The following is a 144,179-nucleotide window of genomic DNA, read 5'->3' as shown; positions in this document are numbered from 1 at the left end:
TTAGTATTAGAGCAACCCTTGCTCAAAGTCGAGGAGTGTTCACAAAAATAGGAGAGAAGATCCAGTACCTCAAAATCATCTCATGATGACCCACATTGTGATGCTCCACATCGCGACACCCCACATCTTGATACCCCCCACGTCACCATGACTTGTTTTGCAATGCCACGGCATGACGCTGCATGGCGCAATGACCCAACATGAGTTAAAATTAGGTAGCTATGCTCATGAAATTTCAAAAGCTTCAAATCTCAATGAGAGCGGTAGAATGACATCAAGTCGTACTATCAAAGTTAGTTTCATCATATTCCTTATACTTTGACTAAGTTAGGTATACTACCAAACGCTTTCCTTGCCTAGCACACATCTTAAAGCTATGATTGCATGCAATTACTATGTATCTATCCAAATCTTTTGTGATGGTGATGTTTGTACAAACAATATAAATCATGTTCAAATAGTGATGTGGATAATCTAGTGAGACAAAGCCAAGATTTTTTCCAATGTTATACTAGAATTGAAAACTGTCACAATAGATCGGCTTAGTGTAGAGATTGCTAAAGTATAAATGCAATAATAAAGTTAAAGATTACCAGTTTTTAGAGGACATGCATATCGTTGTTGAAAGGTTGTTGATGATGATCAATGCTCTTTAGCAATCTAACACCTGCGGCTCCACTAAATGTAGATCTTTGTAATATTGCCAGTATCTAAAAGAAAAAAAGCATTGTTTAGCAAATGATGTAAAATAGCCCCCCTAACACATAGAATTTGAACCATAGCCTTGTAGCTCTTTAGAATATCTATTCCCTATTCAAAAAAACTTGATTTTGGTTGGAAACTTGATATAGATGGTGACAAAAAGTATTATGAAGCTACTCTTGCTGTTGTTGATGATGGTAGCTTCCCTAGAAACCTTGTCCTCTCTAGCAATGCCATAGGCCAAAGGGTCCCTCAGTCATGAAACACAACCTTGAGAAAATATTTATTGCTAGGAATGAGGGCTCTAATCTTTAATGAGACATTGTTGTTTGCCGAAATAACCTATATTTCCCTTCTAACCTGCTTGATGAAGCCCCACTGTCCTCTATAGTACATGCAAAAGAACCCCAAAATTTTTCCTTCATTCCACAAAAAGCTACCTCTTGGTTTTGGTCAATGTTTTTTCTTTATTTTGCATGCTATCTGATCCAAAGACATACACATTGTCGAAGGGGTTTTTGTCAAAAGGTCGAATCCACCGAGGATCAAAGGTAGAAGGAAGTAGAGATAGGAGATGGAAGAGAAGAAAGAGAATTCACAAGTGGTAAACACGACAAAGACAAAGCACAATGAATTGAATCAATATGTATTGAAAGAACCTGGAATCCTTGCACTACTCAGAAGCAATCTCTAGGCATTAGATCTTATGGAGCTTCTTTGTAGAACAAAACGTGTATCAAAATTACAACTCCTTCTCTGCTGCTCGAAACCCAAATCTGATGGCTCCGTTGGCTTTGAAAGGGGGGTAAAACCGCAGGACACCTGCTCACGGATCTCCTAGATCACTCCTTTTTCCTCTTGCAGTTCAAACTGTAGTTTTCAGCGTGTTTACAGCGTTCGTGGCGCACGTGATTTTGCCAATGTGCCTTTTTTATGAAAATCCCATAACTGGCTGAAAAAGTAACTTGCTTTTTGCATGCCATCCTAATCTAGAAGCTTTTCTAACTTTTTCGGATTTTTACAATAAATAATATCAAAAATAGGATAAAAATATCCAAAAATCTAGTATTTTTGGACAATCCATGCAACTCACACTAATACTAATGACTCAGATCACATTAACTCTCTTGATTAATAAGAAGTCGCATGATGATGCATTCCATGCTTTTTCACACTGTGTCCGCATAGCATCACGACATCCACCCCCTCTGAACATGCACATCCTCCAGTATGTGCCGCCCTTGCACCACCTAGATCAAACACCCATAGCATCAACTTGTTGCTCATCATGCATATAAGAAAGCATCCCCCTAGATCATAGATCAAAATATTCGACATTTGTACAACTCTTGAGCCATACTTTGTATCCCCTCTAGGGTAATAAGGCCTTCGGTGCATATCATACCTTAGAGGTTATTGAATCTCCATATACATGCTATCAATACACCCATCAATAAATACATAACAACATGCTTGCTCTTTCAAAGTCCATCTCATGGGAAGTTGCTTCTGATAATCTTTCTGCTCCTCATCTAACATAAACTGAGTCTCACTCGCATTCAACACATTCTCATCATCATCAAAAATAGTGAAACAATCCATATCTTGAAGCATCTTTGACTTGTCTATCAAGGCCTTTGTTAAAGCATCCAAAACAATTTCCAACTATGGAGCATCATATATAATGTCCTCTAATATAGGCATACCCTCAAGCTCATGAATAGTCTCATAGGTAATAAGTTTATCCTGCAAATCATATGCATCCAACAAGTCATCAATCTCCCTTTGACCCCATGCATCAAGTAAAACATGATCTTCGTAAATCTCTTAAGATACATTAAGAAAATCTATATGCAATGGCTGAATCTTCTAGTATACATGGTCTTCCAAGGTATCCATAACCGTCTCAATATTAGATTGTAGCTTATATCCCTGTTGTTTGTCCTCTTACTTGCTATTATGTTTCTGCTCCTATAAAACTTATTCCATAACATGCTCGAGAGGTGACTGATTTGCAGCTTTAGGCCAATCCACACTTCTTCTTGTCATTCTTTTAGATATCCCTGCAATATCTTCATCTCTTTTTCGTTTTTCTTCCACAAGTACATCCATGCTTTGTACCTTTACTAATTATGCATACACTGAATATGCATCTACCAGTGATTCCCAACCAGTTATGTCACCAATGTCTTGGTCTGCATGAGACAATTCACAATCAGTACCCTTTCTCTTTTCAACTGCATGTAAAGCATGTGTCCATATTTTATCCTTTGGACCAACCATCACTTGGCCATGCATTCTATCCAAGTGTAGACCAAAAGTAAAAGCATATACCGCCGCATAAGCATTTCGAACTGCCAAGTCTTCCAATAACTTTTGCATACCTCCCTTTCTGAAATTCAAAGCAAGAGGGAATCCCGTTTCTCATGCATGGATCTTTCCATCTTTCCAAAAGATGAGTTGTCGTGCCAAGGCCTCCTGATAGGCAACACAATCCTTTCTCTCATGCTGCAAACTATCACACCACATACATCTTTTTCTTGGCTTAGGAACTGCTACCTGTCCCCTATCCTCTTGTCCTTTTTCATCCAATTTCGCAACCTTCAATTGAAGATCCTGCATGCCTTTGACCAATTCATCTAAGACATCTTCCCTAACAAATGGAACATTAGCAAGTACAGCCATAGGGTTTTCCATAGAAGTAGGTGGCTTACTAGATACATCAATTGTCTTGCCCATGATAGTGGGCAAGCTAGAGACATGCAGTCTTTCTCTTCTTCTATGCTTCTTCACAAGTGCAGTAACAGCTTCCTTGATATGTCTCCACTTTGTTTTCAAACCTATCTCTGTAGTCTGATCCTCCAGCAAATCTTCAAGCTTCTCTTGAAGCTCAAGAACAGCTACCTATAGAAACAATTCAATTTTTTGGATTGCAAGATCTTGTTGTTCTACAAGATCCAATTGTTCAAATCGACTTTCAAATTACCTTAACAATTCTGTAGCCACAAGACTCTTATTGGGTTGTAAAACCCACTCCTGAAAAGTCTTTCACGTAATCAAACTGGTATCTTTAATATAAAATTCTTCCCTTAGTGTCTTCTTGAAGGCTACCCAGTCAACATCTTGCATGTATAATTCAGTAATCAATGCTTTTAGTTCATGTACGGTAACATGTACAAAATACCGGCTCCATGGAGATTGAGCCACCCCAAAGAATTCCATCTTCTGAGCATAGGTATGTACATATGCAAATACATTCTTCCCATTAAATAACTTCACCTCATGCTAGATTTTCCAAGAAGACTCGCTTCCAAGCAAATTGTGATGATTTTTAGAATTCTATGAGTTTCCATATTGGACTTATTTATAGATCAACCATTTGTTGTATCCCATGCACATTTTCAAGAATGTTGGTAGCTTGCTATGGGACAATATTACAAGAAAGAGAGATGCCCTAGGTTCACGAATGGATTTGAAGGAGGTAGAAAAGATGAAGGCACTTTGGCCACAAACTAGCTCTCATGGTCATGTGCAACTACCTCATGCTCCTTAGATCCTATGTAGTAAAGACAAATGCATGGTGAAGTAAATTATCAAATCTATCCGCATGCCAACACATATGATATATTCTCTTAGGTGTGCATTTTCTTAAGACAATCAACTAACAGGACTAAAATATCAGGCTTGGTAGTAAGACCATCTAGTATGTCATTACATTGTGTCAATTGATAGTTTTTAATGCATTAAATTTTAGGAAGTTCATACTATCAATTGTGATCATGGAATGTCTTGCACCGGAGATATGTTTGAGGTACATTTCGCAATTTATAAGTATTGAACTTAATGCAATGGATCTAACAAAAGGAGATCAAGACATCATCCATTGAGTCCGCAAGGCAAGGAGTAGTGGAGACAATCTATCTCTATAAAAAGTACTTATCCATGAGTATGCTCACAATATAGACTCATCTCTTAGTACATCTCATGGACAAAGTGAAGATTGGAGGACTAGTTTATGCCAAATGGATGTTCTTCTTGGAGTGCTTCATGAAAACCTCTAAAGGATTTATGCAATAATGGGCTCATCCCGAGATAACATGGATGAAAGTTTTGCTATTGTTGGAGGCACTAGTGTATATTTTGGAGAGACTATCAATGGTGGATACATATAACAAGATGTTATGGATGCTAAAGGATGATGATTGACTAACACGAGATGTGATGGTGGAAATTGGAGTAGAGAGAAGAATGGATGGTGTAATGGAGGAGAAAGTGAATCGTTTTTGCATGCTACACCATGCATCTATGTAGAAGTGGCTCAGTAAGTATGAGCAGGCCAGAACAGAATGCGAGGTAGCATGATCAAAATATTGGCATAGTTCATAGTAGTAGCCAATTCCGTATCTCAAGGGCATGGAGGAGATGTCATAGTTCATGTCTATGAGATGGATGCATGGTGCCTTGACCGATGCTTCACACCAAGGCATGGAAGCCTCTAGGGAGGAGTGAGCACTCTCAAGGGAATGCATTCCAAAGATAATCATGTCATGACTTCATTGTTGTATCCAACAATTGTAAGTAGGAGCTAACGTGGACATTTCAATGTAAAGTACAAAATCTACAACATGGTGTAGTCACGTAGGCAACATTTTTGAGTTGAGTCCATTAACAAAATGTGCTCCATGATCGACCATGGAGTCATGGCAAAGTTTGAGCAAGAAAGTCAATGGTGTGTGACATATTTGAACATTATAGCAGATGAGATGGAGTATTTTGGCAACCTACAAAGTGTTCTTTTAGTAGATTACAATATCTTCTCTATGATCATATTTGATGTACAATGGTTTGGAAGGAACATGGGCAACAGTTCAGTAAGGTTCCTCTCAATTCTTGGGGGTAGAATCTGAGAATAGATGGAATGATTTGCATGATATGTTTGTCTTGTTGGATCATTATGGACAAGTAATCTCCTATCCAAACCCATGACAACCTCCTTCTTTGTGGCAAGCTCTCATGACATATTATTGAACAAATAATATTCTACCCAACCCCGCAATAACCTTTTTGGTGGTATGTTATGCCATCAAACACCTTAGAGTTCTTGAGTGTATAATAAAAGCAATGTTCCTAGCATTTTTTACGAGAGTATGCAAGTAAAGGAAGTCACTATTGGAGGGGGTGGAGGAGGAGGATGGCTTGCAACGTCTAGATGAGACAACCACATGCAATCTAGGCAAAGATTTTAGAGTACAAAAATACATCACGAATAAAGTCGACTCCTCTTTCTATTGCGACCTATGCATAGACCTTCTAGTATACATCGAGCTATGCCAAGAGCTTGTCATGGAGTCGTAGAATCGATCATATTTACATTCTCTTATCAAATTTGTTGACTATTTGATTTTATTGATATTTTATCATATGTTTTTTAACTAACATCCTTCTTTACAAATATATATTATCATGGGTCTCATTCACCCTTATATTGATTCTACTAATATCTTTAATTTGGCTATGCAGATTACTATAGGTGATCCAGAGAGTAGGATGAATTGAGGAATGATAAATGAGGAGTTGCAAGAGATCTTTACGTGTATGTCTCCAGATCAGATGACACACTTCAAGGATAATGGTAGACTAGAAGTTGTCTCATCTAGGCATTCAGTGTGTTCTACCTCCGAAACCCTCCAGCACATCAATCTCTAGTAGGTGGAGTTGACGCTCTAGGCTAGCTATAGAGGGAGACTCGAGGATGCCTCATTTGAGTGGTGGAGGTGGTGGTTGTGGTGGGTGCCTCAGAGAGCCAGAGACTTCCTCTCCTCCTCATTCTAGGGGTGGTTCTGGGGGATGTTGTGAGATATAGATATTGTGACCCTGTAGCTAATTGATACTCCTCCCTCCCATCGATTGAGTGGATGATTATCACCTCTAGGATTTGCTACACTTATAGGGACATCTACTTCCTTGACTCCAAGTTTCACTCAATTCTCTGCAGAGGTGGCACCCCTATGGGTACTACTCCAAGAGATATGACCCCTACATGTATGCTAGATGGAAAGGGGTCTCCTAGTTATGCCCAGAAGCGTGGTTGGTGATGGAGAGGGTACATCTTAGACCCACCACACTAGGGTATGGATACTTAGTGAATAAGAAAACATATGATGTCATCATGAATATTGAGGAGAGGAGGGTGATGGCATGCATAAGAGAGTTGTGCTAGCAGATATTTATGCACGATGTTCTAGACCACTAAAAAAGTATAGCAAAGGGAACCAAGGAGTATGTAATTGCATGCTTACTACATGAAGAGTTCTTTATACCCACCACAACGGTTGATCGACTCTCCACTATATGGATGATGGACTTTATGCGTGCATATATATCACATAGAAGGTCTTCCAAGATGATGGTGATTGCAATGTGATGCAACAAGGGAATGTCTAGGGTAGAGGTTGTGCTTCATCTTGGTAGTGCAGACATAAAACTTATTTGGAAGATTTCATAAGTTTTCATTTGGTTATGTTCACTTTTCTCTTTCATGTAGTACTTGTACTAATAATCTTATTACTTACATAACTACTTTCTTTTCCTTGCAGCACTCAATCACAAGCCGTGATCCTACACGATTGGAGACTCAATATGCAGAGAAGCATGGTCTCACTTCTCTTATCAATAAATTGTATGCATGCGGCAGTCCATTAAGTTATAATTTTTTTTATTTTTAGTTTCTAATTTTTTAATGATGTATTATGTTACATAGATTAATCTTTGATTGTTTTATATTGTAGAGTCTGTCTGACGTCCCATTGTGTCGATACAAGCTCTTACACAAGGAGGACTTATAGCAATTGCTTGAATTCGTGAAGAATGCATCCCTTTCTTTTTTTGCCATATATTCCGTGATGCTCTTTCTATGTGGGTTTCCTTTTATATATTTCTCATCTTTTGTATGGACTCGCATTTTGTGATATTTATTGATATATCTGTCAGTTTTTGGATTCTGCTCCCTATTAGCCCATGTAGTTCTATGAGATGTTGTTTGTCAATGTTGTATTGATTTTGAAATAAAATCAAATAATATTTTTCTTCTACCATCTCACAATGCATGTGTTTCCACAACAGTTATATACTATAAATAATTTATGGAACTTTTTTTAGCACATGTGGTTGGAAGGGTGGCATGGCTTTATGCCCTGCCAAAAAAACCCACTGTAACTGTCACTATTAGCATCGTAAATAAACTCTATACACATCATTTTTAGCATTGCAAATGAATTGCACATATTGCAATATGCATCGCTATTTACATCATAATAGGCGTTGATATTTGCATCATTGTTTGCAACACAAATAGCGATGCCTACTATGATGGCTTTGTAGAGACATGTATACCAATAAGTTTAGCGCTAATAGGGGGCAATTTTTTTACTAACAAATTTCTTACTTTAAATGTTAGTATATGGCTTTTATCTTGTAGTGATAGGAAATCACTCGTGTGAATTCTGTTTGGCCTTCTCTCATTAGTACCTTGGTGCATTGATACTCATTTCTATTTTAGAAAGCATGATGTATCCTTGAATAGGATAGGCTACCACAACCATGAATAAATCACTTCTTGAGTTGTGGTATTGGTATCAAAATTCCTTCACGCTATCCCTCAATATGCTTCTTGGAGCACATCCTCCATCTTACACATATATCTTAACATGGTCTACCTAATTGTCCTGAGATTATTTGATATATTCGAGGTATTATCATGAGTGACCAAATCATATGAGCCTAATTACCAACAAATGATGCAATCGAAGTTCTAGGACAAGGCACCTATATGGAATCTGAAACTCTGGAAGAAGGTGTGTAAAGGTCCTTTCAAGCCAAGTTGTGCACCCCTACAATGTCCTAAATAGCAAGGGAGGGATACTCTCTTTTGTCTCGCTACCTCATTCGGCCAGCTTTAACCTTTTTCCTCAATCGATATGTATAAATGGTAGTGTTATTGTCCTAAAAATTAGGAATGATATGCATGGTTGAATCAAAAGCTTTGGGCATTCAATAATATGCAAAAACTAGAAAGTTTAATGAAGATCGAAGAGGGGTGAGAAAGGTTTACCTTCAGTAAACAATGACTCATTGAATTACTAAACTCGCCTTTTACAATTTCTTGGGTTTATCAATGTACAAGATGAGCAAAATATCAGAATTCAGAGATTAGCACACTAAGGCAAGGAATTGCTTCAATTTTCAAATTCCAATGTACTTGACTTCATGAATTAATCATGAAAAGTATTTATGGAAGCAAACAAGCTAATAGGCTAAATCATCAATCTGATAATGATTAAATTTCAATCTTCAATGATTGGGAATCAAAATTTAGTAAATCAATGCTAGAAATTATAATTAAGCAATGAAGATGTACTTGACCTAACCTCTCCTTCAAAAATTGGTTATGCTTCAGCAAATGGAAATGGAGAGATTAAAAAAGAGTAGATGAAGTATATTTTTCAATAGTTGATGAAGAATAGTGTTGAGCTTGATCAAATTTTATCCATAACAATTGATGGGAGTTTCTCTTCAAGCTCCCTTTGATGGAAAATCCTCTTGAAGCCTTCAAATAGCTATGGGAGTGTCATTCTTGAATAAATGCCTTCAATAATGACTAAAGAGAAGTCCATACTCTATTATGAAACTCAAATCCTTGATAAGAGTCAAGAGTTCAAGAAGATTCAAGACATTCTTAACTATCCAAGCATCCAAGAATAGGAAAATGCCACAAATGTTGATAGGTTGCTTCAATGTTAATCGATTCTTCGTAGTGTGGCCTTGCTCTTACTTCCCTTAAGTAACATACTTCATAATCTCCATGATTTGAACCTAAATTGACTAAAATTTTAAAGAAATATGTGGCTACCCTATTTTTCCCCAAATTGGAAATATAAGAGTACTCCAAATCTTGCCAAGATACTTCAATTTTGCATCATTGATGTATGTGAAGGTTAAGGAGAATATTCATGAAGAGATTGAATAGAAACCCTTTGAAAATTTATAAGACTCAAGCAAGAGATTTCTTGCTATCCAGAGACTCCATAGCTAGGGCTTGAATGAAGCTTCAAGAGTAAAGAATGATTCAATGTCACTAAAGAATGATTCAATGTCAAATGATTGAGGTATAAGAAAGCTTCATGGAGCTTAATGGAGTAGAAGCCCCATGAAATCTTAAAGAAATTGAGCAGAGCTCACTATTGTCCTCAAATCATGGTAAGAAGAAGAGAAAAATATACAATAACTAATCTCAAAGAGCTTAAAGATGCCCAAATCTTGTTAATCATTCAATCAAGAGTCTATAATCCACCATTTCAAGCCTTGTGATGAAGCACATCCAGCAAGAAGTTCACTTACCAGCAATAAACAGCCAAAAAGATGCGATGGATTTCACATTGATTTCCCTATTGCTCCATGTGGCACTAACTATTCCAAAGCCAATAATAATGGAGCTCTTCTGGTGGCTAAAGATGACTAGAATCATATTATGCTCTCAAAGAAGGAAGATTAGGTCACAAAAAGATTATTAGGTCCAAGAAATCAACCCTAGAAACTCAAAAACAAGCTTGGGAAAGAAAAGAGAAACCTTATTTAGTCAAAAATGACCCTACTAGGCTTTTCCTAATCCATATTAACTCCAGTTCGTCCAAGAACCTCCAAAATGCTCCTTCTAATGACTACGAGCTACTAAAATGTCCAAGAAGCTGCCATTATTCTTCATATATTCTCTAATATCCCCAAAGTTAGTCCGCACGACTTACTATAAAGAATCCCAACTAGTCATGGTTTGAATTGTAACAAGATCTTTGACTAAGATTTAACTCCAATTACCCTATAATTGTGCTATTAACCAAATCAAACATTAAAAATGACATTTCCTTTGAATCAAAGCAAGGCATTGATACCATTGAAATAATAAATGCCTATCTTGAATTAAAATAACCAAGAAATCAAGAAAACACATGTGAAACAACCAACCATAGCCATATCATAGCTAAACTTTGCATTAAACTACAACATAAGGTAGCCATAGTTAAATTGAATCAAGATACAATGAGAATCAAGATGAGATGTTGCTACAAGAAAAACATCTCTTGCAATGGTGGACATTGAGTATCCACCTCAATGTTGTGGGGAGATATGAAACCCTCAAGCTCCAAGAATGTTGCCATAGTTAAATTGAATCAAGATACAATGAGAATCAAGATGAGATGTTGCTACAAGAAAAACATCTCTTGCAATGGTGGACATTGAGTATCCACCTCAATGTTGGTGGGGAGATATGAAACCCTCAAGCTCCAAGAATGGAGAATTTCAAAAATGAATTGTGCAAAAGATGTGTTACATTCACACCCTCTTGTCTTTTATACCCCTACCTAAAATAAGCTAATTAACTAAACTAAGGATATAAAATTTATTTTATTAAAAATATAGATATAAAATTAAATTATTCTTGAATAATAAGTGGTATTTATTTATTATATTAATTACTAATTATTTATTTTCATTTGAGAATCACATTCTAACAAAGTGTGAATTGTTAAATTCACTATGGTAGGCTAATCACTCATGATCGTGTAGGTTGATCATTTGTAATCAATGTTTGTGGGTGTCCATATCATCAATTATATATGATGAGCATATTCAAAATCTTGCTTCCTTCTAGGATATTTCTAGCCTAATTGGTTTGGTATATGGCACAAACATGCAATACAATAGTTTCTATGACACATGCATGTTGGTGAGCAACATAAGTATGATGTACCATGATTGTTATGACAAGCACATTGGTGTCCATCAAAGCATACTACACTATGCTTACATGTTATAAGATGTAAGAAAACTACACCAATGGGTTCTACCCTAGTGTGTATTTTTTTCTAATAATAAATAAGTTGATGCAAGATGTAAACAAACTAGTATCAAGGTGTTATTATCCTAACCCATCTTCATTTATAATCCTAAATATGTTAGTGCAAGATACCAGAAAACTAGTACACAAACAAACTAGTACTAAGGTGTTACTAAAATATAATTACATTTCTCTATTTTTTAAAAAATATTTTATTTATTATTAAATATATTCTAAAAATAGAAATTATTTTCAAAATCATTTTGAGTTGGCATCCTGATTTCACTATAGGCTAAAAAGTTAAAGAGTGGTTAACTATGATTAGATTAGCTTGTACCAATAAATTCTAAACTATGAGCTTTTGTTTATATCAAGGGAGTATAAGATCATTCGTATATGAAAGATTAGTAGAAGTGCAATAAGGGGGCCGAATTCTTTTTATGAGTGCATTGAATGTAACAAACACATTTTTTTATAATCATCCATTTGTATCTAACTATTTGTTGATCAAAGGGATTTTGGATTGTTCCTTACTTCTAAAAACATGCTGTAGTTAGCTCCATCAATTTGCTTAGGTGCTTTTACTTTGGTCCTTAAGTGTTCAGAGTATGTTTTGTGGCCAGTGGATAATTGTACTTAAGTGAAAATCAACTCGGCCTTAAACCTATCTACATATTTTCAAAGGTCTTGAGAAACTTCTATCATGTGTGTATCTCTCTCCATGGTGTTATTTTTGAATTGGGTGGTCTATAAGGTTTATGAATATGATCTACCAATAAGAGAGCTTGAGGTTTCCTAATCTTTGGCTCCTCTAAGGTGTGTTCAAGGCTAGGAATCTTACTTCTCTTTAGTGTTGGAACCTCTAACCATTGCACAATTACATGTGGTCATGCTCTCTGGATCTTGATTAGTTGGATTGGTCACTTTTCTTCTCTTGTAGGATTAGGTCTTTTGTAGATCCTAGGGTTTGTGTGTATTATTGCACGTAGGTTAAGCTTCTTGAGAGCTTGTCTTGTTGAGTGTATTCAATGTTCTACTTTTGCAAGTGTTAAGTTCCTTGATTTCTCTTGCATATGTAGATCCACCTCTTTCTCCATTTCAAGGTTTCTTGGGTCTTGTTTATTTAAGGTTTCATTTAAACTATATATATGTATGTTAGAGTGCGTGACTATGTGATTATGTGCATGTTTATACATTTGTGTGTGAGTGTGTATGGCAATGTATTAGTGTATAAGTGCATTCACCAACCTAGCACAAAGTGATATTGTGTTTAATTATGTGGATATATATTATGACATGAGCAGTGATTAGAGAAAACACCAGTCACAACCCAAAGACATGAGAGAAAATGAGCATCAGTAAAGATTTGTGGCTTAGGGCAAGACCTCAAATAACTCATGTCTTTGCTACAACACTCTTTCTAGCAACTTTGAAGAATACAAAAGATAGAACAAAGGACAAGATTTAACCCAACACCACCTCCCAACCGCTCGAGCTAAATTTCATAGCCCAAGGTTTAAAAGATATCTGATATATCATGTCATCAATGTAAGTAAACACATCTCGGTTGTGAATCCACCCTTTCTTGAGCTCTAAGCACAAATAACACTACATCCCACATGTATTATTTCTTGACTATGAGTACATGAAAGAAGAGACAATAGCATGTGTGCATAAATAAGATTCTCATCTCAAAAACTTTAAGAAGAAATATGAGCTCTTCGATTCCTTATGACAACAGAAACATAGTTACATAATGAGTGTCACCACATGAACCAAGTGGCACCCAACGGCAATATGAAAGCAACACTCAAGGGAGTCACCGAGTGAACCCTTTAGTCGAACGTGAGGTGCCAATCCTTGATGTTCAGGTACCCATTTGAACTAGGCTTCAGCTTTGGGTTCAGTGGGTTGTTGGCATTGAGGCTTGCCAGGTTGTGACGAGTCACGACCCCCCTCCTTAGACTTGATGGTGGGCTTCTCTATCAGTGGCTTTGCAAACTTTGAAGGAGTCGTGCAACCCTTGCTAAAAGTGGTGACTATACATGCGTTGCCTATGGCGAGGCGAATACGCTGGGACTCCTAGTCGACATTGCAATGAGTTCACTTTTTAAATGTGTGTCCTAACACTGATTCTATACTTGCATCTTTAGTGTTTGGAAACACGTAGAAGATTATTGGTATGCTTTCAAACTCAATAGAGACTATAGCCTTGCACTTTCCGAAGAGTGCATATGATCGAATACGGGCTGAGTTTGGAATTAGTGGGCTGTAGCTATGGTTTGTCAAGTTGAAGCCAATGTTCATGAGTTAGGACATTAAAGTCGGCTCCCTCATCGATCAATGCATTGAAGGTGTGGTTTTCTTGGCAATGACCATTATGCTTAGGTAAGCTAGTTCTATGGCTTCCTCATCCTCATCGTCTATCTCAATGATAGTGGCCACTCATACATTGGCACGGGACTCTAGCATTGAAGGCTCATGTAGCGAGTGCATAGGAGGATAGTACATTTTTATGCGGCCACCATTGAAGAAGCCTATGCCCTCTCCTTCTAGGGTTTTGAGTTCTACGTTGCCAGTTCGACTGATGGTGTGAACTCTGAAAGGTCCTAGCCCCCAAATTTTCATTTTCTATTTATGTCCCTTGACTGAGTACAGCAAGTCTAAGTCGCTCTATTCAAAGTCTCGCTACTTGACATGCTTGTCAAACCAGCTTTTGCATCTTGCCTTCTCGCATATTAGCGCATGAGTGGCTAGAAGCTGAGTCTCCGATGGGCATTCCAGCTCGACTAGGCACTTTGTCCATGTCTCCTTTCCATCCCATCTCTCTTGAAGAGCGACTCTCGTGCTAGAAACAAATAACTCTACAAGTAAAATTGCCTCAATTCCCTAGGTCAGCCTGTCGAATGTCATTTTATAGGCCTACGGTAGGCCCACAAGGTTGCCATGAGTTTGTTATCCCAGTCGCTACACGAAGCAGAGACCACCTTGGTCAGGATGTTTCCTAGGATTTTATTCGTAGACTCAGCCTAGCCATTTTCCTGAGGGTAGTATGGTGAGGATTTCTGATGGATTATTAGAAAGGTGGATAGGATATGAGCTATTACTTCATTGATGAAGTGTGTGCCTTGGTTGCTAACAAGTTCGATGGGGCAGCCGAAGCGCGAGATCATCTACTCCCATAAGAACTTAGATGTGGTCCTAGCATCATTCTTTCCCGTAGCTCATGCTTCCACCCACTTCATGAGATAGTTTGTGGCAAAGATGATGTACTTAGCATGTGTGAATACTGTGCCATGGGGCTTATTGGTCAAATGAAGTCGATTCCCCATTTCTCAAATGGTTGCCTTGCAATGATTAGGGTCAACTCCATTTGATCCTTGCAAATTGGGACCTTGGTCCGTTGGCACTCATCACAGTGCTTTACAAACTGTGCTACATCTCGGAAGAGAGTAGGCCACCATAGCCGAGGCTACACCACCTTGTGGGCTATCATGTCTCCACTGAAGTGTCCTCATGTGATTCCACCCTATGCTTTAGTAAGCACATCATGCATTTCATGTTCGCACACACATCGGCGCAGCAATCCATCTTGCCCTAGCTGGTAAATTTGGCTTGCTATTAGCTGATAGGGTTAAAATTTAAAAATGAGTTGCCTAATTTGGGCCTCTTCTATTGTTTGTTCAGCGAATCTGTGCTCAAGCACTTGGACTTCTTTTCATGAATAAGTGCTTCCATATTTTGAGACACAAATAACATGTGACATCCTACCAACAATGGCAACCACTGATCATGCATCACACAAATCAAAGTAGCCCTCATAATAGCCAAATCCTATTGCATGAACACAAAACCATCCAAATCAACTCCCATATCACTCAAATGTTGATTCTCAACCTTAAGTAAAGGTTGCAATCAAGAATCTAAATGAATCCTTTAGCCTTAAGTTTGGCATTCTCTTGAGCTACTAAATCAAGCTCACTCTAAAATTTTTCTTGCATATTTGTTGTCAATTCCTTAAAAGCAGTTGATGATATCTTACATTTAGACAACATATCACCATATTCATCAATTTTTCTTTGCAAAGCATCCACTTCGCTACCATGCATTCTTTCATTTTTTCCATCTCAATGAGCAAAGCATCCCTCTTAGATCCCATGCATGTCAAATGTTCCTGCAAGACTAAACCACATCTAATTTAATAGCACCAATTGCATGCATATCAACCATAAATCTATGTAATCTTGATATAAGGGAACAAGCCTCCTCAAGATTTTGAGGCACATAACCTGCTGCAGTAACCTATCATAAGGCATACCATCTCCCTGCTACTGCATAGAATCAAATTTCTTGGACATATTCTCCATTTTTCCCTTAGAGAATCTAACTTTCTTTTGCATACATGTTATGACCACATCCTCATGAACCACATCATGCTTAGAATCCTCACTCAACCATTTAGAAAAATTCAAAGGCACAACACTACCTATAACCTCAACATTTTATATATCATGTGAAGAAAAACCCATATAGACAATGGAGCAACAAGGTGTTGTCCTTGATCATTTTCAACATCCAATGAATCATAAGAGTGAGGCAAATCCTTGTCATCAGATGCAGAAGAATAGCATCCACTAACTTTTGCTTTTTGCATATATTAGACTTATTCCCCTTTTGTGATTCCCAAAGATATGCATGCAAAGTTGGACATACCACCTGCAAATGAGCATATAAACTTGCCAACATTGGTCCAATTTGACTCTTCTGTTGCTACTTCCTAACTGTGGGTACATGCACCTCTTGCATAAGTTTATCATGTAAAGGACCAGGCCAATTAGGGATTGCTACATTTTCAACATACCAAAGAATACCAAATGTATCTTTAGTGATAACATCCATTTTGATGAAAAGAAGAAACCTTTACATAATCCATTTAATGAAGAATCTTCTTTTAGGATCACCATGCCTCAAAACATATTGATTTTTGGCACTTGTAATATTGCCAAACTCGTGTTGCATAACCTCATCCGTGCATCTCCAATGCTTAGGTCGCGGTCATTAAGTTCAAGAGAGAAAAGTTGAAATAGAAGAGAAGGTGTAATTTCCAATTTACCCCCAATTTTCCCACTTTCCCTAAGCATAGCTAGATGTTGTTGTGCATGCATATTATTGTTCCAAGATCACCATGTAAATTCAAAAAAATGCAAAAAACCAATCATCTTGAGCTACCCTCTAGTGTTGGGCTCAGATGTATCCATGAAAATAGTACAATCTATGATTGGTGTTGTCAAGTCACCATCTTCATCACTTGAGATAGCTGATGATGCTTTCGGTGTGGTTTGCTTTGGCTTGGAAGAAATGAACTCAGGAGTGTTGTCGTTGCAATCATCTTCCTGCTCATGGGCTACTGTCCCCCCCCCCTCTTAATAGGTAATTTCAATGCCTTCTTTTGCCTCATTTTCACCATATTAGCTCCAGCAAAAACCTGTGAAGAATTGGGTAGTAAGAAGAGTGGAGAACAAGTAGAAGGATGAAGGCGTGGACTCAAGTGATGGTGTTGTTGATCAAGCACTTCAAAAACCTAAATCCAATATCGTGGTTTCCCTGCCATGTTTCTCCCTTTTCCCCTTTTTCCAACTTGACACACTAAGTGAATCTCCTAGAAAAGAGGAAGTGTGGTAAACACTGATTACACCATATACTCTCAAATGAGACACTTGTCCTATGGCCACTTAGTTGGACCTCATGCAATCAAAATTCTACGACTTCATACAATTTTAGTGTAAAAATAATTGCAATTGAGTCTAATTTTCCTTTTTACCCATCATTTACAAGTTTCTAGTCAAATGTTAAAAATCCTTTCAAGGCATACTCTACCAATGCCATAATGATACTTTCCAAATCATAATGTCTTGCAAATGAACTTTAAATATATATCTAGCATCAACCAAGTTCCCATGGCCAAGCTCTAATATTAGATAATATATACCACCACTTCATGAGGTTCCATAATGCTTGCAACAAGACTATTAATAATTCCAAAATACATGACACCTCGTAGAGCACCATGAAAGTTTGAGTAGCTTCCCCCTTATGAGGACCAAAAACAATCTAAAAGATAATAATATCAACAAACATGTCACAATGAAATGATGATACTCCATTTAAGAAATCAATACATTCAAACTTAGAGACAACCATTAGAGTGAGAGAATCATAAACTGCCTTATGAGGCAAACCCCCACTATGTGTTGTATGAAGCAGCACAATTGTAAAAGGTTGAACCAAATTAACAACAATTGTGGGCTTCCTGTGAACTTCTTGACCTAAATCATCATAATCTGGTTATACTAACCTCCTTAATTTGAACCCATTTATTGCTGGCTTAATTATCTTACCCTGGAATGTAGCCATCACAAAAGTTCCTTGACCCACATATTTGAAAACCTCATACATACCAGTATACCGCAACTTCAACTTTCCCATATACTTTCTAATCTTTGAATTATATACCATAACAAGATCTCCCTCCTTAAAATATTCTTCTTAATGTATCGGTTTACCCATGCATGTCTTCTTGATTGCACAACCGCTAAAAGATAATGAGATATAATCCAATCCCCTCCAAGTTGCATTAACTGTTGTAACCTTTCATGTATTGAATCCTCATGACATAATCTATGGGTCACTACCACTCTCAGGTTGGGAACTAAAAACTCCATTGGGACCATTGCTTTAAGTACAAAAACTAACTTAAACAGAGTCAAACCTATTGAAACCTTATATGCTATACAAAAATACCACAATGTTGAATCTAATTTAGTGTCCCAATCATTACGATTATCAATGACTATCTTTTGAAGAATCTACAGCAAGACCTTGTTTGAACTCTTGTTAGGAATTAGCATACCTCAAAGCAAGATCTTGTTAGAACCTGTTAAAAATTGAATTGATGTCCTCAACCTTTGCCATTTTCAATGGTGTTTTAGCATAGAGATATAGAGACATAATGGCAGGATCACCAAAGTGTTGCTACTCTAATCTATATAGAATGCATAGTAGGACAAACAATGCCTCATAGAGAAAATACCTTATCTTATATCAAGCAACTCATAGAAACTCAATGATAATCACATAGAGACATAAGAACCCATATTTTAGCACTAATAATCAAAGAATGAGAGATAGAACACAGAGAACATGCTGAGAATAGAATAGGAACATAATGAACGATGGCACTAACTATCAACTTTGCTATATAATAATGAGAATCCATCATACACAGGTCATGAACATTAGAGATGATCCAAAAAAAAGAATGACACTAGCTTTCCTCATCAGGTCACGTTTTTACAACTGCCTATAAAGTGCACTTCATGAGACATACAACTTCATGAGGCATTTAAGGGCTACCCCACACATAGAACTAATATGACTAAGGTAAAACCATTCTAAGGGCATAATACATGAAGTGTGAAACCATGGATAATAGCTTTTCCAACCCCATCCGAATGTGTATCTATCTATCTTCAAGGATAGGCAATGGCTACAACAAATCCCCTAGCTTAAGAGTGATATCCTAGTAAGCTCAATAATTGATGATACTTTGTATGCCCAAATACTAGAGAATAAATTAGCCACAACATTCTTCTTTCTCCTAGTATACTAGAGTGATCTCAAAATCATAATTCTGTAAAGTTTCCACTCACCTTCATTGTGTAGGAGTCGAATTGGATTGTTGTCCCAAAGCACTTGAGCTCTCAATGGTCACTTTTTACTCTAGATTGGCTGCCATAGAGACAATGATGCCACTTCTTAAAAACATGAAGGATGGATAGCATTTCTTGGGTCATAAACATGCATTTTTCTCTCTTTTTCAAATATACCTTCCACTAGCATCACACTAAATCGTGAATTCTTTTGAGAAGTCCACACAAACAAGTATGGGTCTGAAGTGAGTAATTCCTTCAATTGGTCGAAGACACCATCAGCTATACCATCTTAAAATAAAGCTTCCTTTAGTCTATCATTCAAGGATGCTACAATTCTTACATAATGCTGAATAAATCTCCTATAAAATGATGAGAGACCAAGAAAATCAGATAAAGAAGTGGTGTTGGATGGTGTTGGCCAATCCTTGACACATTGAATCTTTTTGGGGTCAACATGTATCCCATTTTTACTCACAATATGAACTAAATATTATACATCATCCACATCTCATGCACATGAACATACATTTTCTCTCCTTAGCAAACACTCTATGCTCCTGTAATATGTAAAATATCCTCATGATGTGTAGTAAGTGCCCTTTCAATGATCTCTTGTAAATGCGAATGTCATCAAAGAATACAAGTACAAACTGAAAAAGAAAGGGGTGTAAGATCTTATTGATGAGGCTCTGAAAAGTGGCAAGGGCATTTGTCAATCCACATGGCATTACAAGGAAGCGCTAAAGCTTCTGCCAATCCAAAATTTTGTTTTTATGATCTCATCGCCCTCTCTCATGTGTATTGATGGTGGCCAGATCTCATAATCTATCTTGGTAAAGTACTTTGCTCCTTTCAACTAATCAAATAAGTGATGAATCCTAGGGATGGGGTACCAATTCTTAACTGTGATCTTCTTGAGGTTGCAATAATTAGCACACATTCTAAAAAAGGAATTGGATTTATTAAAGCCCATCTCTATCACCTCCTTTACTTGCTTTGATTGGGTCTCCAAATCAATGGGGTGATACACATGTCTTTTACATGGGATCAGTGTAGGCATTTGGAACAAATTCTTGTATTCTTTCAAAAGACTTTTCAATGCTAAATTTTTAGCCAAAGTTATAGAGTGGTCTATGACTTCTTTGTTTAAATACAATACAAATATATTTGAGCATCTCTTGAATTTTCTTTGAAGTTTCTTTATTGTAATAAGCCAAATATCTATATTATTCTAAACCCACTCTAAGCATATGTGGTATCCAGACATAGCAAACACCATGTAGAGCTGAGAGAAGTCCATAGAGATTTTTTTCGAGTGTTTCAACCAATAAGAGCCCAAAACATCATTAATGAAATCCATATCAAATGCAATTAAGTCCATTGAATGAAACATAATTTTAAGCCAAGCATAGGCTACTTTAGAGCATATTTGTGTACTAATTTCCTCATCACCATTTTCCACTTGTACCTTAATGGGCTATTGTAATTCGGTGGAAAAGCATCTCAACCCATTCATGACTTATTTATTTACAAAACTATGAATACTACCACTATTCTTTATGGGACAATAAGATGATGAGCTAGTTCCATCTCCTTCCTCTCCACAGCTTAACGTACAATAGGAGGTGGACACCTCTGCTAAGAGGAAAGCGGAGCTAAAAAAGAAGAGAATGAGAATGCTAGAACATACACGAAAAAGGCTGCAAGCTCAACCAACAATGGTTCCAGTAACGCTAATCTCGCCGAGAGAATGCAGAACTCATAGTTTGGGAGCATCAGGATAATAGGCGCGAACCATTCGACTTTAATTTCTGATTCTCTACCACATTGAGCAGAGTGTTATCAATCAAGGTAGTGGAAAGAGGTGATTAATGTCCAAAGGAGGTTGAGAGATAGATGGACCTCTAAAAGGGAAAAGAATCCTACCCTATGGGAAACAGAGGCTCCCGACTACTAGGAGAACAAGGTCCTGGAAGTGCCTAGAACAGTAAAAGACTATGAGTGCCACCCAAGATGGAGGGCAAGAATCTGGGATGGCAACATGGATGCCTAGATGTCGTTTTGCACCACCCAGCCCTTTGAGAGAAATAACCCTACCTACATGACATATCCTAGAAGGGTCGGGGTGGACTACAATCCAGACATCCATGACAAATATGATCTCCTAAAAATATACAATGTGAATGCCACTGGGTTGGAGGATGCCCCGACCTTGAACGAGAATGACTTATATGTTTCTATTGACCATTTCCTTAGTGAGTTTTCCTCTTGCCCGGACCCTGCCTTCCTCTCACTACTTGTAATTATCTTAGATTCCTTAGAGTATTGCTAAAGCAAGATCCTACCTCGCAAGATTACCCCCTCCCACCACTCTTTTTTGACCTTAATGCTGGCATAGATAGTTGTGTCAAGTCTAGATTGATGATGCGAGCTGTTCTCTTACCATCTTTTGCATGGCCCCCTTAGAGGATTCAGTCAATGTAACCACCCATTCCTATCCACCACTCCTCTTAACATTCAAATGGGCCTAAAAGGATACATCCAAAGTACACAATTTCTTAGCAAATCCATTAAGCCTCCAACTTCTCCCTTGCATGACCATGATGATGAATATTACTTATTCGTTATAATCCCCCAAAAAAAGGAGAAAATAAAAGAAAAGAAAAAACACAAAGGAAAAAAGAAATGAGAAAAAGTGAAGAAAAAGATAAGAGAGCAAGAGAAGAAAATAACAAGAGAAAGCAAATGAATCACCTCACTACATGTAGGCTACAATCACTGCACCTCTAGGGGTCCTCAAGTAGGTGTGTCCAAGTGGCCTTGGTCGGCTGGCTCTGCCCCTAACCTCTAGCCCTTTTTCAATTCCCCACTTCATGCTTAGGGCACATCAAGGGCAAGGCATACTTATGGAGGTCACCTCACTTATGGGTAGACATATCTCCCTAAGCTACACATCCACTACACCTCCCTTATGCACGAACTAGGTCCTCAAGTGTGAAACAACACCCACGGTTCAAACCTAGCTCCCAGTTCCACTAGCACGAGCACAATGCACCACATGATAAGGTAGACACCCCCCCCCCCCCGGTAGTGCACCTTCTTTTCTTTTTAGGTAAATACAAATGCTGCAAACCACCAACTTTGGAGGCCCCGACGTCCACTCAATTCGCTCTCGGCCTCCACCACCTCAATCATTTGATCAACTTCTCCCAAGGACCAATCCCCACAAGGCCCCATCATCATCGACTCACATGAACACCCTTTAGATCATCGAATCCTCATCAACACAGACTTGCAAGTGCCATGGGACTAGCACTCATCTAGGAGGGGGTAATGTTAACCCCAATGCAAGATGGGATTTTTTTTTTCAAAAATATGGAATAATGTGGAAAAAGGCAGTCAGACAAGGAATAAAAGAGAAAATCCTAAAAGTGAAAGGGAAGTGGAACCCAGGAGGAGGAAGCTTGGCGGTGAAAGCTATGGCGAATGGAGAGCAAGAGCCAAGAGAGAGAGACACACAAAAGCGGGAACTCCAACAACCACAATGTGTGGCCGGGCCTTCCTTTATTCAAATTGTCACTAAAAGAATAAAGAATAAGTGATTGTGATGGGCACCCGCCACCTACAGTGTGCAGTGGCAAGTACTGTCAATGTAGTAATACACGAGTGGCTAGGCGGAGGTGCCTTTACCCCCAACAACATTCCACTTAAAGGTGAATCTACCCTAGTGAGAGAGAAAAAAGAAAAAGATGGTACAACATGTACACATGTACAACAGGATGAGGAAAAATATGTCATCTCATCCAATGCCCATCAATCTCCCGAGGAAGGCAAAGCGCTTGGTAGTGAGGCTCTTTGTGAGCAAGTCTGTAGGATTCTGCTCAGTTAGAATCTTGACAAGGTCAACAGACCTGTCCTCAATGACCTCGCGAATGAAGTGATACCTCACCTCAATATGTTTCGTCTTCACATGGAAGATTGGATTCTTGGCCAATTGAATGGCACTCATAGAATCCGAATGCAGTGTAGGCATAGCATCTGTCATACCAAGGTCTGCAATCAAACGGCCTAACCAGATAGCCTCCTTGCAAGCCTCTATGGCTGCAATGTACTCGGCCTCTATAGTAGAAAGGGCGGTACACTTCTGCGCCCTGGACATCCAAGAGATAGCCCCTCCAGCATAAGTGAACACATAGCCACAAGTGGACTTTCTACTATCTGCATGTCCTGCATAATCAAAGTTAGTGTACCCCACGACTCCTATATCCTGGCTACCATAACAAAGACACATATCTGTTGTGCCCTTCAAGTACCTCATGATACCCTTCATGGCATCCCAATGTTTCTTGCCAGGTGTAGCCATATAACGTGCCACAACCCCAACTGCAAAAGCAATATCTGGACGGGTGGCTATCATGGCATACATAAGACTGCCCATGACTGATGCATAGGGAATCTTGGCCATCTCAGCCCTGTGCTCATTTGTTTGCGGACAATCAGCCTGCGAAGCCTTCACATGAGAAGGTAATGGACAACCAATAGGTTTAACATCCTGTATACAAAAGCGCTCAAGGACTTTATGATTGCATTCCCTCTATGACAGATAGAGGAGTCTCTGAGATCTATCATGCGTAATGCACATACCAAGTATATGAGAGGCATGTCCCAAATTTTTCATCTCAAAGCTCTTCTTGAGCTGAGCCTTAAGAGCATCTAGCTCCTCATGAGTTGTTCCTACTAAAAGCATGTCATCCACATAGAGTACCAAAATCAGTAAAGAACCTTCACGGGCTTTCTTCATGTACAAGCATGGATCCATAGCTTGTGACTACTGCATGAATGCATCAAACTTATGGTACCATTCCCTAGGTGCCTGCTTCAAGCCATATAGACTCTTTTTTAGTTTGCACATTAGGTGTGCCCTGCCAGGGTCTGCAAAGCCCTTAGGCTGCTCCATGTAAATCTCATTATGCAAGTCCCATGTAAAAAAATCGTCTTGACATCCATCTGGTACAAGTCCATGTCAAGCTGTGCAACCAAGGCCAAGACTAAGCGTAGGGTGGTCATCTTGACCACAGGAGAAAAGACTTCATCAAAGTCAATACCGTGCTCCTGCTTAAAACCCTTAGCAACCAGTTGAGCCTTGTATGCCGGCTTGGGGTGTCCAGGGGCACTTTTCAGCTTGTACACCCACTTGCTTGGCAAAGCCTTCTTACCTTGAGGCAAGGAAACCAAATCCCAAGTCTGATTCTTATGCAATGAGTCAAGCTCAAACTACATAGCCCTCTCCCAAGAGTGACAATCACCCCTGTGTATAGCCTCATCATAAGTGAGAGGCTTTCTTGCATCTGTAACTAGTACATAATCCATAGAGGACGCAAAATGGGGTCATCTATCTCTAGTAGAACACCTCAATCCAGGCTCTGTTGCCTGATCGACATCCTGTCTAACATTAGCATGTCTAACATCTGGGCCATGAGCATCAGGTGATGTTGCATGCTGTCTAGCTGGCCGTGGAGCGGGCTAAACGGGAGAAAGTGGCTCCTCTTGAAAGACAACTATGCGTACCTCAACCACTTTTTTAAGCTGCATATGCATTTTGTCCTCATGAAAGATGACATCATGACTGCGGATCACTTTTCGCGCTTGCAGATCCCTTAAACGTTAACCCATCTCTCTTGCATCTCCATAGCCAATGAAAATGCATTTGACACTTTTAGGATCCAGCTTATTGCATTTGTCCTTGGGCACATGGCAGAATGCCTCATATCCAAAGACATGCATATGATCATAAGAAGGGGACTTGCTTGCCCATACCTCCTCTACAACCTGAAAATTAATGCCACTGCTAGGCAACCTGTTAATGAGATGCATTGCAGTAGTAACTACCTCAACCCAAAAGTGTTGCGGTAAGCCAGCCTGGCTAAGCATGCTACGAACCCTTTCCTAAATGGTCCTATTCATGCGTTCAGCCATACCATTCTGAGGAGGGGTGTAAGGGGCAGTCAACTCATGCTTAATACCCCACTCATCACAAAACTACTCAAAAGCAAGTGATACATACTCACCCCCATTATCTAACCTTAGGCATTTGAGCCTTTTCCTAGACTGGTTTTCTGCCAATGCAAGCCAACGCTGAAAGGTGTCTAAAACATCAAATTTCCTCTTTATGGGATAAGCCCAAACCTTACGTGAGTAATCATCTATGAAAGTAACAAAGTACTTTGCCCCACCAAGTGACTAACAGGGCATGGGTCCACATATATCGGAGTGCACAAGAGCCAAGGGCTCACCCATGCGTTTCTTACCAAACTTTTTATGTGTATTTCTAGTCTACCTGCCATATAAACAATGATCACAAGAATCAAAATGCGAAGAGTCAAAAGGCGGAAGATACTGCAAAGCACAAAGCATTTTCATTCCTTTAAGAAATATATGCCCCAAACAAGCATGCCAAAGGGATACATGGGGAATAGAACCCACAGACAAAACATGATCCAATGTAGCTCCAGATACAAGTAAGGGATAGAGGCTGCTAGACTTGGCACCTCTTGCAAGTACAAGCCTGCCACAAGTAATCTCCCATGCAAAGTCTCCAAAAGACACAAAATACCCTACATCATCAAGCTATCCAACTGACATAAGGCTACGAGTCAACGCAGGTACATGGCGTACATCATGCAAAACAAAAGAACTGCCAAAAGGAAACTGCAGCCTAACATCTCCAATGCCCACAATGTCAAGAGACCTATCATCACCAAGACGCACAGAACTAGACATGGTACGATAGGTATGAAACCAATCTCTACAGGGTGTCACATGAAAGGACACACCCGAATCCAAGAGCCAACACTACGCATATATAGAATGTATCTCAGTAGTTTGTAAGGTATCGCATGAAGAAGCTACAAGTATATAATCATCATCTGAATCAGTGGCTTGCATGACATTAACCTCTTCTATCTTCACACTGGACTTTGCAAGTATAATACTGCGCTCAAAAGACTTTTCCTGCACTTTTTCTTTTCCCTTTTCCTTGTGCTTATCATCGCGCATTTTATGGCACTACGGCCTAATATATCCTGCTTTCCCACAATAATGACAGGTAAGATCAAACTTCCATCCACGGGACTTACTGCAACCACGTGACTTGGACCTGGACTTCTAAGAGGCCCTGCCCTCATGATCATTATCATGCCTGTCATTTCTACCACCTCTAACGGTCAATGCATGTGAAGAGCGGGAAGCATCATTGTTTCTCCTGTTGATTTCCTCAGTCAATAAAGCACTCTCAACATCTTTGATTTTCAACCCATCAAGCTTGTTCGTGCATATGGCAGTACGGAATACATCCCATGATTCAGCCAAGGTGCCAAGCAAAAACAACTGGTGCAAGTTGTCTTTGAACTCAATACCATGTGATAACAGACTCTTCATGATAGCATGAAACTGACTGAAATGAGATGAAAGGGAGGTCCCCTCCTTCATGCGAAGATCCATTAACTGCTTCAGCCACCAATACATCTGTGACGCAGGACTCTACTACGCATAAAGCTCCTGAATCTTCTCCCATAAATCCCATGGACTCTAATTTTCATCTTCAACAACATTATGATGGACCTCCTCTGAGAGTGACAAAATAATGGTAGACTTGCATAGCTCATCAACTTCCATCCAAACATCATCATCCATATCCTCAGGTTTAATGCCCTTGAAACGCAAGGGTTTAATCTGCAACTTTTGCACCAAAAACTGCCATATTTGGGACTTCCAATACCCATAGTTGGTACCATCCAACTTAGCAATGTTAAAGAGAGCTGTGTCTTTCAAATGACCAGTCATACTATCCCGAATCAATGCAAAAAAGCAAAATTGTAGGTTACTGTAGTTAGCAGAAAATGCATTAAAACCACTGTTAAAATTGGCTGAAAGAGTGGATTTTACCAAGAGAAGCATTGTCCACCAAATATGACCAAGATAACATCAAATAGTAAGCATTACCCTCATAGAAGTGCTCAAAATCTGCATATTTCAGCTTGCTGTAATAAATGACAGCAGTATGTAAAACTGTCCTAAAATAAAGCAATCACTGATACATATGTCACTGCAACTGCTAGGTAACCAACCGTGAGTTTCCAGGGGCAAGAAGGTACCAAGAACTGTCAAACCAATAACTTGTTAGGCAAGAGACATCTCATAGGTCTAGAAGTCATGCATGTAATGGGTCTCGGGGTAAGAGAAGAGACCAAGCACAAGCACAATTGATAGAGCAAGAAGCTCAATACATAACCATCCAAGATGCATACAAAACTGGCAAACCTGTGATAGAGATAGGTGCATGCCCCAATAGTTGTATCAAATCAGTCCACTATAGACAAACTATAGACATAAAGCTCTCATGAGAGTAAATGCATGTAACTGTCCCACAAGCTCAAGCTCATCTGTAAATAAGACTCTATGTACATCCGAATATACCAAGAGGCTCCCACTGGAAGTGAAGTCAAATGCAAAGAGAGCAAGCAACACTCTAATACATCAAATACATAGCATCAAACATGCCAAATCCCAATAGGATACATTCGGAGCATAAATCCCAAGCTATCTCAAACCTGTAAAGCATAAGCCTAAAAGCATTCAAAGAGCATGTAACTGACAACCAAATGTAATGCCCAGTAGATCCAAAATGCTCAAATACATCTGAAGATGAAGCTCCAGGCAATTGTCAAGCATGGGCAAACCAAGTGGCATCCATATCTGACCAAAGCATAAATGCAAGAAGCCTAAATATCAAGCAATGACAATAGGCATAAACTAGTCCAAAGCCTGCAAACTAAAGCCAAATGCTAGTGAAGAACGACCAAGTCGGAGCTTAATCCAAGCTCAAAAGCATTTTGGAACCAAGAAGAAGCATTTGACAACCTCCAAATACATCGGTATGATCATTCAAACCTTCAGGAAGCACCCCGTATCCATGAACCAATGCATACACTAAGTAAATGAGCTTCAGCCCACTGTATTACAGCAAGCAATTTACTGTTATATGAAGCTCAAAAAGTGCTCAAATCTACTCCAAATCAGTCCCAAACCATAGACGTAACATCCCATTACATCCGGGCATCACCGAGCATCAATAGGCATCAAACATGCAATGCTAAGAAGCATTAAACAGTAAATGTCAAGTGCTGCCCTGTTTTGACAGTCCTGGGACTATGTATACAACAAAGGGCTGAAGAGGGAAGCACTCGAGAATCAATCACCGGGAGCCAAGATCCAATGCCGAGGAGTTCGAAGAATGTCGGGAAGGTTGCAAACAATGTCGGGAAGCTGGGAGAGGAGCTGGAAATGCTAGGGGGGATCAGCCCAGTCTCCTAAAAATGTGCCGCATTTTGCGTTGGCTGCTCCTGGGGGCTAGGGGATCTCCTACAGCACTCGGGGGCACTTAGCAATGTTGAGGGGGCTCTGATGCAGCCCGGGAAGAAGTTGTTGAAGGTTTGGAAGCTCGGGGAGGAGGTGAGATATCAAAACATACTTGCAAATGAAGGTGCCATGGCTGCCATTGAAGCTCAGGTTGAAGCTCTTCAAATCCGGGTTGAAGAGAATGCCGAGCAAGCTCCAAAGCCTTTGCTCCGATACTAGTTGAAAGGGAAGTGGAACCCAAGAGGAGGAAGCTTAGCGATGAGAGCTATGGCGGATGGAGAGCAGGAGCCAAGAGAGACAGAGACTCAAAAGTGGAAACTCCAACAACCACAATGTGTGACCAAGCCTTCCTTTATTCAAACTGTCACAAAAAGAATAAAGAATAAGTGACTATGACGGGCCACCTGTAGTGTGCAGTGGTGGGTACTGTTAGTGTAGTAATACACAGGTGGCTAGGTGGAGGTGCATTTACCCCCAACAAAAAGTGCAAGGGTGACTGCAAAGGTCAAGTCAAAGGCAAATGCACATTTCATCATGCAAAGGTGCCACTAAAAGTTTGTAAAAGAGCACTAGGCTCCCTTTTGTGCGAATTGTAAAGCATAGACTAGCATAGGTGAAGGGATAAGGTAACTAGAAGGAAATAGGCAAAGAGGACCTTGGCAAGATGCCAAGTCATGTAAAAAGGAGATGGATGCCTAAGAGATTGAGGGCTTGTATATGAACTCAAAAAGTGAATGAGAAGCTCATTCTTTGGTGCGTGGCTAAAGTGGTTTTCTTCTTCTTCTATTCTTCTCTCCTTCTTGCTTGCTTATGTGTGTTTGAGAGAGAGTGTGTGAGAGTGTGAGGGTGAGGGACCGCGGTGGGGAAGCTCTCTATCATCTCCTCTCTTCCTTTTCTTTTCTTTTCTCTTCTCTTGTCTTGCACATGGCTATGGAGGATGGAGCTCAAAGGAGGAGGCGTGAGATTGCTTGAGCTCACATCTCGAATCATGGAGCCACCAACTTGCTTGAGGGAGGAGGCTACTTATTCGGACATCAAGGTCAGCTCACTACATCCTTGTGGGATCGAAAGCGCGTCGGCTAGGTGAGAGATAGCCATTTGTGCTTGCTTGAAATGCTTAAAGCAATAAGCAGTCCATGGGTGTTAGCAGTTAAGCGTAAGCTCCCACTTTAGTGTCCAAAGCGACGATGCCACAAAGATACATATGGAATTGCATCCACTACCAAAATATAGTCAGCTATCCCAGATACAACAAAGGGATAGAGAGTATTGGACTTAAGCACCATATGCAATGATAAGATTCCCACATGTAATCTTCTATGAGGAATCACCAACAGAAACTACATAACTTGTATCATGTGAAGTGCTAGCAAAGATAAGGCTCTTCGTGAGAACCAATATATGACGTACATCATGAAGAGTAAATATGCAACCTAAATCAAACTGCAATTAGACATCACCAATACCAACTATCTTGAGTGCCAGGTCATTACCCAAACGGACATATCCAGTCAAACTGCGATAGGAGTGAAACCACTCTCTGTGAGGGGTCACATGAAATGAAGTCCCTGAATCTATTAGCCAATACTAAGTATACCGTGACAAAGCATTAGTCAGCTATGAAGTATCAAGAGAAGAAGCTACAAGTATGAAATCATCATCACTATCAGTGTGCATAACATTAATCTCTTTAATCTTAACATTGAACTTGCTAGGGACAATGTTACAATAATCATTTTTGTTATATACTTTGCCCTTGCTCTTTTTTTACGATTGTCCTCGCACATCTTATGGCACAGTGGCTAAATATGCCTTACTTTTTCATAATAATGACAAGTTAATGAGGACTTACAGCCATGGGACTTACTACTAGATTATTGAGAGTCTCTCCCATGGTGGTCATTACCGCTTCTACTATTATTGCCTCTAACTGTCTAAGAGGTGTGGGAAGCATCGACATTCTTTTTGTTAATCTCATCAGTCAAGAGTGCATCCTCTATATCCTACAACTGCAACCCATTAGTAGGTATGTTGGCACACATTGAGGAGCTCTTCTCCTTCACTTGACTTCCACTCGAGAAAAAGCTTAATTTGAAGGTTCCATGGCAATTCAGGCCTCTTCTTCCCAAGGTATGAATCTTACTTTCACTTCTTTCATGATTGTTCCCTCCACTTGAGGTTTGTTTTGGAGCTTCAAGACCATTGCCCGAGCCTCAGTAAGTGCTTAGTAGCAGTTAGTACCATCAATAACGTGAATTGTGCATGTTGCTACTACCCCTTCTTCCTAAAAGTCTCAGACCCATCCTCTAGCTCCTAGCATTGCTCCTGGCACTTGGCAACCTTTGGAATCTTCCTTGACATGGGTCTTGTCATCTTACACATCATTTGAAGCTCTCAAGATCAGCCACCATTGATTCATAGTTTGTGATGGTTTGATGTCATATAGTTTAGGATAATACATCATACATTATCTAGAGATCACTTATGCTTCATAGGATATCTATTTAATGCTTGATCATTTGGGGATGTTATGCCAATATATCAGAATACTATGGGATTGATTTGAGCACTCTTTTGCTCAGTTTTACAGAGGTTTTCTACTATTGTAATAAGCAAGACTCTGAAGCTTATTTTATTAGTAAAAGCATATGCCTATTGCTCCTGGATGCTTATAGATTACTCAAGGTAATGTACCGATGCTTATGGTTCATGTTGCATGCTTGATTATGCTCCCATATTGCTTTTGAGCTAAGATTGGAGCTTTTGAATCTTAACATTGGTTGTCATTTACTGTTGTGTATGGTCATTTGATGCTTCAATAAACGATTTGCAAGCTACTTGGGTCAAATGCTCTCGAATATATGTTACTTAGGTCTTGGATATATGGATGCCTTCCACATGATGTTTTGAGCTTTGTTTGCTTGACTTTTGTTCTAGTGGGAGCCACTACTCGACACTTGGATATTACATCGAGCATTTGGTTATATAGTTGAGCTTGAGGGTCTTTTAGTGAGATTGTGGGACTTAGTGACATGTACATGCTCTTGTCATGCTTGTATACATCTTGGTTGTTTTTGTTACATTGCTCAGTCCATTATACCTTCAATTGGTCTCTTCTATTACCAGTGAGATCCACTCTATGCATGATGGTTATCCCTATGGGATATATCTCAGTCTGACACACTGATTCTTTGATAGTTCTTGGTACCAGTTGCATATTCACACATTGCTAATTGTAGCTATTCCTTGATAGTTGTAGTTTGTCTTATATCAGGTGATTTCCCCCTCTTTCACATTGATTTCTTGTTAATGTGCTTCATTTTAAGCATGATATAATTGTAGTTTACTACATTGTCTATGTGAGCAGCCACCTTCATTTAACAGTTCTTTGCATTGTGTTTGTGGATAATTCATTACTTGGTTAGTACCCCCTTGTTTTCAACTTGATCTAGCAGTGGTTTTAGGACTGTTTGCAGTAATTACACCTACATGCTTCGACAATTTGTGCACTTGTTTGCCTTCATTATGGTTGATGGCTCAAGTAATAGTGCTATCTTTAATATTGACAAGTTGGATGGAACCAACTATATCCACTGCTGGAAGGCCCAAATCTAGCAAGTTTTAGTGTAAAAAATGCAATTTAGGCCTTTGAAACATAAGGGTGTCAAGCTCAAACTTATCGATCTAGAGGATTGGGCTAAATTAGATGAGCTATGCAAGTCCACCATCATATTATCCCCCTCCACAAGCAGGTGTTCTATAATGTTGTCTCTAATGGGTAGTCCACATGGGAATTATGGGAAAGGATTCGTAATGTCTATGACAAGCAAAGCCTCACTTCTCAAATGTATTCATTGAAACAACTCATGGACCTTTGCAGGACTTTGATACTAGTTGAAGGGAGTGAGCCCTAAAGTGGAAGCAAGAATAAGATAGACACACACACACAGAATGTGGGAACTCCAACAGTCATAATGTATAACCAGCCTTCCCTTTATTCAAATGTAATTGAATAATAAAGAATGAAGTGATAATGATGGGTGCTCGCCACGTGTAGTGTACAGGTGTGTAAGTATGTGGTTACTGTTAGTGTAACTAATACACATGCAGTTAGGCACAGTGCCTTTACGCCCAACACTACGTTCTTCCCTTAGACTCCTTCATTTTGCTGATTTTCTCAAATAGTCAATTTAGGTCGTAATCATTAATCTTCTTTCTAAATTTGCATTCTTGCATAGCTTTATCCTAAAAAAAGTGAGTACCATTAACAAACTCCACATCCTTGGAGGATTTGCTTTCAATGGTTTCCTTAGGCTTTTTACCCTTATTTAGAGTAGAGTTGTTGGGGTCTTCCAAGTTAACAAGAAGCGCTTCATACCTATTATTGTTGTTACCTTTATACTAGTTCCCTTTTATTTCTCATTACTTCTTGTTGTGGAATTTTCAAAATCCTTGCTTATCCATCTCTGTGGCTTTAGTAGGTCTGGCTTCATCCTTTTTTTCTCTTGTTTCTAAGTTGCCCCATTTGGGACAATCTCAAATAAAATGACCTTGCTTAAGGCACTTGAAACATGCTTTGGCAAAATTTTATAGACTGTAGCATGTGTATGTATTACCACTGCCTCGGAGTTCCTAATGACTATTGTTTCCTTTAGAGTGGACGTTGTCCCAATACTTTCCCTAGAGGAGATGCTATCAATCCCAAGAAATCGTAATAGGGATCAGGTAGGTTAGGGAATTTGATCCATGCGGGGATGTTAGTTGGTTTGGGGCCATGAGGTGAGAAATCTTCCCTCTATTTAAAGAGAGCTAGGGGCGAATTCCTCAACATCCATTGACCATAAAGCTAGAGTGTTAACTGCCATATCCTTTGACTCAAATAGAAAGACTAGATAATTATTTGGGAGGTATCTCATATTGACAACTCTAATTTCCAAAGGAAGCCAATTATCATGAATCCATGCTCAAAGTATGTCCACATGAGATCTAGAGCCATGGCATAATCCTATGAGGGCTCTTTCTTGATAATCGAAGAATGCTCTATAAAGATGTATTTCAGGAATAAAAATGGAGCACTCACCTTCAGAGTCTTGAGCCTATCACTTATATCGAAGGTGCAAGATTTTGAGGGGTTGCTTTATTGGTGTTCTCTTGCATGAGCAAGGTTTCTTGCATTTGGTTATGGGAAGATTCGACTTTGTTATAAGTTGGTCCTCCTTGCTGATTGGTGGGGGTGGCTTGTGGGTTGCCGGGGGGGGGGGGGGGGGCATTAGCTTGTAGGATTGTAGTGGTTGGAGGATGGCCTTGTGTGTTTGCTTGAGATAGTTCCATCCTGGGAGTGGAAATGAAATGCAAGAGGAGGTTGATGAGCGAGGGTAGCATGATTGAATAACAGATTCCCTTTAATTGAAGCGAAGGATTGGTGCAGTTGATCATGGAGAGTAGTGGGGAGGTATTGCTCAAGAACACCACACGGGGGAGCTTCAGTCGGATGAGCCATACCTGATATGCCATAGCCATGAGGAAGAGGTGTAGAATTGGTCCAAAAGGACAAGTTGGATATTGGAGCATTGCTAACTTGGCCGAGTGAGGGGACTTAGCTTGTTGTGATAACATTCGGTATGATCAAATGCTGTGTAGAAGTGATCGGAAGGGTAGCGCTCATGTGTAGGTTGTCTAGTCTTAGGCCTACTATAGGGATCATGCCAAAGAGAGGAGATGGAGAATGCATAGTGTGTTGCCTTCCCATCGCCACGTGGTGTGGTTGGCTGGTTGAGGACTAACCAAGAGCACCCCAAAGACTTGTTAAAAGTCGTTACATTTTCTTGGGGCTCCTCTTTCATTTCTTGCTTCTACTCTTGTAAATTACCTGCCTTGATCGTTACATTTTCCTAGGGCTCCTCTTTCATTTCTTGCTTCTACTCTCGTTTGATTGTTGATTGGAAAATTTTTGAAACTACCTGCCTTGCTACGGGTCTATAAGGTTTTGATGTATAAGTTTTAAGATTGACCAAAATACTGATCGTCGCGGGAAGGGCCAGTCATATGATGATGTAAATATCTCCTTTTATTTCAATATATATTCTCACCACATTATAAAAACGATGCTTTACTGAAAAAGAAAACTCAAAACTGGCTCGATAAACAATTTCTAGAAGTACCGTCCTACGATAAATGCAGCCAGTGAAGGAGCAGCAGCCGCTGCAGGTGCAGGTGCCAGGGAGCATGATGTCGACGAGGCTATGACGATGGCGTGCTGGCTTCTGCGAAAGCGTCAGTGAGAGGGAGCAGCAGCAGCAGGTGCAGGTGCAGGGAGCATGATGTCGACGAGGCTATGACGATGGCGTGCTGGCTTCTGCGAAAGCGCCTCACCATCGTTCTCAGTGCTATCCACCGCTCTTCTTCCTCGTCCTCCAGGCTGTGGCTATGGTCGCCCCTGCGCTGCAATACATCGTCAGCTCTGTGCTCCCACCACGCATCCTCGTCCGGGATGCCCCCCTCACCTCCCTCGCCGACCCCACTTTCTCCCGCCCCTCCTGCCTCACGAGGTCGCCAATTCGGGAAGTCCATCCGCCGGCCCGGATTTCCCCGCTCCGAAGCCCGTGTCTACTCCGATGTCAATCTTCACCGGCCTCGAGAATATTGGGACTATGAATCCATCAGCCTTCAGTGGGGGTACACAGCCTTCGGTGCAATTTTTAGTTGTAGGCTGCTGCCGATTTCGCTTGTTAAAGTGCATTGTGTTTTCAGAGATGAAAGTGCCTATGAACGGGTGCGCCAGGTTGGTACTGGGAAATATAGTGAGGTTTTCAAAGGTGTCAACGTCGTGAACAACCAGCTGTGTACCATCAAGTGTTTAAAGCCAGTCAAAAAAAGAAAGGTAATAGCTTTTCTTTGCTCAACAGCCGTGAATTATTTTTCTTACATGCATTTATCCATGTAGGTGTGTTTTGTTTTTTGGGGGTACACATGGATCCTTAGAGGGGTTTATTGCATATCAGAGTGGAAGCATTTTGTCACAACCTTTTGACAAGTGGTTCCATTTTCCATTGTTTCATTACCAAGGATAATGAGCCTATTCTACCCTGAACTTTGAGCCAATTAGATGTGCCTAGAAGGGCAAAGTGGCAGTTTTGTAATCAGACTTTACTCAAAGCACAGACCTTTAGGAATAGAGATTAAATGCCATTTCCAGGTTTGGAAAGTGGAAATATGTCAACTATGCAAGTTTTCTTGGATGCTTTTGGATGATGAGAATGGAAAGAGAAAGACATTCAAGATAGAACCCGTCACCCCATCATATGAGAGATTGGGGTTATTGCTGAGTGAAACCACCAAAGTTTCCCAAGAGTCAGGCAGTGTCATGATAAAAAAGATCTCCCTCAACTTATCATCAAAGTCCAAGTTTGCATCTTTGAGCTGATTTAGAATCCCTGTAAATGCACTCAAGTGCTCAACTGCAGGCTTTGACTCATCCAGTCGCATATTCACCAACTTGTGCATTAAATGCACCTGATTAATAGGTGTGGTGATTTCATAAGTAGTTTTCAGCTTCTCCCATATTGGGTAACCTGTGTCTAAACCCTTAGTGTTGTCAGAATGTCATCAGTAACACCCATCTTTATGTAAGCCACAGCCTTTTTATTCACTCTGGGCCAATCTGCTTTAGACATTACTGCGGGTTTATCTTCCTGCAAGGCATCCTCACAATCCTTTAGGAACAAAATGCCATGGATATGATCTTTCCAAAGGTCAAATCCATGACCATCAAACCGTTTAATCTCCATCAAACTCTTGATGTCTGAACTAGAAGAAGTTGCAGCCATTTTATTACGAACACAAGAGTAAATGCACTAATGTGAGGAAGCACAAGCTGAACCAGCACAAAATACCTTGCTGTTTTTCCTCAACCAGAAATAAATCTTTGCTGTTTGTATATTAACCAACCACTGCACGGGTAAAAGATGCAGAAATTTACCAAGTTTTGCGCAAATCCCCAAAATTTCAAGTCCAAAATTGCATGAATGTTAGTCAATCTGACCTAGTTGAATAAAGCTTTGCCAATACATGAAAAGCCCCAAATTTTTGGGATTCAATGTCAGGAAAATTTGCCCAAAAGAGTGAAAATCCAACAAATTTGGCAAAATCCTGAAGTTAATTTAGGTCACCGCTCGCAATGTCTGCAATTTTTGACTTGGAGTTTATTGTCAGGCCTAGACGAGATCAAATCTGGAAAAAGCCCCAAATTCTTTGACCAGATTTGCATGGATTTTGAAACTGTGCCTTTGATGTGTGAACTCTCGCCAAGGAGAAGGGATTCAAGAAAAGATTTACAAAAAAATGTTTGGGATTTATGAAATGACGGTGGGGGGGAGGTTGTTGACCTTGCCCTGTCGCGTGACGGCTGTCACGTGTGGATTGTCGCTTGTCGGCGCCTGGAGTCCCCGTCACCATGTGTACCTGGTTCGCCTTCTTGCTCTGTTGCGCCAGCTGCCCGTCGAGATGTCGCTTGTCGACTGGTCCCATCAGCTACCTGACCAACACGCTTCAGCCTGTGCTGTCCCGTCCTACCCGACCTCCCGTCTTGCCCGACACACGACTACTGTGCCTATCAGCCCCGCTGGACTTGTCGCATCAGTTGCCCGACACATTGGTCACCAGGGAGCTCGAATTGTCTGAAGGTCGTGTTCGAGTTGGGAAGCATGCACGGAACCCTTCGCTCTAATACCAATTGTTGGAAGCGATAGGGACGCAACTCGAGCAGGAGTGGATGAGTGAGTGTGACGGCTTGAGAGAGTGTGAGCAAGGTGAAAGTGCAAGACGATAAGAGTGTACCAACAATGTGTTGGTACACAAAGAATAAAATGTATTTGTACTTAGGGCTCGTAAAGGGCGCGTTCACATGTACAATGTGCGTGTACTATACCGGAGGTTACCTGGCCTTTATATCCCAACACCGATTTGACTCTCACGGTCAAAAGCCCCAAAATTTCTATGCTCAAATTGCTCAAATGACATTAAACATAACTTCCGAATGGATTACACAAGCTAATTTTGCCAAAATTTACAAATTTTGCAAAAGCTTGGAATTTGTCCGGGGCCCTATGTTCTCAATTTGCATAGAAATTGCATTGCAAGTACATATCAAGATCAGATTTGACCCAAACTTTGCAAATTTTGCAAAAGCCCCAAATTGTACGTGGTCCAATGTGTCAAAAATTCAAGAATTGCATCTGTCCTACTGCACTTTCTGCACATGCATGAAAAGCCCCAATTTTTGAGACCCGAGGGCGTTTAAGAAAGCCCCAATTTGACGGTTGACTACCTATCCCTGTCGAATCACGTGCCCTTGTGGACTTGCCTTGCCGCACGCTTGTTGATGGCTTGCCCCGTGCTGACCCTGGCCTGTCTACTGCGCGTTGACCTTGAGCGACCTGTCCATACTGGTTTTTGCGACATGCCAATAGAGCTACCACCTGAATGCCTGTCATGCTGCGCCCTGTCAAGGGCCTATCTGCCTAGCATGGACCTATTCGCCTTGTCGAATGCCGGTCAACTGTAGTACGCTTGACAAGGACTGATGACTTGCAACCTTTAGCAATGCAACCTGCTGCTCTGATACCAATTTGTGGTGGCGGTTGATGTGCAGTGGAGGTTTGATGTTAGACAATGGCGATGGCGGAGAGAGAGAGAGAGAGAGAGAGAGAGAGAGAGAGAGAGAGAGAGAGAGAGAGAGAGAGAGAGAGAGAGAGAGAGTGAGCGAGCGAGCGAGTGAGTGAACAACAATAGAGAGAGTGAGTGAGTAAGTGAGTGAACAACAATAGAGTGTGATGCATGATGTGTGGGTACCAAAAGAAGATGTACCACTCTTTAGGTTTTTGATAGTTATATGTAAAGGATCAACGTACAAGTGCAAGGGTGTGTTCACACCTGAGTACGTATAAAAGGCATGGTGGCCCTTTATTCCCAATAGAACAACGGTTAGTAGTGAGATGCCTCAAGCAAAGCATAAAGTGAAGCAAAATGAAAAATATGCAATGAGTGTGTATATGAGTGAATGGAGTAGAAGATTGAAGAAGGAAAACAAAAACTAAAGATGGGCCACCATCGCGTACATCCATTAACAAGTCTTTTATCAGTGAAACGTCTGCCGAGGTGGAGAAGTGTTCCTAGATAAAGGTATAGAGGATGATCTAGAAATGGATGCAAAGAGTGCTATGGGTGGGGAGCCAGTAGACCAATTAGCTAATCCTTTAGGAGTATTGAAGGATATAACCTGTCGAGGCTGTTCGGATGCCATATATCTAGTAGTTGTTGGGGCAGATGGAGTAGCAGCGGAAGGCGTAGCCCCATTGGACTATCCAATAGAAGTGGAGGTAGTTGCAACAGTCTATTGGGTTTTCTTGGGAGAAAGACCTTGAGCCTTGGTATGACACTCCTTGTCCACATGGCCTGCTCTCTTGCAGCATGTGCAAAACCTATTTTCCTTGGGGAGTTTTGGCTAGATGGGTTTTGTTTCTTTGGTTTCGTCAAAGAAAGGGGTGTTGTCCTTGTTTTGGCTTGCCTTTGCATCTTGTGAGTTCTTGTCACCTCTGGTTTCCCTTTGTGAAGAAGAGGCAGCCATATCCCTCTCTGAGTAAGAGTATGTGGAGGACTTGTGGACTTGATCATGTAGCCTTGCATAGCACAAGAACTGACACTCGAACTCATAGAAACTTAGTAATTGGGGCAATGAGATAATGTACTGAATGAAATCGAAGTATTTTTCAAAAAGCTTGTCCAAAAGGAATGTAACTTGATCATCGTTGGACTTCGGAGAGCTAGTAGTGGCAAACTGCACTGTATTCACCCAACTCGTCTTTCAAATTATCCCCTTTCTTATTGGAAAACTCTTGAAGCTCAAAGTTAAGATTGATACGTTGAGTGCGATCTTGTGTTGAATGGTGGTCAATGAGATGACTCCAACGTTTAGATGTGAGGGGAAATGGTGTAATTGAAAATGGAACTCAGGAAGTGACCCTTGCATTAACTCAACATTGGTTATGGCATTGCGACTCTCCATTGATGGATGTGCTTAAGGTGAGCAAATTGAGAGTTTGACATATACTCTAGACCAATGATGAGGTCCTAAAGTCCATGAGATTTAAGCACTTGTTGCATAAAGCTCGACCAAGTGGTGAAATTTGACCCATTAAAACAAGTCTTACCTGTGAAGGTATTCTTGGCCATAGCAATAGGAGGGGTAGTGCTGGAGGGAAAAGGTGGATAGGGTGGGGGAGTGGAGTACATTTGGGAATTAATCCTAGAGTGCCCACCATGCATGCAGGAAGTGTGCACAATGGATCCAAAGGTGGGCATGGACTAATGAGGCATGGATATGGTGACCACGAGTAGCCCATGGAGAAATGATAGAGACATGTGGAGCAGAAGATGGAAATCCCTGCATGGGAGTGGCCCAGGGAGTGTGTGATGATACATCATAAGCAAAGGATTGGAATCCTTGTGTCTGGAAAGTCGACAAGTGGGAAGGTGAGTGACCGGGGGTAGTGAGAGGGGATGCCAATCATAGCTGTCCAAGGGTGAAAAGAAGTGCTCACTTGTGGGTATGTGGAAGGCATAGTGGTGGCATTCCCCCTAACAATGTACCATCGCGCAAAGTGGTAGTGAAGTGAGGGTAGGCATAATAGAGTGTGGAGAAAGAGAGATTGCTAGGAGCAGAGATGGAGGATCCAACTCCTAGTGTTCTGGATGCGGAGGTGGAGTGTCACTCGAGGTTTTGGAATGAAGAAGAGAGGAAATCAATGTGTGGATTAGAAAAGGGTTGGATGGGAGGGATTCGAGAAGAGTGATTTACATGCTTAAGTAAACCAGAAGATTAGGTATACTTGATGTGGGATGTTTGCTTTGAGAGCCTCCTCTATTGCAATTTACATATTGAAAATAATCCAGATCTTGCACGCCAAAAGGATAAACAAGAGAGGGTTTTGATTCATAAGATTCAAAGGGATTGTACAAACTTGACATTGGGTGTGGCTAAAATGAAGAAGATGGGTCCCGGTTATTCCAAATGTTGTTGTGAGAGTGCGCAACGGAAGAAGAACACGAACACAGAGGAGGAGAGAGAGAAAGCAGGGAATGAAGGAAGAAAATCTGCACTGACTGAAATGAATGCTGAATACACTGAAATGGACTGATCAGTCCCTGCACGCAGCCCGAAGCGTCAGTGAGGGCACCAGATCAGGCTGATGATGACGGCAGCACCGAAGACGGAGGAAGATGATGGAGTCGGAGTGTGCACCTGCCAAAGGAGGGAAGATGATAATACAACTGACTGCCAAGTGGGAAATGGCTATAAATAGCCAAAAAACCCAAAAACTGGCCGACCTGAAATTTGAGGCCATAAATATGTCCGACCAGCATTTAATGCTGATCCGACCAGCATTTAATGCTGGTAAAAATGCCAGGAATGCTCAGAAAAATCCCGGAAAGGGTGGACAATGTCCGGCAGGTTGAAGAATGCAGAAACTGCCCCGAGAAATGCACATAAAATCCTGACTGGAGGAGAAAATGCACTGACATGCAATAAACTGAGTGCTCTAGAATGAGCTACCTCCTCCGTCAAAACAAGTGATAGACAAGTCAGAGCTCCTAAAGTCCTCATTTGACTCAGACTGAGGCTCACAGGCAGGAGATGACAAGGCATGACAAACATGATTGCTAACACCCCCTCTCAGATCCTGGATGTGGCTGAAGGCCAAGGGAGAAACGGATCCTGGGGTGGCAAGAGGAATGCCAAGGTCGATGAAGTCCGTCGATGTAGACTGCTGCTGAAGAAACTCCTCGCGATCCTGGGAAGCCCCCCCTAAAATAGTAGGGGCCAAGAAATCCACAGCCGCATCACCGAGATCGTCCCCCTCTGAAAGGGATGGGAGGTACGAGGGAACCACCGGAGGAGAGGGTGGGGGATGGGAAGAAACCTGTGGAATAGAAGGTGCACAAGCGGGAACGGGTGTAGCAATAGACTGCCTCGGAGGACCCTGCATCAAAGAAGGGGAATGGAGCCTGTAAAGCCTGCTCTCCTGCCAACCTGTAGATAAGACAGCTCCTGTAAGAGAATCCTCAATAACAACAGCATGCTCGGTGAAGATCACGCGTGTGCCAAGCTTCGTAAGGCCATAAACTGAGAGGAGGGGAAGGCCCAAATCCGGAACATGTAGGGCATGTGAAAAGGAGCTTGAAGGTCGGTCGGTAAACAAAGGCAATGTGCCAACACCACTAATAGGCTCCGATAAAATGTCACCAACAGTGGCTGAACCCTCTGATGGACGGAGATCTTGTAACAAATCACCTCGGGGAGTCATATGACTCGAAGCACCACTGTCCACTAACCAAGGCTGCGCAGAAGACACTGCAGCCACGGAAGAAGGATCCTCCTCCAAAGCATGGATATGAAGGAACACTGACTCATGGGTAACAGCTGGTGTAGAGGTAGAAGAACGCTCCGATGTAGATCCACCCTTCACTCCCGGACGAAGGTGAGGGTACTTCTTCCAGCATTTCTCCTCAGGGTGTGTCCCTTTTCCACAGTGTGGGCACTTCGGTCTCTCTGAATCTGAGTCAGAGCTTGAAGAACTGTCCTTCTTCGTAGCCTTTGACTTCTTCTTCTTCTTCTGTCCTCTTGAACCTGCAACAAAGGCTCTAGTGCAGTCGGATCCACTAGCACTGACCTCTCTGAGTCGCTCGTCATGCTCCAAGACAAGCGGGGATAGCTCCTCCCATAGAAGCTTCTCACGGGTCCTCCATGTAAGAAGGCTGGTGTAGAAGACATCAAACCGAGGCGATGGCAGCTGAGTCAAAAGAATCATAGCCATGTCTTCAGAAGATATTGTCCGACCGAGGGATGCAAACTCATCCCTCATATCCTGTAATCTGTTGATGTGGTCCTTCATGGAAGGACTATCATCAATAGCGAGCATCCGCAACTTCTTTTCGAGAGAGATCCGGTGGGCAAACCTCTTCTGTTGATAGAGAGACGTGAGCTTTCTCCACATGTCTGTTGCAGTCTTCAACCTGTGAACATGAACAAGGACAGAATCCTGCAAACTCAGAAAGAGGAAAGATCTGGCTCTAGAATTAAGCCGATCCCATAAGGCTGCACAATCCATAGATGTCCCATCTGCGGGATCCACCTTAGGCCGGGGAATAGGAACAGAAACAAGCTCCCAAAGATCGAAGGAGTCCAAGATACACTCCACCTTGCAGGACCATAGAGAAAAGTTGGAGCCATCCAACGGGTCCTCTTTGGGCAGTTGAGGAAGTACGGGTACCTGTACAGGGGGTACCAAAGGCTGCATCTTCGGCCCACTGGAAGGGGATCGCCGAGATACATGAATAGAAGGGGGACGGGAAAGAGGAATAGACTCCGGACGATGGTCCTCGTGATAAAAATCACGCCTCCGTTCAGATGAGTGTCGAGACAAAAGCTCGTCATCTGAGTCATCAAAGCCCGTAAACTAATGAGAAGACATCTTCCAATTTGCAAAACACCAAACACCAAAGAAAACTTTGCCGATGCCGAATAATGACCAGCAGTCTGGTCACCAACCACCAAAACGCAAGCTGTGATAGCCTACAAACACCTGGAGCTGCAAAACGCAAGGGTATCTGATGAAGATCACCAAAACAGAAGCCGAAAGCACCAAAATGCAGCCTGGGAGTGGGTCACCCGCAGGAGATGAACCACCAGGAGTGGAAACGACCACCAGATCTACAAAACACAGCCTGATGATGTGTCGCCCAGCTGAAGGAGGGGCCGCCTGATGGTAAACGCAAGCAGGAGGGGTCGTTTGATGACGTGGCAGCCTCGGGAGTAGTCGTCTGCAGCAAACGCAAGAAGAATGGCCACCTGGAGGGGCCGCCTGGGCAGTTGGAGATGAGGCGACAGCAGCAGAAGAGGGGTGAGGTATCTCTCCACAAGGTTAGGTCCTCCGTGCTCTCAGTCAGGCGATGATACCATGTGAGAGTGCGCAATGGAAGAACACGAACATAGAGGAGGAGAGAGTGGAAGCAGGGAATAAAGGAAGAAAATCTGCACTAACTGAAATGAATGCTGAATACACTGAAATGGACTGATCAGTCCCTGCACGCAGCCCGAAGCGTCAGTGAGGGCACCAGATTAGGCTGATGATGACGGCAGCACCGAAGACCGAGGAAGATGACGGAGTCGGAGTGTCACCTGCCAAAGAAGGAGGGAAGATGATAATACAACTGACTGCCAAGTGGGAAATGGCTATAAATAGCCAAAAAACCCAAAAACTGGCCGACCTGAAATTTGAGGCCATAAATATGTCCGACCAGCATTTAATGCTGATCCGACCAGCATTTAATGCTGATCCGACCAGCATTTAATGCTGGTAAAAATGCCAAGAATGCTCAGAAAAATCCCAGAAAGGGTGGACAATGTCCGGCAGGTTGAAGAATGCAGAAACTGCCCCGGGAAATGCACATAAAATCCCGATTGGAGGAGAAAATGCATTGACATGCAATAAACTGAGTGCTCTAGAATGAGCTACCTCCTCCGTCAAAACAAGTGATAGACAAGTCAGAGCTCCTAAAGTCCTCATTTGACTCAGACTGAGGCTCGCAGGCAGGAGATGACAAGGCATGACAAACATGACTGCTAACAGTTGTATGCACTCCATGATCAAGAGGTGGTTAGCCTCACCAACCGGAGCGAATGGAGTAGCAAAGTTGGTAGGAGGGGTGCAAGCTCGACCATACGTAATGTGCAAGTAGTAAGTACTCTTCAAACTTGTTTGTCATGAGACGGAAATCTAGAATGTGAGAAGGAAAAGAAGGCAAAGGTGAAGGTGGGTGTTGTCTTTCCTGCCGAGTCCATAATACCTCCTTAGGGTCTCCAATGATGGAGAAGCCTGATAATACATTTTGGATTCTTGAGAAGAATGTGCTTGAGACATCATGAATTAGATACGTGTCGTTCATGTACTCGCACAAAACTAAGCCTCCACAATATTTGCAAGATACACAAATCCTTCGCCACAAGAAGGTTGTGCACTATGAATCTCCACAGAGGGTAGTTGGTGCCATCAAGCTTGTCCTCCTAAGTGAGGACAGCAAGGATGCTACTTTGGTCATCATGCCTCTAATGTGCCATGTCGCCAATGATGGATAAAAATTAGCAGCCAAATACTTCAATGTTGAAGTATAGGATGCACTCTGTTGAGTACTGAAAATCCCCACATAGGATTAGAATGCAAGTACCAACTGAAAGTCCCCACATAGGATTAGAATGCAAGTACCAAACTTTCACAAATCTTGCCAAGTGTACCCAATGTTGCATAAATCAGCACTCAGTTTGCAAATTATAGCAATGCACTATTGTGCCACACTTGTCTTGAAATGCGTGTCCAAAAAGATAGTTTACAGTAATTTAATGCTGAATCTCACCAAATTTTACTAAAAATCCCCAAAACTTACTGCCAAATTTGACTTACACAGCAAGTTAATGCTACTACACCATATGTTGTTTGCCTTGGAATGCATGTCGGGCGGAAGCCCAAAATTTCTTTGCAAAAGTTTAAAGACATTGAAGAAATTTATACCTTACTATTTGAATTTTTGTCAAAATATTGCCTCAAGACGTGTGCCAACCATAACCAGCAGTTGGAATTTGCCTCATAATGCGTGTCAAAGCCTCTAGACCAAAAAGTCCCAAATTTGTTGCACAAATCGAGAAGAAATTGTGCAATGTTGGGTTGCTCGGTGTCAGTTTGCGCATTGGAAGCCAATTTGAGCAAAACCCCCAAATTTTAGGTGCCTAGAGCTCCAAAACTTCGGGCTGGCTGTGCGGTGGCCGTGACGGCTGGTATGGTGCAAGGTAGGCACAAGAGGCGTTGATGTGACTAAGGTCATGTGAAGGAGCAGCAGTAGGCGGGTGGTGGTGGAGGAGATGGTGTTGACAGAGGTGCCTTGCAAGTGGTGGTGTTGCGGGCGGTGGAAGCTGGAGTCCAGCTGCAAGTGTGCATCACAAAAGTGACACAGAATAGGGCAGGGCAGCGTGGTTGGGTGGAGCTTAGGCAGATGTCATTGTAAGAGACTGGCGCAAATTGGGTGGCATAGGCGAGTAACATTGTGGCTAATTGAGGTACAAGCCGTGGTGGCAGATGGGATTTGGTGTAGTGTTGTGCTGCTAGGCAATGACTTGATGGTTGGGTGGAGACTACATCTCAGGCTTGCTTGCTGAACATGTGGTAGCGGTTGAGCATTGATAGTTGATGGTGGCCAATGTTGGGCTGGAGATGATGGCTATAGCAAAATCTCAGTTGAGTTGAGTAGCTCGTAATTTCTCTTCCTCGTGCGTTGTCGGAGGGGTTTTTGTTGAAAGGTCGAATCCACCGGGGACCAGAGGTAGAAGGAAGTAGAGATAGGAGATGGAAGAGAAGAAAAATAATAGACAAGAGGTTAACACGATAAAGACAAAGCACAATGAGTTGAATCAATATGTATTGATAGAACTTGAAATTCTTTGTCTGGCACTACTCAGAAGCAATCTCCAGGCATTAGATCTCGTGGAGCTCCTTCATAGAACAAAAACGTGGATAAAAAATAACAGCTCCTTCTCTGTTGCGCGGAACCCAAATCTGATGGCTCCGTTGGCTCCGAAGGGGGGGTAAAACTGCAGGACGCTTGTGCAGGGATCTCCCACATTACTTCTTCTTCTTCTTCCAATTTAAAGTGCAGTTTTCATCTTGTCAACAACGATCACGACGCGCTGTTGTGATGTTATGAGGACACAGTGTGAAAAAGTATGGAATGTATCATCATCCGACTTCTTTATTGATTTAGAGAGTCAATGTGATGTGAGCCATTAGTACTAGTGTGAGTTGCATGGATTAATCTGAAAATACTAGATTTTTGGATAATTTTAGTATATATTTGATATTATTTATTGTAAAAATCCGAAAAAGTTAAAAAAAGGCTTCTAGATTAGGATGATATGCAAAAAGCTACTTGCTTTTTCAGTCAATTAGGGGATTTTCACAAGAGGGACAGATGGACGAAATCGCGCGCGTCGCTATCACTGTAAACAGACTGAAAACTGCAGATTGAACTGAAAGAAGAAGGAGTGATCTGGGAGAATCGCGATCAGTCGTCTTGGGGTTTTACCCCCCTTTCGGAGCCAACGGAGCCATCAGATTTGGGTTTCGAGCAGTAGAGAAGGAGCTGTAATTTTTATGCACGTTTTGTTCTACGAAGAAGCTCCAGGAGATCTAATGCTTGGAGATTGCTTGTGAGTAGTGCGAAGATTCCAGGTTCTTTCAATACTTATTGATTCAATTCATTGTGCTTTGTCTTTGTAGTGCTTACCACTTGGGTATTCTCTATCTTCTCTTCCATCTCCTATCTCTACTTCCTTCTACTTCTGATCCTCGGTGGATTCGACCTTTCGACAAAAATTCCTTCGACATTGGTAAATCCGACGTGAAAGGTCGTCAAAAGAAGGAAAGACAAGATGAAAGAATCTTCGAATATATTCTCTAGTGATGTTTTGCAACAGTTGGTGCAAAATATGAATATGCTTTTGCATGTGCAATAACAGGTGATGCAAGCTTCAGCTCAAATAGAAAGTGTTGTGATGAATGCTTTGCAAGCAGTTGAGCGTGAGGTGAAGTTATCAATGGTAGAAACGTATCTGTATATGTATATACCTATGCTCAGAAGATGGAATTCTTTGGGGTGGCTCAATCTGCATGGAGCCGGTATTTTGTACGTGTTACTGTTCATGAACTAAAAGCACGGATTAGTGAATTATACTTGCAGGATGTAGACTGGATAGCCTTCAAGAAGACACTCAGGGAAGAATTTTACATTGAGGACACCAGTTTGATTACGCGCAGGACTTTTCAAGAGTGGGTTTTACAACCCAATAAGGGTCTTGTGGCTACGGAATTGTTAAGAGAATTTGAAAGTCGATTTGAGTAGCTGGATCTTGCAGAACAACAAGCTCTTGTAAGTCAGAAAATTGAATTGTTTCTACAGGCAGCTGATCCGGAGCTTCAAGAGAAGCTTGATGATTTGCTAGAGGATCACACTACATAGACAGGTCTAAAAACAGAGTAGAGACATGTCAAGAAAGCTGTTACTGCACTTGTGAAGAAGCATAGAAGAAGAGAAAGATTGCATGTCTCTAGCTTGCCCACTGTTACGGACAAGACAGTTGATGTATCTAGTAAGCCACTTACTTCTGTGGCTAACTCTATGGCTGTACCTGCTATTGTTCCCTCTATTAGGAAAGATGTCTTAGATGAATTGGTCAAAGGCATGTGGAATCTTCAATTGAAGGTTGCAAAATTGGACGAAAAAGGACAAGAGAAAAGGGGACGGGCAGCAGCCCCTAAGCCTGGAAAAAGATGTATGTGGTGTGACAGTTTATAGCACGAGAGAAAGGATTGTGCTGCTTATCAGGAGGCCTTAGTACGACAACTTATCTTTTGGAAAGATGGCAAGATCCATGCACAAGAAACGTGATTGCCTCTTGCTTTAAATTTTGAAAAGGGAGGTATGCAGAAGTTGTTGGAAGACTTGGCTGTCCAAAATGCTTATGCGGTGGTACATGCTTCTACTTTTGGTCTACAGTTGGATAGAATGCATGGCCAAGTGATGGTTGGTCCAAAGGCTGAAATATTGACACATGCTTTACATGCAGCTGAAAAGAAAAAGGTCATTGATAGTGAAATGTCTCATGCAGGGCAAGACATTCGTGGCATAATTGGTTGGGAATCACCGGTAGATGCATATTCAGTGTATGCATATTTAGCAAATATACAAAACACGGATGTACTTGTGGAAGAAAAACGAAAAAGAGATGAAGATATTGTAGGGACATTTAAAAGAATGACAAGAAGAAGTGTGGATCAGCCTAAAGCTACAAATCAGCCACCTCTCGAGCATGTTATGGAAGAGGTTAGTTAGGAGCAAAAAGAAGATAACAAACAAGAGGGCAAAAAGAAGTGCAAGTAGCCAGGATATAAGGTGCAATCTGACATTGAGACAGCCACAGATCTTAAGAAGGTTCTTGAAGAACGGATCTTAAACAGTCGGGTGGAATTTACCTTGGGAGAGGTGCTTGGTATTGCCAAGCAAGAATTTCATGATGAGATCATTGACATAATTAAAAGGAAGCGTTAGTTTCTTGGTGATACCACTATTTGAAGAGGAAATTGGTTTGTTGGGTATTCGGGCTGAATATGAGGATGAAGTAAGTACAGGATTGTCTATGTAGGATGCTACTAATCAATGGACAGCATGTGGAAAAGAGAAGAAAGTGGCTGAAAATGCATTGTCTTGTAGCAATATGCATGGTGGAGTGAGGCAAATGCAACAATATAGAGAAGAGACTCTAGGATTTATTCCTCGAAGTCACTACACAAGAAATCATTGGGCTAGAGCTACCACTAAAACGGTAGTGAAAATAGGGGAACGTGAAACTCTTTGTGTTGCTTTACTTGACCATGGGTCTGAGATAAATGTCATCGAGCGGGGATTGTATGAAAATGGTGGATGGCCTGTAGACACTGATCATGGTTGGCGAAGGAGGGTTGCAAATAATTCTTCAGGGAAGCTCTATGTTGCATATCCTAATGTAAAAGTGACGATTGGTGATGTATAGGAAAAGCAACACTTCTTTGTGCAAGATAATTCCTCATATGTAGCGATTTTGGGACAGCCCTATATTATAGGTGTGCGTATGGAAACAAAGGTGCTTGATGATGGTTCTGCTTATGCAAGAGTCAGAAGCAAGGATGGGAGAAAAGCAATCCAATTTCTTACTGTTTGTGTTAATCATCCTAGAAATTGGGATACGCTTCGAGAGTCTCCTTTGGTTCCAAATACAAGGGAATTCAAAGGTCTGGATTTTCATTAAGCGTTGTTGTAATGCGGGGCTATAGTAGTGCTGTTCAGTGGGTGTACTCGCCTCTTGATGAAATGAAGCATGTATTTACCATTGGTAATTCTCAGTTTACAGCAAACAGTTCATGTTTGTTTAAGCCTATGGAAGCTATGTGTAGGGCTGAACGCATATATATGAAATGGGCTACTAAGAAACTGAGAGCATTGGGGTTATTAGCTGAAAATGATAGCATTTCAAGCATCTTTTATGGGCTGAATATTATTGACACTATGGCTGAAATTTCAGCAACTATACATGGAGAAAATGAGGCTGAAAACAGAGTGTTGTCAGTATGTTCTTTGGATATGTATGATATTATAGCATTGTTTGCTCAGCAGGAAGGATTACAGTGGGCTGAAGCACTTGTGGAGACAAAGTATAAGGCAGTTGACAAAAAGATGAAACCAATTGCTTTGCCACTTCCACCAGAGAGTGAGGGTATGTATGAAAAAGTATCAAGGCAGCCAAGCTTACGAGATCCTAAAGATATATGTCATCAGTTTACATTTGAAACATTACAAGAATTAAAAGTTGATGCAGAAGGGTTTCTTTTGCCTGCTGAGAGAGACTGTTTTATGCGGATGTTGGTTAGATATGGGAAGGTATTTGCATTTCAGCCAAGTGAAATAGATTGTGGATCCAAATGTTGTCTCTCCTATGGTCATATTTATTGTGCCACATGTACCATGAAACTTGAGGCCTATTCCAGTGTCTAAAGCTTACTTGCCAAAGCTAATGGATTTGCTAAATGAAAAGATTCGCATGAAGATCTTGGAGCCTTTTTCAGCCCCGTACTCAAATCGTTGGTTTACTGTGCCCAAAAAGAATGGGGCTTTGAGATTTATTCAAGACATGCAACCGGTCAATAAAGTGACCATAAGAAATGTGGGTGCAAGTCCTGTGGTTGATGAATTTGCAGAGGCTTTTGCAGACAGAGCTATCTATTCTTTGGGTGATCTTTACTCGGATTATGATTAATTTCAGCTTGCAATTGAAAGTAGGGATATCATAATCATGAAGACTCCTTTGGGTTTAGTACGGATGTGTATTCTCCCACAGGGTGCAACAAACTCAGTGGCACACAACACAAATGCTATGAATAGGGTACTCAGGGATTTTATACCACGATTGAGTATGCCCTTCTTGGATGATGTTTCAATCAGAGGGTGTGCAGTGGATGAAAAGAATGAAGAGGTGGATGTTCATGGATGCAGATAGTTTGTTGCAGACCATATTGTGGATTGTGAGAGGATTTTGACATGTCTAGAAAAGGTGCATTTAACTCTTTTTGGACAAAAATCTGTCTTTGGAGTTGAAGAGGTTTTGATTGTTGGGCACATGTGGGCCTTATGGGCGAAGGCCATCACTAGCAAAAATAGATGGGATTGATAGAATACAAGATGTATGCATGAATGTATCAGAGGTGTGTAGATTCTTGGGTGCATGTGTGTTCTATTTGATATGGATTCCTCACTTTGTACATGTAGCCAATGCTCTTTATCAGCTTCTAAGGAAAGGTCAGAAATTTCACTGGGAAAGGAAGCATCAGAAAGCAATGAAGAAATTAAAGCAACTCTTAAAATCTGCTCCTACATTGAGAAAGGCTGACTATTCACATGGAAAGCCTATCATTATTACTGTTGATACAAGCCCAATCGGGATTGGATGGGCAATTGGGCAAGATGATGAGGAAGGGCAAAGATATGCAATTTGCTTTGGTGCTAAAGTATTGACTGAACGATAGAGAAGATATCCACAGGTTAAAAGAGAATTATGAGGAATTGGGACAGCCCTTAAATGTGATAAGGAGTATTTTATGGTTGCTCATGTAGTCATTGAGACCGATTGTTTGCCGGTATTGGGTATGATTACTAGTTGTGCTACTCTGGACATTGCTATGCTCCGGTGGATTACATACATCAAATCTTTGAACCCTGAATTTCAGCATATTGCAGAAAGAGATAACCCAGTGGTAGACATGTTATCTCGAGCACGTTATGAGAATGAAGATGGGATGATGGATGAGGAGGAAGAAGATGACTTTCTTATGGCTGAAAATGATGTTGTAAGAGTAAATTTAGCAATGCAAGGTGTTGCTACAGCATTAATAGAAGCTTGGACTACAAAGAGAAGACACTTTAGATGTTTTGTATCTTGTGTAGAAGTGTTTTTGGAAGACAAATATGCAGGAGAGTGGCTGAGAATTGGTCAATACCTTAGTACATTAACAAAGAGAGATGAATGGTTATATGAGGAGTTTAAGAAAATCAAGAGGAAAGCATATGGGTTTTTTTAAAAAGATGGATACTTATGGAAACATGCTAAAAAGAAACAGGGTATGTCATTGCGAGTTTTGGGTGACAGAGCTTCACAAGTAAAAGTAATGCAAGAATTTCATGAAAGCTTGTGGGCTGGTCATAGAGGTGTTTGGGGTACTTTTACAAAGATCAAAGAAAGATATTGGTAGTAGGGTATGTATAAGGATGTTGCTAACTTTGTGGAAACATGTACGACATGTCAAATGTATTCATCAGTGAGACATCGGGATGGATTGCAACCCACATATCCGTTGTCTCTTCATTTTAAGTGGGTGGTGTATTTGGTCACAATGCCTACAGGTCTTTGGCAAATGAGGTATCTTGTGCTTGCTTGTAAAGACTTGACTAATCAAGTTGAGGGGAAAGCTTTATGTACTAAGACAACAAATGCTGTGTGTACTTTTCTCTTAGAAGAGATCTTTTGTCGGTATGGCTGTGTGGGAAAAATTACAGTAGATAGGGGTGAGTTGGATGCAGATGAAGCTCATGATTTCTTTGCACAGTTGGGGATAAAGCTTTCTTTAACTTCAGCCTATAACCTTGAAGGAAATGGAAAAAGTGAAAGAGGTCACTCACCTATTGTGAAGGAATTGGCAAAAGCATGTGGAGAGAAGGTAAAAGAGTGGTTACGATTGCTTCCTTATGCTTTGTGAGCCGACAGAACAACTCATAGTGCTGTTACAGGATATATGCTTGGAGAATTGATGTATGGTCAAAAACCTATCATGCCGATAGAAGAGATGACAATCACATGGAGTGTGTTACCTTGAGAGGAGAAGTTGAATCGAGAGGAGTTGTTGGCCTTACACATTAGATAGTTGGAAAGAAAGCCAGAAGACATAGAGGCAGTAACTGCAAAGTTAAGGGCAGCAAGGATACAGAACAAGAAATGGTTTGATAAAAGACATAGACTGAGACCAAGAACCATACAAGATGGGGATTGGGTATTGGTTTATGATAGCAGTTTAGATAACCAACATAAAGCCATGTGTAAAGTTTCCAAAAGATGGTTTGGACCCTATGTGGTAAGACAGGTGTTTGATAATGCTACTTATGCATTAAATGAGCTGGATGGGACAGCCATCAAACTTTCAGTAGCAGGGCAAAAAATAAATTATTCAAAAGACAGGAATCTACTACCTATGAGTTGCCGGAATTGGAAGAAAATAGTGGTCCTGATACAGGGGCTAGCCAGGAAGATATGGAAGATGAAGAAGTAAAGGATATGGTTGTAGAGGATGAGGAGGACTCAGAATCCGATGACAACTAGGATTTTGGCACATAATGGAGGATGTGCAGGTTTAGAGGGGGTGGATGTCATGATGTTATGAGGACACAGTGTGAAAAAGTATGTAATGCATTATCATCCGACTTCTTTATTGATCTAGAGAGTCAATGTGATCTGAGCCATTAGTACTAGTATGAGTTGCGTGGATTATCCGAAAATACTAGATTTTTGGATAATTTTAGTTTATTTTTGATATTATTTATTGTAAAAATCCGAACAACTTATAAAAAAGCTTCTAGATTAGGATAGCATACAAAAAGCTAGTTGTTTTTTCAACCAATTAGGGGATTTTCACAAGAGGGACAGATAGACAAAATTGCGCGCGTTGCGATCGTTGTAAACATACTGAAAATTACAGATTGAATTGAAAGAAGAAGAAAGAGTGATCTGGGAGAACCGTGAATAGGCGTCTTGCAGTTTTACCCCCCTTTCGGAGCCAACGGAGCCATCAGATTTGGGTTCCAAGCAGCAGAGAAGGAGCTGTAATTTTTATGTACGTTTTGTTCTACAAAGAAGCTCTAGGAGATCTAATGCCTGGAGATTGCTTCTGAGTAGTGCAAAGATTCCAGGTTTTTTCAATACTTATTGATTCAATTCATTGTGCTTTGTCTTTGTAGTGTTTACCACTTGGGTATTCTCTATTTTCTCTTCCATCTCCTATCTCTACTTTCTTCTACTTTTGATCCTTGGTGGATTCGACCTTTCGACAAAACCCCTCCGACAGCACGCGATTTTACCAATCTTTCTTTTTTTATAGCAACTTGCTTTTTGCATGCCATCCTAATCTAGAAGCTTTTCTAAAATTTTTGGATTTTTGCAATAATTAATATATAAAATAGGCTAAAATTGTCCAAAAATCTAGTATTTTTGGACCATTCATGCCACTCACACTAGTACCAATGACTCAGATCACATTGACTCTCTTAATCAATAAAGAAGTCGGATGATGATGCACTCGAGAGTTTTTCACACTGTGCTCGCATAGTGACATGACATTCATCCCCTCTGAACCTGCTCATCCTCCGGTATGTGCCACCAATGTGCCACCCGGGTCAAACACCCATAGTATCAACTTGTTGCTCACCATGTATATAAGAAGGCATCCCCCTGGATCATAGATCAAAATACTCGGCATTTGTACAACTCGAGCCATACCTAGTATCCTCTCTAGGGTCATAAGGCCTTGGGTGCATATCATACACTAGAGGTTGTTGAATCTCCATATACATGCTATCAATGCACCCATCAACAAATACATAGCAACATGTTTGCTCTTTCATAGTCCATTGCATGGGAAGTTGCTTCTGATAACCTTTTTGCTTCTCATTCAATATAAACTGGTCTCACTTGCATTCAATACATTGTCACCATCATCGAAAATAGTGAAACAATCCATATCTTGAAGCATCTTAGAATTGTCAATTAAGGCCTTTGATAAAGCATCTGAAACATTTTCTAGCTGTAAAGCATTACATCTAACATCTTGTAAAAGCATATCCTCGACGTCATAAACTGTTTCAGAAACGATGACTTTATCATCCTGCAAATCATGTACATTCAACAAGTCACCAATCTCCATTTGAGTCCTTGCACATCAAGTAAAACATTATCTTCACAAACCTCTTCAGTTGTATTAAGAAAATCTATAGGTGCGATGGTTGAATCTTCTAGTACAGGATCTTTCAAGGTATTCGTGTTTGTCTCAATATCAAACTGTAGCTTATATCCCCGTAGCTTGCCCTCTTGCTTGCTATCCTGTTTTTGCTCATGCCCAATCTCTTTCATAACATGCTCCAGAGGTGGCTGATTTGTAGCTTTAGGTAAGTCTACACTTCTTTTTGTCACTTCCTTAGATATCTCTACATTATCTTCATCTCTCTTATGTTTCTTTTCTACAAGTGCATCTGTGTTTTGTTCTTTTTTTAAATATGCATCCATTGAATATGCATCTACCGGTGATTCCCAATTAGTTATGTCATGAATTTCTTGCCATGCATGAGATATTTCACTATTAGTAACCTTTCTCTATTCAGTTGCATGTAAAGCATATGTCCATATTTTAGCCTTTGGACCAACCATTACTTGGCCATGCATTCTATTCAACTGTAGACAAAAAGTAGCAGCATGTATAGACGCATAAGCATTTCGGACAGCCAAGTCTTCCAACAACTTTTGCATACCTCCCTTTTCAAAATTCAAAGCAAAAGGCACTCCCGTTTCTTGTGCATGGATCTTGCCATCTTTCCAAAAGATGAGTTGTCGTGCCAAGGCCTCTTAATAGGTAGCACAATCTTTTCTCTCATGCTGCAAACTATCACACCACATACATATTTTTCCTGGCTTAGGGGCTGTTGCCCATCCCCTTTCCTCTTGTCCTTTTTCATCCAATTTCGCGACCTTCAATTGAAGATTCCGCATGCCTTTGACCAATTCATCTAATACATCTTTTTCACTAACATTGGGAACAATGACAGGTTTAGCCATAGGGTTAGCCACAGAAGTGGATGGCTTAGTGGATGCTTCAATTGTTTTGCCCGTAACAGTGGGCAAGCTAGAGACATGCAATCTTTATCTTCTTCTATGCTTTTTCACAAATGCAGTAACAGCTTTCTTGATATGTCTCTACTCTGTTTTTAGACCTCTCTTTGTAGTATGATCCTCTAGTAAATTATCAAGCTTCCTTGAAGCTTAGGATCTACTGCTTGTAGAAGCAATTCAATTTTCTGACTTGCAAGAGCTTGTTGTTTTGTAAGATCCAATTTCTCGAATGGACTTTCAAATTCTCTTAATAATTCTATAGCCATAAGACTCTTATTGGGTTGTAAAACCCACTCCTGAAAAGTCTTGCGCATAATCAAACTGGTAACTTCAATGTGAAATTCTTCCTTGAGTGTCTTCTTGAAAGCTACCCAGTCAGCATCCTGCATGTATAATTCAGTAATTTACACTTTCAATTCATGTACAGTAATACGTACAAAATACTGGCTCCATGCAAGTTGAGCCACTCCAAAGAATTTCATCTTTTGAGCATAGGTATGTACATATGCAGATACATTCTTACCATTGAATAACTTCATTTCACGCTCAACTGCTTGTTGCAGAGCATTCATCACAACACTTTCTGCTTTAGCAGAAGCTTGGATCACCTGTTGTTGTTGTTGTATCTGCATAAGCATATTTATATTTTGCACCAACTGTTGCAAAACATCACTGGAGATTGTGTTCGAAGGTTCTTCCATCTTGTCTTTCCTTCTTCGGACGACCTTTCATGTCGGGTTCACCAATGTCGGAGAAGTTTTTGTCGAAAGGTGGAATCCACCGGAGATTAGAGATAGAATGAAGTAGAGATAGGAGATGGAAGAGAAGAAAAATAATAGACAAGAGGTAAACACGAAAAAGACTAAGCACAATTGAATCAATATGTATTGACAGAACTTGAAATCCTTTGTCTGGCATTAGATGTCTTGGAGCTCCTTCGTAGAACAAAAACGTGGATAACAAATAACAACTCCTTCTCTGCTGCTTGGAACCCAAATCTGATGGTTCCGTTGGCTTCAGAAGGGCGGTAAAACCGCAGGATGCCTATAGGACGCCTGGTCAGGGATCTCCCAGATCACTTCTTCTTCTTCTTCCAGTTCAAAGTGCAGTTTTTAGCTTGTCAACAGCGATCGCGACGCTCGCGATTGCGGCAATTTTTCTTTTTCTATGAAAAATCCCATAACTAACTGAAAAAGCAACTTGCTTTTTGCATGCCATCTTAATCTAGAATCTTTTCTAACTTTTTTGGATTTTTACAATAAATAATATAGGAAATAGACTAAAATTGTCCAAAAATCTAGTATTTTTGGACCATTCATGCCACTCACACTAGTACTAATGACTCAGATCACATTGACTCTCATAATCAATAAAGAAGTTGGATGATGATGCACTCTAGAGTTTTTTACACACTGTACGCATAGTGGCACGACAGCGTATGAAGGGTGGTGCTCTAATACGAGATATGAGAAATGCACCAGCTATACGGTGACAATGAGTGTGCTAAAGTAAGAGAGTAGAGTATACTTGCTGAATTGAAAGATAGAGTGAAAGTACAACACTAGTTTAGGTCATGGGTTGACCTAACCAACCTTCCACCAACTAACTAGAGTTAGGCTAACTTACTCTAGTCCCTGGTGTCAATACTTTAATGTCACTAGATACACACACACACAACATTGACACTTATAAAAATCTCCACACCACACGAATTACATGGGGATTGCCCAGAATTGGCAAATTCTAACAGTTGGTGGCTGATGACTGAAATCTTCACTATAGCGTGAGAAACTTGCACTAAAGGATAGGCTGAATGGTGGGCAGCCTGTCTGTTTATAGATGGTGATGGACCCTCCCAAATGAGGGTTTACATAGAAACTCTCTCGAACCGCTCCTTGTTTTAGGGTTTTCATTAATTAAGCATGTTTTGGGGCTATTTAAGAGGCTAACCAGCATGTAATGCATTTTTAAGCTCAATAGGAACATGTACATGAAGAGAGAAGGGAAGAGAAAGACTTCAATGAAAGAAGAGTGTGGAACAAGAAAAACTGCATTGAACTTTGAATGAAAGTTGAATACAAGAGAGGACTGATCGGTCCTTGCACATAGCCGAAGGCACCAGTGAGGGCACTGGATTAGGCTGATGATGAAAGGAAGCATCTTACGATGAAGGAATGCCCCAGAGGTTAGTGTGTGTTGAAGATTTGCAAAAGAATGATGATGGCCTCCACTAGAGGCAGGATATATATTAGCCAAAAAAGCCAAAAAACTAGCTGATTTGATCGTAGAGGAGGTGCAGAAACTAGCCAACCTTTAAAATATGAAAAAGAAAATATAGGTGGCCTGAAAAAAATGCTGATCACTACATACCAAAGCTGGTTGCCACCTATCTAGTGGAAACACAGTCCAAATCCATTGAAGAAGAAATGCAGTGGGCTGGAAATAGGCCTCATCAAGTGTGAACACACATAAAACCAATTGGAAAAGAAATGCATGGTCTAAATAGAGCTGTCTCCTCCGTCAAAACACATGAGAGATTGAGTTTTAGAGCTCTTAATGTCCCTATTTGACTCAGACTGAGGCTCACAGGTAGGAGATTACTTTGTAAGACACACATCACTACTAACACAAAGGTGATGAACTACTATGAACTATATTTTTCTCTCTTTAAAAATGAAATAAAAATAATTGTATTTGTGCTTATGGGGGGAAAAAGAAGGGATGGTTAGATCCAACATTTCAAAATAGAAAAGCGTGCCAATGATAAGGAAAAAAATATAGATGTATGTGTTGTATGATGCCATTGGAGGCATTGCCATAGAGATTGCCATATGAGATGGCATTGTGTTGCCAAGAATATGGTGGATCATGTGAGAGTGCCTAGTGGAAAGGATAGTGAACAGAGAGACGAGACTGAAAGAGAATGTAGTTGAGAGAAGGAACAATCTAACATCATGGTTGAAGATGCAAGGCTGGAACAATCAATCCCAACATGCAACTCTACGCATCAATGTGGGTGTTAAGATGGTAGTAGGGGACGAGCGAATGAGGGTTGGTTTATCACGATGGATCAATGATGGATGAATGAATAAGGGGGAAAGCTGCCAATAAATAGGTAAATTGGGGCCACAATTGGTAATCAAGTGGTTGGGCCCTTAATATGGATGCCTAGATAGTCTACAATGCCCAAAAGGAATTGTATTGATGTACCCTCCATAAAAGTTGGCTAAAGCACATAAAATGACAGACAATGACATTGCGAGAGCTCTTAATTTCCTTGTTTGACTTGGATTGAGGCTTGCAAGCAAGAGATATGTTTGCTAACATCTCCTTTGAGATCCAAGATGTGGCGAAAGGCCAATGAAGATGTGGATTGGAGGGTGGTAGGAAGAGTGCCAATGTAGATGAAGTCCATTGGTGAAGAATGCCAATTGAGGAGCACGACCCCCTCTCTAGATGAAAGCTTGAACAAAGGGAGGGCATTGTAGGCCAATGGAAATGGAGAGGCCTCAAATGGATCACTCCTAAAAACTTGAGTTGGTGAGGGGTAAGCCAAACCTTTGATCCAAGTGTGAGATGATAGCGAGGAGCTATCAAAGGCGCCATAATTTGTGAAGAAATATCAGGGACCAAGGGCCAAGCGGTAGGGGATGGTGGCTGGGTGATGAAGGCAAGAGGTTGTTGCATGAAAGAAAGACCTAAAGATGATTGCAATCCCTAAAAAGCTCCTCAGGATCTTGGGGATCCTCCTTTGAAACAATCGCATCATTGATATCGCTCCTATCTGAAAGGGATGGGAGGCACATGGGAACCATTAGAGGAGATTGTGGGGGATGTGATGGAACCTGTGGGATGGGTGTAAAGAAATATCGTAATGCAGAAATACAACTACAATTGTAAGACAAAGCACAAATTGAACAGAACCTAGTTAGGGTTAGGGTAACTTAGAGACAATGAACATGGCGAAGAGTCTGAAATGAATGAATTTGTATTATACAATGCTCATGCAGCAAACACATTATGTAGTGAATGAATGTTGTACCTTGAATGCTTATCTTGGGGACCAAGGCAGAGGTAATGAGCTGGAGAGTGTGTCAATACTCCAACGGATCCCGAAATGCAGCAAGGCAGCCTTCAAAGATGTCTGGCAGCAGCAAACACATGAGTGGATGCCAGATAAGTGATGACAGATGGAGCAGTGAGGAGAGAGAAAACTGCAAACACAGTCTACAGATGTTTTGCGACGGCTTGGGCGGTAGTAGAAAAGTGAAAACACAGCCTTCTGGTGGGTGTGCAATGGCAGGCGGCAGCAATAGGCACCAAACACAGATGTAGGTGGATGCCAAAGATTGTTATTATACAAGAATTCTTTTATAGATGGAAGATCTGCATGAGCGATACAAGAATTGCCATATATAGATTGGCTGCTGTATGCAAGCATCAGACCACCATAAGCTATATTTATGAGTTTTGACATAGGGGTTCTTCTATCCTCGAGTGAGTTACTTTTTCCTCTTCAAATAATGATCGGGGCCGGGGATTTTTTCTTATATAAATTTCTTTGATTGTGCAGAAAAAAGGCTGGACAGGTAGGAAATACTTGCTGAGCCTGATCCTTTCAAATGCAACCCCATACAGGTGCAACAGCAGCAACGACAACTTGTAGACAGGCTGCTAGGCTGAAACACAGCCTTTGGGAGTGATGGGGACAGTGGGTGGTAGTAACAGGGAGTGTAGGCAGTGTAAGCTGAGACCTCCACAAACGGGGTGTGGACAATGAAGTTCTAGCCACGAAAACCTTCAAAAACGAGATTGGAGTGAATGGGTGGGCAGGCTGTCTATTTGTAGAAAGTTTGGGGCCTCCCAAACTAGGTTTTACATGTGGGACATTGAAACTCTCTTGAACCGCTCGTGGTTTCAAAGAATGGTTAAAATTCATTAATTAACTTCAGTTTTGGGGTGGTTTAACGAAAGCTAATGGTAATTTAGCTCAACAGTGGGTGGTGCACAACTAGGAATGAGTGCACTTGTCTTGGAGGGCCCTTCACAATGGAAGAGGAATAGATCATGTATAGCTCCTCTTGTGCCAATCTTTCACAAGAATGGCTCTTGTAAAGGAATCCTCAACAAAGATTGCCTGCACTGTGAAGACAATTTGGGTACCAAGTCTAGTAAGGCCATAAATTGACTAGAGATAGAAGCCCATGTTCGGAACATGTAAGGCCATCGAAAGGGAGCTCAATGGATGGTCAAGCAATAGAGGAAATTTGCGGATAGTACAAATCAGTATTGAAGAAACGTCAGCCCCAACACATTATCTCTACACATTAGTTGAGTGCAGATAGTAGTAGGAGGATGAGTGAATGAGGAGGGCTGGGTGATCACAATGGATCAATGATAAATGAATGAATGGGGGATAGGCCACCCATAAATAGACAAAATGGGATGACAATTGGTAAAGTGGCTAGGCCTATAATGTGGGTGCCCGGCATAGCCTATAGTGCCCAAAAGGAAACATAGTGATGTATCCTCAGTCTAAAGTGCCTAAAGCACATAACATGATAGACAATGACAATGTTAGAGCTCCTAATTGTCACGGGGACGTGTATTTTTGATGCTTAGCTTTGGATTATTAAGATGTGCACATATGAGGTATATATGTGAAGTGCAAGTTGGTTAAGCCACAGTGATGACTGAAGTACCCCAAGTGTATAGTGGGTGATATTAGCAAAAGTTGTGTAAAGTTATGCTCGACAAGTACTTTGTAGGTGCCTAATGTCAGTTTGGGTCTAGGCCACTAATTGGGCCATTAAAATGCTAGGTGGTGACATTGGGACTAGCCATTAATTAGTTAAGTAGTGCTAGTCCTAGGCCAATTAATGTTTAAATGTTCCGCGGGGGTTAGCACATTAACTGAGATTAGGCACTAGCCAGTTCTTGAGTAGGGTCAAATGGATAATCAAGACAAAGCTGTTTGGGCAGGTTGAGTGTGGAGGCAGCCATTTAGAGATTGAGGAAGGATGAAGGAGCCGCAAAATTAACTTTGAGGAGTACAAATATTTCCACTAAACCCTCTTTTCCATGAAGAGCTATGAAATGAACTATATGCAACCAGTCAGTCTGTGATTTTATGCTTGATATGTTGATTTGACACCATACGGTCTAGGGTGAGTCTCCAACTATTCTCACCTTTGTATCATTTCCTTGATCTTTGCCTTTAATCTTAGGGTCCAATGCATGATTGCTGTTTGCATAGGTGAGCTATACAAGCTCCATCTCATCACTTAAATATTATGAATATTATATTTGTGCCTTTTTGGCACTAGCTCTTGTAGCGTCTTTATTATTGTATGGAGTTTAGGTGATGTTATATGCACTGATGCGATGGTGTTGCAAATTCTGGAGTTGTTCAGGCTTTTGGATGCCACACAATCAATTGCTTGCCTAGGAATTTCTTGAAGCAGTGGCGACTGGTGTATTATCGAGAGAAAAATTTCCGACTCCATATCTAGGCATGTTTTAGGGTCTTTTGGGTCCCTCTTTTACCTTGGTTTTTGTCAAAATTTCCAAGTTTTTGGCGATACGAGTTTCTAGTTTGACTAGCATTTGTTGTTAGACTAGTTTCATGGTTGTGGCCTGTTTATAGGGTCCTAAGAAAAATTAGGTCTAGTGATGATCAAGCGAAAACCGTAATCATAAGTGATGCATGATCTTGCTCATTGTACAATGGGCTTAGTTGAGCGTTTAGATCTGGTTCCTCACTTTTATCTTCAACTCATTGAGTTCATTCGTTTCTATGCTGTCCACTTCTTTGCACCCACTGTGGTCTTAGAGCACAGACCCTATCCTTGCCAGGGTTTTACCTGGAAGGTGGACAATTGTTGCTTGCAGGAGCTTTTCAGTTTAGACCTGTGTTTCTCATGACAGACATCTTCATAGCTGATCATATTTGCTGGTGCAGCAGCATTGAGTGCTTTTCATCTCTAGTGTGTGGTTATGGCAGCTAATTGCGGTGTTTTCAGAGTCTACAGCCTTCCCTAACCTGTGGTTAATACTAATCAAGGTGTTTGACGACCACTGCTGTGTTTTGATAGCAGCATGCAGATGACGTCATTGGTCCATTTCAGTGTGCCCTTGTTGCAGTTTTGTTTGTCCATTGCATCATATTCTCTCTTTGCTACCCTTGTCTCTGTGCCAGCCCCCATACATAAAATATGGAAACTTCTAGTTGCAACTTCAATAGCCATCAGATCTATTACAATTAAAGACACAACAAAGAGTAAAATGCTTGCTGGGACTTAAGGTTAGCAACTTGACCAAAAGAAGCCTATATGTACTCAATTCAAGGGGAGAGTAGAGTGTAACTTGCATTGTATTTTCCAAAACTAGGTGGACAAAGTAATGTACAAAGGAGTGTTCTAAAGTATTATTACAGTATGAGTCGATCTGCAAATGGGATGTGCACCTGACCTTTCTGAAGGTGAAAAGTGCTACTACTGTGCTCCTATTATGAACAAGCACTGAAGTATAAGTGGATGTGCAAACAATTAAAGTTCTTACACCCCAAAAAGAGCAAAACTATTCCTCCGAAGTAGATAAAAGGTGCTGCTAGTGTGCCTAAGTCTGTTCAATATTGTATGGTAAAGTATCTCAAAGTTGATAGTTTCAGCTCTCCTCACAAGATGGGGTTGCTCATGTTTCTTCTACAATTGGTATGTTTTGCTCCCTATAATCTGTACCCTACTCCACACCATCATCTAGTGTTTTGGTTTTGATTAGAAGTGAGTAAGCAATGATAAGTTTGTTGCATTGTACTTCTGCTTGCTATGTATTGTGCAAGACGTATCTGAGTAAACGATTCAGAAAGTTTGATAGGTTCCTCACACATTTTGAATGCGGTTCGAATGACTTTTTCTTGCTTATCTCCCAAGGATGATAATATTCAAAATTGCTTTAGTATCTTTGCACATGGAATCGAGGCTTCTTTGCCTAATGATAACTTATGTTCTATGTCTAGATAAAGAGAGAGATCAAAATTCTTCAAAACCTTTCAGGAGGTCCCAACGTAGTTAAGCTTTTGGACACAATTCATGAAAGACATTCAAATGCACCGAGTCTTGTGTTTGAATATATAGATAATACAGATTGGAAAATCCTTTATCCAACTCTTACAGACTTTGACATCCGCTATTACATATTTGAGCTTCTAAAGGTATGTTACTTGTTTAAAATTTCCTATTGTGCATTTGGTTAGGTTTTAATGATATCATATACATAAGAACGTTTTTATGTTTGAGCTATAGTAAACTTTCTTTGATCATGTTCTTATGGTATCATATGCTTGTGATGTAGATAAAGCATGTGCTGTGAATTTGACTAGTCTAGAAATTGGTTTGATAGGCCTAGTTTTTGTGGTCCCTAAAATTACTCACTTGCTACTAACTGCCTTTGCAGCTTGGTCTTTGTTCTCCTTACTGGTCTCTTGTATATGCTGTTTAAAAGTGTCATAATGGATAACAGCATGCTTTTCCTATGGTTAACAAATACTTTTTAGTAAATTTTGAAGATCATAATAAACAACAAAACATACATTGTGTTGCTTTGAAAATGTCATTGCTATATTTTTTGTATCCAATTACAAAATGGCAATTTAGGTGCTTGTTGCTGACAAAGGCATGGGCATGGGGAGATGCTTTGTGGCCATGGCTTAGTTCGGCTCACTAACAGTGCTTGTCTTTTCTTTGACTAGTGAAGTTCACTATCTCTCATGTTGTCACTAGCACTTAAGCATTGGTTCATTGGCAATTGAAAGGCTTAGTAGCTCAAACACCGACACTTATAGTAGAACTAGCTCTCTAGTGTTGGTGAAGCTCATTAGCTCTCACATTAAAACTAGCTCTAGCACTAGCTCTCTAGTCATGATCATGGCTCCTATTGATTTGTCATGTACCATGGGAAAGGCTCAACATCGATACATATGTTACAACCAACCTTCCATGTACAAAGCATAAGTGTGACATTAATGTGACATAAAGGTAAATCAAGGGGAACATGCACGAGGATGACCGTCCGGGCTCTTGGGTGCCCGAACGGGGTTTAGGGGAGCCTAGAACCAGAGAGAGTCCAAGAATAGTAGGACTCACCAAGGTTTGACGGCTGGCAATCGAATCACGATGGGTTTGACTAGCAATAAACTAGGCAAGGCTGGGAGGTGAAAGGATCGCTCGTGCTCATTTCTTCTGACTGCTTTTCCTCTGGCTTTTATGGTCTTCTCAGAGCCGTCTGACATTGGTATCAGAGCGTCACCCGTCATAGGTTAGTACTGGCGAAAAGGGACGCCGTGAAAGCACAAGAGGTCAAATATTTGGGGCATATTATCTCGAAAGAGGGAATCAACATGGATCTAGAAAAAGTAAGGGCAATTATTGAATGGCTATCTCCAAGGAACCTAGAAGAGCTGCAGATCTTCCTAGGTTTATCTGGATTTTATTGTAGATTCATTCGAGATTATGCCAAAATAGCTATTCCAATGACAGACCAACTTAAAGGGAAAGGAAAGAGCTTTAATTGGGGAACAGACCAAAATGAAAGTTTTCAAATACTTAAGGTAGCTATTGCTACAGCTCCAGTATTATTAATAGTGGATCCCAATAAACCATTTGTGGTTGAAGCTGATGGCAGTGATAAGGCGATAGGCGCGGTCTTATTATAAGAAGGTCGACTAGTTGCTTTTGAAAGCAAGAAATTAGACCGTGCAAAACATAATTATTCTGTTTATGAGAGGGAGCTATATGCAATAGTACATGCAATGAAGAAATGGAGGCACTATCTGTATGGTACCAAACTTTTGATTTTATCAGATTATGAAAGCCTTAAGTGGCTTAATGATCAACCTGATTTACACGGGTGTAAAGCCAGATGGGCCGAACTCCTCCAAGAGTTCGACTATGAGATAAGATATAGAAAAGGAAAGTATAATATAGTAGCTGATGCACTCAGCAGAATGCCCATCATTAATGAATTGAGTTTTACTCAGTTCACTTCCAACTTGCTTGAATCTTTAAAAGGGAAATGCCAGGTTGATCCGGCATATTCCAACATATGGGAAGCAATAAAAAATGGGGATCCAAATGAAAGTGCTTCTATTGAGGAAGGAATATCTGAGGATGTTCAACAAGGAAATGGAGCATCAGGGGTTGCTGAAACTGGATTCAAGTGGAAGAATTTTACCATTGATAATGGTTATTTACTCTACAAGGGTAGGGTATGTGTCCTGAAAGATATAGAAATAAGGCGCCAGATACTCTTTGAGTGTCATGATATCCCTAGCAATAAGACTTATAGTCTTATTAAAAGGCAGTTCTATTGGCCTGGAATGAATAAGGACGTCCTTGACTATGTGGTCAAATGTAATAAATGCCAGGTTAATAAAGCTGAAAGATTAAAAATGGGAGGGCTTCTCCATCCACTAGAGATTCCTTCGGGAAAATGGGAGAGTATCTCCATGGATTTTATTGTTGCTTTACCTAGAACACAGAGGGGGCACGACTCTGTGTGGGTGATTGTGGATAGGTTAACCAAAATGGCTAGGTTCATTCCAACTTCAACTGATGTTAAAACACCAGAATTGGCTAGATTGTTCGTAGAGAACATATACCGATTGTATGGCCTTCCGGCAAATATAGTTTCTGATCGGGATAGAAAATTTGATAGCCAATTTTGGCGTGCGGTATTTACGAAATTGGATACTAAACTTAGCATGAGTACGGCGGATCATCCGCAAACTGATGGGCCAACTGAAAGGGTTAACCAAATCCTTGAAGATATGCTTAGGGCATATGTAAGTAAAAGGCAAACTAATTAGGAAGAGTATTTACCCATAGCAGAGTTTGCATATAATAGTGCCAAGCACTCTTCCATTGGATATAGTCCATTTATGTTAATGTATGGGTTTCAACCCAGAGCTCCTGCATAAGGAAAAGGTTCAGGCAGCCAAAGACTTTTTGGAGGATATGAATAGTATGTTAAAATTTGCTCAAGAAAATATTAAAAAGGCTCAAAATCGAGCTAGAGCATGTGCAGATCCTCACCGAAGAGACATCTCCTTTGAAAAAGGAGAATTTGTCTATCTTAAGGTGCCTGAACAAACTAAAACTATGAAAAAGGGACAATGTCCAAAGCTTTCACCTAGGTATTGTGGTCCTTTCATAATACTTAAAAAGGTGGGAGAATTGGCTTACAAGCTTCAACTACCTGCTGGTAGTAAAATACATCCAGTTTTTCATGTAAGTAAATTAAGGAAGAAGCTGGGTGATTTGGATAATCTAATCTTAAATGATGATATTGAGGAGCTATTAAATGACCAATCTAATCCACATGAACCAAAAAGAATATTAAATGTTTGTAATAGACGAACAAGGAATACTATTTATCAAGAATGTTTGGTTAAGTGGAAAAATTGTTCAGAAGAAAGCTCAACCTGGGAGCGAGTAAGTACTTTAAAGAAAAGGTTTCCCAATTTACAGTTAGACCTTCCAAGTATCGTTTTTAAGGACGAAACCGATTCTTAAGGGGAAGGAAATGTGACATTAAAGTGATATTTAATGTGACATTAAGGTCACAAACATTAATGTGACATTTAATGTGACATTAAGGTAAATCAAGGGGAACATGCACGAGGATGACCGTCCGGGCTCTTGGGCGCCCGAACGGGTTTTAGGGGAGCCTAGAACCAAAGAGAGTCCAAGAATAGTAGGACTCACCAAGGTTTGACGGCTGGCAATCGGATCACGATGGGTCTGGCTAGCAATAAACTAGGCAAGGCTGGGAGGTGAAAGGATCGCTCGTGCTCATTTCTTCTGATTGCTTTTCCTCTGGCTTTTATGGTCTTCTTAGAGCCGTCTGACAATAAGCTACAGGAATTGTTGGGAATAAAGGGCCATCGTGCCTTTTATATGTGTACGGGTGTGAACACACCTATAGGCACATTGTACTTTCATACATATATCTATCTAAAACCTAAAGTAGTACATTCGTCATTGTACCTAAAAAACGTGTTCACTCTACACTCTGCTCTCTCGCACTCTCCCTGTCTCTCTCACTTTGTGTAACGACTGTCTGTCTCGATCTCCATGCCTAATTGATTCCTTCAAACTGGTATCAGAGTGTAAGGTGCTGCAGACGGTCGTCAGGCTGAGCGAGAGCTCAAAGGCGAGCAGGAGAGTCACAGGTGTAAGTTGCAAGCAGTGACTCTGTGACAGGCGTGGACCAAGCGTGCGACGGGCTGTAGAGTTGACAATTGAGAGGCTGATGCTGCGTGACTAGTCGAGCTGCGCGACAAGTGACGCGACATGGAACAACGACCAGGTGCCACTGACGGAGAGCATTTGGGCAAGAGAACACGCCAACGACCAGGTGTCACGGAAGGAGGGCATGCAGGCGAGAGGCCATGCCAACAACGACGAGGTCACAGGACGACGAACAGGCGCCGTGTCCAGCGGGCATGTGTCAAATCGCATGGCTGACGGGTCCGTTGACCCGTCAGATTTTTTTTTTTCTTTCCTAAAATTCAACTCTTTTCTCTTTGAAAATTGCTTCACCCACTGACGGGGTTTCGCGCACGTAAGCACAAGACTTCAGATCTGTGCAAAATTCGCTCGGAAATTTGGGGCTTTTCTCGAACCTGTGGATCTCAACACAGAAGTGGACAATCTGACTCAGAAATTGCAAAGTCGGTGCACATCTGCTTGGAAATTTTGGGGCTTTTCACATTTTTAGTGATATTCTTTCAATTTCACTTAAATTAGTGCACGCAGGACTTGGAAAATTTAGGGATTTGTCCAGATTTCATGCGTGCAAGATGCAACAGTGATATTTGTCGCAGAAATTGCAGGAATTTGTGACACTTTGTCCTCGACATTTGGGGCTTTTCATGTACATGCACATATTGGCCTGAAATTGACCCAATTTCTCGACATTGAGGCACATTGGACCCCGTGCAATTTGGGGCTTTTGCGATTTGGGCAAAATTTGTGCTGCATTTGGTCATTTTATGTACATGCAAGTTGAATTCTGCGCAATTTGGACCTCAACACTTGGCTAAATTTGGGGGTTTTGCTGAAATTGCTTTATTTTGGCAAAATTGGATAGTCCTATGCATGAGAGAGGAAATGTAGATGTATGTTTGACGATTGCGAGCACAAAATTTTGGGGCTTTTGACCGTTCGTGTCAAATTTTATGCCCGTGGTTACATGTACAACAGAAATTGCAGCTGAAATTTTGGGATTTCTCATGTAAAGTGATGTACATACATTTTCAAACAGCTGTAATCAGTTGGATAATGCTGTAGCACTTGGTTTGGTGCTTCTGAAAACTGAATTACAGATCTGAATTCTGTACTTCTGCGTGGTCATTTATTGCTGATTGGCACTTGTTTGTACCTTGGTCACCTGGGTGACAATTTGGGCCTGCATTTGCTGGTTTTTTGGTCACTTTTGAGTTGACAACCATGGCTGGCAGCAATGACAGCAGTAATTTGATGGATATAAAGAATCTTGAAGGTGCACATAATTTTGCAGTGTGGCAAAAACAGTGCTACAATATCCTGTTACAAAAGAAGTAGGCAAAGCCGATCAAAACTAAAGGGGCAAAGCTTGTGGACATGGGTCAGGACAATTGGGATGAGTTGAATGAGCTTGCATGCTCAACCATAGATCTATCGATTTCTGATGCCTTGCTCTTCAACATTAAAGGTTTGGATTCTGCATATGCTATATGGGCTAGATTGGAAGAACTGTATGCACAGAAGAGCGCTGCGAGTAAAGTGTATTGGCTGAAAAAGCTTATGGATTTGCGTATGAAAGAAGGTACAGCAATGTCTACTCACTTGAGTGAGTTTAACTCCATTTTCAGCCAGCTGGTTGCCTTGAAATTTATGATTGATGATGAATTTAAGGCTACTTTCTTGCTTTGCACTCTACGAGAGAGTTGGGATACATTCAGGACTGCTATGAGCAATTCTAATGTAATCCTTTTGTATGTTGATGTAGAGAGTGCTCTGCTTATGGAAGAGATGAATCGGCAGAACAATGCATCGAGCAAGTCTTCCAGTGCTTTGCATACTAGGGGCAGATCACAACAAAACGGCAAATATGATGGCAAGGGATGCAATAAATCACGTGGCAAAGATATTGAATGCCATCATTGTGGCAAGAAGGGTCACTTTAAACGTGATTGCTACAAATGGAAGAAAGAGAAAGGAAAAGGCAAGAAGACAAATGATAGCAAGGAAGAGAAGAAGGACAGTCAGCCTAAGACGAGCAGTGTAAAAATTGAAGAGGTGAATGTAGTCACTCATGACAGTGACAATGGGAGTGATGTACTCTTTGTCTCTTCACACTTTGGTGCACATGCTTTACTTGCAGATACAGATGATGACATGCATACCTGAATTCTTGATTCAGGTGCTTCCTTTCATGTCACCCCTCATCGTGAGTGGTTTTCCGTCTATACAGGGGATCGATATGGTGTTGTCCATCTTGGGGACAACTATGCATGTGAGATTGCAGGTATTGGCAGTGTGCAGTTACAGTTTCAGCATGGCTCTGTCTTTACACTTCAGCATGTACGGCATGTACCTTAGCTTAAGAAGAGCTTGATTAGCATAGGGCAGCTAGATGATGATGGTTTTCATACCACCTTTGGTGATGGAAAATTAAAGATCTATAAGGGATCTAGGTTTATTGCGAGAGGTTGCAAGAGTGATACTTTGTATCCACTTCATGTATCTAGTGTGCGTAACCATGTTGTTGACGTGATTGAGCAGCCAAGCGTTTCTTTGTGCATGGCCGGTTGGGACACATGAGTCAAACAGGAATGAAAGTGCTTTCTTGTTTGGGTTACTTGCCTTGTCTTCGTTATGCTGATTTTGAGCATTGTGATCATTGTATTTATGACAAACATGCACAGACGTCTCACAAAAAGTCTCTTTCTTTGAAATCTTCTCCTCTAGAGTTAGTACATTCGGATGTATGTCAAATGCCAGGATTATCTTTAGGAGGAAAGAAATATTTTGTCACCTTTGTCGATGATGCTACATGGAAGGTATGGGCTTATCCCATTCGTAGCAAGGATTAAGTGCTTGATAAGTTTAAAAAATTCTTGGCATTGGCTGAAAATCAAATAGATAAGACATATAAGTGTCTTCGCTTTGACAATGGTGGGGAATATGTGTCCAAGGTCTTTAAAGGCATTTTGTGACAGCAAAGGGATAAAGAGGAAGCTCATTGCACCTCATAATCCACCCCAAAATGAAGTTGCAGAGCTTATGAATCGGACCATACAGGATAAGGTCCGTACAGTGCTGTCTCATGCTGCATTACCCCATGGTTTTTGGGCAGAGGCTGTTATGACAGCCGTTCACTTAATTAATTGGTCACCAAACAGGTCTTTGGGGGGGGGGGAGTTTCCCAAGAAGCATGATCGGGCAAGCCACCTTCATATGCTCATCTGAAAGTGTTTTGCTACGAGGCTTTTGTGCACATTGGTAAAGAAATACACAACAAACTTGAGCCATAGTCCTGTAAATGCATTTTCCTAGGATATGGTGACGAGGGTGAAATGGGGTATAGATTGTGGGATATTAAGAAAAGGAAAGTAGTATGCAGCAATGCCATTATCTTCCGGGAAGATCGCATGCACAGATAGGCCGAAAAGACTGAGGAGGTCCGTAGGGTTGTATTCCGGGAAGAAATACCTTTTGGACAGCAAAACGTACCCGCTGTACAGCAGCAAATACTTGCTGTAAATGAACCTGTAAATGCAGGAAATGATCAGCCAGCTATTGCCCATGAAAATGAGTCTTTACATGTGCGGAACAGCCAAGACAGCAAGCTGTTAATGCTGATTCGCAGGCTGAAATGCCAGGACAGCATGTTGAAAATGGAAATTTGGAGGAACAGCCAGCAAACAATGACCATTGGGTTTGGAGATCGTCTAGAGCCACTGGACAACCTGACAGGTTTGTTCTTGGTGCAATTAATGTGGCTGATTATGTCATGTTAACAGACTGTGGTGAGCTGTCTTGCTTCACGAAAGCAATGAATAGACAAGACAGCAAGAAATGGTAGAAAGCTATGATGTCAGAGATGGAATCTCTTGAAAAAAATGACACTTGGCACTTGGTACAATTGCCTAAAGGGTAAAAAATCTTTCCATGCAAATGGGTTTACAAGATAAAGATCACTTCTGGTTTCTCACCAAAGCACAAAGCAAGATTGGTTGCAAAGGGGTACAAGCAGGAGCATGGAATTGACTTTGATGAGATTTTTTCTCTTGTAGTCAAGATGACTACATTGAGAACCACTTTGGGCTTGGTTGCAATTGAGGATATGGAGCTCATATAGATGGATGTAAAGACTACATTTTTTACATGGTGATCTGCATGAAGACATATATATGCAGTAGCATGAAGGGCTTGTTGACAAGGGAAGGAAAAAATGGTATGTAAACTCAAAGGAGTTTGTATGGGCTAAAACAAGCACTAAGAGAATGGTATCATAAGTTTGATACATTCATGCAGTCCAAAGGCTTTCATAGAAGTCAAGTGGATCACTGCTTGTACACCAAGAAGGCAGCAGATGGCAGCTTGATTATCTTGGTTTTGTATGTTAATGACATGCTGATTATTGGCAGGGATACTCATGCCTTGGATTCATTGAAGCAAAGTCTTCATGGCAGCTTTGATATGAAGGATCTTGGTGATGTAAATCACATTCTTGGCATGCGAATACTCAGAGATAGATCGAAAGGCTTACTCTATCTATCTTAGCAGAAGTATGTCTCCAAAGTTTTGCAGTGTTTCAATATGGAGGGGGGGAAAACAATTGGGGTTCCATTGCCTCCATATGTGAAACTTAGCGCAGAGGACAGTCCTACATCTGATGATGAGAAGGCTAAAGTGACCAAGATACCATATGCTTTAGTTATTGGCAGTTTGATGTATGCTATGGTTGCTACACGTCCTGACATTGCCTTTGTAGAGAGAGTGGTTAGCAGAGATATGGCAACCACTGGCAAGAAGCATTGGGATGTAGTGAAATGTATTATGAGATACCTCAAAGGTACAAAGGAGTTGTGCATGTGCTTTGGAAAGTAGAAGGCATCTGTTGTCGGCTTTATGGATGTAGACTATGCTGGTCATGCGGACTGTAGGAAGTCCACTTCTGGGTATGTGTTTACTTTCATAGGAGAAGCAATCTCTAAAAGTGTGTTGCATTGTCTACTATAGAAGCAGAGTATGCAACTGCCACTGAGGCATGCAAGGAGGCTTTATGGCTTTCACGTGTGGTGGGAGAGCTTTGCATCAGAGAGTTACTTGTTCTCCATTGTGATAGTTAGAGTGCTATCATGCTAGTATGGAATCCTATCTTTCATGCAAAGACAAAGCACATACAGGTGAAATACCACTTCATTATAGATGTACTTGATAGCAAAAGCATTGAGCTTGTCAAAGTGCATACAGATGTTAACCTTGTAGACCTTCTCACGAAGGGTCTTTCGGCAGAGCGATTTGCTCATTGTCGACAGATGATGGGAGTTGGATAGATATATGTATTTCAGCTTTGTACATACCTAGACTTAGCTGATTCTTTTCTCCTCTTCAGGCACATTGCCTTTAGGTGGGAGGTTGTTGGGAATAAAGGTCTCGTGCCTTTAAAAGTGCTCGGGTGTGAACGCACCCTTAGCACTTGTACTTACACATATGCATCTATTTAAAAGCCTAAAGGTACACTCTCGTCATTGTATCTGAAAACGTGCTCACTCTCTACTCTGCTCTCTTTGACTCTTTGTTTCTCCCTGCACATTGAGACAGTCTGTTTGATTTCCGTGCCTAATCGGGCCCTACAGATGTGTGCTGTAACCCTTTATGGATAGCTTCAACAGATGAAGTTTGAGCCGAATGACACCATTCAATCGTTTTTGGTCTATGCTACATAGGTATAAGACTAGCTTTGACATATGCAGTCTGCCCTCCCAGAGGCATACCTTGTGAGAATGGTACTCTATAAGCTTCCCTTAGAGTTTGGAGTGGCCAATGCCTTGCAAACGCAAACCTCATTTACATCTATGAGCTTTTCACATATGTACTTGATGGTACTTGAGCATGAGGCATCTTTGCGTTTGTCTCATTATGGAGATTTTAGTGAGGCCTTTATAGCTTTCGAGAGGGGTGACAAAAAGGCAAAGTCGAAGGCCTAGTGTTATGGCTGTGGTAAGAAGGGACAGTTACGGAAGGATTGCAAGGACTAAGCAGCCTCATGAAAGGAGGAAGAGAATAAGAAGAAGCAGGATGCAGCCTGCTTCGACGAGTCACACTCTTCCTCAAACTTCGACTTCGATCCTTCGGCCAAGGGAAAGTCCAAGGCGCGGTAGGGATCCACTTCGTTACACCAAGAGAAGGGCTTGACTGCCCCTTCCTCTATTGCTTTCTAGTCTAGGTGATGCGGTCATGTCTCACAACTCTTCAGTGCTAGAGAGGGAGTGTAAAAGGGTGGTGACATGGGGTAGTCGAGCCTTATTTATAGAGATATATTGATGCATAGGTTCCAGAGAGGAATGTTCTTGACGCATCAATTGAAGTTTGACAGATTCAAATCCTCGAGTTGGGATTGACATCTAGGTTCATGATGAGCTGGTTATTTGACAGAGAGTGGGAGTGGCTCCTAGTTTGAGCTCACACGAGTGGACACTTTGGCAGTCTTGGCTAAAGGCGAGGAATCCGTGGTTATATATGTTCAGAGGTATTTTGGATAGGATGTTCTTGTATGCTAATGCAAGACATTGTTGACGGACACAGAGATGTGTTATGACTCTTCTCTATTTTCAAGAGGTGGCACGGTCAATATTGACATTAGGTTCTCTTTAAGGCACCTTGGTGGTGGCTTGATTACCCACTACTTGGGTATCCATGGTTTAACTCTGGTGGTTCTTTGTTGTATTGACTACGATTAGCCTTTATCATTGTATCATTATATTGTACCAGATCACCCATAATTTGAGAGAGAGTGTTAGCAAGATTGTTAGCTCATATGTGAGTCTATGCATGCTAGATGAGTTGGGTATTTTAGTCCGTATTTTATGCATTATTTTAGTGATATTTGTGTGGCATTTTATGCCAATTGGCCAGCAGTAAATGCTAGTAGGTAAGTTCTATGCTTCCATTGTTTTACCACTTTTGACACTAGGAGTTGTCGCTTGGTATCTTGGAGCAGTTGCTTGCACTCTGAACATTGCGTTTGCTACTGATGTCATCATTTGAATCTATTGCCATTAGTCAGATATTGTGGCTATAATCCAATTCTTGCATTTGTTGAGTTTCTCTCTCCTTCAGTTGTTGCCTATACTTCTTGCATAGTTGTTTATTGTTTTCAGCTGTTGCCCAATTTTTCTCTCTCATCAGTATTTACATTTTTGGTCTTTCTCTCTCCTCACTGCTTGATTACATTTGATTAAGCCTCTTTGGCCGCATTTGTTGGTGTTCGACGCATGGAGGTTTCCTTTTTGTGTTTCGGGATCCGTTTCGGAGTATGATACACTCTTCAGCTCATAACCTTTGCTTTGATCCCAGAGATTCGAGAGTTCGAAGTTTAGTATTCATTGGATAGTGTGTTTGGTGCATGAACATTGTATATTTAGTAGTCATTCACTTCATTATTCATTGTGTTTATTGTCTCTGAGTTAGCCTAACCCTAACTGTGTTTTGTGTTATCAGTTTGTGCTTTGTTGTACGATTGGTTTTGTGTTTTCTGTGTTTAGAGCATTTTTGAACATAGCTTTTTCGATTGAGGAAGAAGCAAGAGTAGTGCTCGCAACGTCAAAGAGATGACCAAAGATAGATTTTGTCGTCATGCCAAGTGTAACCTTTAAATCCTTGGTACCATCCTTGTGTTAGCAGATTAGTTAGCTCATGGTTGAGTTTGGACTTGTGGTTCAGCAGGCTGGCATAGAGACATTTTAGACATTTTATTTGTCAGTCTTTATTAAGGTTTGGGCATTTTTTGCAGCCATTCGCTCAGCATTTAATGCTGGCCGACCAATCGTATTTTAGGCATTTATTTGTCCTATATATTGTCTGGCTCCCTCCTCCACCATTCATTCATCACTTGATAGTGTTTGGGGAGAGGGAGCAGGTGCCACTGTCTCCATAGTCGGTGACTCACATTTTGTCTGTAATGTCTCATGTCTTGGTATATGGATTCCATTTTCCGAGCATACATCTGAGTTCTCATCTGTATTGTGTTATCTCTTTCTTTTCTTTTGTCTTGTGTTCAGCAGTTTGTTTCGGCACATGTTTATGCTTCCATTGCTGCACCACTTCTGACATTGTATCAGATTTCAGAATTTGTGTTTCCGCTGTGTTTTCTTGCTGATTTCAGGACTGTTTTCACTCCTACTAATCAGGCAGCTGCTGCTCCAAGCAGGCGACCTGTTTTGTCTGCGTTTTTTGTTGACGTTAGCATCTGTACAGCGTGTGAATGTGTTTTAGCCTACGTTTTGGTGCCTCTGCATCTCCTCCTGGCTGGGCGCTTACATTCTCAGGGCGTTTTTGCTGTTTCTGTCAGTTTTTAATTGCTTTTTTGATTTTTTACAGTAGCTTTTGTCTTATTTTGATCAGATTTTGGGTTATATTGTATGTGAACTCTTGGTTTTTTGTAGTTTGTGCTCGCGGTTTGGTTGTGTTCCCTCTCCAAATCCGTTCTTTTCTCTACTTCTTTTCTAAATCCCCCACATATGGCTCCTCTGTGTACCTCCACTGATGATACGCTACATGGAGATTCCAATGATGCTTTTGCAGCTTCAGCGAGGGGTTTGAAGACAAAGAAGTCGAAGGCCCAGTGTTACCACGAGTGTTACCAATGTGGCAAGCAAGGTCATTTAAGGAAGGACTACAAAGAGTTAGCGGCTTCTAGGAAGAAAAAGGAGCAGAAGACGAAGCGGGATGTGAACTCCTCCGACAAGTCATCATCTACCTCAGAATTTGATTCCGATCCTATGGCCGAGGCGAAGTCCAAGGCGCGGAAGGGATCCTCTTCTTCGGGTCATGGGAAGGGCTTAGTGGCCCCTTCCTTAGCTGCTTTCTAGTGGTGGTGATGTGGTCATTCCTCACGACTCTCCAGTGCTAGAGAGGGAGTGTGAGAGGGTGGTGAGATGGAGGAATCACACCTCATCTATATTTCTATATAGATTCATAGGATCCAGAGAGGGATATGCCTAACCGATCGATCAAAGTTTGGCAGGTACAAATCCTGGAGCTAGGATTGACATTCAGGTTCATGATGGGCTGGTTACTTGACAGAGAGTGGGTGGCTTTCATCTAGAGCTCACATGAGGGGACACTTTGTCGGTCTGGCCAAAGACGGGGAATCCATGGTCATTTATGTGTTGTGGCATTGGTGATAGGATGGTCACATGTGCTACTTCAGTGGCTTTGATGACAGACATTGAGAGTTGCTACGATCTTCTCTGTCTTCAAGAGCTAGTACCATTGACATCGACATCAGGTTCTCTCTAAGGCACCTTGGTGGTGGCCTTTGCACCCACTACTTGGGTATCCATGGCTCTACTCTAGTGGACATTGTTGTATGTACTATGATGCGAACTTATAATTGTATTTTGTGTTGTATCAAATCACCCATGATCTGAGAGAAGGTGTTGCCAGATTAGTCAGCTCATGGTTGAGTTTGGACTTGTGGTTTAGCAAGCGGGCACAGAGACATTTTAGACATTTTATTTGTCAGTGTTTAGTAAGTTGGCATAGTAGACATCATGCTTTAGAGATGGGAAATGGGTAATGAGTATCATAGCCGTATGTTCGGATGATATCCTGTTGCTCTTAGGGGATGCAATATGATCCTTCATGGAAGGTGAATCTCAACGGATAACATACCAAGCTTCTTGGCATCACTAGAGGAGATTTTGTCTTTGATGAGAGGGATATTGTGCAGCCCCTTACACTTGGTTGTGAGTTGCTTCCTCCCAAAGAATGGTATCTCGAACTCTAGAGTTGAGTAAGTTGGCATAGTAGACATCGTGCTTTAGAGATGGGAAATGGGTAATGAGTATCATAGCCGTATGTTCGGATGATATCCTCTTGCTAAGGGATGCAATATGATCCTTCATGGAAGGTGAATCTCAACGGATAACATACCAAGCTTCTTGGCATCACTAGAGGAGATTTTGTCTTTGATGAGAGGGATATTGTGCAGCCCCTTACACTTGCTTTTGAGCTGCTTCCTTAGCCCACATTATCTAGGATAGTGCCATTTACGCCCCGTCTACTACTTGCTCATGACCAGCCCGCAAAGACTTCAAGTTTGAGGCCCCCTCCCAAGGTTAAGTCATTGGTACTAGCAAACCATGTGGGATTCGAGGATCCCTTGTCTGGATTCTATCCCAGAGGGATCTAGAAGATTTGCGAGGCTTGCATTCATTGTCTCATTTGTGTTTTGTAGATTACATTGTGCATTCTGAGCCGAATAGTCGACAAGAGGCATTATAGTATCCCAAATGGCAAGGGGCCGTGGAAAAGTAGCTTGAGAGCATTGACTGGAATGGAACTTGGATTTTGGTGGATCATGTAGGGCCACAAGAAGATCATTGGGACTAAGTGGATCTTTCACATAAAAATGAAAGTTGATGGAAGTTTGGGTAAGTATAAGGTTTGCTTGTGGTACAAGGGTTTCGACAGAAGCAAGGTATTAACTATGAAGAGACCTTTGCACCAAGTGTGGTTGATATCTTTCCATCCGTTGGTTGCTCTAGCTACTTACCATAGCTAGCCAATCTATTAGATGGATGCCAAAAGTGCTTGAATGGTTATTTGGAGGAGGAAGTCTACATGGAGAAACCTTTTGGGTTTTCTCTTTCAAATTATAAAGATAAGGTCTTTTGCTTGTGGAAAGCTCTTTACGGGCTTAAGCAAGCACCATTCATGGTTCAAAGGATGGATGCGTTTCTTAGGACTCATGGCTTTCATTCTACCCCTTGTGACCCGAACTTGTATATTGAAACCACTTTGGAGGGGTCAGGTGTACTTTGCTATATGTCGATGATCTTTTGATCACGGGCTCAAATTCTGCAACCATTGCAAATATAAAGGCACAACTCTGTTCAATATTTGACATTATTGACCTCGGTCAATTGTCCTATTTTCTAGGCATGGAGGTAGAGAGAGAGTCCAACAACCAATTGATTTGATTGGTCAGCTCGAGAAGGTTGGTAAGACTTTCAGTGATGGTGATTGTGTTATGCATATCCTGCAAAAGCTTCCTGAATCATTTCATACTTTCAAGATTACCATAAATTTTCAAAGAATTTGCCAAAATTGTGCACTTCACACATTATGCTTCAAAAGGATGTACCTGCTTTCACTCTGTCCAAGTCTGAAGAGGTCATAAGAAGCAGCAGGCCATAGTTGTGGCAACAATGACAATGGTGACATAGACTTCCTGTACAAAGGGGGCCCACCTACATGCAGCACTTGTGGTTAAAGAACTCAATGGTTTCAAAGATTGCAACCAGCATATAGGTGATGAGATTGAGTTTGGTTCTTTCATGCCTTAGAGTGGGCCCTGTCATGGATGAGGAGGTGGAGGCTTACAAGCTTGTGATCATGAATATGATCAGTCCTATGTGGCTCCATCAGATACACATTTGGAGCATGCTTTGGTGCAGACCATTCCACCTCCCACTTCATCCCTTCCTCGTCAGCAGCCAATTAGGCCATCTCATCTTGCCAAGCCTCGGTGGCACCTGATTTGTTCAGAGGCTCCTTGAGGCTTGGGTGGCGGCCAACATCAATCGATACATGTCCTTGGATAAGCACTCTTCAGAGAAGGGCGAACTTGCTAGTAAGGACACCATTCCATGGCTTCTATTGATCTGTTTAAAAAGAAAAGAAAATTGGTTAGACATCTAGCTTTTTGCGTTGGGGCATAGAAGGGATATGGTGACTGGGTGATTACAATTTGTTTCTCCTTGTCATTTTGATATCTATCACAGCTTTTAGGAACTGATTAGTTTCAAAAAAGGTCCTTTCTTTAGCACATGCTTAAGGAGTTCTAGTTTTTGGAAAATAGGTTTCAGTATCTTTGGCCATTTTCAGATAAACATAAATATATGCCTTCGAAAAGATTTAAAAACATTAGTTTTCAGCATCTAGTCTGCCTGCATCTTCATAACGTCTTGATCAGACATTGGAAGTTGTGTATGGAATGCAAATTGATTGAGGAATCTTCTGGTGTTTGGTTTACTGTCATCTGGATGAGGGCCCTGTAAGTAGGGAGTCTATTAGTCTCACCTGTTCTGATGTGTTTAACCTCTCATTGTTGTCCGATGTTTGTGTCCATAATGCTCATATGTGCACTTCTCTTAAGGATTTTCAAAAGAATTAAACCATATGTGGTCTTTTTGGGAAGTGACAATGCTTATAAAAATGGGGTGCATTGGTTGCAAGGCTCTTGATTTCAGCCATTCACATGGAATCATGCATCGTGATATTAAGCCCCAAAATGTCATGATTGATCATGCACAACGGAAGTTACGGCTTATTGATTGGGGTCTTGCTGAATTTTACCATCCTAATATGGAATACAATGTCAGAGTGGCATCAAGGTGAGCTATTCAATCTTGATGCTGTCACTGTAAATTTGAGATTTTGTCACTCTTCAAGTTATAGGGTTGCTTCAGAGTGGTTTTGTAATGCCTTGAATGCAGCTAGAAATGAGTACAATTGAAACTAGAAAATCTTAAGGTTTACTTTTTGTTGTGACAGGTGTTTCAAAGGTCCAGAACTACTTATAGATTTGCAAGATTACGACTATTCATTGGATATGTGGAGCCTGGGCTGCATGTTTGCAGGCATGGTAAGTCAATGCATATCTTTAGCCAAAAAGCTGCCCGTATGTATGCAACAAAATTAAATTCATTCTCTGGCTAGATATTCCGTGAAGAGCCCTTCTTTTTTGGACGAGATAATGCAGACCAGCTATTAAAGATCACAGAGGTCAAATTCTCAATCTCCTTTAATCTGCTATGTAGTGTTTCTATTATTCACAAAATGGGTCATTGATTTTTGCTTAACAAGGTTTATCTTGGTTGTGAAAGAGCTTTCATTGCAAAAGTTAGTGCAATTCAGCCGATGTTAATTTTTTAGTGCCTTGCAGGTACTTGGAACGAGTGACTTGCAAGCATATCTCAAGAAGTATAAAATCGAACTGGATCCAGATCTTGATTCTCTGGTTGAGAGGTTACGTGCTGAACCTTGATATTGAGGATTCTGTTGTTAAGATGGCAATCACATTTTTTCTTTTAAAAAAAATTTGATGAAGTTATAGGTCTCAACACAGGTGTCACAAGAAACCTTGGTCAGCATTCGTCAATTCAGCCAATCAGCATTTAACTTCAACTGAGGCAAGCTTGCTTACTAAATATGATTGCACGTTTCTGCCCACCTTTTCCTTCTTCCTTTTCATGCATACAATTAAAAAAGAATAATCACCTACTAGGGCATATGTACTGAATGCTTCTCCTTATCATTTGCACTTGCGGGAGTCTTTTAATGTGCCTGTTTATATTTAATATAATGCAAGCATGTCTACAACATTACCTGTCTTCGGCTCTGTTCTTTCCTACTGATTATGTTTGATGTGGACTATTAATAGTGTGTTTTCATTCTGTGTGGATAACCAACGGATTGCTGTTTCGTATACTTTTAAGCTTTCCTGTAACATGACTACACATCCATAATTGTTGTTGCAAGTTGCATGGTACAGGGGACATCTTTCCCCATCAAGTCAACACCTGAGAGCAAGTAGCACTTGCTGTTCTGCATCTTTCCCCATCTTAATGTATATAATAGGGACATTCTTCAGCCAATGGTTGACCAGTCCATTAACAGTGCCCAGTTCCTCTCTATTACCCCATAGAGTATCTTTCCTTTTAACCATCTGATTGTTGTTCTCCATTCTTGTCAGCTCTTGTGCAACATGGGTCGAGGTACATAGATGCTTTCATTATTATTGTTGCCATGTTGCACGGTACAGGGGGCACCCTTGACTGTAAGTTAACGTTCCGGAGCTGCAAGTTGCAAGTTGTCATTCTGCGGTCTCAGTGTACATGGTAGGCACATTCTTCCACCACTAGCTGGCCAGTCTGTTGGGAGTGGGCAATTCTTCTGGATTCCCATATAGAGGTATTCAAATGTCCACCACCAACTAGGAGGTACACCCAGGAATTGCAGGTTGCAGCGTGCCCTTGTGCAGTCTCAATGTACAGGTTAGGCATATTCTTCCACCAATGGGTGGCCAGTCCATACAGGATGGGTAGTTCTTGATTCCGCATAGAGGCTTTCAAATCTCCACCATCAACAAGGACCAGACTCCTAGTTGGTAGAACATCAGATATGACAATTTCTGGTCTGCACTCCAGTTTGGTCCAGTAGGACAGCGACTCTGAATCCTCCAGGAACAATAACATCACAAGATTTTACCAACCAAATTCGTATCCTTGTAGAAAGTCCAACACTTGTGCTCCTTGTTTTCACACAAGACAAAAGAAAAAGAAGAGATGGAAGAAGTACATAACACATCCATCTCTTTAATCCACCAACCATTTTATTGAGGTGCAAGACAGAGAGGAATCCATATGTATTATGTCTGCATGCCAATCACTTTGCTGAGATTTTTTGATTTTGAGTTGGTAGTATCGAGGTGTTTATTTATGCAAAGAGGAGCGCAACGTTGTGTATATGTGCCTTGATGTCTCAATGATACTTAGAATGTCAGCTGAGGTTCCTGTTTATATAGATAAGTAGATATGGGAAAAGGTCAATTATCTAAAGAAGGCTTCAAGAACAGTGACAACGAAATTGTTACTACAGCTACTGGCACACTTGTCTCTTTTCTACGCTCTCTCTCTTACTTTCTGGTGTTGCATTTTTATATCAAACATTTGAAAGCTGCAGATGATAGTTCATGTGTGTGACTGGAGGTCTCTAGATGCCTGAGGGATGATGGGCAGTATTAGCTCATGGAAGCACATTGATGTCAGCTAGGAACACTTGCACTAAATGGGACACTGTTGTTCCAGGTAGGACAGTTTATAGTGTGCAACCTCTGTTCTGGAGTGGGGACAATTAATGGCCACTAGTGTTAGTAGGAGTTGGGTTAACCAGGGTGGATTTTTAGATTAATGAAGACTGTAAAACTTTTAGAACTCAATATTTTCATTCATTGGCCTTGTTGTGTGGCATTTGACCAATACACATTGTACATTCATTGGCCTTGTTGTGTAGCATTTGACCAATACACATTGTACATTCTAGCATGCTGAGCAGGTTGGTCCATGGTAGTAATCATGCATCTCTCTTTTGGTATCCACCATACTTGTGAACTGACTGCTCTTAATTGTCTTTTTACTTGGCCGAGGACATTGGTTATTGGGTCCAAGCAGAGCTATGGTTGTAAAGAAATGTTCAAGCACAGATAAAGAAACACAAAGTGTACAATAAACACGGTGTTTATGGAACTTAAGATGTAGAGAACTCAGATGAATGAATGAATTCTGATATGGCCTCTTTATGTCTTGGGGACCATGGATGAGGTGAGCTGAGAGAGGTGTTGGGGATGCTGGGAATAGCTCTGAGAGTATACTAAAAAATAAAGCCATTTGTTTTTCGTCATAAGTAATTGATGCGTTTGGGGTTGTTTTAAGAAGAGCTAACTAGGGATTAACACATGGTAATTAGGATTAGTGCAAACACTAATTTAATTGGCTCAACATACTCTCCCAAGGCTAAAAATGTGTGCTCAAGATGGTAAGTTAGATCTCCATCCTGTTTTGTACTTGAAAGGTCCCACCCCAAAGAAACCAAGGCATTGGACCAAGGGTGCCATGATGGGTTGCCAAGGGGCGACCATAAATGGAGATTTGGCCACTCATCGGCTAATGTATATGTTGTTCATAGGGATAAGTAGCTTGACAGAGAAAATTATATGACAAACCACTTCGGATTGCCTAGAGGCTCAGATTGGGAGCGCAAAAAGCACCTAGACCTACAATAGCTTAATATTTAGGCTTGCAAGTTTTGCAAAATATAATTTTGACTCTTTGTTAAATCTTCTATTTGCCCTATTTGTCGTTTGCTTTCATTTTTTGCATTTCAGGTTGGCCTTTCTTTGAGCTGAGTAGTTGTTAGCTTGTTGGCTTCCATTTTTCTCTTTGAAACATTTTGATTGTCACATGGCTAAAACCTTCATTTGCCACCTAGTCTTTATTACGTTGTGACTATTCCCCTTGTCAATGGTGGATCATGGGTAGTCTAGTTTATCTTATCTTCTTACAAGTAGCCCTATTGAATGGGTCCTATATATTTCTTTTCTTGGTCTATAAATTAATAGTAAGACTTAATATATTTGTAGTGTCCATAAAATGAATCATTGCAAAGTAAGGATGGGCTGAAGAAGTATAGTCAAAGAAAATGGTGAGGTAATCATGGAGAATACTGCAATGTGCCATAGTAAGCTAACATAGTAGATTGTCACAATGATGATATGCTGTGCAGCATTGTGGATCCAAGTCAACCACTTTCATGAAGTAGTTTGCCACAATGATGATATGCTGTGAATATCGATGATCCAAGTTTACCTTTTTGACGAAGTAAACTGCTTTAAGTTTTGCATAAAAGATCCACTTCCACTTCATATTATGGCTCTTGTGAGTCAGATAATTCACTAATGTCTAAGTCCCATTTTGGTCAATGTGCTCAAGCTTTTTTTCCACGGCAAGTCACTAATGAGGATGATTGAGGGGCTCGAGCGAAGGTTTTGACACAGAATGCCTATGCCCTACTTAATTGTTGTGAAGACAAACATAAATAAGGCAATGCTGCTAGCCTAGCATAGTGTCTTAGACCTACCAATGGCTAGGTCCCATACTGGTCAATTTGCTCAAGCTCTTTTTACACAGCAAGTCACCGATCAAGATGGTTGAGAGGCTCTTACCAACATTTTGACTTGGAATGTCATACATAATTGTCATGAGGACAAACGCAAATAAGGTAGTGTATGCTAGCCTAGCATAAGGCATCAGGCGCTCTTGGGTGGAATTACGTGAAATGATCCCTGAATCTTGTATGTTTGTTGGTACCAATGAGGTAACCATTCCTTGGGAGGAAGCCATGAAGTTGAAGACTTTGAACGTGTATCAGGAGCTGGAAGCAGACTAGGTTCAGACTACGCGGTAGAAGATAGTGTAGGCATAGATATGGAAGGAGAAGGATTTGACGGTGCAAGCTTAGATGGCTGCACAATGTCGTGCTCATCACAAATAATATCCATAGTTGTCAAGTACAAAAAGGTACAGTATGGTGCAATATGGTACCGTACGATACAAAAATGCACAATGTCTTGCTCATCATAGACAATATCCATAGTTATTAGGTATGAAAGGTATGATATGATACTATATAGTACTAAACGCTATGTCAAGGTTGTATGAGCTACAATAGATATAATTGCATTAAGAAATTTAAACTTGATTATTTTGGACAAGATGATGGAACACATGTTCAAAGCCAACATATTAATGCTTAGGCGAAATGCAAAATAGTAAAAGGAAACAATCATAAAATGATCAAAGAAAGTGAAAAAATAGCTAGTTGCACCCAACACTCATTGCAAGAAATGGGGAGAAATTATTTTTTTAGTACAAATACAACTATGTATGGTATATATGATACAAACCATATAGTGCGGATAGATCCATATGACACATGAGTGCAATTATGATAATATCCCACCTTCCCAATATCTTGTTTATATGAGGATCATACAAATATTAGGCCTTCACTTTTTGGAGGAGTAGCCTATGAAAATCAAAAGCTCGGCTTTGGGCATGGGATTACCTATCTTATCATTTAATGTGTGTGTGTTGTATGCACGACACTTGAAGGCTTAAAGGTGGGAGATAGAAGGTCAACTACTCTAAAATGCTTGGGTCTCTTTTTAGGGACCAATGGTGTCAGGCATTGGCTTAGAAGGTATATGAAAGTATTTATAGCTTCTTACCATAGGCAGTAAGGTAACTCAAGTTGGAACGTTGTGGCATTTTTTGTGATTGCCCAGTTTCCATGCTTCCATCACTCCATTTTGGAAAAGGGAGTCAATAGAGGTGAGTTGGTGTTGCATGCTATGCTTTTGTAAGAGCTTGGAGAACTCTTGGAAGATGAGCTCAATACCATTGTTGCTTTTTGTTATCCCTATTGGACACTCATTTGATTCTGGACCAACCCTATCCATGTGGAGAAGTAAGTGAATACTTTAGACTTTTCCTTTAGGAAGTTCACCCACATATATGGTGGATAATCATGTATGATAAGAATCCAGCGATGAGAACCATTTATGGATGGTGTAGATGGTAAGTGGCCCCTTGGTTTTATGAGTGGATTGCTGTGGTAAAGGTGTGTGGTGTTGTTTTCTCAACTAACAAGCTCGACCCATGATCTTTGACAGTCTTTGAAAGTGCCAAAAATGCTTGTTTGAAGGTGATCTTGTGACAACGAAGCCATGTATATGATGAAATTAGGAGCCCTTGATGGTCGGTCAGGAGAGAAACTAGGCCATTGGAAAGAGGCTAGTAGGCTGTACCTCAACTTGAATTGTGATTAGAGTGGTCTTGTTATCACGATGACTTCGACCATAGCTTAGTGAAAAGAACATCTCTCCCCATGAGGCAAAGGGAACGGATGAAAAGCAAATCAAGTTGGGATGCATAATACTTATCGTCCAATTTAGCAAGATTTGTGCCCTTGTCAACATCAAACTTGACTTTTCTAATGCCTTGAATCTTGGCCAAGAAGTTGTTTCCACAGTGGACACTTTCGTTGCTGGTTTAGGGGAGATAAAAACGTCCTTGAGCAATGACATATGATATGTAGCTCCACAATCCATTATCCATTATCCATGTTACATGATGGCCTTATTGATGTGTGAGGTAGGCCTCTATAGAAGCCTTGTGGTGAGGCAACCTATAGATATAAACCAAAATCTCATCCATGAATGTCTCTATAGCGATGAGGTGGGCGTGAGGACATAATTCCCCAGCAATGTAGTTTGACATTCTCTCTAGAGTTGAGAAGGATACTTATGTGATTGTTGTCTAGAGGCTGTATGACGTCGAGGTCTACATTGGACTTGAGTTGGAGGCTGATGACTACTTTGCTTCCACTTGAAGGGGGGGAACTACTTTGCCTCCACTTGAAAGGGGGACGTGGGGTTTTACTTGAAGTAGGTGAGGTTGAGGTCTGAGTTTTGGGGGAGGGGGGTTTTAGGCTAGTACCCTTGGCCTTAGAATGACATTCATTGTTGAAATGGCTTGTCCTCTAAGAGTATTGGCAAAACCTATAGTTCTTTGGGACATTTTGCCATACTTTTTTTAGTTTGTATATTGTGAGTTCCCTTGCTCATCATTGATCATTTTAGACTTATCATTGTTTTTGCTTTCCTTGCTTCCCCTTTGAAGGAGTGAAAACAAGGCCCCTTTTGAAGATGGCAAGGAGAGTCTTGAAATGTCCCCTTAGGATTCAACTTGCACATGAGACATGACACAAGCCAATCTCACCACGAAGGGGACTGGACATCAGACACCTCCCAGATAGCTGTAGAGCCAAAGGGGCTCACCCTGGAGCATGGGAGCTAGCGGTACTCTAGGTCACGACCACATTTCAAGGGTCGGTGTCCCATACCACCAGCCCACACCAACCCGATGTCCATTTGCGTTGGCCAATGGGCCAAGAGTCCAAGAGTGGTGATCACACAATGAATGTGCACAATAGGGCCTTGAGTCCTATAAATAGGACTCCGTTGTCCTAACTCTAAAGTATCCTTAGTGCATTCACACTAAGTCACTTCGTAACCACCGTGACCAATGCTACTAGTGTCCATCGAGATATCCAGGGACGTAACATTTCCCCCCTTATGAATGATTGTTGTCCTCAACAATATCCTTAGGAACGAATGAACTTGGATTTCCAATGGTAAGTCTAACTCATAAGATACACTACTTATCTTGGTATTTGAAGAGGACCACAATACCTTGAAGGCAATTTATAGTACTTGCCGGTAGTCATTGAATCTGAGTTCTTTGGGACTTTATGGTAAACCCACAAGCCTTCTTGGAGTTCCATGGGAGTATGAGGTTGGTTAGCATAAAATATAGCACGATCCTAGGTTGTCTTAATGCTTTCCCTTAGTCAACATCTCGTGCATATTGTGTAGAAAGTTGGCTATGGACTGCATTTTCACCCCCTTGAGCTCTGTGGCAATCCATGGTTTTGGTTCATAACCATACATAAGCATAAATGGGCTATACCCAATAGCCGAATTCTTACCATTGTTATAAGCAAACTCAATCTGAGGAAGATAATGCTCCTAATGAGATTGTCTATGGGAGACATGCGCACAAAGCATATTCTTCATGGTTTGATTCATTCGTTTGGTTTGCCCATTGGTTTTTGAATGTTACAAGGACAACTAGGACAATTGAATTTCCAACTTTTGAAAGATTGTTTACTAGAAATGGCTAGTGAACTTAGGCTCCCGGTTACTAACTATTTCATTGAGCAAACCATAAAGTCTATAAAGTTGTTCGACAAAGAGACTAGCCAACTCATGGCTTTTCATGCTTGTCTTTGTAAGAATGACTTCGGCCATTTTCGTCAATCGGTCGACTATAAGCTAGATTGCGTCATGACCTCAATTCGTACGGGGCAATCATACTACAAAATCCATAGCAATGCTACTCTATTTCTTATCAGGGATTTGTAAAGGATGCAACATCTTCACTTGTTTGTGTTGTTTAGCTTTGTCAACTTGACACTATTGGCACTTGCATACTTAAGACTCAACCATAGTCTTAATATGTGGCTAATAAAAATAATAGGTGACCAAAGTCAAAGTCTGGTGTATGCCAAGGTGTCCAATGCTCTGCACATCGTGACACACTTGTCTAAAATTTTATTGTTGATGTCTTGATTATTGGGTACACACACATTGCCTTGTTTAAAAGGTAATCCATTTTGAATGGGATACTTTTTTGCCATCTTTCGCTTAGTAGCCAGCCTTTGGGCATTCAGACCGTAGCTCTTTGGTCTACTAGGTTTCTTTTGAACTAGTTGCTAGACCTTTCCAAAGGGAAGATCATTTTGGCAGTGCCCTCTAAGAGAAAGATAGAAACTAGTTGAAATTTCGGAGAAGGATAAGGTATTGACTTCAAGAATTCGACTAAGAGCATCAACAACTATATTAGTTGTGTCCTTCCTATAGAAAATTTCGAAGTTAAATTCTTTCAAAGACTCTGCCAATCTCGTCTTGTGGCGAGTAAGATTGGGCTGATCACATAGGTACTTCAGTGGGTGGTGGTCTGTCCAAATAATAAACTAAGCGCTATATTAATAATGATGCCATGCCTTAAGCGCATGGATGATTGCTAATAATTCCTTCTCTTAGGTGATATAACACGTTTCAGCACATCGACAAGCTTACGACTCTCTAACGTAATAGGTTGGTCCTTCTGATAAAGGACATTACCTAAAGCGTAATCGCTCGTATCTGTATGAACCTCAAAAAATTTGTTTTGATTGATAACCTATAACGTTGGTGGTGGTACAAGCCATTTCAATGTTTGAAAACATTGATCAAGCTCACTAGTCCAAGCAAGAGACTGACTAATATGCCTCTTTTTGCCTTGGATACTCTTAAGTAAATATGTAAAGGGTTCAATAATATGAGTAACAATCTTTAATGAAGTTTTGAAAAAATCTAGTGAAACCAAAAAAAGATTTGACTTATCATATCCTTGAAATAGGCCAATTGAGGACTACTCATATCTTTTTGGGATCAATCCGAATGCCATCAATCGAGGTGCCATGACCAGGGTATAACAACTATGGGTGAAAGAATTCACACTTGGCCAGTTTAGCAAACAATTGCTATACGCAAGTATCTAGCATGCTCCTCATATAACTTACTATAAATAAGAATGTTGTTGAGGAAAATGACTATTCACTTCTCTAGATATTGACGAAATAGATTATCCATCTATTCTTGGAAAGTTACAGGAGCATTGGTCAATCCAAAAGATAGGACAAAAAACTGATAATGTCCATACCGTGTTCGAAACACAGTTTTTAAGATATCCTCCGAAGCTATTAGTATCTGATGGTTTTTGATGAAATAGTGTGCACTGAAAAATCGATTGAAAAGGTCACCCATCCTCGACAATACATATTTATTCTTTATGGTCACCTTATTGAGACATTTGTAATAAACATAGAAGTGCATTGTGTCATCTGTATTTTTGGTGAGGACATGTGCGTTTTGTGGGGATTTACTTGGCTTAATATAAGCCTTAGCCACATAATTGTGAAGTTGCTATCTCGTCCTTGCCTTTCAGGCTAATTTAATAAGATTGCTGAGGATGGGATGGCTACTAAGTAAGGTCTCAATCTTATGGTCTAAGATTCAGCGAGACAATAAAGTCTATCAAGTTGCTCGGACGAAGAAGCATCAACATACTCATGTAATATAGGATCCAAATACTCACTTTTTTTTTCCAAGTAAAATGTGGCTGATTATATTACTCAAAAAACTGATTACAATAGAGTGCTCATGCTTAACAGACTAACTGAAGCTGATGCAAAGTCACCAATACATCATGTATACAAGCCTCTCAAGGCGGTCTAGGGGGAATGGGGGCAAGAAGCCATGGGGGAGGTATATCGCCAAATGGGATTGCTTGCATCTATCACAAAGAACAAGCCTTGGCCGCCCCAGGTACGCATGAAGTGACCACAAAGCTTTTGACGAGCCCTGGACTCGCCCTGCACCTGATCCTATCGGTCGCGGAGGGAATGGATGATGGAGGTCCATAGCTCTACTAAGGTCGCAAGTGCTGAAAGTCTCTCTCTGTCAAAAGCCACCTGGCATCGCGCCTTCCAAATATGCCATCCAGTAAGACTCCCTATGATCTCCCATATCTCCGAGCAGTCTGCTGTGGGCTCGAGTACTTGGCGGATGGGTAAAGCCTCCAGACCGACCACTGCACATGACCCTGCCTCGATCATGAATATCGTATCCTGCATCCCGGCCTCATACAAAAGGTGACGGCCCTGGCTGACTGCGTGCCAACAGAAAGCTCCCTATGAAATACATCCAAGGCTGGGCGCTATACGTTGAAGGATACGACATACTCCTCTCCACACGAGCTGTGCCTCCTCACAAGACCAAAGGCAGTGCTTTGGGGTTTCCAGAGGCTGCTGTGTGCATCGCTTACAACCTCCCTCCTTCTACATCTGGGCAAGCCAACTTTCCACCGCCAAGCCTCCATGTGCCACATCCAAATACTCACTTACATTTAAACTAATATTAAGATTATTATTAAAAGAAATTGAATTACATGGATAAGCAGATGATTGAACTTTTTCAACGAAACAAATATAAGTAGTAAGAGTTCGATTAGAAAAACATTGAGTAAACTCCATCCCTGAAAGCTTATGTATATTATTTTCGTGATCTGAAATGGTAAACAGTCCTCGATCACATGGAAACGACTATCAAGCTCAAAGAAAGTACATGATTTTTATAATCAATATACAAGGACGAATATTTTTCAAAGAATCATGGTATGCCAAGAATGATGTCCACATGGTTACGGCTCATAAGTGAGAAATCCATGATCTGATGGATCTTTGCATATCAGACATGATAAAGTTGGTTAGGAAATACCGTGTGGAGTCGTAGTCTCTGCATGAAGCGAGAAGAAATAAAATTATGAGTAAACCATTATCAAATAAAATTGTAATGTCTTGGCTATTGATATACCCTATGATTTTTAAAAGATCATGTGGGCCAAAAATAGTTTTATCAATGGGACTATTGTTGCTATTGCTATCTGTAAACGGCCCGAACAACGCAGTATGCTTAACAATTATGATATTCGCTTGTTTTCGAGATTTAATATAAAAGAGAATGAACACTTAAAGCTGAAAATGAAAATTACTCACAAAATTACAGCCATGAAAATGTAAAAGTAATGGAGACAAGATTGAGGGTTGAAGATGGGCAATTCCTCCCTCCGCCCCACCGCGAAGGAATGTATTTCTGCTCAACCCAAGTCCCATAGGGAAGAGCTCAGTTACAATCAACCTGAGAGTGAGGAGAAGTAATTCTCACTCTTACAAGATCATGCAAAGATGTACAAACACACATGCATTATCTATTATGCAATGATAAGAACTGATTTCTTTACAGTATGAGAGAAGAAAGAGGGGAAATTAGCCTTTCTCCATCGTTGATCAGCAGTACATGGATAGGGCTTGCTTCTTTTTGCTAAAATGGAAGAAAGAGCTCGAGAAGGAGGTGCTGTAATGAATTTACAGGCTTGCTGTCTTGTAAAACAGCAGTGATAGAAGAGGGAATATGGAGGCATTTGATAATGGAGAAGTGGGGGAAGATGATGGGGATGGATGGGGTTAGTTTCTGGCTATCTGTGGGTGCTGTACATGAGTTTACAGCAAAGAAAAATGATGCTGAATGAAAAAAAACGAGGTCTTATTTATAGGAGAGGGAAAAGCTAGTACAAAAGGGGAAAGTGGAGTAGCACAAGACAAGTGTCCAGCCACATGTCATGAGATGTAACAAGTGGCGGGACACTTGGAAACTTGGGTGACAAGTGTCTTGACACTTGTCTCTTCTCTATGGCCTTCCTTTTTGGGCTGAATACTGTCAAGAATAGAAACAACCAAATTTAGTAAGCACAGTCAGAGTACAGAATTTACTATTTTTAGAATGACATCCCTATTTTTTAGGACTAGCATTTTTAGGCTAATTCGAGGCTCCTAAAATTTAGGAATCTCCTAAAATTTAGGGATCCCCAATATGGGTGTCATATGAAAGCTTTTTTCGTGTACATCGCAAAAACGGTATCCGAATCTTCATGTGACATTTCCTATGCAAAGAAATGTGCATTTCAAGCTTTCAGCCCACACATGCACATTGTACAAGCATTTCATGATCATGCCATCTTGTTGATTGTAACTGTCTGTTCTAGTGGATCTAGCCCACACTTCAAGGCATCAATCCTTTCTATGTGCGAGTCTAACCCTGATATGCGTGAGTTCTGGTCACAGGCGCCCAATCGGGCCATATAGGTGGAAGTGTGAACTATCTTTTCTCTAACCCACCGCGTGGGTCCACCATAACCTGTGACCACTCATCAGTGGCCAGCTCCAATGCACTTTTCCTTATATCTAATTAGTGTAAATGAAACAAATTTAATAAATCATTATATAGACAAATTAATGAAAAAGGATACAAATTCTGTTTCTATAGAGTTGTGACACTAGCATTAACAAAACATTTTGCAAATAAAATTTTGGAAGAAATGCGTGGAGCCTAAAGAGTATTTATTGAAATCTTGGAAGTAGACTTTGTCTTTTTATTGTGGGGACACTTGCGATCATCGCGAAAATGACCTATCTGATGGTAGACGAAACAATGGCCCTTTGAGTGATCCTTGCTGCGAGTGACCTTATGCTTGCTATCTTGTTTCTTGTGCAACTTCGAAGTTGGTTGATAAGTTCTTGCTGGGTAGATGAGTTTTTTGACTTAAAGATTGAGGCAGTTCGATGGGAATCCCTAGTAGATTGGTTGTCCCCACTTGCAACCAAAGTATTATCAAAATTCTTAATATACCTGTAGACATCTTCGAGCAAGTGAAGAGGATTGCGGAGCACCTCATTCTGGTAGTTTGATTGTAATTCAACAAGATATTGCATGCAGAGGAGTGCTTGAGAATCATCCAAGGCCTTTATATTATGTAATAAGTCTTTTAATTCTCGAGAGTATCCCTCCAAGCTCTTCTTTTCCATATCAAGCTCAAATGAATTTTGAAAAATTTCAATCCAATCATTTTTCATGAAACGTTTCCGAAAAATAGATTGAAACTTAGCCTAGGTCATTGTTTTAGACATAAGCTTGCCCACCAAGCATATCTCTTCTCCTGTAACATGATTTGTATCTATGTGATGTGTTGAGTATCATCAAACTAATATAAATCAAAATACGTAGTGCTTTGGCCATGAGTCGATTTGTCTTTTGGAAAATTTCAATCGAATCATTGGTTACGAAACGTTTTTGAAAAATGGATTGAAACTTAGTCCAAGTCGTTGACTTAGGAGGTAAGATCTGTTTGCCAAGCGTATGCCTTCTCTTGTAACATGATTTGTATCTATCCAGTGCGTTGAGTATCATCGAGCTGATATAAATCAAAATATACTCAATCAAATTGATATAAATCAAAATAGGTCGTGCATTTGGCTAGCCATGAGTCAATGTTGGTCTCATCACATTTCTTCTTCTCTCCCATTTAAAGGGATCAGGTTAGAATTGAAGAGACAACGTCCTCATGGTTGTGGGCACAAATGGAAAATGGAGAGGACGCAATTTGGCTAATTGCTATTACATTTCCTTCACTTGAGGTTGGAAAATTGCCACAATGGATGAATCTTCTTTGGACTTGAAAAAATAAGCAGCTTCGAGATGTTGTTTATGTGTGTATTTGGGCTTGGGATTGGCATCCTCCATGTGTTGAGATTCTTTGAAAATGGGCGCATCAAAGGGAGATATACCATGAGAAGACATGTTATTATCAAAAGGAGAGGTTTTGAGAGAGATTGAGAGAAGAGTCAGTTTGGAGTTTAAGGAGGGCAAGAGAGAGGAGTAGAAGAAACAAAAATAGATATGCAGAATTGGGTCCGGGTTTTTTTATTTGGGTGGTGGTAAAACAAGATGGGGGTAGTTTTAGGGGGGTGGTTGCTTTAGCGGAAGCACCTTAGACTATTAGAAATGATCAAAACATCGATATAAGGAAATAAGAGAAGATTATCAAACGAACCAAGAGACGTAAATCTCCATGTGGGCCCCTCAAACGACACATCAATCACCCGAAAGGTTCAGGTGATGTGTTGAATGCCATGTAGCTAGGTGTCATGCTATGCGCTTCACAGTCGAGATACTATAGGCCACAGAGATCTTCAGCTTGTCAAATAGTCCATCAAACCATCGTGGTGTGAAGAAATACCCTAACACAGAAACACAAATAACATCGTACGACAAAGCACAAATTGATAAAAGAACATAGTTAGGGTTAGGGTAACTCAGAGAGAATGAACACATAGAATGAATGAAGTGATATGACTACTGAATATAGCCCCTTTTTTTCTTTATCTTTTACCCCAAGGTGTCCCAACCCAAAGCAGCCAAAGCATCGGATAAAAGGTGCGTGTCAGGTGCCCGATGGCCTACTAAGACTACAGAGGTGATGGTTATCTTACCAAGGGAGCCCAAGTGATCACCCTAGAGAGGCAAGGGCATCGGACAAAGGGTGCTTGTCGGCTGCCAGTAGCCTACCATGTCTTGCAAAGGCGGATGGAATCAACTATGGACTTTTTTTTTTGGGAAGGCCTAGTAGTTTTGATAGATTTAACATTGAGTGAGAGTTTCAAATCAGTTTTTGTCTTATTGAATATCCGTGCCCCAAATAGAGAGTGATAAGGGATGGTTAGAACCAAGATATTCACAAAACAAGTATGCTATCCCTACCATTATTGGGTGTTAGTGAAAGAAGGAAAATGACTAAGGTGTGGGGGACACAAATATAGCGAAGATGTGAAGCAAGTAAGGCAAGCAAAGCAAGCAAGCTAGGGAGAATTGCCTTGGAGATTGCTATGTCCAATGCCACGAATATGGTGGATCCAGAGTCTATCGCTCCAACAGACCGAAAAGGGATAAATGCGCACAGATGCATGTTTACATGAACATAATGTCACTCCATGGGATAATGCAAAGGGAGATGCAAGATGTCATGCTCAGGCAAAATGCAATGCAACTATGCTACTTAGACAGTGTCCTCGCAGGGGAACTGCGCACTTGTCTAAGTGCCCTTTTACAATCATGTCATCTTGATAGTGCGGATGAAGTTACAAATGTCCATAAGTACAATATAAAAGAATAAACGAATGAAAAAATTGTAAGCACCATCATTGTCACTATTAAGGAAAGTAGCCGACCTTTCTTAAACTGGAGGGGAAAGCAAGATGGAAGCACTCTCTCTCCGTCAATCTATAGAAGTAGGGGAGGGCGTATCCTAGCCGATCTTGGGTAGAACGTATTGAAGAAGCAGTTGGTTGATCGCTTTGGTCAAAATGTTTGTGAAATTGTCTGACGAAGGTATAAACTCTAGGCAGATAGTGCCTAGCTCAACTTGCTCTCTGGAAAAGTGAAAGTGGACTCTCACATGCTGTGTCTGTGGTGTGATGATGATGTTGGGAATAAAGGGCCATCATGCCTTTTATATGTGTACGAGTGTGAACACATGCTTAGCACATTTGTACTTTCATATATATATCTATCTAAAAACCTAAAGAGGTACACTCGTCATGGTACCCACAAGTCGTGTTCACTCTCCTCTCTACTTTGTACTCTCTCTCTGTCTCTCTGCTATGCAAAAAGCAGTGCGTGTCTCGATCCTCGCTCCAGGGTGCAATAAATTGGTATCAGAGCGTTGGTTATAACATTCACGTTTCCAAGGAGTGTTAGGTCACAGGACTGACAAAAGTCTACAAACAACACTTGACAAGTGAGGCAGAACATGTGTGCAAATGACGTGTGTAGCGCAGGTCGTGCAGAAGATCACCAAGCAATCGTGTAGAGGATCAGTGGCACCAAGCGAGCGAGTCGAGTAGAAGATCAACAGTGCGAGCAAGTAGTCGAGCGGAAGACTAGCGGGGCCAGTGGGTGCCTGCTAGTGGGTGACTAGATCTGACGGGTCAACGGTAGACAGGACCAACGCGGTGACCAGGCAAACATACGATACATGTGGATGTGGATAGACGGGCGACTAGCCTTTTTTTTTCTTTTTTTTTTTGGTTGAGAAGTGGCTTATTTTAAGCCTTGGTTCACGTGAGCAAGCACGGTTTGCCCAAAAATTTGGGGGTTTTCCCAAATTTGATGCTGGTCATACTAACAAGACAATTTGACCAGAAAATTGCAGAAATTGCACACATTGGTTCCAAAAATTTTTGGGGCAAATATGTGCACACTGGACTCAAGAAATTTGGGGATTTGTCTAGATTTGATGCAAGCAAGACACAGTAGTGATATTTGTCTAAGAAATTGCAGGAATTTGTGACATTTTGCCTTCGATGTTTGGGGCTTTTCATGTACATGCAGGAATTTGGCTGAAATTTACCCAATTTCTCGACATTGATGCACATTGGACCCCGTGTAATTTAGGGCTTTTGCTGTTTGGGCAAAATTTGTGCGCATTTGGTCATTTTATGTACATGTGAATTTAATTCCATGCAATTTGGACATCAACACTTGAAAAATTTGGGGGTTTTGCTGAAATTGCTCTATTTTGGCAAAATTGGTCTATCCTATGCATGTCAGACACAATGCAGATGTATTGTCGATGCTTTGAGCACAAAACTTTTGGGGCTTTTGACTGTGCGTGTCAAATTTTGTTCCTGTGGGTGCACGTACAACAGAAATTGGAGCTAAAAATTGGGACTTCTCATGTAGTGTGATGTATTCGCCCCTCAAACAGCTGTAATCAGTTGTGGAGTGGTGTAGCACAAGGTTTACTGCTTCTGAAAATTTATCTGCAGATCTGAAATTTCTGCTTCTACGTGGTTATTTGTTGCTGGTTGGTACTTGTTTGTACCTTGGCCACTTGTGTGCGGTCTGGGCTTGCATTTGCTGAATTTTTGGTCACATTTGGGCTGAAAATCATCCCTTGCAGTAGTGACAGCAGTAATCTCATGCACTTGAAGAAGCTTGAAGGAGCACATATTTTGTAGTTTGGCAAAAACAATGCTACAATATCTTGTTGCAGAAGAAGCAAACAAAGCCGATTAAGACCAAAGGGGCAAAGCCCGCAGATATGGAACATGAACATTGGGATGAGTTAAATAAGCTTGTATGCTCAACCATCAAGCTATCGATTTTTGATGCCTTGCTGTTTAACATTGAAGGTTTGGATTCTACCTATGCTATTTGGATTGGAGGAATTGTATGCGTAGAAGAGTGCGGCAAGCAAATTTTATTGGCTGAAAGAGCTTATGGATTTGCATATGAAAGAGGGTATAACAATGTCTACTCACTTAAGTGAGTTTAACTCCATTTTTAGTCAGCTGGTTGCCTTGAAGTTCTTGATTGATGAAGAATTTAAGGCTACGATTTTGTTTTGTACTCTTCCAGAGAGTTGGGATACATTCAAGATTGCTATGAGCAATTCGAATGCGATCCTTTTGTATGGTGATGTAGAGAGTGCTCTACTCATGGAAGAAATGAATTGGTAGAACAATGCATCTAGTAAGGCTTGCAATGTTTGCATACTAGGGGCAGATCACAACAAAAGGGCAAATATGATGGCAAGGGAGGCAATAAATCACATGGCAAAGATGTTGAATGCCATCTTTGTGGCAAGAAGGGTCACTTTAAACATGACTGCTATAAATGGAAGAAAGAGAAAGGAAAAGGGAAGAAGACAAATGATAGCAAGGAAGAGAAGAATGACAGTTAGCCTAAGACGAGCGGTGTAAAAATTGAAGAGGTGAATGTAGTCACTCATGACAATGACAGTGGCAATGAGATATGCTTTGTCTCTTCACACTTTAGTACACATGCTTTGCTTGCAGATACGGATGATGACATGCATACTTGGATTCCGATTTAGGTGCTTCCTTTCATGTCACCCCTCATCGTGAGTGGTTTTCAGACCACACAGGGTGTCGACATGGTGTTGTCCATCTTGAAGACAACTATATATGTGACATTGCAGGTATTGGCGGTGTGCAGTTGCAGTTTCAGTATGGCTCTGTCTTCACACTTGAGCATGTATGGCATGTACCTCAGCTCAAGAAGAGCTTGATTAGCAAAGGGCAACTAGATGACGATGGATTTTATACCACCTTTGGTGATGGGAAATGGAAGATCTATAAGGGATCTAGAGTGATTGCCAGAGGTTGTAAAAGTGATACCTTGTATTCCCTCCATGTATCTAGTGTGAGTGATCATGTTGTTGCAGTGACCGAGTAGCCAAGTGTTTCTTTGTGGCATGGTAGGTTGGGACACATGAGTTATATTGGAATGAAAGTGCTTTCTTGTTTGGGCTACTTGCCTTGTCTTCGTTATGCTGATTTTGAGCATTGTGATCATTGTGTTTATGGTAAACATTCACAGACGTCTCATAAGAAGTCTCTTTCGCTGAAATCTTCTCCTCTAGAGTTAGTACATTCCGATGTATGCTAGATGTCGGGGTTATCTTTAGGGGGAAAGAAATACTGTCACCTTTGTTGATGATGCTACACGGAAGATATGGGTTTAACCTATTCGTAGCAAGGATGAAGTGCTTGACAAGTTTGAAAAATTCTTAGCATTGTTTGAGAATCAGATTGATAAGATACTTACGTGTCTTTGCTTTGACAATGGTGGGGAATATGTGTCCAAGGCCTTTCAGGGATTTTGTGACAGCAAAGGGATAAAAAGGGAGCTTGTTGCCCCTCATAATCCATCCCAAAATGGAGTTGCAGAGCGTATGAATTGGACCTTACGGGATAAGGTCCGTACGATGCTGTGTCATGCTGCATTACCCCATGGTTTTTGGGCAGAGGCTGTTATGACAGGTGTACACTTGATTAATCGGTTACCAAACAGGTCTTTTGGGGGGGGGGGGGGAGGTTTCCCAAGAAGCGTAGTCGAGCAAGCCACCTTCGTAATACCTTTTGGACAGCAAAATGTGCCCGTTGTACAGTAGCAAATACCTGTTATAAATGAATTTGCAAATGCAGAAAATAATGCTGGAAATGATCAGCTAGTCATTGCCCATAATAATGAGCCACTGGATGTGTAAGAACATCCATGATAGCAAGCTGTTAATGTCGATTTGCAGGCTGAAATGCCAGGACAGCAAGATGAAAATGGAAATTTGCAGGAACAGCCAACAAACAATGATCATTGGGTTAGGAGATTGTCTAGGGCTACTAGACAACCTGTTAGATTTTGTTCCTGGTGCAAACAATGTGGCTGATTATGTCATGTTGATAGATTGTGGTGAACCATCTTGCTTCAAGCAAGCAATGGACAGACATGACAACAAGAAATGATATAAAACCATGTTGTTAGAGATGGAATCTCTTGAGAAAAAGGGCACATGGGACTTGGTGCAGTTGCCTTAAGAGCAGAAAACCCCTCCATGCAAATGAGTTTACAAGATGAAGATCACTTTTGGTTCCTTGCCAAAGTACAAAGCAAGATTGGTTGCGAAGGGGTACAAGTAAGAACATGGAGTTGACTTTGATGAGATATTCTCTCTTGTAGTCAAGATGACTACATTGAGAACCATTTTGGGCTTGGTTGCAGCTAAAGATATGGAGCTTATATATATGGATGTAAAGATTGCATTCTTACATGGTGATATGCATGAAGACATATATATACAGCAGCCTGAAGGGTTTGCGGAAGAAGGGAAAGAGAAGATGGTATGTACACTCAAAAGGAGTTTGTATGGTTTCAAAGAAGCACTAAGAGAATGGTATCATAAGTTTGATGCATTTATGCAGTCTCAAGGTTTTCATAGAAGTTAGTGTACACCAAGAAGGCCACAGATGACAGCTTGATTATCTTGGTTCTGTATGTCGATAACATGCTGGTTGCTGGCAAGGATACTCAAGCCTTGGACTCACTGAGCAAAGTCTTCATGGCAGCTTTGACATGAAGGATCTTGGTGATGCAAATCACATTCTTGGCATGCGAATACTCAGAGATAGGTCAAAAGGATTACTCTATCTATGTCAGCAGGAGTATATCTCCAAGGTTTTGCAATGTTTCAATATGGAGGGGGGCAAAACAATTGGGGTTCCATTGCCTCCATATGTGACACTTAGTGCAGATGATAGCCCTACATCTGATGATGAGAAGGTTGAAATGACCAAGATACCATATGCTTTAGCCGTTGGCAGTTTGATGTATGCTATGGTTACTACACGTCCTGACATTGCCTTTGCAGTGGGAGTGGTTAGTTTTCAGTATTTTTCATAATTAAATATTAATTTTCAGCCTTTAAATACTGAAAATTAATCTAATAGTTATTTCGATGCCTTGAAAAATAATCTGATTGGCCAATAATTAAATTAGCTAGGCAACTTTCATTCCCAAGTGTCTCTGTGCTATCTTTGACCATCAGATTGGCGTTAGGTATCATTAAACACCACTTCTCTAGTGTCTCGAACTGACCCTTATGGCCAAATGAATGACATGGCCAACAACTGGCATGAGATAGTACCAAGTACCTGTGCGGCATAACTTCTAGCAACCTTTGCCTTTGACATTATGTGATTTCTTTGGGTCCTGGGCTCATAAATTTACTTTAACCCCAGTTGCACCTCACATGTGCAACATTTACTTAATCATGTGATTAAAAATTAATCCATATGCTAAGTGAGGTTTCAAAAATACATGTCCTCATGATAGCCCTTTCCCTTGAAATCCTTGCAATCGTCCTCGATTGCACTGCAAATGCATCAAAAGCAAAGTACTACATTGGAATTTCTGTAGGACATCATAGTTACCACAACATTGTGCACTGCTGTTCAACCATTTCTATGCCCAACATATACTCAAAATTACCAACCAACATGACATAGCATAAGACTGATGAAGAATCTAAAAAACATTGCTAGATTATCATGTGACATGTCCATTTCTCATGAGCTCAACTCATCTGGTAAAACCAGACCATAGTATAGCAAAAACCAAGCATAAACCATGGCTAAAACATCAATGGTATCATAACATATGCTGTTGTGCATGGAACTAGATGTAAACCATTGAAAACTAAGTATAATTTGATCATAAACTGATCACTTGCTGATCTACGAATAGATTATGAACTGTTGCAAGTGTGACCCCAAACTGATCACAAACGCATTGCAAAAACAGACCGGCAATTAGTCCAAAAATTGATGCACAGCTGATCCAAAAAGTGACCATAAACTGTTCTCAAGCTGATAAAAAACTGAGCTGAAAGTGATCAGGATTTTTGTCCCAAAAGTGAGGCAAAATTCATACCAAATTGATCATAAGCTGATGCAAAAGTATAGTTTAGTGCTTGGGTGAAAACTCGTACTCATCTGTATACATCTCATAGTGACTAGTACACTAAGTAGTGATCTGATGGCAAACATACTGCTAGCGCAGTACCTTGGATGCCTGCTGAATACATTCGAGATCCATTACATACGAGAGGTGTCCATAACTAGAAGAGGAGAAGTGGTACCTCCCCCTTGAGTATCAGGCAATACTTCGGATCCTTGCTCTGTTGAACCTGATGGAGCTCGAATTAAAGTCGGCTCTAACTAAAAGGCATCTAGGTAAAGCTGCAACAACTGAGGATCGTTTGCCAAGTCATCCTCTTCCATCCATTCGACATCCATTGGTGAATAATTCTGAAATTTCACCAAGTATCTCTTGGGAACTTAACCTTTGACATTTCTTTCCTTATGTGTCAACATTTGCTCAGGTACCAAAATCTCATCTAGCTCCTCAACCTTAGGCTGAATTTTAGCAGACATCCTCTGGCACATCACCATGAAAAGGTCTTAGTAGACTGACATGAAAGGCATTGTGTATCGGCCAATGTGGAGGTAATTTCAGCCGATATGCCACATCGTTGATCTTTTCTAACACCTGGAAGGGCCCATAGTATCTCATACTCAACTTTGGATACAAACTTTCTCTTTCTTTCATATTTTTCAGCCTTGCCTTTTCAAAACGCAGCAATACATAATCACCCTCTGCAAACTACAAAGCATGTTTGTGGCAATTAGATGTCGTCTTTTGCTTTTCTTGCGATCTCTGAAGTGCATATTTTATCTTTACATAGGTTACATCCAAGTTTTCCACGTAATGATCAGCCTCAAAGATCTTATCCTTAGTTTGCAAAATAGGTGGTACCCTCTTGTCACCCTCAACCACCTCAAATGGAGCTTTGCCTGTAGAACTATTTACTGTGTTGTTGTAAGCAAACTCAACCAAGGGCAAATACTATTTTCACTGTGTCTTGTGGTCTGAAACATAGCACCTCAAAAGATCTAACATTGTGGAATTTGCTTTCTCAGACTGACCATCTGTCTGCGGATGGAAGGATGATGAGAATTTCAGCTTGGTATCCATATTCTCAAACAAGCCGTTCCAAAATAAACTGGTCATCCAGGGGTCTCGATCATTGATGATATACTTTGGCATACCATGATACTTAAAGATGTGCTGCAAAAAAAATCGTGCCATATGATTAGCCTTTATTTTCTTCCTCACTAGAATGAAATGGGCTTGTTTGCTAAACCTAAAAATGATAGTTCATATCCCATCATTCTCTATAGGTGTCTTAGGAAGATAAAAAATAAAGTCCATTGCAATGCTTTGTCAAGGTCTATTTGGAATAGGCAATGGCTGCAATAAAACCGACATCTTTTGCCTATCATTCTTTACCTTCTGGCATACGATTCATGTCTTAACAAACTATTCTACATCATGTCTCAAAGCTGACCAATAAAAGAAATGCTCCACTGCCTTGACCGTGGCATCAATACCTTTGTGTCTTGCATACGGAAGAACATGACTTTCAGTGATAACTCTAGGCCTTAACTGCTTTGTGACACATAGTCGTCCATGCATCTCTTAGCACAAAGTGTTCATCCCTTTGGCCATTGCAAATCTGATCATAAACATTAGCAAAGTCCTAATCAACAGCATATTCCTCTTTCATGGCATCCAACTTAGTATGATAAACCATGCTGATGGTTGAAATTTGTGGCTTACGTGACAATGCATCAGCCACAACATTCTTTTTACCATCAATATCTACAATCTCAAAATGAAACATAGAGAGAAAATTTGCCCATCTCATATGCTTCCCTAACAACTTTGTTTGTGTCAGAAAGTACCTCAAAAGTTTGATGGTCTGTCTGCAGTGTAAAATTAGCCCCCAATAAATAATGTTTCCAAGTAGACAGTGCATGAATTACAGCCAAGAGCTCTTTCTCATAGACCTGCAAACTCTTTTCTGCACCGTGGAGAGTTCAACTCTTATAAGCCACAATTCGGCCGTCTTGCATAAAAACTACCCCAATGCTGTTACCACATACATCATATTGAACTATGAATGACTTCCTTAGATCGGGCAATACAAGCACAAGATCTGAAGTCATCTTTTCCTTAAACTTTTCAAATGCTGAAATTTCGATTGCTGTTCATCTAAATGGCACATCCTTCCTCTGCAAGGCATGCAATGGAGATGCAATTTCAGCAAACCCACGTACATACATCCTGCAGTAAGAGTATAAACCCAAGAAGCTGCGGATCTCATGCACATTCCTCAAAGGTGGCCATGATCGTATTGCTTCAACCTTTGCAAGGTCCATGGGAATACCATCAGCCGGTACAATGTGCCCCAAAAAGTGGATTTCATACAAGAAGAATTCACTTTTTTTTGTCATTGATAACCAGCCTATGGTCACGCAGTTCATTGAACACAATGTCCAAGTATTTTCTATGCTCTGTCTCGTTCTTTGAATAGACAATCATGTCATCAAAGAAAGTGCCCACAAATCCTTTGTGGCCTAAAGATATGATCCATCATCCGATTAAAAGTGGCAGGAGCATTGGTAAGTCTAAAACGCATAACAAGAAACTCATACAATCCAAAAGATGTCCTAAAAGCTGTCTTAGGCACATCTTTTGGTCTAATGCGTATCTGATGATACCCACTTTTCAAATCTATATGGCTAAATATGGCTGCCCCTTGCAATCTATCCATAACATCATCGTTATCAATGCACATACGCCATGAACCATCCTTTTTTGGTATTAAAAGCACTGGAGAACAAAAAGGAGATGAGTTGGGTTGAATCACCTTTTTTCTAACAACTCATTTACCTGATTCATAATCATCATATATTTTCAGAAACGACATGCGATCCTTCTCTAACTTAGATATGTTTCCAACATTCTCATTATCGTCTTTATCCTTAGTAAAAACCAAGTATAATGAAAGATGATTTTTCATTACTTTGGAAATGACAGCTATAGATACAATAGGGACAGATTTACCTTTCAACTTTACATCAAGTGTGAGTACCTTTCCCTTATGCTGAATAGTGATATTTTTTGAATGAGAATTAATCACTGCATGCATACGGTAATACCATGGCATAGCAAGCAATACATCACAACCCTCAACTGGAGCAATGAAAAACTCCTCCTTGTCCACATATCCTTGTATATGCAACGGAAGCTTTCCAATGAGCGGTGTGACAGGCTTTGTATGGCTTTTACATGTCATTTCAACTTCCCCCATGGGTCCCATTTCATCCTCTTTGATGCCTAGATGGACAGCCATGTCAACAGAGATGAAGTTGGCTCGTGCACCATTATCAAAGATAATCAATGTATGTTGATCCCTAATTTTTCCCCATGCTCTGCACAACTCGGTAGCATCATCATTGGATTGATCACTAACAACATTGGGCACCAATCCCACTCATGTTTTAGGCTTCTTTCCTTTAGAATCTCCCTGATTTTCTAATTTTCCAGCTTATTGCCTATTGGGATAGTCCCTTGCAATGTGACCCTCCTGTTCACAAATAAAACATTTATTTTGCAGCTAGCAATTCCTTATGTTGTGCCAATGTTTTCGAGCCCTTTCTTTGTTGTTTTGGCCTCTTTTCAGGCTGATTTTCAAATCTGCCCCTTTTCTCAACCTTAAACAACTTTTTTTTTGGCTTCTCCCCACTCTCTAGAAAGCTTGAATCCTTTCCGCGTAGCAAAGCATCAGTTGTAGCAGCAGTCTCTATAAGCTGAGACATGCTAGACACGGTGGATTTAATACAAAAATCCTTGATTCCTTTGGGTAGCCCACAGACATATTTTTCCATTTGTTCATGAAGGGGTACGGGGCGATAAGAAGTAAAAGGCAGTAATGCATCCCAAAACTTCTTATTATATTGCTCCAAATTCTTACATTCCTTAGCATCTAGCTTATTCCAAGTTGTCATGATGTCCACCTCAAAGATACTTGTCAACCAATTTGATGCAAACATTTGCTTGAATTGTACCCACGTTGACAGTGCTCTACCTTGTATCAAAAGAGTGGACCACCAATGTAATGCATTCCCTTTCAAGAAAGTGGGTGCCTTTCGAATCTTTGAGGACTTTGTGAAGTTCCCCCTTGAATAGGTTGTATCAAACTGCTGAATGAAAGTCAAAGCTTTCAGCCTATCTTGTACACCGCTGAAGGACTCAAACTTCACTCCTTTTCCACCCTCATCATAGTCTTCTGCTGCCCCTTTGGGTGTCAAGTTGTCATACACTGACTGCTGCAAAAAGGATGGATTTGCTGAATTTACATCAAAACCAACGCCAAACGGAGCATTTGCATGATCAACATTCATTCCTTGAGCCCCATAAGCATTTGGGGGTGCTGATGCTATTCCAAACATGCTACTTTGTGCCCCAGGCATCAAGCCAATGCTGCCATACATAGGGTTTTGCATATTTCCAGCCATACGCGAATACATTGGGCCTTGCACACCATGCATTGGTTGCTGCATACCATAAGGATTTGTGCCATACTTTCCTGCATGCGGTCCTTGTTCAACCATAGCATGAGAAATCGTGCTTCCACCAAAATATCCTGGCTGCCCCATCATAGCATGCATGCCCGGCTATCCCAAATCCATTGGATTGGCACTTCCGTGATGGCCTTGCATTTGCATTCCTTGCTCCGTAGGTACCAACTATTTTATTTCATTAGCATCTTTGGGAGCTTCAAATGAAGGGTTTGGCATTATCTTCGGTGCATCTTGCTGTCCCGAAGGTGTAGAAGATATCTTCTTCTTCTTGCCTTTGCTGTCCTTTGAAGCATTCAAAAATCGGGTAAATTGAGGATCCATTGCCAATTCAGCAAAGAGATTTGTTGCTGTCCTCATCTGATTCTTGAACTGGTCATCAAATTCCTCTTCACTTTTCTGGTCATCAGCCTCCTTATGCCCGGAAGGCCGTGCATCTTGCCCAACAACAACATTTTCAGCTTGCTCTCCATGGGCTGAGCCTTATCCAAGGTCAGGCACTGCATTTCCTTCATTCCATGTGAACATTCATACTAAAAGGCATCATCATTGCTTGAATCCATCTCACTGTATGAAGACATATTGCTATAATTTCTCAGCTGAGAGTAAAAATCAGCACTAGCACAAAGCTTTGGCTTGTAATTAAGTCCCTTGGGCCCACCTAATCAAGGGATTGAGTGGTATCCCGGCAACGGAACCATGAAACCAGCCTTCCTTCCGTGGATGGGTGGTAAATTCCTGATCACAACTTAATTACAGCAGCAAACAATTAATGCAAATCTGAAAATACAAATTTACCTACTGACCTTGGACAATGCATACCTGATTGGCCCCAAAATTGGCGGCCCTTTCGGTATTTCTTTAGCTTTATTAAAGAAGAAGTTGATCTATAATGGGCTTCTCGCAATCCCTTTCTGATGGAAAATGCCCCAAATTCAATTATTTGTTGGTCCCTCCACTTGAACAGCTTCAGCCCTATTGAATCTAAGTCTTGGAGCTTCCAACTCTTGACACGCTTTCGGAGGCTGTTGCTAAACCCTAATTTCTGTTGTAGATTAGGGTTTACAATAGAGAAATCTGAAATTTCTCAGACTCCAAGGGCCCAAATGCTGAGATCTTCGGAGCAAAGAGAAAATTGAGAGTTTCGTCGCAAAGAATGACTGAAAATCAATCAAATGTAGCTGCTACCTTGCCACAACAGCTTGTAGATGAAAAGAACTGAAGAAAATTAGTCAGTTAGTGCTGCTGCCCCATCTCAACAGCTTGTAGATGTTGTCACCTGCTGTTGATTGGTTTTCTCTTGCCCTTGGTTGCCTCAAAAAGATCCTCCAACGGTTGCAAATCAGACTAGAAGCCTCCCCTTCCTCTCTCTTGCAGTCTGAATTTATAAAGATGCCTCTCTTCAACCTCTAAAGACGTTTTTCAGTCTTGCATGGGCATTTTTGACAAGTAGCAATCTTTCCAAATGGTTTTTTTAGCATTTTTCATAATTAAATATTAATTTTCAGCCTTCAAATACTGAAAATTAATGTAATAATTATTTTGGTGCCTTGAAAAATAATATGACTGGCCAATAATTAAATTGACTAGACAACTTCCATTCCCGAGTGTCTCTGTGCCATCTTAGACGATCAGATTGGTGTTAGGTACCATTAAACACCACTTCTTTAGTGTTACCAACTGACATTGGTGGCCAAATGGATGACCTAGGCCAATAATTGGCACCACATACCACCAAGTACATGTGCGGTATAACTTATAGCAACTTTTTCCTTTAACATCCCGTGATTTTCTGGAGTCCCGGGTTTGTAAATTTACTCTAACCCCAGTTACACCTCACGTGTGCAACGCTCACTTAGCCATGTGATTGAAAATTTATCCACATGTTAAGTAAGGTTTCAAAAATACATGTCCTCATGACAACAGGGGTAATGAGTTGGAGAGTGTGTCGTATTCTGAACGGATCTCGAATCGCATTAAGGCACTCTCTGAGTATCGAACAATAGTAAATGCAGCTTGTGTGCGGCCAGACTTGATGCGGACGGCAGTCTAGAGAGAGTGTGCTGTAAGGGCAGGTTGAGGAGAGAGAAAATCTTCAAATGCAGCTGAGATGGTGATGGCGGCAACAACTAGAGAAGAGAGAATTGCATAACGCAGCAAGGAGGAGAGAGAAAACAATAGCGACAAGCTTAGAGGTGAGAAAACTAGTAGCGTGGTAGCTCGGGCTTGCAAACACAGCATTATGTTGATGTTGCAGGCTATACGACAGTTGGATGGGTGGACAGCAGCAGTCGCTTGGTTGGAAACAACAACAAAATGATGATGGAGGGCTAGAAAGAAGCGCAAGATGAGTGATGACTGCAATGGACAGCTTGGATTGCGATGTGCTCCGCAAACGGGGTATGTGCAACAAGTATGTCTAATTATAGAAAATTTGGGCCCTCCCAAGTGGGTTTGTGCTAGTGGGATACAGACACTCTCTAGGAACACATTTCTTTTAAATAAACAAGGTTTCTTCCTTAATTAAGTGTGTTTTGGGGTTGTTTAAGTGAAGCTAATGCATTTTTGGCTCAACACATGAACCCATCCGATAGACAGTCTGTTATCTCCCCTTCATCCCACTCGTCCCTAGGTTGCTGATTGCCTCATATTCTTTCTCTTTGATCGTCACAATAGAGAGCGATTCCCTCTCCACTAGTCCCTAGGCTGTTGACTGCGTGTGACTCTCTCTCTCTCTCTCTCTCATCAATTGCACAATAGCATCTACCTCTCTCTTTCATTGATTGCAAAGAGAATATTTCATCTCTCCACAACTATTAGTTATGATCTCACTTCTTTATCATAGTCTCTCTCTCCTCGATGTTGACTATTGGTGTTTGTCTTTGCTCAACACCCCAAGTCTAGATTGACAAGAAGGCTAACATTAACATTAAAATTAATGGCAGCATTAATATTAACATCAAATGTTAAAACATCAATAACATGTAATGTTATACTATCATCAAAATCAATGCTAGCTTTAATATTAAGTATTAAATTATTTTCAATAGAGATTCTTTAATGCTCAGTCAAGCTACAAGGTTTCAGTCTCTAACGATGGCTTGCCATAGTCTTGGACTGGCAGCTTGCTAGACTCCAACTGTCGAAATAATTGAAAAGCTCTTGTGCACAAGCATCACTCAACACAAAACTCGAGCACGGGTATGAAACAAAATAACATACTGTGCTTCTGTATCCACCACTAGCAACATGTGCCGCTTGTGTGCACCTTTTCTGCTAGTAGTGTCCCATACTACCCTTAACGAGATAAAGGTGTTGTGCACATCATCGGATCTCATGTCTAATTGTAGATTGACACTTTGATGCAAATGAAATATCCCCTAACGATCCAACCTTCACACGAGACATGACACAAGCCAAACTCACCATAAAGGGAGTGGACATTAGATGCATCTCCCAGCCGTAGAGCCAAATAAGCTCACCCCCAAGCGTGGGAGCTAGCAACACTTTGGGTCATGACCACATCCCAAGGGTTAGCGTCCCATACCACTAGCCCATACTATCCCGGTGTCTAGATGTGTTGGTGAATGATCCAAGAGTCCAAGAGTGGTGATCACACAATGAATGCACAATAGGGCCTTGAGTCCTATAAATAGGACTTTAGTGCCGTAACCCCGAAATGTCCTTAGTGCATTCGCACTAAGTCACTTTGTAACCACCGTGACCAATGCTACTAGCACCCATCCAGATGTCTAGGAACATAATAGGGCCTCTTATGAATTTGTTCGAATAGTAGTGCGTAACGCAATGACTAACATTCAAATTCATAAAAGGTGGCAAAGGTAGATTGTGAGATTAGTTGTTGCATAAAGTTGAAATATTTGGGAGGCCACTTGTTGAAATATAAGATAGGCAAGGTAGATTGTGATATTATTTGTTGCATTAAGTTGAAATATTTGGAAGGCAACTTGTTAACGAACAATGTGACTCAATCATTATCAGACTGTATCCACTGGTGGTGAACTTGGCAAGTAGATGCTAGTACTCAACCAACTTGACTTTTAGTCAGGTTAGCTATCTTGAACTCTTGGAGTTCATGCTCAAGGTTTATGCAATGGGTCCTATCATGAGCTATATAGTGATCAGCCAAGTGAGTCCATTGGTTAGATGCCACATCAAAATGTTGTGATTGGTAATGAAACTCAGAAGAGGACCTTGCATCAACTCAGCTAAGGTTGTAGTTTTTTTTTGTTTTCCCAAGAGTGGAAAACCTCGTATGAATGCCAATTAGGGTTTTGGCTAGGGTTACAACCCTGGAACAAGGTCCCATAAGTCTTGTGAATCCAACACATGCCACAGGAGATTGGACTAAGTAGTGAAGTTTGACACATTAGAACTAGCCTTGTCATTTTGAACCCAGATCTTTCTATCAGAGACAAAAGCTTTGATGACTTGGGCTACAGGATTTTAGACCACACCAGTGCATGCGTGCACACACACACACACGTGCGCGTGCGCGCACACAAAAACCTCACATGCATACACCAGCCATCCTTAGCAAAAAGCAAAGCCGGTTTGATTAAATATCTGTTATTTGTAAACACACATCTAGGTGCATTCTATCTATGAATGCAACATAGTGACAACTGCTCGTTTGATTGTTTGTTCAGGCACTAGATTTCTTGGACAAGCTTCTACGCTATGACCATTATGAGAGGCTCACTGCCAGGGAGGCCATGGTGAGGATTTACTAGCTTTCTCTCAGTTACACGGGAATTGGGTCCAGCTTTCAGTTGCCTTCAAGGGACTTGACATATTATCACATGTGCTGTCTTTCTATATGCAGGTTCATCCTTACTTTCAGCCTGTCCGAGAGGAAACTAATCAACATTGGAGCTGATGAAGAAGTAAGTTGAACAACATATTACATGGAAGCACCAAAGGGATCACTCCAGTAATGGCTTGGGAAAAGCAATGAGAATCTAAAGGCTAGTTCGGTCTCTTCACCTTTACAGAACCATACCTTCTTAGCCTTTTCAGTTGATACAGGGAAACCACTGGTCAACCACAGCATATTCAATTCTTTAGAGTTGGTACAGAGACAGGCTACTACTGGTCACCCAGGGCATATTTAATTTGGGCTGGCATAGTGTAACTGCTGCTATTGTGAGGGGCTCCTTAACAGTATTTTGTACAGGCTCTGAAGCAATTCCAAATTACAGGTATACGCTGCAATCTTAGCCCTCAAGAGGATCCTGTGCCATCTTTCTGCCTTTTTTGTGTTTGATACTGCTTGTATGCATCTGAACAGCACGCTGTGTCACATAAGAAGGGGTGGGATGACTACTTATCTCCCAAACATTTTCGTTAGAAAGCATAGCTCTTACTTGGAAACATATACTAGCAAATCTGAGGACCGCTTTAATAAGCTAGGCATGCCTCTTAAGATGGCCAACAAATGAAGATGCTTTGGTAAGAGAAATACTTATCTCAAATATGTAACCCATTTGTTCAGAACAACCCTGCGTTCATGTAAGGTCTCTATATGAAGGGCAATTTTTTCATCCAGTGTTTGTTGATCCCTGCTCTTCTCCTGCAATCTCAGTGACACTTTGGTCTTGGTCACTCATTATATTTGTACAATATTTGGTAAAGTTTAACTTGCAGTATCTCATCATGCAATGTTCTAGAGGTGATGACATAACTTTTTAGCATTTTGAACAGATATTCCTTAGAGTTGTACAATCTATGGTAAGGTATAGCCCACCATAACTCGGTATGCAATGTTCTTAATTTGATACATAACTGTTTAGCATCTTGAAAATCGTCTTTGGTTAGAAGGCCTCTATTGGTAGTTTATTGTTTGGGAAAAGGTATATAAATTTGTCGCTTTTCTGAGCAAATCTAGCAGTACTGGCTGTTAAGGTGTATGTTGCCAGTATTCCCGAGGTTATACCTTTCAGTGTCCTAATAATTAGAGTCGAGTTGCTCTATCCATCCAGTTCAGTGAAACTTGGATTGTCTTAACCTGCTACATCTATGACTGTTTTTAACATCAGCACATGACTGTTGTGACATGTTGCAAGATATAAAGAGTTTTCCCTAGCTGAAGTTTTTCATTCGTGCTTGCAATTACTCTGTACCATGTATCAGTTTCAAATTTCATATGCAGATATAGCAGATATGTACTGTATCCGGTACTATTTAATCTTATGGGAAGCTTTCATGGAGCTTATCCAAGTTTGTTACTAGGTTTTTGCGACACCTGTACTTGGGATCAAAACTTCCATGAACATCAGAAACTGTTGTTACCATGAACATCTGGATTCAAAGTGACTTTGGGGATCATAATTGTTTGATTTGTGTAATTACCAATGGATCAGATAAACATTGCAAAAACAAGGGACGAGTATTTTTGCCAGGTGTGCTTGTGGATTGTTTGCAAATCTGATTGGCAAGATACAGCTGCAAGGTTTTGTAGTTACTTATTAGCACTTAATATGTATCAGGTTTATATCCTATTACATAGTGTGTGCAATATCCAGTCAGATTTTAATTTCAATATGGGCTTGTCATCAAAGTGGGCCCACCAGCATCCCTACGAGAATTCATTTGCTTGTGAGCTCTCTTGTGGTGAGGGGGCCAATGGGGTCTCTTTCACCAAAGTGGACCACTAAAAGCATAAATAAGGGCAACTTCCACCTTGGGAAAATGTTCAAATGTGTTTAATCCACTGCAAATTAAATTGAAAAATACGTAATCATCATGGCTCCTGTGATTCATTCATCAACTCAAGCATACCTTTTTTGTGAGAACTATAGAGGTGCTTTCAAACAGGCTTAGGAGCTCGAAGCTGTACATGAAGTAGATAGTTCAAAGCGTGATTTCTTTGATGGTATTAGAGGAGTTGTGGATATGGATGTTGATGCGTGCGATTTAGTTGATGTACCTTCAAATGCATGCAACAAGGGTATCAATGGTCTAGGAGTTTTTTGTTAGTTTGACCATAGATTTTTTTGTGGTGCAAGGTGTAGAAAACATTAAAACTTCTTCTTTGTTACAAAAGTTTGTCAAATGATGAGATTGTTATGGATGCTCGATGCTAGATTGCAAGTTTTGATGACAGAGTTCTTTGGGGTATTTTCATGGACATTATTGATCATAATCCATTCATTGTAGAAGTTTTATCTTTTTTGTACATGCTCAAGAGCAGGTAATTTTTGCCATGGAATGTTTTGGCTCCAAGGTCTTGATGCAACTTGTTTTCTATAATTGATGTTTATTTTGGGTGATTGAATGTCAATTAGGATGTGCAGTGAAACAAAAAGTGGGTTATTTTCTTTGAAGTTACGCTTTGTATTAAAATATTGACTTTTTACAACTCTTCTAACCTTTTTTTGTTATTTTTACGATGTTCCATAAACTCCAAGAGCTTGGTTGGTTGCACTCTCTTATTCTAGAGTCCCATGCCTCTTGCATGACATATGCTAGCAATTTTGGAGTCATTCCTAAAATTACTCTCTCATTATTTGGAGTCCCATTTTGATTCCAAGGAAGCTAAGTTCTCTAGCTTTGGTTGATCCAAGGGTTATGGTTTACTAATGTTATATCTAGTGCTCTTCTAGTTGCAAAAGCCAAAGGTGTATATGCCTCATGTTGGAATGTTTGAGGCTCAACAATGATGTCAACTTTTTTGTTTATATGCATGGTTCTAACCTTAGCAAGTGGCTTGTATGGTCCATGGTGAACATATAGTGTGATTTGATGATGGTTGGGTAAGACTTGCGATGGGATATATTGATATACAAAGGAGTAACTTTCGTGGTAGATCCTTATTCTTGCTAAACTAGGGGTGTAAAGAAGCTTTACTATAGGCTTTCACATTTGCTTTTCATGTATATAATTTATGAGACCACACAGCTTGTGTACAACTCATTATTGTCTTAGGTATGGATTTGAGGTTGCATCAACTATCTCCATAATTTATACTAGGCACTTCACGTTGGGGATGGCGTTATATACCAGCTTAAGTTTGGCGCTTCACTCCAAACGTTGAAGCACCTCTGTTACCATTGCTTAACATATTTCACACACACACACACACACACACACACACACTCTCTCTCTCTCTCTCTCTCTCAAATTTTATCATCTCCAAAATGTTTAAATATCTTTACATTCTTTTATTTCCTCTTCTTCTCCACCCAAACTTTTTCTACTATGTAAATAGAGTTTTTTTTTTTTTTTTTTTTTTTTTTTGGGTGGGGCAAGGAGGAGGTTGCCAAGAGACATACAAACACAATTATATACGTGCATTTGACATTGAACGATGTGCGTGACTTGAGAAGTCATGTTCAACCACATGTGTGACCCCTTCATTGCTATCATAGATCCCCACCAAATATCTACTCTTCATTTCCTAGTGTATCTACACTCGTTTTGCTAGTTTGTGCATAAGGGAGGAACGACAAGATTGGAGGGTCAAGCTCCCAGCAAGTTCGTAGGGGGTTGGCAAGTGGGTCACATAGGATGGCCAAGGGCCACACCACATGGAGAGAGAGAGAGCTTCTAGGTGTGTGTTGTGCCATGTCTATTGTAAGGGTAGATTGTTTTTTGGTTAGTGTGAGAGCGGGGTGGGATTGCCTTATACCATAGTAGCATGAGAAATGAGCTTCTATGTGTGTTGTGCCATGTCTACATCATGTACTTGTGGAGTGTATGTATGGAATTTTGATAGTGTAAATGCTTTTTTTTTCTCTCATTTTTAGATGTGAAAATATATAAGGTAGCATGTTGCAATCACAAAATAAGCCACTTTGTCACAAGGAAAATCAGTACATACAACTTGTGATGCATTGAGGTTTTTTGAAAGGTCTAACTTAGATTGGTACGATAGTAGCCATTAGGGGAGATTTGAGCTCACTTTTTGGCTTGTAAAAAATTGAGAATAGAGAAGTACGACTTAATTTATAAAAAACATTATTGAAAAGAAAAATCACAATCTCGGGGAATGTTTGTTCTTTTGTACCTTGGTGCTTTTGTTGTCTTCCATTTATTGATGATGAACCTTCAAGGTGTCCCATGTACGTGTCACCTTCAATGTCTTGTTGCCCATTGGAAATTTTTCTTTGTGCTTCAATGACTCAAAATATTTCCTCTTCATTTTCAAGTTTTTGTTTCCAAGGATTGTAAACCAGATCCAACCGCAGGATCCATTCTTGTTAATTCAATTGCAAGTATGGATAACTGTAAAATGTCCATATCATCTCCATATCGATCTGGATGAGGGGCATATACCTATTCGCAAAAGAAACAAGGTGTATGGTAACACATTGAGTGTGTTGGAAGCAATGAGATCAGAAGATAGAAAGAAGATCAATTTATGGATAGAAAGAAGATCAATTTATGGATTAATGGCATGTTGTATTCTATGGATCCTACAACAAGAAGCACCAGTCTATTCTCTTCATGTTCCTCACTGCTGAGGTTTGCTAGAGATAGTCGTTGAGGTCTTCTAGCTTAAACTTAGAATCTAGTATACCATTCAAGAATTTTGAAGATGGAGAACCAATGGTTATGCTAATAAATAGATACAATGAGGAAACAATTAGAGAAAATCTAAGGAAAAATAAGGAGTTTTGGAATCCAAGTATGTGCAAGTAGATGGAAGGAAACAACACTTGGGTTGCATAAAGAGATAGAGGAGTTTGAAGAATATTGAGATACTCAAGCTTGGAAGTGGACATTGTAGGAGAAGAATGACAGTAATACGGTAACAAATGGTCACTTATTCTTAACTAGTTGTATTCTTCTATTGTTTTTGGGGAGCATCAAGTCCAAAGAAAGTGCTCATTCTGTGAATACATTACGAATCTATGCTTGTATATGTGTAGTCGTTTTTGTTGTAAGCAACATGGTTGTTCTCCATTCAAGCAATGCAACAACAAACGTGAAGAGAGCGTCACAAGTGTACAACAACATCATTTCTCCCAAAGCTGTAGGAAACATGTTGGCCGAGAAGAGGTTTAGGAAGCCCAATGAACAATGCATTGAAAAGTTCTTGCAAAGGTCTTGCTTGGATAAAAAGAACATACTAAATACCCACCTGGATAAAGTGGAGATTAGTAGACAAAGCTACACTCAGCTCTACAAAGTTATGCATGAGATATGAAGAAGAAAGTTGTTAAGGGGTCTTTGCTTGCAAATCCATTCTCAATTCAACAAACAAGATACAACATTAACCTGAGCATCTCGAAGGTCCTTGGTGAGCCCTTTCACATAGTAGATAGTTATCCTAGAAAGAAGATAGTGCTAAAGTACCATAGTTGTAACAACATATTCTTTGACATGAGGACTTTGTAGAGAGCCATAATCAAGTTTTATAGGATAGAGCATGCAATATTAAATGGGGTTGTCATTTTTATTATCGAGTTGGATGAAACTGAGATTGTAAAGGGTAAGAAAATGGAGAGAGTTTCCATCACACTAATGAATAGGGCTCTTTAACTAGGTATTGAGGGTGATGAAGGTACAAAGGACTCAGTGGACTTTAGCGTGTAATTAGAGCAATATATTTGGTGGTTGAGAGCATTTTAAGCTGACACGAAAGATTTTGACATGTTGCACTAGATGTTTTAATGAAATTCTATACATAAGGTAATAAGTGCTCAACAAGCATGGAGGAAATAAGTATTGAAGGGTCTAGGCAATATAAAGTGGAGTGGCACATGGCCGTAGATTGAAAGAAAGCGAAGTGCATGCATAATGTGTCAAGAGGTGCTACTTCTAAGAGTCCTTGCATTTATTGTATAGCCATAGCCAATGAGTGCAATGCTGCTAGTTGGAATAAGGCGTTCGATAGATATACCAAAGATCCAAACTTTCAAGATGTTCTAGATATACCTTTAACAAATGTCCACATGTGCATATTGGATGGATTATGTAGAATAGTAGAGAAAATTGTGCATCTCTACATTGGATTTTCATGGGGATTGCAACCCCAAGAGGACAAGGATGATACTATTAGGGTAATTGAGAATGTTTTGTTAGACATTGGTCTCCATGGGGGTAATGTTGCGATTGAGATAGATCCTTAGAGATCCAGGAGTGGAAACAATGTTTCTAGGAAACCCTCAATAGGTGGAGGCTAGAAGGTTTTTGGTTTTTCATGGCAAGCTTAGAAAAATCCATGACATGTTCTTCTCACATTCATTTTTAACTGATGCAAACCACTACACAATGCAGTCAAAGACCATGCGGATGATGGAAGAGGAAGGAGCACGAAGGCCCAAGTCTAGGAGGCATTGGCAACATCATTCATGTATTATGATAAAATACCTTAGTTTAAGGAGGATCTCCTGGCCTTCAAGAAGGCCCTTGACAAATTCAAAATCTCTATGAAGTATGCATGGAGAGCAAATAATCTCACGCACTATATAGTAAGGAACTTCATATTTGGTTTCTATGTCTTGAACTTACTACTAAACTTTAAACTAAGCATGTATTTCTTTTATTATAAACATCAAGGTATTTATAGTCATGGTACTTGGTTTGTAGAATAGTATGGGAGTTTGTTGATTTGGTCCACCCAAGTAATGGAGAATTTCATTTCTAACCATGGACCATGTACTTTAGACATGCAAGACACGGTGAAATAGCCCTTACATTATAAATGAAAGAGACAAGAATCCAACATAGCCCTTACATTACAAATGGTGAACCCTTGAGCATTGGTTGGCATGTGTGGCTAACAATGCCAGAACCCTTGAGCATTGGTTGGCAATATTCCCCGCCACTTTTAAGGGCGCGGCGTTTCAGTGGTATGAGAGACAAGCAACAGGAACTTTTGGCACATGGGACGACTTGAAGTTGGCCTTCCTCACTAAATTTAGGCGTGAAGGTTTTGAAGAGTGGATGCGAGAGGAATTTATGAATTTAAGTCAGTCCTCTGGAGAAAGAGTAGAAGCTTATGTCTTACGAATGGAATCCATCCTGAAGACATGGACTAACCATAATCTAGATGATGGCATTCAGAAGGGGGTGTTTCTCAGAGGATTACAACCAGAAGTCCATAAGTTTGTGGAGCTGCAAAGAACAGCCACACTGCAAGCTGCAACAGAAGGTGCAAGACTGTACGATGAAGTGGAAGCTAGGTTGGCGATGAATCCAGGAAGAGGAGTCCTACCTCCTCTGATGCCAAGAATGATGTATCCACCAAATGCAGTCCCAGGGACAGTCCCCTACCCCTACCAACAGATGCCCCTAGTATCACAGTATAGTGCACCAAATCCACAGTGGCCACAGTCAATGCCTCAAATGATGGTTCAACCACAACGACAATGATCCCAACCAATTTCCCCAATGCCAAATCAGTAGTAGCAACAGTGGAACCCTACCAACTAGAGCCAATAGCCAACAGTTCAAATAGGAGTTCTGAATCAGAATCAGAACAGAGATCCCTTTGCACCAGCCCAACCTGTTTTTGCAGTGATTACAGAGACTCCTCAAAACCCTACTACCAGTGCCTCAGGAGGAGAAAGCTTGAAGGATTATTTATCCAACTCAGTTGCAAATAACAAAAGGGAGTTGATGGATGTGATTACAGAGCAGCTACAGACACTGAAAGTGAATACCGGTAGTATATCCAACGTTGTAGGAGCAGGAAGAGATGTGATGCGGTCAAATACTTGGTGTGGTAAGTGTCATCAAGTAGACTCTTTAGCCACTGAATGTACACGAAAGCCAATAGTACCTAGAGATTTTTGTTCCTACTGTTTGTGGAAGAACCATACAGAGGATATTTGCTCTTTGAAGGAGATGCATGATAGGAGAAGGAAGGAAGAAGACACAAGATTCAACTTGTTGGAATCTAAAATAACAACGCAGGATATTGGACCCAAGCCTAGAGAGTTTGGTCCTAATTTTAGACCAAGGAGGTTTCACTCTCAAAGTTACAGAGGAAGACAGTTTGGCGGTGGTCAGAGATTAAAAGTGGAGTGTTACAGATGCGGAGAAAAGGGACACATTTCACCAAATTGTCCAAATCCCAGAAGGTTAGTGGATTACAAACCCTTATGCAGTCGATGCAAAGGAGAAGGCCACACTGCAAAAGATTGTCCAAGCCCAGCCCCAGTGAAAAATAGTGCTACTGATAATCCGGCCAAGGCCCAAGAGCCTACCTCCAATTTAGTGGAATTGGAAGTTGCTGCCATCACGCGTGCAAAGAAGAAGGAACCACCTATCCAGAAAGAAAATAATCCTCCGGCCAGAACAATGAAGTTCAATCTTCCACCAGAAGAACAGAGCCTGACAGTGCCATACAGAGCACCATAGTGCCACAGAGAGTCACAGAGACAATTCCAGAGATAGGATCAGAGGTCCAGAAGATAGAAGAGGAGGAAGTGCCACAAGTGGCAAAAGAAGTCCCCATGATGCCCCTGTTGGAAGAAAAAAGGAAAATGAAAATGGGTGTTGTCCCATTCCCTAACCGGTTAGAGAAGCCGGTGGATCCTATTAAGGAATACGATCTGGTCAGAGATCTAGATACCTTTAAACCAAACCTCACATTCCGACAATTATTGATGTTGTCTCCCAGTTACCGAAAAAGGTTCAAAAGTATACTGACAAGAAGACGTGGCTTAAGGATTGCTCCCTCAATAGCAACAAAGTCCAACAAAGCTCCAGAGCCTGTAAAAGAAGTGGACGTGGCTAACGCCTTCCTAGATCCGGGTACCCCAGAGACTGGCATGTGGATAGAAGGTTGCTTTATTGCAAATGCACTGATTGATGGTGGTTCATCAGTGAACATTATGACGGATGTGACAATGAAGGATCTAGGCCTACAAGGTGTGCAACCCACCCAATGGCTCATCAGACTGGCGGATCAGAGCAAAAACAAGCCTTTGGGCATTCTCCCATATGTGAAGACTACAGTGGCTGGAAAAGATTATTGGCTAACCTATTTGGTGGTGAAGCCAAACTCTTATGGTACATCCTATCCCCTGTTACTGGGCAGACCATGGCTTTTTGAAGCTAGAGCAAGGATGGATTGGTTCAAAGGAACCTTGACCTTGGGTAGAGGACCCAATAAAGTGGTGTTGAAGCTATATGGTGCTCAAAAAGGACATGGATCCACCTCCTTGGAATTATCTTCTGACTCCCCTAATGAGGCTACAGATGGAACATTAGTAGATGAAGATGCTGTCAAACAGATCCTTCCCAAGAAAATAGTGGCACATTCCTTAACAGTGGGTACGGTAACCCAACTCCCAAAAGATGCAAAGCCATTATCAATGGGTGAATACTTCCTGCCTGAATCGGAATGATTTTCGAAATCACTTCTGACAGTGAGATAGAAGCATGGATGTACTGCTCTCCCTGTTACATGGCCATAGCAGAGCCAGAGACAGAGAGAGAGACAGAGACAGAGACAAAGACAGAGACAGAGACAGAGACAGAGACCGAAGAGAATGGAGATGATATTGAAGAAGAAGGTTATGAAAGCGAGATGGAAGAATCTATCCCACCTGAAGAGGATACATATGAAGAAGAAGTTCTAGAAGCATCGAAAGCAGACGAGCTCATGCTGTGGGATAGAATGGGGATGGTACCATTTGGTCTGTGTGGGAGCTTTCACTCAACTGCCAAGACCCTCGGACCGCTTATTGTTTCAAGCGTTCCAAGCCGAGCACTAATGGCTACCTCTCACATAGCCGACGCACCATTCATATCTAAGGGTGTAGTGAGCTTACCTCCGTGCCGGTTGAGTTACCTTCTCTCCCGCACACTCCGGTAGCTCCACGATCCAAGTGCAAGCTTCAAGCAAGCTCCATCCTCAAGCTCCACGCTCCAAGCTCCATTGCCGCGAGCAAGACAAGAGAAGGGAAGAGAAGAGAAGAAGGGAGGAGAAGATGGAGAGCTTCTCCTCCTCGGTCCCTCACCCTCACACACTCACTCCCTCACACTCTCACACTCCCTCTCTCAAGCACAAGCTCAAGCAAGCAAGAACAAGAAGAAGGAGAAGAAGAGGAGAGCTACTTTTGGCCACACACAAGAATGAGCTTCTCATTCACTTTTCAACTTTATATACAAAACCCTAAATCCCTTTTGGGCGGTCATCCCCCTTTTCCCCTTTTTACATGGCCGGCCATATCTAGGCCCTTTTTCCCATTGTCCTTCTATCTTCCTAGCTTCCTTTCCACCGCCCGTCTATCTTTACAAATTGCACGGGTGAGAGCCCGGCGCTCTTTTATAAGATTTCAGGGTGCGCCTTTTTATTTTAAAATGTGCCTTTCCCCTTTTGCCTTTGCCTTGGACTTTTAAGGTTGCCCTTGCGCTTTTGGCCTTTTCTCCTTTTCTTTCTTCAGTCGGGCTACCTTTTTTCCGCCTTTGCCCTGCGTCTTTTCCACTTCTTTTTTCTTTCTTCGTGTTGGGGTTAACATTACCCCGTCCTAGACGAGTGCCAGTTCCATGACACTCACCGTCATAGGTAGCAGGCTGTAGCATGCACCGAAGACGTGGGTGACAAGGACGCCTGTGGTTTCCGTGGCGGAGTGTTGGTGGTGGTGTGGCAGAAGGTCCTGGGGGCATGTTGGTAGCCAAGGTGGCTGGTGGAAGGTTGTTGGAGTTGGTGGTAGGGCTATGCTGTGTTGGGCATTGCATTGATGGCCAGCACAAGTGTTGGTTTGTTGGGGATTCTGCACATGACGATTCTTTGCGGGCTTGTTGGATGGTAAGGGACAAGTATGACAGTTGAGTGTTGATGAAGAGCAAACAACACCTTATACCTGCAATTGGAAAACCTCACCTGTGATCTCTCCTTAAGGGTTAGTGCTAGGCTTCTCATCGTGCACAAGATAAATTTTGATTAGTTTGGGAGACAGGTCGAACGCTAAGCAAGCCTAGAGTATTGTCCTGCACTTGAGGACCCAAACTGTGGATATACTTCAGTGCAAATATTATGTGAGTGCTCGTGCATACTTAGATATTACATAGTTAGAAGACCATGGGCTAGTTTCTCATAACAATTCGTGGATGAAGCAAAGTTGTCCATGTGGAGAAGGAGTACGCGTGAAGGCATATGAGACATCCTTTGCATTGTGACTGCACGATGGAGCATAATGGAATATAAGGACACTGCACTTTCAGTAGCTGGAAACTATTGGACTTGCTTGATGAGTACGGTGTACTTTTCATGATTAATCGTGCGGTGCTTATCACCACTGATTGCAATGGCACGAAGGCAGAGTGCAAAAGAAAATTGTGCAAGTGGGTCAGGGTGACAGGTCTAACCCTAGGCGAGACAAGCTCCCCAGGTATGTCCTGCCCTTGATGTGCCCTGAACAAGTGTGGGTGAGTGTAAGGGGCTAGGGGACTAGGGATGAAGCCAGTCGACCAAGGTCACCAGACGTACCTAATTTGAGGACCCCTAGGTGCTGTGCTGTGATCGTGGGTGCTTCTTATTTTTCCATTCTTTTTTTTTTTTTTTTTGGCCTGAGTACAACCATTACAATCTATTGAGGCTATCAGCCTTTCAATGGGTTGGAAAATGTCAAGCTTCGAAGGCGCAGAAAATGAATAGTACAATGATGATGGTGCCCTAGCCTCGTTGTTAGAGAAGCAGTTGGTGAAAAGGGGAAGATCCACTTGAGATATTGCAACCCTCCTTGCGGCACATGCGATGTGGGTACAGTTGAGGTAACAACTGCCGTGAGCCAACTATAGAGCTTGACCCAGGAAGGGGGCGTGGCCAAGGAATGTTTTGTGGGCCATGCAATGTGGGCGGTTGGCAAGGGTGCTTTCGGCAGCGTGGCTTTGCCGCGGCTCGTTGTGGAGTTGTGGGTGTTGCGGTGATTGGGCGTTGAACATTTTCGCACAAGGACATGTATTATCCTGCATCCACTTGTCGCTTCATGAGAGCATATGCATTGTGTATGCCGCAACTATAATAAACCAGTGCAATGCAAGGAGACATCACTTATTTGAATTCTATGGTGTTGACTAGACATTTATCACATGCGTTTGATTAGCTTTCTCTTTTGCTAAATGCGTAGCATATATTAAACGCAGATATGATAAGTTCATACAAGTCAGGAACATGTCATCACTTAACAAGTCGAAAACACTTAACCATTTAAAAACAAAAAGTCCTGACCAGTTATTATTTGATAAGCCCTTTATGCATTATGGGCTACTCGATTTGTACGAGGCGGGGCGAGCCTGGATGGCCGGGTGATTGGGGCTCTGCTGGCGTGGGGCTCCCGCGGGGGTGACCAGGGAACATGTTGGCCGGGACATGAATGGTGTAATCTCGGCCCGCTACCATCTCTAGAATATCTTTAAATAACTCATTAAATTCTTCTCTTTCCCGAGCTGCCCTTTTTGCCTTTGAGCATCTGGGGCCCGAGCGGGAGCTGGGAGTGCGCACCACTAGTGCTGCCACCTGTTGCGCGTTTCGAGTCTCGACTTTCTTGACTCGAGGATTCTTCGGCCTTCGCCTTGGGCAATGTCGCTTAGGGCCTCGCTTCTTGGCATACCTCTTGATGGTGGGCACATAGCGCTCCGGTGGAGGAGCGCGTGCCACATGCTCCCGCCTTGTGCGCAGAGCGTTTTTGCATGCTAGATCTCCATGATCCTCCATGCGTTCCGCCGCAAAAGGAAACCTGCAAGACGTAGTTCAAGGGTTAAACCTTGATACAGGGTACAACTGTTTGCATGGAAGGGATTTTAGTGTGGTTTATGAAGCGCATGCGACAAGAAGGGGAGGGGTGAGGCATGCGGTGTTTGTTGTAGAGGAATGGCTCCCATGCTGATGTTCGTGTGGTCTCCAGTCATTAGCGGATATTAGTTTATACTAAGTCGCGTGGACTCGTTGTCATGGAGTGGGATAGGGCACATCCTCTGAAGGGTAGACCACAACGGGAAGAAGGTGTATAGAAAGGGACTGCACCCTGTCTACGACATCAGTGTTGTTGGTCAAGGCCTCCTAAGGCTGTAATGTGGGTTGCATGCCCTTCACTTGGGGGTGGGAATGGTCACACAACTTTTAAATGTGTGATGAGAAGAGGACTTGAGGAGCTTAGCCTGTCAGACCCAACTCTTCTGCCTGCGCTTGACTATCATTGCTTGTGTGTGTTGATATTGGTTATACAAGGTGACACAAGAATCAATGTTTATTTATATACATATTTATGAATCCATGTCACTTTACGAGGATAAGAACCAAGTGTAGAACTCGGGGTTGTACCGGAGCGTGGCACACACATCTAGTATTCGTGGCAGCTGACTTAATACTGATAGATATTTTGCCATGTCGAGTAGCATGGAACCTTGACCGAGTCTACTGGCAATATGTAACTCCTCCTCAGTGAGAACCTTATCAATCAAAGGGCCCTGTAGCCTAGTCCCAGCTAAGTCCGTACCCCGAATGTCAGTGAGCACTCGAAGGGAAGTTGGTGCCATGTAGGTTGGGTCTCTTTAAGACCGCCATTTGGCCAATCGCTCTTCTAAGACCGTCATGATCTGAGCCCCTAGTTTGGCCATTACAACGTGGCTTTCGCACCAACACTGCTCAAATTGACTCTGGCATGCTGATAGTCGCTTTAGTAGCTCTATGTCTACGAGATTCGGTCGGCAGAGCACTTCATTGAACATGACAGTTAAGCGCAGTTCGTCAGCCTCCTCGTCAGGGATGAGTCGCATATGTTCATGTAGGAGCTTGTCGTAGTGCTCATTAAGATGTTCTTGCTCTTCCCATGATAGAGGAAAGGTCAAGTAATCTCCAAGCTTCTCCTTGGGGATCGTGCCCATGTCCGCAAGGACATAGACACACGCGACCACTTTGAGCTCAGCCTCCAACTCAGTTAAGCATTCTGCGACACTTCTATGTTCAACGAGGGCTTGCTCGGTTGCTATCTCATGCAAAGTTCTAAGAGTCTCCTTAGGCTTCAGCATGGCTGGGGGCTCAGGCCTAGATGAGGAAGATTGGTCAACGCTAGGATTTCTTATGCTCTTGGGGTTCTCACATTTCTCCTGAGGTTTTGCTGCTATTTTGTCATGGTTCTTCTTGGATGTGACTGGTATAGATTTGTCACCCTGTTGTGACAGCGTTGTATCCACTCTTGATTGATCAATATGAGTTCTATTGTTAGTGGATAGAGTGTTACAAGCAACTGTTGATGGCAATTGTTGCTTTGGTTTGTCAGAGCACACAGATGTGTCTGAGGTTTCACTGCTATTAGGAGAGGCATCAGTGGGTTCATTGGTGGATGGACTCGATGCGTTATTTATCAGCTCTCCAGCGCCCTTCGTCTCAATGTTCTTGGGATCCACAACCACCTGCATCTGTTGTTGTTTTCTCTGTTTTCTCCTCTTTTTCTTGGTCAATAAAGGTGCCTCTCTCAACAACTCAAGACCCTGGGCTATATCGACCGTTGATGTGCTTGGTCGGGCCTCAGCATTTCCCTTCTCTAGTGTGTCCTTATGGGACATAGCCGCGGTTTGCTGAATAGCCTTGCCCGGTTGTGAGGGCACAACTGCCGCTCTTTTTGAAGAGTCTAGCTTTTCAACCAACTTCCTTGCATTTAACTCCTCCGTCCTAGGCTTTAGGCACTTTGAAAGTGCTGGAGTTGTCAAGGGATTTGGTTGCGACACCTCCTCCACAGGTAAACTACTAAGGACACGTTCCACATAGGCTATTGTCATGGCCAAGGGATGTGACTGCTGTGATCCTTGATTGGAAGTAGTAGCAGCTAGTTTAGTGGGCTGGCTACCCTTGGTGGATTGCGGTGTCAAGTCCCTAGGGCGATCAGAAGTGGTTGTGTCTTTTGTTGGCCTTTGAGCACTCATCTGTGTAGATCGAACATGAGCTGATCTAGTCACATTAGGTGGCTCAGGCATATCCTTGGGTCGAGAGCTACATATGACATCATGTCCCACCTCCTTGACAGTTGGAAGCTCAGATGGAGATAGAGATTGGAATTGAGTAGTCGCCCTTGACAACTGCTGTAGTGCTTATTGTGTCTGTCCGGGAGAAGAGGGCGTAGGAGATCTAGGACTCCTAGGTGGATGTGGCACTAGCTGAATGATTTTCTCAAGGCTATTAGATGATTGTGCCATTTGCTTTGTTGAGCGAGTAGCCTTGCCATGAGCAATGTTGTGCCTATGATGTTTGTTCTCCCCTTGGGAAATCAAAGGCTCATTGGGCACTAATGGCTTTTGTGCATGCTCAATGGTTACATATGACATCTACTTATTAAGCATGCTAGGTTGAGGCTCTTTCCTTCGAACACTCATGTCCGGTTTCTTACCTCGAGACCTAGAGTTTCTCTTAGATTTCCTCCTGTGCTTTGTTGCTTTTGATGCACTCTGGCCTTTAGTCGACCAGGGAGGTTTGGCAAGGGGTTTTGGCACCCAAATCCATCGATTGCCTGCATAATACCCTTGAGCCCAAAGCAACGCCTTGGATATCCATCATGGCATTGTGCTGGCTCTCCATCGACGCCTCTGTCTATAAGGCTTGGGCTTCTTTTGGGGTCTTCTACAATATTTGTAAGTCCAAAGCCCATCCCTGGCATTGTCTCTTGACCTTCTTGTTTCAGGCCTGGCCTCACTCACTGGTTCTCGTTGTTCGACCTGTGCTTGTATAAGTTTTTCCAACAAGTCCTTGCTCTCGTCAGTAGGATTGACTATTACGTCAGCACCTTCCTTGCCTTTCCCTTGAGGTTTGATGAGGTCACCCTTGCTAAAGGTGGTGACTATCCTCACACCCGGTAGTGTCAGGTGTATCCTCTGTGCTACATAGCCAGCCTCACATTTGGTCGCCCTTTTGAAGGGTCTTCCTAGGAGGGTTTCAGTCCTACAGCTAGCAATTTTTGGAGGAATATGAAATAGGATAGGCAAGCTTTCCGTTTCAATTGTCGCAAGGATTTTGCACTTCCCTATGAGTGCTTATGGGTGTCCCCCATAAGGGCTAAGAGTTGCACTAGTCGGTGTGAGCTCTGGTTGGCCTAGTAGGGTCCATGATTCATAGGTCAAGATGTTAAAATCTGCTCCTTCATCAATCAGAGCATCGATAGTATGCTCTCTTTTCGCGGTGAGTTTGACCCTGAGATAAGCAGGTGGTACTATGTCTTCATCTTCCGGGTCTTGGCTTGTAAATTTAAGCCTTCTGACAGATGCTCTTGAGTCCCCAAATGTACGACCAGATGTGGATTCTCCACTGCTATCTTGGATCGTCAGTGCAGTGCTATTCAAGGTACATCTCTCGTCAGGACTGTCATATCTAGTCATTCTCGCTATTGTAGCTTGATGTTGTTGCTTTCTGCTTTGACTAGATGCAGTCCGAATGCAACACATATGTGTTTTTGCAGTGTGGCCTTTTTGCCCTTGTTGGCTAGATGGGCCCATTGCTGTTCTAGGGTCTCTGTTTGTCTCTATTCGGGTACGGGCTTTTGGTTGCTCTATTGCAAATGGGACTCCATGCTCATATAGAGCCATTGCTACGCTAGGGTCCCATTTGGAAGACCTATCACGGCACGCGTTTTCTCTCCAACCTACTCGGGGGAGGTGCAGAGGGGGCAGAGCCCCCTCTGCGGGGGTCCGGGGGGGTCCCCCCCGGCCCACAGGGCCGTTACGGTAGATGCCATATGCAATTTGGAGGACCTGTTTATAGCCAAATTTTGAACTATCTGCTCTAAACTTTAGCCCAATGATGGATCTGTGATGTGCCTTTAGCTCTACGTAGCCTTAGGGGTCAATCTCGGGGTTTAGATGTATCAAAATTTGTGTTCTAGGCACGTGTCCGATTTTGATAGTTTTTTGTCCAATTCTCAGATGTTCGATTTTCAGGTGTCCGATTATCAGAATCAGATGTCTGATTTTGGGTTGGTCCGATCGGCCCAGTGGTCTGATTTTGGTCACGTCCGATTTTGGGACTCGGATCGAAAAAGTGGTCTGATTCTGGGAATCGGATCGGACAGGATGGTCTGATTCTAGTAGTCGGACATGACTGGTACGATTCTGGCTGGTCCGAGTCTGGCTGGTTCGATTCTGGCTGGTCCGATTCTAGCTGGTCCAAGTGGTCCGATCGGACGGTGGTCCGAGCGTCCGAGTTCGAGTGGTCCGATTTCCAAAATCAGACAGGTTGGTCCGATCGGACGGTTGTCCGAACGTCCGATTCTCAAAATCGGATGTCCGATTCTGGGACTCGGACGGCTTGGTCTGACGGTGCGGACGACGGCCTGCGAGTTGCACGCGATGCCTCTAGGCTGACGTCTACTACACTGAATCGTCTAGCGCCTTCCAGATAGGTGCAGGACACTACAAGGGAATGCCAGACATGCCTGGAACCACTGTGGTGCTCGAATCAAATGGCACTCCAAGGATCTGTGCCCCTATTTCCCTGTTTTAGCCTGTTATACAGCAACAGAGAACCCTACTGTTTGTTTCTTTTTCTTTTTTTTTTCCTATCCTAAATACATCCAAATCACAAAGTAAATACCTACACTACTCCATCTCATAACATAAATCTCAAAAAAGCAAAACACCTACTTGCCAAGGAGATCGAATACCATCTTCAACCCCCTTGCTTCCTACCTATCTCAAGCACCAGTTCAGGGAAACCCTTACTTTGATGCTCGATTCGAAGTGCGCAAGCGCTCAAGGCTTGAATCCGTTGGTCCCAGCAACGGAACCAAAATTTGGGTGCTTTCACTCAACCGCCAAGACCCTCGGACCGCTTATTGTTTCAAGCGTTCCAAGCCGAGCACTAATGGCTACCTCTCACATAGTCGACGCGCCATTCATATCTAAGGGTGTAGTGAGCTTACCTCCGTGCCGGTTGAGTTACCTCCTCTCCTGCACACTCCGGTAGCTCCACGATCCAAGTGCAAGCTTCAAGCAAGCTCCATCCTCAAGCTCCACGCTCCAAGCTCCATTACCGCGAGCAAGACAAGAGAAGGGAAGAGAAGAGAAGAAGGGAGGAGAAGATGGAGAGCTTCTCCTCCTCGGTCCCTCACCCTCACACACTCACTCCCTCACACTCTCACACTCCCTCTCTCAAGCACAAGCTCAAGCAATCAAGAAAAAGAAGAAGGAGAAGAAGAGGAGAGCTACTTTTGGCCACACACAAGAATGAGCTTCTCATTCACTTTTCAACTTTATATACAAAACCCTAAATCCCTTTTGGGTGGTCATCCCCTTTTTCCCCTTTTTACATGGCCGGCCATATCTAGGCCCTTTTTCCCATTGTCCTTCTATCTTCCTAGCTTCATTTCCACCGCCTGTCTATCTTTACAAATTGCACGGGTGAGAGCCCAACGCTCTTTTACAAGATTTCAGGGTACGCCTTTTTATTTTAAAATGCGCCTTTCCCCTTTTGCCTTTGCCTTGGACTTTTAAGGTTGCCCTTGTGCTTTTGGCCTCTTCTCCTTTTCTTTCTTCAGTCGGGCTACCTTTTTTCCGCCTTTGCCCTACGTCTTTTCCACTTCTTTTTGCTTTCTTCGTGTTGGGGTTAACAGTCTGGTAAATGGATCTTCTCATATCCAAAATCTTTATAAGAAATGGTTGAAGAAGAACAAGCCGTCTTTTAGCAGTGGCTCATGCCGTCCTCACCCACCTTTGCCAAGAAAAGATGATGATGATGCACCGGGTCAACAAGCACCAGTCCCACAAACCCAATAGGCATCAGAGGGTCCCTGTTATGTGACATTCCTGGATGCATCATCAGAAGATGAGTCTTCAAGCCAAGAGATAACTAATCTTGAAACCAAACCTGAAACGGCTCTAATCCCATTTCAACATCTCAAGGAGCAACCTGAGTCTCCACCAAGAGAAGAAGGCAGTCAAAATGGAACATCAGAAGAGGATACCACCCCCTTTAAGGAGTCAGATCTGTATCCAGAAGCAGTCCGTGGGACCTTCATGCATGAAGTAGAAGGTGAAAGGCAGTTAACCTTTGTGGATGTAGATGCCACTAAACATCACTTGAAGGTGGGTAGCAACCTACCAAAAGCGGAGTTGTCAACCTTGTACAACTTGTTGAAAGAGAATTTGGACGTGTTTGCTTGGTCCTACAAAAACCTAAAGGGGATTGATCCCACAATATGTCAGCATCATATTGATTTGGAGCCTGATGCCAAGCCAGTACGGCAACGACAGAGGCGAATGAACCGGAATTATTCCACATTGGTGAAAGCAGAGCTGTTGAAGCTTCTGGAAGCCGAGTTCATCTATCCAGTGGCAAATAGTGAATGGGTCTCACCCATCGTGGTTGTACCCAAGAAGAATGGCAAGCTTCGTATATGTGTGGATTTTTGCAAGTTGAATTCCAAGACGAAGAAGGATCACTTTTCTATCCCTTTCACAGACCAACTGTTGGACACAGTGGCATGACATGAGCTTTATTCCCTTCTGGATGGATTCAGCGGATATAACCAAGTGCAGATAGCAGAAAAAGACCAATCCAAAACAACCTTCACCACAGAATGGGGGACCTACGCTTACCGAATGATGCCGTTTGGGCTCTGCAATGCCCCTGCTACTTTCCAGCGAGTCATGATGGCCGCATTCCAAAATCATTTGCACGACTTTATTGAGGTATATTTGGATGACTTCTGTGTCTATAGTTTGATCCATGAACACTGGAGACATTCGGAACAATGCTTTGACCGATGCCAGGAGTATGGGATTTTCCTCAACCCCGACAAATGCATCTTTGGGGTCTCTTCTGGAGTTCTATTGGGCCACATTGTCTTTGCACAAGGGATATCAACAGACCCTGCAAAGATCAAAAAGATCGCAGCTCTGACATCACCCACCAACCTCAAACAGTTGAGGGGATTCCTAGGCCATGTGGGTTACTACAGAAGGTTCATAGCTCATTTTGCAACAAAGGCAACCTCCTTACATAAGCTTCTGAGGAAAGATGCAGAGTTTATTTGGACGGAAGAATGTGACACAGCCTTCAAACTCTGAAGCAATGTTTGATTGAGGCACCCATTCTGCAGCCTCCTGATTGGACGAAGGAGTTTCATGTACACACTGATGCATCAGTTGAAGGGCTAGGTGCTGTCCTATGTCAAAAGGGCCCCTCGAAATTAGATCAACCGATCTATTACGCAAGCCGAAAAGTCACTGATAGGGAATGGAACTATATAGTGACAGAGCTTGAGCTTGGCAGTGGTGTTTGCCCTAGAGAAGTTTCGCCACTATCTGCTGTCTACCCACTTTAAATTTTATATGGATCATGAGGCCCTGTCCTTCTTGATAAACAAACCAGACGTGAAAGGACGACTAATGAGATGGTTGCTCTTATTCCAGGAGTTTGACTTTGAGGTAATTACCAAACCTGGTCGTTCCCATGTTTTGGCTGATCATCTGTCACGTATCCCACAAACTGCAGACGAGGAGCAGGATGGTCCAGACCTCCCTGATGCTTCCCTATTCTTGGTAGAAACTGTAATCCCTTAGTATGCAGACATTGCCAATCTACTGGCAACCCAACAGTACCCTCTTGGCATTTCTAGTCGGGATAGGAAGAAGCTTATGTTAGAATCAGCCCCCTACACCTTGTTAGGTGGAGCACTGTACAAGAAAGGCAAAGATGAAGTGCTCAGAAGATGTGTTGCAGGAGATGAGATTGGGATTGTTCTGAAGGCTTGCCATGACGAGCCATGTGGAGGCCATTTTTGCAGGAGAAGCCACAGCCAGGAAAGCTCTGTTAGCAGGTTACTGGTGGCCGACCATCCACAAGGATGCCTATGATTACTGTAAGCGATGTGATGCTTGTCACCGAATGGGAAAACCCAACAAAACAAGTGCCATGCCACTGCAACCTATCCTTCCTTTGAAGCTGTTTGACAAGTGGGGCATTGACTTCGTAGGCCCGATCGATCCTCCTACCAGAAGGAAGCAGAACATATACATCTTGGTATGTACGGATTATGTCACAAAGTGGTGTGAATCTAAACCCCTAAAGCGGGACGATGGTAATAGCGTGGCCCTGTTCATGTACGAGAATATCATCACCCATTTTGGCAGTCCCCTAGATAGAGCTGATAGAGGCACTCATTTCATTAATAAAGTCATGGAAGAGTTGATAGAGCTGTATAAGATCTGCTATTGCAAGTCCACTCCTTACTACCCCAGAGCCAATGGCCAAGTTGAAGTCACCAATCGCATCCTCTGCTCGATTCTGACAAGGACGATTGCTGCACATCGTCGTGATTGGGATGATTGACTTACAGAGGCCCTCTGGGCGTACAAAATCTCCCATAAAGCAGCAAAAGGATAGACACCCTTCCAGTTGGTGTATGATATAGAAGTTGTTTTCCCTGTTGAACTGGAATTTCCCTCTTTGTGAGTGGCTATAAAAGAGCGTTTGGGGGATGATGATTCACTGCAATGCCGTCTCTTGCACTTGGAATGTTTGGACGAAACTCGCAGGATGGCTCTACAGTGCATGGAAGCCACGCAAGCTCGACATAAGGCTTACCATGACAGCTTCATCAAGCACAAGGAGTTCCAAGAAGGTGATTTGGTCCTAGCCTATGATTCACAATTTGGTAAGTTTCCTGGCAAGCTTCAACAGCGGTGGATGGGCCCATATAAGGTACTTGCTGTCAACCCTAATGGCTCTGTCCAAGTGTAGACCGGTTGATGGCTCTGATGATCCCTTCCTGATAAATGAATATCGCCTGAAGAAGTACTTCCCTCCTTGGGGATCTTGACAATCACGGTCACCTGATCCTTTCCCCCATTGGCATGGCACTGTACCTCTTATGATACTACTTCTGATAGCCGTTCTTCAGCCATTCCTGAAGAGGTGGACGCAACCCTCTGTCCCCTTAGCCCCACCTTCTAGCCCTGATATCTTATCCTCCATTTTCCACTAGTGGCACTAGCGAGGTGGGTTCTGACAAATGGTATTTCTACCATTCTCTTGCCTAATTCGAAAAAAAAGAAAAAAATATATACATATCGGTCATGGGAGAAAAGGACTTAGGTCCCTGTCATGCCGACCTATTCTTGGAGAAAATGTGGAGACACCCTCGGGAATGGGAGAAAAAAGAAAAAAAAACAACAACAAAATAAGAAAAAGAGAAAAAAAACAAAGAAAAATAAGAAACGAAAAAAACTGTTATGGGAGAAAAGGAAGAAATTCCCTGTCATAGCAGGCCTTGTTCCAAGAAAAGGTAGCAAACACCCTTGGGCGGGAAGCTGGCTATGGAAAAGGTGGCAACACCCAGCAGTCCAGAAGTGGATTCATTAGTTGACATCCCTAGGATCTAGTTCCGAAGCTGCCTCCCTTGGTACGCTGTGTCCTATGCCTTTCTACAGAGTGATTGACAGTCCTCTAGCAGACGCCATGTTCCTATCTAACCCCACGTTTGATCTGATGGCTACCTCCCTGGGTATGCCTCTTCAATAACTGACGACGTGATCTTCATCGACAAACAATTGAGTGACACGAGCTTTCATCCTAACCGGATGGGGAAGTGAGTATGGGTTGCCCTCTGTAACTATCAAACGAGTATGCGACAGAGGGTGGGGCGAGAGACCAGTCTTTTCCCTTTAAATCAAATGAGAGGTGAGAAGTGTGAATGGAGTGTTGCATGCACGGGATGGGCCTCTCAATGCACAAAGCACGATATGTTCCTGTGCACTGCACCATAAGGCTCCCTAGCCTTCCTTCTCGCATTGTATGCTGGCACAGGGCGGGATGCACAATTGCACCATGAAATGAGCACAAGGCATACAACCTTTGCACAAGTGACCATGAGGATTACATCAATGGGTTTCACGACATGGTTGCCCTCCTGTATCTATCAACAGAGCGTGAGATAGAGGGTGGGCTGAGTGTGACTGGAGTTTCTTCAATCAATTATTGAGAGGTGAGGATTGAGGGATGTTACGACCTTTGGAGTCAGGTACGTTCTCGTTTCCCTATGCACCCACGGGGTGGGTCTCTACCGTCATCACAGGACATGCCACCCTGTTCTGTACACTGCCCTGTAAGGCTCCCTTGCCTTCTTGCTTGCACCTATGCCAGACGGGTTGGACGCACTAATGTACCATCAACTGTGCACCCTGGCATACTCCCTCTGCACCATCCCCTTGTTAATTCCTAAATCAGGTATGAGATATGGGTTTCAATCATTATTCATCGAGCGATAGTAGTAATGGGCGAGTGACTGTTCTCTCATCCCATCTGAGTGTTGTAAGCTAGTGACTCTCCTTCGTCAACGACATCGACTCAATGCGATTCCTTCAATCAGCTACCTCCCTGGGTGCTGCCGCGTGTTCCCTGCCACGACGGATGTGTGCTATGAAGATGCCTTGGTACCTCCTGCAGCTGACAACAACACAGGACGTGCCATCGACAATCAACCTTGATTCTCTACAATATGGGCCAAGTTTTTCTAACCCTACCCCTTCTGTTTCTCAGTGACGGTCATGTTTTAAGTGTGGGGACGTTCGTGGATGGTCTGTGGAGTGGTAGTAGGTCCTTGTTGCTCGGTCAACCCTATCCGTTAAGATTTTAAGTATGGGGACGCGTCCCTACCCGTCTACATTGCATACCCCTTTGCATATGCTCAACCTACTAATGCCTCTATGCTATGACTTGCTTTTACCTTGATGGGGTCCCTTCTCAACCCACCCATCCATTTTCAACCCACCCTCGGGGCTGTTCCCTTGTAGTTTTCCTTCATTCCCTGATTTTGCTGTCATGCCATGTGCATGCATCCTATGTTCACCGAAATCCACATCCAACCTTATAGCCCTGTTCATCCCTTTGAACTGTCCAATTTTCCTTTTTACCCACCCCTGTTTTGGTGCACGGTTCTCGAGTTATTAATTTTTGAAACATTTTGTGCACCTTGGATGGTTTTCCATGTGCACGCGCTTTTCTTATTTCGGAACCGTGATCTGACGTCATAATCCTAACAACCACTTTCCCCCTGATATTTTTCCTTTTTACTCTGTGTCCTTCCGATGCACGGTTGGTCCAATATTAATTTTTACGGTTTCTCGAGACTTTTTTGTGCGTCTTTTTGACATTTTTCCACCCACCCCTGTTCCGGTGCACGGTTCTCGAGTTATTAATTTTTGAAACATTTTGCGCACCTTGGACGGTTTTCCATGTGCACGCGCTTTTCTTATTTCAGAACCGTGATCTGACGTCATAACCCTAACAACCACTTTCCCCTTGATATTTTTCCCTTTTACTCTGTGTCCTTCCGATGCACGGTTGGTCCAATATTAATTTTTACGGTTTCTCGAGACTTTTTTGTGCGTCTTTTTGACATTTTTCGATGTGAACCTGCCCTGTTTGCATCAAAATTCCAATTTGATTTGACAGCCGTGTCCATTGCAACTTTCCCTACCTTTTTCCTTTTTCCTCCACCCTCTTTTGACTTCTGGATTTTTAATTATTAATTTTTAAATGTGTTTTTTGTGTATTTTTGGTGTTTTTCGCATGTGAAACCCTCCTACTTCCGCTGGAACTGCGTTTTAATATGACAACCCTATGCCACCCCTTCTTGCGGACGTTTTTCCTTTTTACTGCATGTCCTTCTGGCAAGCGGTTCATCCAATATTAATTTTCGATTCCATTTTCGGGTCTGTTTATTGGGTTTTTCCTATGTGAATGCCTCTTATCTCAGTCGGAATCATGTTTCGACGTGATAGGATTGTCGGGCACGTGCTTCTGCACATTTTTCCTTTTTCTTGCACCTCATTCTGATGCACGGATCTTTCGATATTAATTTTTGTTTGCGTTTTGGGACCCGTTTTTTATGTTTTTTGCATGTGAACGCCCTTTACCCGCCCGGAACCCCCGTTGCGCTTTTTCACTATCTTCCCCCTGCCGTCTTGCACAATTTTTGTTTTTACGGCATTTCATTTCGATGTCCGGATTGTGCGATATTAATTTTTCCTTGTTTTTGCATGTTTCACGCGACTCATCCCGCGTGTGAACACGCCCGTTTTCGATTTCACGCGTCTCCACACACCCCGATCGCGTCCGCGTGCCCCGTACTGACATCCCGACGCCATTTCGATCCCATCATGGCAAATTTTTTTAACCCCTCCCCGCACACGTGCGCGGGACGGGGGCACGCCTTTCCTTTATTTAATTTCTTTATTATTTTAACCAAACACACATTTTATTTATTATTATTTTTTAAAAAATATTTTATTATCTCCCTCCCCCCACGGGCACCCTCCCCTATTCCCCCCACCCCCCCTTTCTCTCTCCGTGACACCCTCCCCCCCCATCCCCACCTGCGTCTCCCCTCCATCCTCCTCTTCTCCATTCTCCCTCCTCATCTCCTCTCCCTCTCGCTTCCTCCTCACCTCCCTCCTCCTCCACCTCTCCCCCGCCCCGGGTGCTGACGCCCTCGCCACGCTGTTGCCCGATCCTGTTGGCGACGTGCTCCCGCCCGCCTGGCACTGCTATGGCTGCTTCCGCCCCCGCCTGGCGCTCCCTAGCCCGCCGGGCTTGTCACCCGATCCTATTGGCGCCGTGCTCCCGCCCGATCTTGTTAGCGCCTTGCTCCCACCCGCCTGGCGCTGCTATGGCTGCTTCCGCCCCCGCCTGGTGCCCCTACCCCGCCTGGCTGGTCGCTGCTGTTGTCCTCCTTCACGCCACGCCCTACCCCCCGTCGCCCGCCATCCCTGGTCGCCACGCCCTGGAGCCGCCTGCTCCCAGGTCTCCCCGCCCTGCCGCCCGCCGCCACCCCTTGCCACGCCACGCCTCCCCTGTCTGCCGCCCGCCATCTGCTCCACGGGCGCCTCCCTCCCCCTCCTCCTTCATTCTTACCCCCCATTCCCCCCTCCCACTCCCAACCCCCATTCACACACACCCCCACCCTCATAACCCCCATTCACACACACCAGTCCTAAACCCCCCCTTTTCACACACACACCACACACCCCCAGTCCCACCCAATCCCACCCCACCCCCACAGGCCCCCGTTCCTCCCAATCCCTCTTTCGCCTTGTACCCGCCGAAGACCTCCAAAACGAAAAAACGAAGAAACAAGCAGAAACCCCGCCAAAACCCGCAGCAACCCTTCTCCGCCCCTTGTCACACACAGGGTGTGTGTGTATCCGTGGAGTCGTATGTGCGAGTTCGTGCGCGCTTAGCGATCGTTCATGCGCGGGGACGCGCGTTCGCTTGTCCGTGCGGTGATGTGCACCAGCCAGCTGTTCACACGCAGCTAACACGCAATCCATTTCCGGGTATATATTCCCAAATGTTTAATTTCCAAACTCGAGAAAACCTAAAAAGACGTTTAAAGATTAAACAATCCATCAAAAATCAATTAAATTTTAAAAAAATTACAGAAAATTCTTAACAAAATTCCAATATTTTTGCATTCAATTGAAATATTTTTCCAAATTGAAAATCTTAGAAAAATTTCAAAAAATTTTAAAAGTAAAAATTCTTTCACAAATACATACAAAATGAGCAAAAATTCACTAAAATTGGTAAAAATACCAATTTAATTGCAGAAAAATTCCTCAAAATTTCATCAACTTCTTTGCTTATTTTTGGAATATTTTTGGGCCTATCGCCTGATCCTATTGGCGCCGTACTCTCGCCCGCCTCGCTCTGCTGTGGCTGCTTCCGCTCGCGCCTGGCACTCCCTGGCCCGCCGGCCTGTCGCCCGATCCTGTTGGCGCCGCCCCTGCCCCGCCTTGCTGGTCGCTGCCACCGTCCTCCTTCACGCCACACCTTGCCCCACGTCGCCTCGCCTGGACCCCGCCGTACGCCCGCCATCCCTGGTTGCCACGCCCTGGAGCTGAGGCGCTCGCTGGTCTCCCCGCCCTGCAGCCGCCTGCCACCCCTTGCCACGCCAGGCCTCCCCTGTCTGACGCCTGCCATCTGCTCCACGGGCGCCTCCCTCCCCCTCCTCCTTCATTTTTACCCCCATTCCCCCCTCCCACTTCCAACCCCCATTCACACACACCCCCACCCTCATAACCCCCATTCACACACACCAGTCCTAAACCCCCCTTTTCACACACACACCACACACCCCCAGTCCCACCCAATCCCACCCCACCCCCACAGGCCCCCATTACCCCCACAGGCCCCCGTTCCTCCCAATCCCTCTTCCGCCCCGTACCCGCCGAAGACCTTCAAAACGAAAAAGCGAAGAAACAAGCAGAAACCCCGCCGAAACCCGCAACAATCCTTCTCTGCCCTCTGTCACACACAGGGTGTGTGTGCATCTGTGGAGTCATATGTGAGGGGTTCGTGTGCGCTTAGCAGCCGTTCACACGCGGGGACGCACGTTCGCTTGTCCGTGCGGCGATGTGCACCAGCCAGTTGTTCACACGCAGCTGACACGCAGTCCATTTCCGGGTATATATTCCCGAATGTTTAATTTTCAAACCCGAGAAAACCCTAAAAATACGTTTAAAAATTAAACAATTCATTAAAAATCAATTAAAATTACAAAAAATTACAAAAAATTCTTTAAAAAATTCCAATATTTTTGCATTCAATTGAAATATTTTTCCAAACTGAATATCTCAGAAAAATTTCAAAAAATTTTAAAAGTAAAAATTCTTTCACAAATAAAATTGGTAAAAATACCAATTTAATTGCAGAAAAATTCTTGAAAATTGCATCAACTTCTTTGCTTATTTTTGGAATATTTCCTAAGTTGAAAATACTGTGTTAATTTATTCCATTATTATTTTATGGCAAAAATGCTTCATTAAATGCCTAAATTCATGAAAAATCCTCTTTAATTTCAAACACAAGCTAAAAAACTGGAAAAATCCAGATACCTTGGTCACACGTGGTGGATTGATGCTGAAAATCTTCAACATTTTTATATGTGTTTCATTGTCAAAAATTTTCCATAAAGATAAAAAAAAACACGAAAAAAAACACATTACAACAAACAAAAACACATAAAAACCAAAATACACAATCAACAATACACAACATTAATTTAAAAAAAAAAACAACAACAACATATAAGCCATCAGTCATCCAAACAAATTCATATACACTAATCTTGCTATGTCATGTGTCTGATTATTTCCAGTTCGTGGTTTTTCTTTTTGGATTGCTGACCTGCATTTTGGGGATTGAGACATGCGCATTCATTGCATACACATACACCCACTGTCAGAGAGAGAACTAGGGAGAGAGAAAGAGGAGAGAGAAAGACTGCAGAGGAGAGAGAAAGACTGCAGGAAGAGAGAGAAATAGAGTGACGAGGAGAGAGAAAGACTAGAATTGGAGAGAGAAAGACATGAAAGATGTAGAAGCCATGGAAGCTTGAAGCAAGAAGGGAGAGAAAGTTTGTAAATGTATTGATATGTCAAAAAGATGTGAAAAATTACAACTTCTCTCCTTATATACCAGTGTCAATGTGACATGGCATATTATTAGTATTCTAAGTATTCCCAGCTTCTTACAATCCATCCCTTCCCAAAAGTTTTTGTCCCCAAAAACAAAACTAGAAAGAGCTAAAGAAAAGATGGATAGAACAGAGTACTACTTTGTTTTACAGCTTTACAAATAGGGAATGAGTGAAGAATTTATCATTACAAGGGCTAAATTTGAAGTACGGAAAGTGGACCCTACTATATACATGATTTGAAGAACTTTAGAAGCCATTGGAGCCATAGAATCTTCAACAAATAGTTCCAGAAGAAAGTAGACAGCTTGCTGAAATAATAGTCCCTGCTGGACCAAATCAGCCATAACTTTTGATAGAAGTGTCCAAATGAAGTGTACCACATATCAAAACGAAGCTCTTGAAGAGTACTTTAAGCTCATGTAGATAGCTCAATTCTGAAAATGAAGTACAACAAAAACTGTTCTAAAACAGTGTGCTGTCTTGAACCAGTCTGCACCAATACTAGCTCCATAAGCAATAGGCTTCAGCCACCAATGTATCCTTCAAGTATGGATACTCATCCAATATTGAATCAGGTCTCCAAGAAGCCTCTTCAGAGGGTAAACCTCTCCATTTAATCAAATATTCCACAATAGAACGTGATCGAAGCTTCTTTTCACGCTGACCTATAACAGCCTCTGGGATGTACGGAACGATACCATCTTCATCAATAGGTGGCATCTCATCAACTAAATCCACTGGATCACCATAATAGGGCTTGAGCTGACTAACATGGAAGACGTTATGAATTTTTGTAGAAGAGGGAAGCTCTAGTCTGTATGCCAAATCTCCAATCCGCTTAAGGATCCTGTAAGGGCCATAGAATCTGTGGGCAAGCTTATTACTGGATCCATCTTTCAATGTAGAATACTTGGATTTGGGCACCTTCAACAAAACCAGCTCTCCTTCCTGGAACTGTAAAGGCCTCCTCTTCTCATCAGCATACATCTTCATCTGATCTTGAGCCTTCCTTAGATTCACCTTGCATTGCTGAAGAAGGGTCTGCATTCTATCCAACTCTTCTTTCCCATGAGGGTTGATCTTTTCGTTAAAAATGACTGTGGGTAGGGGCACCTTGTAACCATACAAAGCCTCAAAGGGTGAAACTCCTATGCTCGCATGAGTGGAATTATTATAAGCAAACTTAGCCAGGTGTAACCAAGAATCCCATGTGGTTTGGACATCATAACAAAAATGGCGAAGATAAGTCTCCAACCATTTATTAACTCTCTTTGTCTGTCCATCAGTTTGGGGATGATAAGCCGTAGATGGAGCCAACTTGGTACCCATAGATGTAAATACCGCTTGCCAAAAGTTACTCATAAACTTTGAGTCCCTATCATGGACAATCACCCGCGGTAATCCATGCAATCTGAAAATATGCTCCATAAACTGGTTGGCCACTTGAGAAGCAGTAAACTGAATTTTTGTTGGGATAAAATGAGCTGCTTTGGTGAGTCTGTCAACCACCACATAAATACTATTCCACCCCTTCTTGGTAGTAGGTAAGCCAGTGATAAAGTCCATAGTAATATGAGTCCATTTACCCGTAGGAATAGACAATGGCTGCAATAAACCCCCTGGCTTATGGGTGCTATCCTTATTTTGCTGACAAGGCATATACTTCATAACGAAGTCCTTGACATCTTTCCACATTCCTTTCCAATAAAAGCTCTTGCTGATCCTGTCATAAGTCTTGAAAACTCCCAAGTGTCCAGCTAAAGGCGAAGAATGCATCTCCTCCATAATTTTTCGCTTGAAAGAAGAAGTAGAGGGAATAACAATCTTGCCCTTCCACCAAATAAGACCATTCTTAAGCTGGTAGTGCGAGTTTTCTTCCATAAGACCTTGCTGTAATTTCTGAAAGATTTGGCTGAATTCCTCATCTAAGAGATATGCCTCTTGTAGCTCTTCAATCCAATCACTATGTAATTCCGTCATGGCTGATACTTTGCAGGCCCACATACGAGAGAGAGAATCAGCCACTATGTTATCTTTGCCCCTTGTATGAGTGATGTCAAAGTCATAATTTTGTAATGTTGCTATCCATCGTCGTTGCTTTGGAGTAAGATTTGACTGAGTAAGGAAATACTTGAGTACGCGATGATCACTATGTACTCTGAATCGGCTGCCATATAAGTAATGGTGCCATTTCTTGATTGCATGCAAAATAGCCAACATTTCCTGATCATAAACATTCATGGCCATCTCCTTATCAGTAAGCTTACGGCTTTCAAATGCAATTACTCCATGCTCCTGAAGCAAAACAGCCCCAATGCCACGGCCACTAGCATCACATTGTATAGTAAACTCTTTAGAGAAATCCGGGCATACAAGAATAGGAGCGGAGGTAAGTAATTCCTTTAACTGGTTGAAGCTGCTATCTGCAAGAGAATCCCAAAAGAAAGCCTCTTTCTTCAACCTGTCAGTTAAAGGGGCTGCAATTGCCGCATAGTGCTTTATAAATCTGCGATAGAATGAAGATAGACCAAGAAATCCTCTAAGAGAGGTAGTAGTAGTAGGCGTTGGCCAATCTTTTATGCATTGCACCTTCTTGGGATTAGCCTGTATTCCTTTTTCACTGACTATATATCCCAAGTATTCCACTTCAGTCTGCATGAAAGAACACTTCTTCTCCTTAGCAAAAAGCCTATGATGTCTCAACACATCAAAAACCTTCCTCATATGCGACAAATGATCCTGAAAAGTCTTGCTGTAGATCAAAATGTCGTCGAAGAACACCAAGACAAACTGAAAGAGGAAAGGTTGTAGAATCTTATTCATCAGGCTTTGAAAGGTAGCTGGAGCGTTTGTAAGGCCGAATGGCATCACCAAGAAATGGTAGAGCCCACGATCAGTCCTAAAAGCAGTCTTGACCTCATCACCCTCTCTCATGCGAATCTGATGATACCCTGATCTCAAATCAATCTTCGTGAAGAATCGAGCCCCCTTAAGCTCATCAAGCAAATCATCTATCTTGGGTATAGGATACCTGTTCTTCACTGTTATCTTGTTAAGATCCCTGTAGTCAATGCACATTCTGAAAGATCCATCTTTCTTTTTGACTAACAGGACTGGAGATGCATACGGTGAAGAACTTGGTTCAATGAATCCCATTTCAAGAAGCTCTTTGATCTGCTTGGCTACTTCCTCTCGTTCACATTTTGATAGTCTGTAAGGTGGCTTATTGATCGTCTTTGAGTTGGGTTCCAAATCAATGGGGTGATCCACCGCTCTCTTAGGAGGCAATGAAGTAGGTACTTAAAATAAATCTCTATACTCCTCAAGAAGAGCTGTCAAGGCTGGATGGTTTGCTGAATTATTGGGCTGATCCTGTGTTTCTTTGTTCAAATGCAATACAAATATCTGTGAGCGCTTCTTGTACTCTTTCTTGAGTTGTTGAATGGTGATAAGCTGAAAATCAGATTTACTAGGGATCCCCTGTAAACGGATGAGCTGTCCATTGGAGAAAAAATCCATATATAACTGTGAGAAATCCATTGTAATCCTGCCTAAGGTCATCAACCAGTCACAACCAAGTACAATATCTATGGGCCCCATTTCCAAAGTGATCAGGTTTACTTTGACTTCAAAATTTTCAGCCATCTGCAAAGAAACCTGTGGACAAATCTGTGTGCTGATTTCCTCTTCACCATTAGCCACTTGTACTCTAATGGGCTGTTGTAAGTCAGTGGGAACACAATTCAACTTGTACAAAATGGATTTATTGACAAAACTGTGGGTACTGCCACTATCTATCAGGATGAACACTGGCTTTCCACATATGCTTCCCTTCATACGAAGTGTATTAGGGTTCTTAGATCCCGTCCAAGCATCCATAGAGATAGAACAATTAGTGGCAGCAGGCAACTCATTACAAAATCCACCAGGATCAAATGGGATATCACCGCCTGGATCAAAAGGAAAAGAGTCAGATGGATCATAGAAGTACTCCTGTCCACCATCATCCTCGAAATCTTCATTTTCAGCATTGATTGGGACTGCATTAACTTCATCTATGTCATTTTCAAGGTCCTCAAGAACTAGCATACTCTAAATTTTTGGCTTGGCATTTTTGTATACACACTTTGAAGCATGGTCAGGAGTATACTTTTC

The 144,179-nt window shown here is 41.7% G+C and overlaps 1 protein-coding gene across 4 annotated transcripts; it reads left to right on the top strand.

Annotated features, from left to right (window-relative positions):
* The first annotated feature begins 34,847 nt into the window (after positions 1-34,847).
* Positions 34,848-113,166, top strand: LOC148041394 (casein kinase II subunit alpha-like). Of its 4 annotated transcripts, XM_087679148.1 has the most exons (10): positions 34,850-35,397; positions 35,473-35,602; positions 63,855-64,049; positions 80,353-80,510; positions 80,671-80,761; positions 80,836-80,901; positions 81,062-81,144; positions 81,245-81,308; positions 111,309-111,377; positions 111,485-112,439. In XM_087679148.1, the coding sequence occupies exons 1-10, from the start codon at positions 35,057-35,059 to the stop codon at positions 111,536-111,538; spliced, it is 1,251 nt and encodes a 416-aa protein (XP_087535274.1). In that variant the 5' UTR covers positions 34,850-35,056; the 3' UTR covers positions 111,539-112,439. The 4 variants fall into 4 exon arrangements, with proteins under 4 accessions (XP_087535279.1, XP_087535284.1, XP_087535274.1 ...); XM_087679153.1 differs by lacking the exons at positions 111,309-111,377; positions 111,485-112,439 and adding an exon at positions 112,891-113,166 and having other exon boundaries at positions 34,848-35,397; XM_087679158.1 differs by lacking the exons at positions 111,309-111,377; positions 111,485-112,439 and adding an exon at positions 112,811-112,893 and having other exon boundaries at positions 34,849-35,397.
* The last annotated feature ends 31,013 nt before the right edge of the window (positions 113,167-144,179 follow it).

This window comes from Lygodium microphyllum, chromosome 1 (assembly GCF_053477565.2).
Source record: "Lygodium microphyllum isolate KBCC chromosome 1, Lygodium_microphyllum_v1.1.10, whole genome shotgun sequence".
In the NCBI taxonomy this organism is placed as follows: domain Eukaryota; kingdom Viridiplantae; phylum Streptophyta; class Polypodiopsida; order Schizaeales; family Lygodiaceae; genus Lygodium; species Lygodium microphyllum.
The sequence above is the reverse complement of the archived record's forward strand: the minus strand, read 5'-3'. Positions and strand labels throughout refer to the sequence as shown.

What these genes read in the sequence shown, in the direction of transcription:
- LOC148041394 (XM_087679148.1), top strand. Translation starts at nt 35,057, where the DNA reads ATGACGATGGCGTGCTGGCTTCTGCGAAAGCGCCTCACCATCGTTCTC. An exon ending in AATGTCAGAGTGGCATCAAG is followed by an intron (nt 80,511 to 80,670) that starts GTGAGCTATTCA and finishes TTGTTGTGACAG; the next exon opens with GTGTTTCAAAGGTCCAGAAC. An exon ending in AGCTATTAAAGATCACAGAG is followed by an intron (nt 80,902 to 81,061) that starts GTCAAATTCTCA and finishes AGTGCCTTGCAG; the next exon opens with GTACTTGGAACGAGTGACTT.